Source organism: Nelumbo nucifera, chromosome 2 (genome assembly GCF_055504915.1).
Source record: "Nelumbo nucifera cultivar China Antique chromosome 2, China Antique-T2T, whole genome shotgun sequence".
In the NCBI taxonomy this organism is placed as follows: Eukaryota; Viridiplantae; Streptophyta; class Magnoliopsida; order Proteales; family Nelumbonaceae; genus Nelumbo; species Nelumbo nucifera.
Window position 1 is genome coordinate 112,170,637 of NC_142650.1, and position 119,246 is coordinate 112,289,882.

General features: G+C 38.5%; 7 protein-coding genes across 11 annotated transcripts; 4 read left to right on the forward strand and 3 right to left on the reverse strand.

Annotated features, from left to right (window-relative positions):
* Positions 1-1,745: 1,745 nt before the first annotated feature.
* LOC148802821 (uncharacterized) lies at positions 1,746-3,508 on the forward strand. Its single transcript, XM_088897996.1, has 2 exons — positions 1,746-2,278; positions 2,734-3,508. The coding sequence occupies exons 1-2, from the start codon at positions 1,746-1,748 to the stop codon at positions 3,506-3,508; spliced, it is 1,308 nt and encodes a 435-aa protein (XP_088754122.1).
* A 15,878-nt stretch (positions 3,509-19,386) lies between these two features.
* On the forward strand, positions 19,387-21,672 carry LOC104585928 (acetylajmalan esterase-like). The gene is made up of 5 exons (XM_010242972.2): positions 19,387-19,697; positions 20,244-20,456; positions 20,577-20,725; positions 20,868-21,141; positions 21,267-21,672. The coding sequence occupies exons 1-5, from the start codon at positions 19,433-19,435 to the stop codon at positions 21,482-21,484; spliced, it is 1,119 nt and encodes a 372-aa protein (XP_010241274.1). The 5' UTR covers positions 19,387-19,432; the 3' UTR covers positions 21,485-21,672.
* A 15,198-nt stretch (positions 21,673-36,870) lies between these two features.
* LOC104585910 (sulfite reductase 1 [ferredoxin], chloroplastic) lies at positions 36,871-42,424 on the forward strand. 2 transcript variants are annotated; one of them, XM_010242950.3, is made up of 8 exons: positions 36,871-37,387; positions 37,824-38,606; positions 38,697-38,993; positions 39,164-39,361; positions 40,773-40,907; positions 41,048-41,164; positions 41,315-41,473; positions 41,870-42,424. In XM_010242950.3, the coding sequence occupies exons 1-8, from the start codon at positions 37,220-37,222 to the stop codon at positions 42,074-42,076; spliced, it is 2,064 nt and encodes a 687-aa protein (XP_010241252.1). In that variant the 5' UTR covers positions 36,871-37,219; the 3' UTR covers positions 42,077-42,424. The 2 variants fall into 2 exon arrangements, with proteins under 2 accessions (XP_010241252.1, XP_088754402.1); XM_088898276.1 differs by having other exon boundaries at positions 36,874-37,326.
* Positions 42,425-42,773: 349 nt separating this feature from the next.
* On the reverse strand, positions 42,774-53,601 carry LOC104585909 (40S ribosomal protein S27). Its single transcript, XM_010242949.2, has 3 exons — positions 53,360-53,601; positions 45,167-45,507; positions 42,774-45,060 (listed from the first exon to the last, which is right to left on the reverse strand). Exons 1-3 carry the CDS (start codon positions 53,547-53,549, stop codon positions 42,910-42,912), a joined length of 2,682 nt encoding a protein of 893 aa, XP_010241251.1. The 5' UTR covers positions 53,550-53,601; the 3' UTR covers positions 42,774-42,909.
* Positions 53,602-71,223: 17,622 nt separating this feature from the next.
* LOC104585907 (cellulose synthase A catalytic subunit 3 [UDP-forming]-like) lies at positions 71,224-79,724 on the forward strand. Of its 3 annotated transcripts, none has more exons than XM_010242946.3 (16): positions 71,224-71,364; positions 71,550-71,644; positions 71,836-72,127; positions 72,726-72,915; positions 73,006-73,211; positions 73,303-73,420; positions 74,139-74,322; positions 74,697-74,963; positions 75,061-75,406; positions 75,518-75,655; positions 76,046-76,171; positions 76,261-76,473; positions 76,655-76,919; positions 77,043-77,245; positions 78,256-78,606; positions 78,726-79,724. In XM_010242946.3, exons 3-16 carry the CDS (start codon positions 72,104-72,106, stop codon positions 79,308-79,310), a joined length of 3,216 nt encoding a protein of 1,071 aa, XP_010241248.1. In that variant the 5' UTR covers positions 71,224-71,364; positions 71,550-71,644; positions 71,836-72,103; the 3' UTR covers positions 79,311-79,724. The 3 variants fall into 3 exon arrangements, with proteins under 3 accessions (XP_010241248.1, XP_010241250.1, XP_010241249.1); XM_010242948.3 differs by having other exon boundaries at positions 71,842-72,127; XM_010242947.3 differs by having other exon boundaries at positions 71,239-71,364; positions 71,513-71,644.
* A 3,322-nt stretch (positions 79,725-83,046) lies between these two features.
* On the reverse strand, positions 83,047-83,370 carry LOC104585906 (photosystem II 5 kDa protein, chloroplastic-like). The gene has a single exon (XM_010242945.2). It carries the CDS (start codon positions 83,368-83,370, stop codon positions 83,047-83,049), a length of 324 nt encoding a protein of 107 aa, XP_010241247.1.
* A 3,245-nt stretch (positions 83,371-86,615) lies between these two features.
* Positions 86,616-112,474, reverse strand: LOC104585905 (Aldolase-type TIM barrel family protein). Of its 2 annotated transcripts, none has more exons than XM_088898277.1 (13): positions 112,335-112,474; positions 111,426-111,657; positions 111,178-111,304; positions 110,052-110,179; positions 109,888-109,957; positions 109,661-109,763; positions 105,864-105,981; positions 102,571-102,652; positions 99,825-99,886; positions 87,717-87,789; positions 87,540-87,611; positions 87,165-87,245; positions 86,616-87,049 (listed from the first exon to the last, which is right to left on the reverse strand). In XM_088898277.1, exons 2-13 carry the CDS (start codon positions 111,629-111,631, stop codon positions 86,885-86,887), a joined length of 1,287 nt encoding a protein of 428 aa, XP_088754403.1. In that variant the 5' UTR covers positions 111,632-111,657; positions 112,335-112,474; the 3' UTR covers positions 86,616-86,884. The 2 variants fall into 2 exon arrangements, with proteins under 2 accessions (XP_088754403.1, XP_010241245.1); XM_010242943.3 differs by having other exon boundaries at positions 87,540-87,623.
* Positions 112,475-119,246: the final 6,772 nt, after the last annotated feature.

Sequence of the window (119,246 nt, forward strand, 5' to 3'; positions counted from 1 at the left end):
ATCTATAAATTAATCCAATTTTTATTCTTTTCTTTAATGAACTCTATAGATTCTTTATAAACGAAAATGAAAATTACTCACAGCACATAATCGGTAAAAGCTAGGAGTTTTCCATTTGTTTTGCAATCTACCGAAATCGATACTTTCAACAACTCCTGGCATCCAATATCTGTTTAATAATCATTTACATAGTTTTTAAAACCGACCCGGAGACTGAACTAGTCAGGATCCGGTTACTAAGTCGAATGGTCCGACCGTTTGAACTGAATGGCCGGTTTGTTCTGATAAAAATAAATAAAAAACGGTCAAAGCCATTCAAATGGTTAATCGCCCGGGTCAGTGGTTTGTTCATCAAAATCAACGGTTTTGGACAAATTTCCAGTTTTGGAAAAAACCAAAACCAATCACCTAACTGGTTCCTGGTTTTTCTAGTCCAACCATCCGGTCCGATCCGGTTTTAAAAACCATGATCATTTATATGTATAATAACTTTTGATAAAATTTGTAATTGTATTTCGTTGAATATTGAATGGATTTCAACATCTTTATATTCGTGCATGGATAATGTCCCGGTGCCAAACAACCATGAAGTAAATACTATCCTCAATTTTTCTATAGCACTTAGTGGAGGAATATCACTTACATGATATATCCAAACTTTTAGCCCTTCTACAAGGACAGATTGGCATATTATTCAAAGTGGAGTAGATTGTTATTTGAAGGGAGACTCAACGTCAACGTGACCAACCTTTGGTCTGTGATATTTCTTGGTCCGTGGTCACGCAGTAAGTAGGTGCAAGCGGGTGTGGCCCTAGGGAGGAGAAATTCAGGAAGTGGCCTGAGAAGTTGAAGAAGAATTTGTGAAGGGGGAACCCAAAGAAGTATTGCAAATTCCATAGAGGCATTGGCCACGACACCGGGGACTGCTACGATCTCAAGAATAAGATAGAGTCCTCATTCGCCGATGCCACCTCAAGCAGTACATCGGGGGTGAGGCCGGCACCTCATCCTCTCAGCAGCAATAGCAGTATCAGCAAATAGCCGACGTCATAGCTGGAGGCATGGCCTCGGGTGGAGCCTCAGCCTCGGCTCACAAAGCCTACGCCAGGCAATTAAACGTCCAGGGGCCGGCCCCCAAGAAGCAGAAGCAGGAAGAATCCCTCTCCTTCACAGACGAGGATTTGAAGGTGGTTTCGGTTGTCATAGCGAACTTCGTAGTCAAGAGGATTCTCGTTGATAGCGGCTGCTTGGCTGACATCCTCTTTTACGAAGCATTCGAGAAGATGAAGATAGCGCCGGAGCGCCTTCAGACAGCAGATGTCCCACTAGTTGGCTTCTCCGACAATGTTGTCAAACCAGAGGGCAAGATCGCCCTACCAGTCATAGTAGGAACGAAGCCCCAGTAGGTGATGAGGATGACAAAGTTTCTGGTCATGAGGATCGACTTACCCTACAATGCAATCATGGGAAGACCAACCATTCATGCTCTCTGGGCAGCCATCTCCTCTTACCACCTCACTCTCAAGTTCTTCACCGAGCACAATGTCAGAGTTGTTCATGGGGACCAACATGCCACCCGCCAGTGCTATGTGGCAGCACTAAAGGGTAAGAATAAAGAAGCTCTACCACTAGAGGGCCTCAACCTTAGGGAGGAACCAGCAAGCTGAGGCCAATTGGCCAAGGACCTCGAGAGCTTATCCGAATTGGTAAGCTTCTCCAACGTCTTTGCTTGGTCCACCGTTGACATGCTCGGAATTGACCCTTCAGTCATTTCTCACAAGCTGAGCGTGGATCCGAGCTCTAGGCGAGTCAGGCAACAAAATAGGAACTTTGGACCAGAACATTGGAAGGCCATAGAAGAGGAAGTTGGGAAGCTACTCGACGCCGGCTTCATCCGAGTGGTATACTACCCTAACTGTCTGTCAAATGTGGTTATGGTAAAGAAAGCTAATGGGAAATGGTGGATCTGTATTGATTTCACAGACCTCAACCGAGCCTTCCGCAAGGACAGTTTTCCTTTGCCGAAGATAGACCACCTTATTGACGCCACTATAGGGTACGAACTACTCATCTTCATGGATGCCTTCTCCGGATACAACCAGATCAAGATGCACCCGGGTGATGAAGAGAAGACCTCGTTCATCACTAAGCATGGCACATATTGCTACGGAGTGATGCCTTTCAGCCTCAAAAGTGTCGGGGCCACCTACCAACGCCTTGTTAACAAGGGGTTCAAAGATCAGATGGGGAGGATGCCGAAGCCTATGTGGATGAGATGGTAGTAAACCCATATCTCAGACCTAGCCTAGACCTTTGACACTTTGTGGAGTTACAAAATGAAGCTCAACCCCAGCAAGTGTGCCTTTGGTGTCACATCGGGCAAATTTTTAGGCTTCGTTGTCACTCAAAGAGGCATTGAGGCTAATCCGGAGAAGATACAAGCCATACTGAATATGATGCCTCCCTGAACAGTGAAGGAAACCCAAAGACTCATCAGCCAGATAGCAGCCCTTAATCGCTTCATGTCAAAGTCAGTTGACCGCTGCCTACCCTTCGACGAGCTCAAGGCTTATCATACTTTGCCTCCCCTTCTCGCCTAACTGACCGAGGGGAGACCCTATACCTGTACCTCTCGGCCGGGGATGAAGTAGTCAGTTTAGTCCTGATTAAGGAAGACTACGTGCAAAAACCAGTTTATTATTTCAACAAGGTCCTGTGTGACGCCGAAACCAGGTATCTCAAGATAGAGAAGTTGGCTTTTGCCCTCATGGTTTCAGCTAGGAAGCTCAAGCCATACTTCCAAGCTCACTCAATAGTGGTCCTGGCGAACCAACCCCTCAAGGCTGTCCTCGCCAAACACGAGACCTCGGGATGCCTGACGAAGTGGGCCATTGAGCTCTCCAAGTTTGACATTTGGTACCAGCCAAGGCCCGCAATCAAGGCACAAGCCTTAGTAGACTTCATAGTAGAATGCACCTTTAGCCGAGCCCTTCGCCAAACCCCAAAAAACGTTGAAGGGGATCACATGGATGACGATTCTCACCCCCGATGGAAGCTCTTTGTTGACGGCTCCTCCAACACTAAAGGAAGTGGAGTGGGTCTCATTCTTCTCACCCTAGAGGATGTTGCCCTAGACTATGCGCTAAGGTTTGACTTCCCAGCATCAAATAACGAAGCCGACTATGAGGCCCTCCTCGCTGGCCTACAACTTGCTAGGGACCTTGGCTCCTCACATGTCGAAGCCTTTAGCGATTCTCAACTAGTGGTGAATCAAGTAAACGATGAGTACGAGGCCAGAGAACAAAGCATGTCCAAGTACCTCGCCAAAATCCAAGATCAAGCTCGCCACTTCCAGTGCTTCTCCTTGCAACAGGTTCCGCGAGTCGAGAATGCAAGAGCCAATGCCCTCTCCAAGTTGGCAAGCACCTCGAGTGGAGTCCTCGGCCGGACCGTGCGTGTCAAGAAGTTACTTCGCCCTCCATTAAAGAAGTCCAAGTACTCCCAATAGAGGTTGAGCTGTCATGGATGGATCCCATCATCAACTTCCTATCAATAGGACAACTACCCAAAGACAGGAATGAGGCAAAACAACTTAGACGTCAGGAAACCCACTATGCCTTGTTTGAGGGAAAACTGTACCGAAGATCCTTCACCTTGCCTTACCAGCGATGCCTCCATCTAGAGGAGGGCGAGTACGTGCTACAGAAGATTCATGAAGGCATCTACGGCAATCACCTCGGCGGGAGGGCCCTAAAAAACTCTAGGCAAGGGTACTTCTAGCCTCCACAAGGACGCAACCGAACTGGTGCGAAAATGTGACCCATGCTAGAGGCATGCCAACTTATGCCACCAACTAGCCACCACTCTCTTGGCCCTCGGCAACCCCTGGCCCTTCGCCAAGTGGGACATGAACCTTCTCGACCCTTTCCCTCAAGCCACGGGGGGCAGGAAGTACCTCGTTGTCATCGTAGACTAATTCACCAAGTGGGAAGAAGTCGAGCCCCTAGCCAGCATCACAGCCCGAGCAATCCAAAACTTCTTTTGGAAAAAAAATTATCTGCCGCTTTGGCCTACCCTACATGCTGGTCACCGACAACGGGAAACAGTTTGACGACGCTAAGTTCTGGGAGTGGTGCGCCTCCCTCGGCATAAGGCAACAATACACCTCAGTATGCTACCCTCAAGCCAATGGCCTATCCGAGGTCTCCAACAAGATGATACTAAACAGGCTGAAGACTAGGTTAGATCGGGCAAAAGGCCTATGGGCTGACGAACTAAATAGTGTACTCTGGGCTTACCGAACCACACCTTGGACAACCATGGGGGAAACCCCTTTCGGCTTGACCTACGACACCGAAGCAGTGATCCCAGCAGAGATCAGCCAGCCGACACTCTGAGTTGAGGCATACAACGAAGTCAAAAATAGTGAAGCCCTCAGAGCAAACTTGGATCTATTGGAAGAAGCCCGAGAGCAAAGGAAGGTCATGATCCCCGAACCTAGGGTGGGAAAGCTGGGTCCCAACTTGGAAGGCCCCAACAAGATCAGAAAAGTCGTTGGCCCCAGCACGTTTCGCCTAGAACATCTAGATGGAAGACCTGTCCCTCGAACATAGAACTCGGAGAATCTCCGAATGTACTGCAAGTGATTGTAATGTCTTTTTGAAATGATTAAATGAATGAAGCAAAGTTCCTCTTCGGCTCAATGCTCAGTGTGTGTACCTACTAAGTCCTTACAACTCTTTGGCTTCACAACTAGCAGAAGCGCATGACCTCCTCAGAGGGCCGAGCCCTCTCGCTGGACTGATGCCAAGACTTAAACAACTAAGTAGAGAACACCATAGCCAAACGACGTGTCAGAATATACCAGGATGGTTGAGGCCTTACGCACCTCAATGCCCCACCTCGGTGGCAGCTGGCCTCTCAAACTTTTACACTTAGCGCTATTTGCAAAGGATGGCAGCTTCCTCAAAACGTTGCATAAGACCTCGTCAAAATAAACACGGGGAGATGAGAGCCAGGCGAGCCCCAGCTCTGCCTTGGATACTCCCTCCGTATGGCAAGCCCCATCGGCTTTGCCAAGGCCAACACTTGGGGAAACGAGAGCCAGGTGAGCCTCAGCTCTGCCTCAGCCCTATCCTTGGCTCGACGGGTCATATTTCCTTTGCCTAAATGTCCGACGGGAGGAAGAGAGTCAGGCAAGCCCCTACTTTTCCTTAGCCTCCCCCCATCATAGGCCACCTCGGCCTCGCCTAAGTGAACATTTAGAAGGAAATTAGGCCAGGCGAGCCACACTTCGATCGTATGGCTTTGCCTCGGCCTCCCTTAGCTACACATCTAAGGCACGTGTCTAATAAGCCAAAGTAAAGAAAGAGAGCAAAGCAAGCTCCCGCTTCGCCTCGACCTCCCTCGTCATAGGCCACCTAGGCCTCGCCTAAGTAAATACTTAAAGTGTCTCATGTTGTGATCTTTTTACTTGGGGGGGAGAGGCAAGGACCCCTCAGTGGAAAAATAAGGCAACAGAACAAGCAAAGGAAAAAGAACACAGCAAAAGACAAATGCTTGAAATGAGGTTCAAAAAATTCCATTGATTCTCATTACATTCAAAAAATTGGCTTTACAAGAGTTCTTTCACGGAGAGGGAAGAGCAGAGTTAGTAACCTCCTCGGGAGAGTTGGGGATCACCTTCAAAGATCCAGCGTCAAAGTCGGGAAGCACCACTGCGAGCGCCTTCTTTGTATCCTCAATCCCGTCCAAGTAAGCCCCAAAAGCGAGATCAGTCAACTCCTCGGCTCGCTTCTCCGCTTCCTGGGCCCTCTTCTTAGCACCGGCAGCCCTCTGTTCGACCTCTGCAACTCGCTTCACCGCCTCCTCGGCCCACCTCTCTACCTCGACAACTTGTTTCTTCGCCTCGACAGCATCTCCCTTGGCCCTAGAGTGGGCAGTGGGGCGATCGCGATGCCCACCTTTGTCCCTCGAGTTTGCCCTTCAGCATCGGTGATGCTGCTCGGAGGATTGGAGGCTATCCTCAGATTGTGTTGGTTCCTCCTTCTTTCGGCTGGGAGGTCGGGAGTTCCTAGGATACTGGCCGGTTGGGTGATTGCTGCCAGACTCAGAGGTGTCAACCTGCGGCACATGGCCAGAGCCAAGGGTTGGCTGGCTTATGGACCCATGCTGTCCTGGTTGTGCTGATTTCCCGGCAGGGCGGTCTCCTTGGGGAGGAACTCTTGCTTGGGGGTAGCTCTGCTTGACTCATTGAGTTAAATAATTCAGGCAATTGAGAACGACCTGGAATTGTTCATTAGTGACAAGGTTCTGGGTGTTTTTGACTCTTTGTATCATGGTGATCGGAGCTTAGGGACTTCTTAGTTTGTCAAAGTTCTTTAGGGGATCGTCTTAGCAACGTTCCCACAGAAGGTGCCAATTGTTGATGCTCGGATTGGTCGAGTACAACAAAGTAATTTCGCTACTAGGCTCTGGAGGTGAGCCAAAGTTTTCGAGGATCCGGAGACGAAAAGGCCAATGAATGTGGCTGAGGCTGGTCGCTGAAGTGCTGCAAGGCAGAGGACGTCAGAGGCCTCGAGTGAGAACCCGAGGCAAAGACTCCGACGGTCAAGTTAGTACGAGGGTACGAAGAGGGGAATTAGGTACAGACGAGGGCTCTGAGGGGGATGCTCGTAGACATTGAATTCCCAAAATGAATGCACTTAAGTTTTGTAGTAGGATCAGATTCAGGACCAGGATCCCTTACCTGGAGGGGGGTACCCCATATATATACTTGAAGCGCCTGGAGGTTGGTGGAGATGAACGCCTAAGATTGGAGTCGTATGAGAGCGGTCAGCGAGCTTCCCGGGGACACGTGGGCGCTCCACGATTGGCTCCATACAAGGGGTGCAAGGTAGCCCTTGTCGTGGCAAGTCGCGTCCCTAGATCTGGTGTTCGTGGGCTAGGCCTCCCAGCCCAAAATGGGCTGGGTTGGGCCACCCTACATCAATATTATATGTAATATTTTATATTATATAATGTATAAAATAAGTTTATATGTATGTTATGTTATTTAATATAAAATATTATAGATATATAATGTTTTATATATGAAAGACATTGGCCCAAAATCAGGCCCGGCCCAGCCCGGGCCTGTAAAGACCTAGGATAGGGCTTATGTTTCAGGCCTGAAACCCCAAGCCGGGCTGGGCCTGGACCAAAGCTATAGTCCTTATCATAAGTGCAAAGCCCGGCCTAGCTTGGCCCATTATCACCCCAGTCATGGTATATTGGTATACATTCTATCAAGGTCCATGGTCTTGCCTACCCGAGGGATAGGTCAATGGTTTTTATTCATATGGTCCGTGACGAGGCACACAGTGGATCCAAGTGCTGAATTAATGACCGTGAGCAAAGTTGGAGATAGCATCAAAGAGTTGTCATTTTTTTCTCCACGACTGCACAAGTGAGTTGGAGATTGTGGATGCCAAGTTGTCTGAGTTGGAGATCATGACAATTGAGTTAGTGATCACAGTGACCAAGTTAGAGATTGCGCCGACTCCTCGGCCCGCTTCTCCGCTTCCTGGGCCCTCTTCTCAGCATTGGCAGCCCTCTGTTCACCGCCTCCTCGGCCCTCCTCTCTACCTCGGCAACTTGTTTCTTCGCCTCGGCAGCATCTCCCTTGTCCCTAGAGTGGGCAATGGGGCGATCGCGATGCCCGCCTTTGTCCCTCGAGTTTTCCCTTCGGCACTGGTAATGCTGCTCGGAGGGCTGGAGTCTATCCTCGGATTGTGCTGGTTCCTCCTCCCTTCGGCTGGGAGGTCGGGAGTTCCTAGGATGCTGGCCGGCTGGGTGACTGCTGCCAGACTCAAAGGGGTGAACCTGCGGCACATGGCCAGGGCCAAGGGCTGGCTGGCTTATGGACCCATGTCGTCCTGGTTGTGCTGATTCCCTGGCGGGGCGGTCTCCCTGGGGAGGACCTCTTGCTTGGGGGTAGCTCTGCTCGACTCGTTGAGTTAAATAATCCAGGCAGTCGAGCACAACCTGGAATTGTTCATTAGTGACAAGGTTCAGGGTGTTCCTGGCTCTTCGTACCATGATGATCGAAGCTTAGGGACTTCTTAGTTTGTCAAAGTTCTTTAGGGGATTGTCTTAGCAATGTTCCCACAGACGGTGCCAATTGTTGATGCTCGGATTGGTCGAGGACAACAAAGTAATTTTGCTCCTAGGCTCTGGAGGTGAGCTGAAATTTTCGAGGATCCGGAGACGAAGTGCTAAGGCCGAGGACTGTGGCCGAGGCTGGTCGCTGAAGTGCTGCAAGGCAGAGGATGTCAAAGGCCTCGAGTGAGAACCCGAGGCGGAGACTCCGACGGTCAAGTTAGTACAAGGGTACGAAGAGGGGAATTAGGTACACACGAGGACTCTGAGGGGGATGCTCGTAGACATTGAATTCTCAAAATGAATGCACTTAAGTTTTGTAGAAGGATCATATTCAGGATTAGGATCCCTTACCTGGAGGGGCATACCCCCTATTTATACTTGAAGCGCCTGGAGGTTGGTGGAGATGAACGCCTAAGATGGGAGCCGTATGGGAGCGGTCAGCGAGCTTCGCGAGGACGCGTGGGCGCTCCATGATTGGCTCCATACGAGGGGTGCAGGGTAGCCCCTGTTGTGGCAAGTCGCGTCCCTAGATCTGGTGTTCGTGGGCTAGGCCTCCCAGCCCAGAATGGACTGGGTTGGGCCACCCTACATCAATATTATATATAATGTTTTATATTATATAATGTACAAAATAAGTTTATATGTATGTTATGTTATTTAATATAAAATATTATAGATATATAATGTTTTATATATGAAAGACATTGGCCCAAAATCATGCCCGTCCCAACCCGGGCCCGTGAAGACCTAGGATAGGGCTTATGTTTCAGGCCTGAAACCCTAAGCCGGGCTGGGCTCGGGCCTAAGCTATAGTCCTTATCATAAGTGCAAAGTCCAGTCCAGCTCGGCCCATTATCACCCCAGTCATGGCCCGACTCAACCCGGGCCCATGAAGACCTAGGATAGGACTTATGTTTCAGGCCTGAAACCCTAAGCCGGACTAAGCCTGGGCCTAAGCTATAGTCCTTATCATAAGTGCAAAGTCCAGCCCAGCTCGGCCCATTACCACCCCAGCCATGGTATAGTGGTCCACGGTCTTGCGTACCTGAGGGATAGGTCAATGGTTTTTATTCATATGGTCCGTGACGAGGCACACAGCGGTTCCAAGTGCTGAATTAATGACCGTGAGCGAAGTTGGAGATAGCGTCAAAGAATTGTCATTTTTTCTCCACGGCTGCACAAGTGAGTTGGAGATTGCGGATGCCAAGTTATCTGAGTTGGAGATCACGACACTTGAGTTGGTGATCACTCACGGTGACTGGCTTGGAGATCACAGTAGCTTCTGACATACGTCACAAAATTGACCCCACTTCTATTGAGCCACTCCCTTGTAAATTGGAACCGAACTAAAGATTCTATTTATAACATTTAGGTGCACATTCCATAAGTTTCTTAAATTTGTATTTTTCCTATTTTGTCTTTATATTCCAAAATGTTCTTTACACACATTTAAAGTATATGGCTATATATACGTCTAGAATTATCTTATTAACTGTTATTTATAGTTTACCCATTTGTCACATATTTATTTCTTTGCTTAGATATATATTTATTTCTAGAGTTTTTCCATATTTATTTTTAAAATATTCATTAATTAGGCTGAAATATTCAGCATTTATATTTAATGGGCCAAATTGACCTAGGCTTGATTGGTCTTGTTGCAGGATTGCAATCATCGATCCGTGTTGCTACTTAGGTTAAAGTGTAAGTGGGAATAAAATTGTCTGAGCAAATAATAAAGGGCATTTTAAGCATTTAAAAAGCTTTAAACTGCCAAATGAGGATCTTTTTCGAAGTTGACTGATGTACCATTAATAGAGGGGGTATTTGTCGCATTATAATAGTTTAGGGAGTTTCGTCACAAATGAAAGTATTGGTGGGGTACTTTTTAGTGTAACCCATAGGATGGGATCTTTATAATTTATAGATAAATTAATTTTAGGGAAATTGTCCAAAACCCATCATCACTTTTTATGAATTCTCTTAAACTCACTACAACTTTTCAAAACGTTCAAAATTCACCATGTCAGATGAGTTTTATTTTCCAAAACTCACCTTTCGTTAGTGCATCTTTAATGTTTCTTAACACAAATAGCTATGTCAGCATAAATAGCATTTTTCATGACCAAATTACCCTTGAATGGCGAATTAGGGGAAAAGGGTCATTTAGGTTAGGGTTAGACCAAAATTCACTCTCTTTCTCTCTCTCTCTCTCTCTGCTTTGCCTCTCTCACTCAGATCTGGTTGCCGCACCATCTTCTCTCGCTCAGATCTTGAAGGTAGTCACTGCATCACCCTCTCCTCTCACTCAGATCTGGCAGTCGTACCGCCTTCTCTCGCTCAGATCTTGAAGGTAGTTGCTGCATCACCCTCTCTCTCGCTCAGATCTAGCAGTCGCACCACCTTCTTTCGTTCAAATCTTGAAGGTAATCACCGCATCACCCTCTCTCTCGCTCAGATCTAGCCGCCGCAACACCTTCTCTCGCTAAGATCTTGAAGGTAGTCACTACATCACCCTCTCTCTCACTCAGATCTGGCCACCACACTACCTTCTCTCGCTCAGATCTTGAAGGTAATCACTGCATCACCCCTCTCTCTCGCATAGATATGGCTACTGCACCACCTTCTTTCGCTTAGATTTGGTCGCCACACCACCTTCTCTTGCTCAGATCTGGCTGTTGCACCACCTTCTCTCTCGTTCTTGAAGGTAGCCACACCACCCTCTCTCTTGCTTAGATCTTGCTGCCACCACACCACCCTCTTCGGATCTTGTTGTTGTTGTAGCACATTCTCTCTCGCTCAGATCTTGAAGAAGATGATCTACTCGTTTGAAGATTTGAAAGAACACGATCATAAATTCCAAAGATTTTTTTATGTTTTGAAACATTTGCAGTGTATTCTTTTGAATCTGGAATGTAAATCCTCATCAAGGGTTCTACAAATTTATGCAAAAAATGTTTTTGTAATTATTTATCTGATTGTCTAAAAAGCTTTTTCAAATTTTGTTGCAAAAATCTTTGGATTCAATGTTTAATAATTTTTTTCTAAAATATATAATATTTTTTTTTTAATTTTTGCTTTTTTAGTTGATATTTTTAAATTTTTATCATCTTATGTATTTTTGTGTAGGTTTTTATTATCTTTTTGAAAATTTTATTACTTTCTTGTGTTTTTTACAATTTTTTTTTCTAAAATATATAATTTTTTATTTTTTATCATTTTATGTATATTTGCAATTTCTGTTTTTATCCAATCTTTATATTTTCCAAGTTTCTTTTGTTTGTTTTAGTTTTCAATTTTCTTGTTTTTTTTTTTGCATTTTTAGTGTTTTTTTTTATAATTTCCGATGTTCTTTTCTAATTTCTATTTTTTACATTTTTCTATTTTCTACAATCTATAAATTTTTCTATATTTTTTGTTACTTATTTGCAATTTCTGTGTATTTCTATAATTTTAGGTGTTTTTCTACAATTTTTATTTTCTGATTTTGTTTTCAATTTCTATAGTTTTTTTTTGTAATTTCTGTGTTTTTATGTATTTTATATTTGAAAATATTTTTTGAACAGTTTCCTTTTTCATGTGTTTTAGTTAAAATATTAAAATATATAGGTATATATTTTATATTTTTCTATAAAGGGTAAAATGGTAATGTTTTAACTCCGGTTAGTCTGTTTAACGTCAAGTTAGTAACATGGTGAGTTTTGGACATTTTGAAAAGTTGTGGTGAGTCTAAGAGAATTCATAAAAAGTGATGGTGGGTTTTGGACAATTTCCCCTAGTTTTATTGTCTAAATTTGCTTCACTTAATTATAATTTATTAATTTACTTAAATAAGATATTGCACTATTAATTTATTATTCTATAATTAAATAACATTAAAGCTTTTTAGTTAATTAACTAATTTTTAATTTAATCATTTGAAAATGAAGTAATTAAAGGGAGATTAATTATGCATAATAATTAAATGGGGAGATTAAAGCAATTTCAAATAATTTTATTTAATTAATTTTCTCAGTTTTAGTCGGTAAAGAATTCTTGTTCTGATTAGGAGGCCTAGCCACGTTTTCTATCAAAAACTCTCCAGAGTCCTTACTCCTAACGGTTGTAACCCAAGTACTTAAAAGGGAAGGTTGGTGTATTTGCATGTTCGGATTTCCTACCCACGCTGTACATTGAGAACATCTCCTGTATTTGCATGTTACTATTCATGGAGAGATATTCCCAATGTACAGCTATAGTATCATGTGGGTACTTGTGAGTAGGATTCTTGTGATTAAGAGATGATATTTTTTATCCTTCATCGTTGCAATAGAACTATAGAAGTGGTAGGATTCATATACTTTCTTGTCTTGAATTCAATTTCCTACTACAACTAGAAATAATGAGACACGATCTTTCTCTTCAACTATAAATAAAGCCTCTACTTACGATTACTCTCACAAGTATAAACCCTCTACTTACCATTATCATGTAGAAATCGGAAAGGCAAAACAAAGGAAAGTAACTAGAGAGGAGAAATTTGCACTCACGAAGGATCTCACAAAACAGAAGAAAAAACACACAGTAGAGTGAATAGCAACCAAGCTATTATTAATTTGAAAATTGGGTGCAGTATCGGTGAACAACTTTGCCTTATATAGGCATACAAAGGAAGATCATGTTGCCACTAACTCAACTAATTCCTAAGGAATAGGACAAGTAACAATAAATGAAACAACTTAACAGCTAATGACTAACCCACTAACAATTGACCCGGTAACTAAATAACAAACTTCACGTGCTGGTGTAATCACTAATCCACTAACATTTAACTCGGTAACTAAATAACAAACTTCACGTGCTAGTTTTGTATTTTATCACTCCCCCTCAACACTAGCTTTGGTTCTTTCTACCATCCCGAGTTGCTTGTAGAAACTTTCAAACTTGTTGCCACCTAAGCCTTTTGTGAACAAATCTGCAACTTGGTTTTCTGTCTTAATATGTTCTAATACAATTTCTTCTTGCAAAACTTTTTTCCTGATAAAATGGTGGTGCACCTCCACATGTTTAGTTCTTGCATGAAAGATTGGATTCTCCGCCAAACGTATTTCCGACTGGTTGTCGCAATACAAAGGAACTGCATAATCTGTTGGTTGACGCAAGTCCTTCAACAATTGTATAAGCCAAGTGCTCTCTTGAGTTGCCATTGCTGTAGCTCGATATTCTGCTTCTGTTGTTGACAAAGATACTGTTGGTTGCCTTTTACTGCACTAAGAAATTGCTCGAGACCCAAGCATAAAGACATACCCAGTAGTTGAGCGTCGGGTATCATGATCACCTGCATAGTCAGCATCACAGTAACCAGCTATTTTGCAATTCCCACCTTTCTCATACAAAACACCATAGCTAGGCGTACTCTTCACATATCTTAGAATTCGCCGAACTGCTTCCAAGTGAGGCTTCTTTGGATTTTGCATGTACTGGCTCATCACACCAACTGCATAAGAAATATCAGGTATGGTTAAAGTTAAATAGATCAAACTACCCACCAATTGTCGATACATCATTACATCTTCCAAATCTCTCCCTTCATGAGCACACATTTTGGCGGTTGGCTCTATCGGAGTCGAAATTGGTTTGCACTCAAGCATTCCAAACTTCTTCAATAAATCTCTAGAATACTTTTGTTGATAGAGAAATATTCCTTCTTGAACATGATCAATCTCTAGACCAAGAAAGCGCTTGAGCTGACCAAGTTCTTTCATCTGAAAACGAACTGATAAATTCTCCTTTGTTTGGAGAATTTCTTCTTCACAATCTCCTATTATGATTAAATCATCCACATATACTAGTACAATAGCTAGCTTCCTACCACTAGCTTTGACAAACAATCTAGAATCCTCGGGTATCACCGAATAACCACTATGAGTCAGAAATTCAGCAATCTTGCCATACCAAGCTCTCGGTGCTTGCTTTAACCCATAGAGCGCCTTCCGTAGCTTACATACATATTCAGGATGATCATGACTCTGAAAGTCCATCGGTTGAACCATGTAGATCTCCCGATCCAACTTCCCATGCAGGAATGCATTCTTCACATCCAACTGCCACAAGTTCCAATCTTTGTTTGCTGCAAGTGCAAGTAGGACTCATATAGTCGTAAGTTTTGCAACTGGACTAAATGTTTCATCATAGTCTAGTCCATATTGTTGAGAGAACCCCTGAGCTACCAGATGAGCCTTGTGTCTCTCAATTGATCCATCTATGCGATGCTTTATCTTATACACCCATTTGCAGGAGATAGGCTTCACATCTTTAGGCTTTGGCACGAGCTCCCAATTCTGATTTCGTTCTAATGCAGCAATCTCCTCATCCATAGCTTTATTCCACTCCGGATTCTGAAATGCTTCCTCAAATGTCTCTGGTTCTTTTACAGTTGCTTCTTCTATTATAGCGGCGTTGGCATATTTGGGATTTGGCTTTCTGGCTCTTGTAGATCTTCTGAGAGGAGTTGGTGCTTCTGCTTCACTAGGCTCACCTTCTTTGCTTGGTCGATCATAAACTCCAGTTTGCCAAGGACTTTGGGCTACGCTTTCCTGGACATTGCCACTATCATCTGCATCTTCAGATTTACCAAAACTCACCTGGATTTGAGCAGATTGCAGCTCATCTTTAATAATATCTAAGTCTAGTGGTATCTCCTTTTCTGAGGACCACCATGAAGATGCTTTATCAAACACCACATCTCGAGACGTGTAGCACTTTCCAGTTGTAGGATCACAACACCTCCACCCTTTTCTTTGATTGTCATATCCTACAAAAATACACTTAACAACCTTCTTGTCCATCTTGCTACGTAAATGGTCAAGTACAAAAACATAGCATACATAGCCGAAAACTCGAAAATAGCTAACTGTAGGCTTCATGTTCCACAACTTTTCAAAAGGTGAAAGAAAGCATAACCTTTGTTGAGGAAGCCTATTGATTACGAAAGCCGTAGTTTTCATTGCTTCTACCCAAAATCGTCTTGGAACATTCTTTGCATGAAGCATACTTCAACATATTTCTGCCAGGTGCTTGTTCTTCCTTTCTGCTACTCCCTTTTGCTGTGGAGTGCTAGGACACGTGAGCTGATGGTGTATTCGGTGCTCCCGAAGAAAATCGCAGAACTTGCCTGAGGTATACTCTCCTCCATTGTTAGTGTGTAGACAACGAACTCCTTTGCCAACTTCTGCTTCCGCTAGTTTCTTGAACTCATTGAACTTTGAAAAAGTTTCAGATTTTTTCCTCATGAAGTAAATCCACACGTACCTTGAGAAGTCATCAATAAAGGTCACCATGTACTTCATCCCACCAATAAAGGCTTGCTTGATGGGTCCAAACACATCAGAGTGTATTAACTCTAATGGTTCCTTCGCTTTAAATTTTGACTCTTCATACGACAACTGATGTGCATTACCATACTGGTGAAGGGATGAGATATCCATCGTGTGGATGCCCAAATCTTGCGGAATAGAATGGGCGAATTTTAAAAATTTCTCTCCATCTTACTGGCAATCATATTCCCTATTTTAGAAAAATCATATTTTTCAAGGATCAATCTTGAACCAAGAACCGAACCAGATTTGAACAAAATGCAGTAGGAGAGGGATATACCTAATACAGAGAAATAGTATCCCCCAATGGAGGTGTTCACGCCCAAGGAAGGAACCAAAAACTGCTCCCACTGAAGATGGCGCAGTGCAGGATGGGGCAGAATCAACAGCGTTCTTCAAAAGAACCAGATCCTTCGCAAGTATCAACTGGACGGCACGTGAGCACTTCTTTCAATCAGCCCTTTCACAAATGACTGATATCAATATCCAATCTTGATCACTCCTACTGACAAGAGGAGGACGAACTGGCAGATATGGCGGCGGCAGGAAGGAGGCGGCAAGAAAGGTTTAGCGCTATGATGCTGAATTCTCTCTTCTGTGATTTTAGCTCTGAAGACAGGATGTGTTGTTGTGTCAAAAGGCTGCCGCCCCCTCATCCTTTTATATCCTTAAAGGGATCAGCTCCTAATCCCATTAGGAGTTGCTGATCCAAATCATATTTGGATCAGAATTCCCTTTAAGTGATAAGGGTAAACCCTTATCATATCTGCAGATTAGATCAGCCTTCTCCTAATCTTATTAGGAGGTTTCCAGATCTGAATCACATTTAGATATAGACTCTCTGAGTGGATAGGGTTAAGACCCAATCCTATCTGCTAATCTAATCTTAGAATTCACCCCTCATTTAACTGATTAAATCGGCCCAGTTCGGAATGGGTTTTAGGCCCATTAAGGTTATGTGCTCACTTAGCCTTCCAAACTGCTACCCAGTTAGGCTTCCTTGTATGGCATAGGACTCAAACATTGATCTATACATCAACCACATGGGTTCAGCCCAGCCTTTGTTACAAGGCTTGGCCGAATACACTGTTATGGACAGTGCACCCCCTGAAACCCATCACATGGGCTCTATGGGGCCAACACTTACCCTAAGTGGTCCCTAGGCGAAGCCACCTTGTAACACCCAGGAACTGTGGGCAGACGCAAGATTATCCCATCAGGTATTACCCTCAATGGTCTTACACTTAACCTCTCAGCCCATAATGATCATACATTGCCCGACAAGAGAGGACCTCTCCCTTGGCTGCAAGGAACAATGCTGCACTCTCTACTCACATGGATCCCGGGAATTAAAACCTTTTGCAAACGTTTGGAAACCATAATATATATACTTTTATTTCTCATATAAAATATGTTTTGCAAAACAAATCTCAACGATTGAAATCGATTGTCGGTAGTCTTGGTTTCCATCAGAGAGAGTGCATCCCGGTCATTACCTTTGTCCGACAAAGGGGCTGATCCTGTCACTATGATCACCCACTCAGATGAATTCTCGGACTGTCCCAACATACCCAGGTTTTGACCCCCGCTAAGGATCTCACTGATTGGCATATCAAAGACAGCCCAATCCGACACCTAGTGCAGTATCATAATCGAGTCTAGGGGTCAGGTGTAACTTTCCACTTTTGCCCATCAATCTCCAAGGTCCACGGCAATACTAAAAATCTGGTCCGGTTCAAAGATTCAATTAATCCTACACTGCATGTGCCTTGGGTCTCACCCTGGCGGCTGAGACAGGTCACCCCAACATTTGGCAGCACACCAGTGTCAGCCTTGGTAGGAGAAATCTCCCTAGACTTATCTAACGGCTGTGAACATTCTAAACTAACACGAGTCTCATAAGTGTCCAGTTTAAGGGTATTACACAGAAACACACCACAGGAACATGAATCAAATATGTACTTTATTCATTTACAATAAATTCATAATGTACATCATTCTGATTGGAGCTAAGGGCATACAACTGTCTAACAACTAGCATCCTACGCAGGCTGTGTCTATTTTTACTTCAAGTTGGGGAAGACCTTTCAGCATTGATCTTTTCATCATCACATTTAGCTTGGAATAGCTAATGTGACTTAACCACGCGTGCCCTAAGTCAGCCGTCTCGTTTTTTCTCGTCTTGTCTACATATGCAGTTTCTACAAACATATCACATAAACTGACTCTAATCTTCGTCCCTTCATTACCGGCTCTTCTATAATCTCAAGGTCGTGATAAACCTTGACATCTTGCAGACCAAATAGAACAAAATGGTCAGAAGATGTTAATTGTGATACAGAAAGCCGACTTTTTTTCATACCTGGAACGTGATAAACATTTTGAAGTGGCACCTTATTAGCACTATATTGGGGAGAGACTATCATATTACCGATGTGAGCTATCGGTAACTTCGACTTGTTGACTGTCACCACAACTCGGCTTCCCTTGTACTCTAAAATTCTGCAACTTTTCTTTATCTCCCATCATATGATTTGAGCATCCCGATTCGATGATCCAATCTTTCTCATAATTAATATGTTCAGACATAGTTGTTGTAAGAGCTAATTTCTCCTCTTTTGCTGCAAATAATGCCTCAGCATCCCATTCTTCTTCGCTTTTGGAAGTACCGCGTTACTCTCCACCGGCTTTTTCTTCGACCAACAAGCTTTCACCATGTGACCCTTCTTCCCGCAATTGTAGCACTTTCCTTCAAACTTTCTGCCGTTGCCATGATTCTTCAAAGCTTCCCCTGTACAAGCACTTCCTTTGCCTTGATGACTTTTTGCCTTGTCATCATTCTTTTAGACCCACCAAATGTGTGTTGCTTGGAGTTTCCTTTGCTTTTATTAGTGTAGAGTGTTTCCTTCTCACCCTTTAGCGAGACTCTTCCCATTTGCTTAGCTAGTGTTTCTTGTCCAACAAGCAAATTTTTGAACTCAACAAGTGATGGTTGATTTTTCCATCCCTGTACTGTAGCAACAAAGCCCCTATATTCGGGCCTCAAACCATGGATAATTATTCTTTTCATCTTGGTTTCCCCGATTGGAGCTTTCGGATCCAACTCAGAAATTTCGCGGCATAGTGACTTCACCTTGTGAAAGTACTGAGCAATCGGCATGTCGCGTTGTGCTAACGACAAAAGTTCGCTCTCTAAAAGTTGAAGCCTTGTGTCGTTCTTCTGTTTTAGCACATCTTCTTCGACCGTAGTCTTTAAAGCGAACATTGCCTTGCCCGTTTTTATCTTTTACTTCCGTAATATACCATTTGCATCCTCTGCCTCCGGTTGCGTAACTTCGCTTCCGTTGACAACCTCCCACAAATGTTGGCCTTGCATGTAAGACATCATACATGTAGACCAAATATGATGCCCACGACCAACCTGGCTCTGATACCAGATTGTAGAAATCTAAAAAGCAAAACAAAGGAAAGTAACTAGAGAGGAGAAATTTGCACTCACGAATGATCTCACAAAACAGAAGAAAAAGCACACAGAGTAGAGTGAATAGCAACCAAGCTATTATTAATTTGAAAATTGGGTGCAGTAATCGGTGAACTACTTTGCCTCATACAAAGGAAGATCACGTTGCTAGTAACTCAACTAATTCCTAAAGAATAGGACAAGTGACAATAAATGAAACAATTAACAGCTAATGACTAACCTACTAACATTTAACTCCGTAACTAAATAACAAACTTTACGTTTACGTGCTAGTGTAAACACTAATCCACTAATATTTAACTCGGTAACTAAATAACAAACTTCACGTGCTGGTGTAAACACTAATCCACTAACATTTAACTTGGTAACTAAATAACAAAATTGTATTTTATGATATCAGTAGTGCAGTTCTGTTTACTTCTTCATCTTCTTCCCATTCTAGATTCTTCCCACAATGGCCATCAACAAGAAGTCGATGGTCTCTCTGTTTCTGATATCGATTAGCTCTCTCCTTCCATTTCCTATATCTGCTCTACCAAAGGGTTGCTCCTTTGATGCCATGTATCAACTGGGAGACTCTATATCAGATACTGGAAATCTGATTCGTGAAGCTCCAATCGGGACCTATTCTGCATTCGCTAGGCTTCCTTACGGTGAAACTTACTTCAAAAAACCTACTGGTCGTTGCTCTAATGGCCTTCTTATGGTTGACTTCATAGGTAACTTATACAAACTTTCTTTCTATATATGATCCAATTAAGTCCTAATTTGTAATAAATCATTAACGCAGTATCGGAAGTAGTTCGCTCGGCTACCTTCTTATATTTTCCTTTTAGTTCTTCACATCTTTCTGGGTTTTCTCTTTTCTTGTAGCAGGTTCTCTGCCTTCATTAGTTTCTTTTGGATATAGCCGGTGTAGATTTTTATTGGGATTCTTTTAGATATTTCCTTAATTTTTGTTTTCTTCATGGATAATATATCAGTCTGATCATGATACTCGCCTGACTACTGGTTTCAAACTATCAATGAAACCCTAGAAGAATCCCTCTAGCGGGTCGAAACAGCCTGTACAAGTTTGCTTCAGAACAGTATTGGTAAGGATAAGCTGGGTCGATTGGGTCAGACTCGATTCAGATTGTTGGTGGTCTGGACTACTGGACTGGTCCGTTTCTGTTTTGATCTCCATATCAGGTTTTTTTTTTCTTCAGAATGTTCATTGCTAATTATATTTCCAACTTGTTTTTTTTCGTTTTGATGTATTGCAGCTTCAGCCCTTCATCTACCTCTTCTTAACCCTTACTTGGAAAGGGATGCCGACTTCACTCATGGAGTGAACTTTGCAGTGGCTGGGTCTACAGCACTTGACACATCCTACCTTGCAAAAAGCAAAATTATAGCTCCGGTGACCAACAGCTCCCTTTCAGTCCAACTTGGTTGGTTCAAAGACCATCTACAATCCATCTGTTACACACAAACAGGTAAGTAGCAATAGTGAACACTTGATTTAAATTAGCTCAGTTACACCACGGTACCAGTTCTAAGAAGATTACTATTCAGTTTCAGTTATTGAACTGTGTTTTTCTTTGATCTTTATTTAGAGTGTGCCCACAAGCTTGAAAAAGCCCTTTTCCTAGTGGGGGAGATTGGAGGGAATGATTATAATTACGCATTCTTTCAAGCAAAAAGAATAGGAGAGATTCAGAGTTATGTGCCTCATATCGTCCAAAAAATCAAGGATGCTGCTAGAGTGAGTCCCTTGTCTACCTCCTGACCATTACCATTTTTATGTTTTGCTAGTAATGGGTCTTTAATTTGTAATCATGATTGATTGATTAGTTTTTACTTGATTGAACTTTTGCTCAAGCTTCATTCTCTCATGTTTTGTGCAGAAAGTGATAGATCATGGTGCAAAGACAGTGATTGTTCCCGGGAATTTCCCTATAGGATGCTTACCAATTTATCTCACAGCTTTTAGAAGCGATGATCCAGCAGCTTATGATGAACTCAAGTGTCTGGAAGGCTTGAATAACATGGCAATGTTTCACAACGATCACCTCCAAAGAGCCTTGAAACAGCTGAGGAAGGAGTACCCTGATGTCACTATCGTTTATGCTGACTACTACACAGCTCTTCAGTGGGTACTTAGCCATGCTCCTTCTCTTGGTAAGTCCTCTTTCTTCTGCTATGGACAAACAATCATTCAGTAACTTGAAGTAATTAAAATTTAAAAACCAATTATATATGAATCCCTTTTTTCTCATTCCCTATATCTTTATCTTGGTGTACAGGATTTGAAGAGAAATCTCTACAGAAAGCCTGCTGTGGAACTGGAGGAGACTACAACTTTGATTTGACCAAGATGTGTGGAGCTCCTGGGGTTCCAGTTTGTCCTGACCCGGAAACACACATTAGTTGGGATGGTATTCACTTGACAGAGAAAGCTTACAAGTACATGGCTGATTTCCTCATGCACAACATAATGCCAGAAATCCAATGTGCCATCTGAACCTGTTTTGGTTCAATAGTCACTGAACTTGATTAGAAGTAGGTTACTACTTCGATTGTTTGGTTCCTAAGTTGGGTACTTAGAGTCTAGTGTACTGTACTTCTTTTTTTTTTTTTAATATTGTAAGGTGGCCCTTAAACTTGTCTTTGGGCCCATGAACTTTGTCTGCATTTGAAATCAAAGCTAAAATTTTGCATTATATTGAATTTACATTGGTAGTCATTAAATTGATATGGCTTCATCTGTTAACATTGCTATTGTGAAGCATCAAACAAGACTACAAGAAAAGAGGTCTATTATGGCGGTTTCGTTAGCAGGGATCTCCATTGATGGTTTTTATAGCGGGGGATTTTATATATCATAATCCTGTTCTAGTGATGTAACTCTTTTCTAATAGCTAAACTTACACCACAATGCAATAAAATATTCAGCATGGCCTCCTTTACCAGGGCCCCAACTCAAAACAAAAAGAATGCCATGTTATGATATCCAATGATACTGATTGTAGTTCAACCTGGAAAACTTTGTACTATGCTGTGATACCCTTGTATGAATTTGAAAAAATCCAGAATATGGTTCCCTGACCTGTGACTTTGTCTTCATTAAGTGCTACTATAAGATTTATTCATGAGAGTTGTTGCATGGAATGATCATGTGCCAAAGTCAGTCAAAAAAAACCAAAACTGCCAAGGAACTTGGGCTTGAAAATTCCAAATTGATAGAACACTGAAAACATTCCTAATGCTTTGATTTATGTCTGAATCCCACTTTGTAAATGTGGCTCTGATAACATCTCAACCTGTAGCAGAGACGATAACATACCACGAAATAGAAAAATACAGAACTAGAAGAACAAGACAGACAGGCTAGAGTGGTTCAGCTTAGTATTAAGTCTGTGGAGGATGAGGAGATCAATCCACTACTATGAAAACCTGAATAGGGTATAACTCTTGAAGTACCAACCTATCTCACTCGCAGCCCTAATCCAAGACAAGTAATAGCTTAACACAATTAAACCAGCATAACAAACAGACTATTCTTCCTCACAAATACACAAGTTCCAAGCTGTTTAACAACGTATAAATACCCTTACAACTTCAACAGTGACTAACTTGGATCAAGTGGCGAACTTACCTGCAGACGGTTATAGGTTGACTGGTTTGACCATTTGGTCTATGCTGGTAATATATTTTAAGAACTGCTCGTGGATAAGGTTCATTAACGTGATGAGACTTGCATAAAATAACAAAAAAAAAATCTATATAATACAATTATCATGATTCAAAGTAGTGAATCTATTATTGTAGCCATATACTAGTTTTGTGGAATGGGAAGTATGATCAGTAACAAGTAAGGGTGTCAATGGACCGGTTTTGGAGTGGACCCCTTTCAGTTTAAAATCAATTTGGATGGATTGGACGGACCAACATGATATATTGGATTGGACCAATCTGGTCCAGAATATGTATTAGATTGGATTGGACTTGGTCCGTCCATAACAAAATTATATTGGATTGGGTTGGATTAAGCCAATATCTGGTCCATTGATATAAGATAAGAATATATGTGTCAATGGACTGGGATTGGGTTGAAACCAATCTAAATCAAAATGAATTTGACCAGATTGAACGGTCCAGACATTGAATTGGACCGGTCCAAAATAGTCCAAAACATTTATTGGATTGAATTGAACCTGACCCATTTATAATGGACTCACATTGGACTGGATTGGATTGGACCAAATCCAGTCCAATTGACACCCCCAGTAACAAGTTCTGTATTGTAGTCACACTGTTCATCAGGTTTATGATATGATCATACGAAATCATATTCAATCACCTATCTCTTTCTTGTTCCTTGGATTTCATGATATGATCATACGAAATCACTTTTCCTACCTTTTTGTTGCTTCTTGGTCATCTGCTAATGATGTTGCTGATTTGTTTATGACTAGACTTCTTCCCCTAGGTCCAAAACAGAAAACATTATATGGAGAAGTACCTGAATTGCAATCCTCTTAGAATATGGGGATAGATATATACAATAATCTGAGGATGAAATGCACTAATGGAGAACTATGAGAACCTTAAGGACAAGGGACAATGGTTAGAGTTCTTATAGAGCTACTTGGAGTAAGGGTGACCCACTAGATCTCTGCAAGAGAGGAGTTTAAGTGGGTGTCCATGGACTCAATATTGAGAGGCTGGATTACAGTTTTCGCCTTTACACAATTACACCTCACCAGGTGAATAATCTCCAAGAAATCAGAAATCAGGAAGTAAATATTGTCCTTAAATTTTCTGTGGCAATTGGTGAAGGAACACCACTTATATCCAACCTGTTAGCCCTTCTACAAGGACAGATCGGCATATTATTCAGAGTGGAGTGATGTTTAGGCTGAAGGAGATTGCCAGATGGTTATTATGTGGATGCAAGTGGTTAATGAGTGTCATTGGGTTCTTAGATTTCAGCTTAGAGAAGTTAACACATTAGCTTCCCAACTAAACACTTCATTCTCTGATGGATCCCATGATATATATGAATAGTTAATGATGGACGACCAAGATGCATTCAGCCAGCGCCACATGTTAAGATTTGCAGGTTGGCCTGATATTCCTACATCAGTAACTATTGAAAAGACACAAACTAAATTGAAGATAAAGAATGGAAAACGATTGTTTTAACAATGATCTTGTTGTTGAGATAAGAAGAAGCAAGGGATGACATATAGAACGTTGGCATTCAAGCCTTATAGATGCCATTAATGTGCGAAAAAGGATCATAAGTTGTTTGTTTTGGGGCAACTGACCCAGAATCGGAACGTTCTGGACACCTGTTTCTAGTTCAACGGCTCGATCATCCGGTTTGAACGGACAATCTATTTTGACAAAAAAAACTAATGAAATAAAAAAACGGACAAAAACCGTTGAACAAGTCAAATGGGTTAACGGTTCGATCGCTTGTGTAACAGGTCGTTGACCAATTCAATGGTTTTTTGTCGTGGACCGGGTTTGGGGTAAAATGGAACTGGTTTCTTTGATAGTTTCTGGTCTAAACGATTCAACCATCCGGGTCAACGGCCATTTGAAAACATGTTTTGTTAATCTTCAACTGTCTTACGCTAGGAGTTCAAATTGATTTTAACTTTTTCTTCCTTGTTTCTCTTCAATATCAATACAAACATGTTTATTAGCCTGTTGAATTCAAATTGATTTGAATATTCAATTAAATAATTGAATTTAAATTCGACAACGAGTTTCAGATATTCGTCATGGGAAAATCTATGATGCAGAAAAGATATGATATGGAAAGAGTTTTGACCAAGCAAAACTCACCCATGAATTTTGATAAATAACAACTTATTTGTTCCCACGTTTGTGATTTAAGTTTATTGGTCAATTATTTTTCCCATATCATAGTCGAACCCATTCGTCATATATGGTATCAAATTTGAATCACCCTTTGTATAATCAAATTTGAATTCAAAAATGCCTTGATTTGATTCAAATTTGATCCATGTACTTGTACAAGCCTATTTCCAATTAGAACAAGAATTCTTTACCAACAAAAAAAAAATCAGAAAAAAGAATTAAAAATTAGGATAAATTGCTAAAACCTCCCCTAAAGATTCTGATTGTTGTAAAAACCTCCTCTAAAATTTGGTAATTACAATTATCTCCCTTGAACTTTTTGACACAGTTGCAAGTAGACCCCTTTGTAAGAATCCTCACCAAGAGGAAAGAAAATGTCCCAAATACCCACCCAATTACTACTGAAGTTAATTTTTCTACAAAAAAAAAAACAATACAAACTTTATAAACAAAAAAAAAATAGAGAATTCAATTGGCAAGGTATAAGAATTCTATACAAAAAATTTGTACCAATTTGTCCTTTCATTTCAAATTAAATTCACCAAGAAAGTCTATCTACAAATCCAAAAATGACTTTTGCAAACAAAGTCCATCTACAAATCTCACCAACTAGTTCTTTGCCTTTCATTTTCTTTGTTATCTATAAATTGATCCAATTTTTATTCTTTTGTTTAAAGAACTCTATAAATTCTTTATAAACAAAAATGAGAATTACTCACAGTACATAATCGGTAAAAAGCTAAGAGTTTCCATTTGTTTTGCAACAACTCCCGACATCCAATATCTGTTTAATAATCATTTATATGTATAATAACTTTTTAATAAAATTTGTAATTGTATTTCGTTGAATATTGAATGGAATTTAATATCTTTATGTTTGTGTATCTCGTGCATGGGATAATGTTCCGGTGCCAAACAACCATGAAGTAAATACTATCCTTAATTTCTCTATTACACTTAGTGGAGGAATATCAATTATATCCAACCTTTTATCCCTTCTACAAGTACAGATTGGCATATTATTCAAAGTGGAGTAATTTGTTATTTGAAGGGAGATTGCTATATGGTTTTAAAAGCTTTGGCCGGACCGGATGGATCAGATGGTCCAGACTGGGCAAAGCACGCAGACACTAAATCATCCCGTCCGGAACCGTTTTGGATTTGGGTCAATCCGGATGGCTTATACCGGGTCGGGCCAGGCTATGTTAATATTGGTTGGACTGGACAACCCAAATCGAGCAAAGCAAGCGGTACCGAATCATCCTGCCCCGGTCTATTTCAGATTCGAGTCAGACCGTATTGAATTAGTCTGGACTTGGGTTAAATCGATTTGGATTTATGTTAGCAAAGTGTGTTGATTCAAGATAAAACTAAATTTAGTCAATAATTAATAGAAAATTAATGCATTAATTATAAATTATTGAATTCAAATGAAGAAAATTAAAATAAAAAACTAAGGAATTAATACTTATGTCTGTAATGGCTAACCCAATGGTTATCTACAACAACCCAACCCATTTAAATGGGTGGATTGGGTGATGGGTTGACCACACAACCCACCAAGTAAATGGGCGGGTTGTGTGGATAAGATACTGGGTGGATTGGGTGGCAGGTTCAGCGGGTTGGGTGAAAAGTTGCCACCCCTACTTACCATGTAACATTGATGTTAAATAGTCACTAAAGTAGCATATTGTTTTCTTGTCTTCAACCAGCTTGCAATGATGAGATGTGATACATGTCAAGTGGATTCAAGCAACATATCAGTACCCATAAATTAGAAGTATTGAATGAGTTAAAATTTTGTCTAAGAATTCGAAAATTTTGTTCATTGTTCATGTCTTAAATATCAATAGACTCCCTTAGGCCTTAATAAGGCCTATGAGCGCCTAAAAGGATCCTTTATTATCAAAGTCATGGAAAAGTTGGGCCTCAATCATCACTTCTAGGGGCGGATTCAAGTCGAGCCGAGCCGAATATCTGGCTATTCGAGCTTGGCTCGCTCATTAACTACCAGGCTATAGCTCGATTCGAATTAGAGTCAAGCTCGACTCAAGTCAAAAGTTCAGAAGTTTGAGCTTGGCTACCTTTGATTGCATGTCTCCCTCAGTTGCTGAAGTGCCAAGCTGAGATCTCCCTAGTAGCTGAGGTCCTCCTTAGTTGCTGAAGTGCCAAGCTGAGGTTTCCCTAGCAGCCGAGGTGCCGAGTTGAGGTCAACCTCAGTTGTCAAGGTGCTGAGCCGAGGTCTCCCTTAGTAGCCAAGGTGACAACCTATGTACACATACTTGATTAGGCTCGTGAGCCTCATGAGGTGAGTTTTATTAAGCTCAAGCTCAGCTCGATTAGCAAACGAGCCTATATTTTAGGTTCGAGTTCATCTGAAAGCTTAGTTTAGACTAAGCCGAGTATGCCAAAGCATATTTGGTTTGGACCAAGCTGAGCCTAAGCTCAAGCTCAGCTCGATTAGCAAACGAGGCTATATTTTAGGCTCAAATTCAGCTCGAAGCTCGGTTTAGACCAAACTGAGCCGAGCTTTTCAGCTCATGGCCACCCTTAATCACTAGCATTCTCTTGCGGAATATACCAAAGCATCAAGACAACTTATATATTTGCAAAAATCTGAAGTTACCTTCAGCAAAACTATTCCTCAAAAGTTCACATAAATCTTGTCAAGAATGATTTCAAATCAAAGAAGGCAGAGGCCAATTGAAATATTTAGGCCTCCAAGTCCATTGGCCATAATAAAAAGTTAATATTTGCTGAAATGGCTGATGAACTAACAACAAAATCCAAGACTAGAAATGTGGCTCATTGAACCAAGCAAATAGAGAAGTTCTAATAAAAGCAAACCCAATTCCTACCCCAATGTTCTATATATATGAGTTATTTCAAAATTCCTTATTCTATTTGCAATAAGTTGAATGGAAAATTTGTTAACTTTGTCAAGGGGCAGAAGAGAAATGGAGGATATGTTGTGTGAACAAAATGCCTTGTTGATTACCATGCTAAAGAATATCTACTTCCCTTAAACTGTTTTTTTATATATACCTCCTTGGGTCGCCTACATTATTGCTCTTGGAGGAGTCTCCTTTATGGCCATGCTCTCCTAAAAAGGGTTCTTGTGAATAGGAAATGGAAGGAAAATTTATATTTCATAATATTTGTAGATCCCCTCATTATTCTTGATTCAAAGGATAAATTAGTCTAGGCTTTCACCAAGGATGGGAGATATTTGAACACAACTTTAATATTTTATAAAGAAAGATAAGGTTCTTGAAAAGAATTGGTATTATTTGATGGCAGATCAAAAATTCAACCTTTTGGTGGCGATGGAGAGATGTGCCTTTGACTGGATAATAGTGGTCGGCTTAGTCCTACCTCCCTTTCTATGGACAATCATATTGCTTGCAAATTGTGACTTAAGTATTTTTTCTGTTGTTGCGCTTTAGTTTTCTAACAGATTGCTTGTTCGTTCTTGCAAAGATGGAAGACAAGCAAAAGATGTTGTTGCTGATGAAGGCAACTACTTCAAAGAGGACCACAAAGAAGGGTGCAGTCGAGGGGACACCTCGAAAGTAGCCAAAGGAGGAAGTAACCATAACACAAGTCAAGGCTGAGACTGAGGCCTCAAATAAGAAAGCAGCGGCTCAAAAGCACCCCATTGAAGGAGGACAAGATCCAAGAGCTGTGAAGAAGCAGGCGGTGAGAGATCGCTAAGCCAAGGGACCTTCTGGTGGGTCACGGTAGGTTGCCCTCATTTGTTTGTTCCCTTGGATGAAGAACCACTCGTTAACCGATGGGTGTTCCAGCCAACTTAGAATGTACAAAAAGGGGACAGTTTGTCCATCACAAGCATCGGTCAATAGCTTGCAGTGGAGATGGTTCTTCTAGGAAGATCGTTAGTCCTAGACCTAGCATTTGATAAACCGGTCCATGATTCTTTATTGGATAAGGCAGCCGAGGTGGGTGTTGGAATCCTTTTATGTTGTGATTAACTTAAGTCAAGACTTCTGATATGTCTGACTTGTATTTTTCTTTCAAATGGTTTCCTACTCCGTTAACCTCTACAACAAGGTGGGGGTTCTAATACAACAGCTGCAGCAAGAACAAGAGAAAGTCGATCGATCAATCGCCAGGTGGCACAAGAATCAGACGAGGCCAAGGCTTGCAAGGAGTATGAGCGTTGAGAAAAGGCCGAGGCTAAGGTTATAGCCAAGAGGGACAAGGTGAAGGATATGAAGTCAGCCCTTGAGTCAATAGAGTAGAAGCTCAAGGAATCATTCACCAAGGTTGTTCCCAATTACAAGTCCTCACAGGAACATCCGAGGGACTTGGCTCACTTTGCTTCTTGTGCATATTTGGAGGGATACGAGGATTGCAAAATCCATGTATCGAAGTTCTTCTTGAACTTTGATGTTGATCGATTGGATCCCTTCCTAGAGGGCTAAAGGTCGGTCAAAGTCATGGAGACGAAAGTAGAGGGGTCGATGCCCCCCTTCAGGCACTTTGTAAATGAATGAATATAAATACAAGACTCTTGTTTTTTTGTAAAACTATGTTTTTAGTTTAAGTGTATGTGTATCATTGTTCTTAGGTAAGTGAGTAGTTAGCTTAGATTTGTTTCTTTCAACCTAGGTGTTTTGGCCTTTAGATGAGGTCAATTTGCGGCCTTTAACCATAAACACTTAATAAGGTTGGTCGAAGACCCAATGTCTCATGTTTAGCCGAGGGGGCCTTTTGGATGTGTAACCTATGAAAGGTTGTATGCCACAAGTTGGGGCCAATATCCAAGGGGGTTTTGGCAACCCAAAAAGTGAGAATGATCATATACAAAGGCAGGAAAACTAAACAGAGAGGAACTTTTGTTTTCATTAAATTTCTTCAAGTACAATTTGCATCATTGGTAGTAGACACAAAGGTTCTCCAAGTTCCAGGTACGAGGTATCGGTCTTCCACCAAGGTACTCTAGTCGAAAGATGCCAAGCCCTACCACTTGTCTAATTTTGTGAGGCCTTTCCTAGTTTGGGCCAAGCTTTCCAACACTAGGCTCAAGGACAATAACTTTTGAGGATGAGGTCCCTTGAAGTGACGTTCCTTGACCCAAGAGTTTTAGTATCTTGATACTCTTTGTTGGTAGGTAGAGACTTTGATCTTAGCTTGTTCTTAAGTGCCTTCCAATAGGTCAAGGTTGCTTTTAGGTTTTTCATTGTTCTTGGCCTCATTGTACGCCTCTGTCTGACGCGTCAGCTGACCAATTTCTATTGGGATGACAACTTTTATTCCATATGTTAAATTGAATGGAGTTTCTCCCATGGCCGTTTGAGGTGTTGTCCAATATGCCCATAGTACACTAGACAACTCATCTGCCCAAAGTCCTTTGGCTTTGTCCAATCTGGCTTGCAGTCCATCCAGGATAGTTTTGTTGGTGACCTCAACCAGTCTATTGGTTTAAGGATAACAGATCGATGTGTATTGTTGCCTTACGCCTAGTCTAGACACCATTCTCTGAACTTGGTGTCATCAAATTAGCGGTCATTGTCAATGACAAGCATGTGCGGAATGATAAAGTGGCAAATAATGTTCTTCTAGAAGAAACCTTGCATGGTTCTTGCTGTGATGGTTGTTAAGGCTAGTGGGATATCCTAGAGTGTCGTTGGCATCAGTCACATGTTTTATTAGTTGAATTGAATTCTTCTATATGGAAGGCCAAAAATATCCATGTCTCAATTCTTTTTGTGAAAGGGCCCTACCTCCTAGATGGTTGTTGTAGAGGCCTTCATGGATTTCTCTTAACACATATTCACCCCGTCTTGGTGTAGGCATCTGAGGTAAGGTAGTGTGAAGGATATTTTATATAGCTTATCCTCTAGTATGACATATCGTGTCGATTGTCATCTAACTCTTTGTGCCTCATTTTTTGTTTGTAGTAGTTGCCCATGTTATAAATAGGCAAGTATGGGTAGGGATGGCAATTTTCCCCATCCCCGACAGGGACCCGACTTCCCCAACCCCATGGGGTCGGGGATGGGGATTGTTTTGGCAGGGTGGGGACAAGGACGGGGATTAATAGGAATCCCCAATCGGGGTCAGGGTCGGGGTTAGGGATGGGGATTGAGGTCCCTGTCCCACCTCAACACCGATTATGTATGTATGTATATATCTATTATTTATATTATATATCAAAACATATTTAAAACATTGTTTATAATTTAAATTTTTTTTATTTATTTTAAGTAATTTTATTTTTCAAAAAAAAAATTCAGGGATTCGGGTCCCCACAGGGAACCCATCCCCATCAAGGATTAGGGATGGAGGACAAATTTTATCCCCATCGGGGATCGGGGATGGGAATGGGGTGAGTTCCAGAATCGGGGTTGAGAACAAGGAATATGATCCCTACCCCGAACCTGAAGATTAACCTGAATTGGGCACACTTGCTTCTCTTTGATGATGGGATGTGCCAAATTTTCCATATGCACGGTGTGGCCAAGGGCCGACCCCAAAGAGTTGGCTAGCTTGGAGGTGTCAGCTTAAGAGTTCTTTGCTCGTGGTACTTAATGTAGAGTAAAATGTTGGAATTATCTAACCAACTCTTTGACTTTACTTAGGTGCTTGGCCATGTTGAGTTCTCTAGCCTCGTATTCCCCTTTTACCTAGATCATGACCAACTATGAATCATTGAAGACTTCAATGTGCTCAACTCCGAGGTCTTTGGCTAAATGGATACTAGCAAGCAATGCCTCGTATTCGGCTTCATTGTTTGAAGTAGGGAAGTTAAACCGAAATGCATATTCCAGTTTGGTGTTGTCTAGATTTAGTAGGATGAGGTCAGTTTCTCTCCCCTAGTGTTAAAGGATCCATCCACATACAAAGTCCAAGAGGGCTGAGGCTCTTCCTGCTTAAGGGCGCTATTGTAACTAAAAAGTGCATTCAACCAAAAAATCTACTAGAGCATGTACCTTGACTACAAGCCCCAGCTGGTAGTGGATGTTAAACTTCGATAACTCTATAACCCATTTAATTAGTCGACCCGAGGTCTCTGGTTTCTCTAGTATTTGCTTCAAAGGTTGATTGGTCAAAACTGCTATAGTATAGGCTTGGAAGTAAAGTCTCAATTTTCTAGCCAAGGTCACTAGCGCGAAGGCTATCTTCTCCACCTCACGATACCTAATCTCAATGCCGCAGAGGACCTTGCTAACATAGTATACCAACTTCAGCAACCCCTCTTCTTCCCAAACTAGTACTGAATTGATCGCCTTGTCCCCTATAGAGAGGTACAAGAAGAGGTTTTCCCCTAGATTAGGTCAATTGAGATAGCGGTGGTGAGGCCAAGTATGCTTTTAATTCGTCAAAGGCCTTCTGGCAATCCTCTGACCATTGGAAGTCTTTTAACTATTTGATATCCTAGAAGAAGGGTAAGAACCTATCGACCGACTGAGACATGAATCAGTTGAGGGTTGCGGATGTGGCTAGTGAGCTTCTGAGTCTCCTTGATCAATCATAGGGGCTCAATGTTAAGGATAGCTTGTATTTTCTCAAGATTGACTTCAATTCCTCATTGAGAGACCACAAATCTGAGGAATTTTCCCGATGTGACCCCAAAGGCACACTTGGTGGGGTTCATCTTTATGTTGTACTTCCTGACACGCCAAAGTTTCATCAGTGTTAGTAATATGTTGGCTTGATTTAAGGCTTTATACAATCATGTTGTCGACATAGGCCTCAACATTTTAGCCAATATGTTCCTTGAACATTTTGTTCACCAACTTCTAGTATGTGGCTTCAGCATTCTTCAATTCGAAAGGCATTACCTTGTAGCAGTAGGTTCCATACTCAATGATGAAGGATGTCTTCTTTTCATCGTTAGGATGCATCCGTATTTGGTTGTAGCCTAAAAATGCATCCATAAAGCCCAAAAGTTCATAACCTATCGTAGCATTGACCAAGTGATCTATTCTTGGAAAGGGAAATTTGTCTTTAGGGCAGGCTTTGTTAAGATATGTGAAGTCAATGCATATGCACCACTTCCCATTAACTTTCTTAACCATGACCACATTAGATAGCCATTTAGGATAATGTACCTCTTTGGTGAAATCTGAATTGATTAACTTGTCCACCTCCTCTCCAATCACTTCTCAACCCTTCGATGCAAATTTCTTCTTCTTTTGCCAAACCAGCTTACAACTCGGGTTCATGCTCAGCCTATGAGTAATGACCGATGGGTCAATTCCTAGCATATCAATGGTAGACCAAGCAGATATGTTGGTATTGGCTTTAAAGAAGCTTACTAATTTAGAAAATTTGTCCCAAGGGAGGAGAGACCCAACTTGTACTATTTTCTTGGGCTCAGCCTTGTCCAAGGGAACTAAGGTGAGGTCTTCTAAGGGATGGCCTCGACTGGAGAGTTCATCCCTGAGGTCAAGCCCTTCTGCTAGTAGGGATGCTTTATTCTTGCCTTTTAGTGTTGCAATGTAGAATTGTCTGACTGCCTACTAGTTTCCCCTAACCAACCCTATACCATGCTCCATGGGGTACTTCATAATGAGGCGGTATGAAGATATGATGGCCTTGAGTGCATGAAGGGTCAGCCAACCAATGATGGCATTGTAGGGTGAACCGACCTTCACGACCAAGAACTCTATCATTCGAGTAACGTGTCGAGGTTATATCCCTACTGTCATATGTAAGGTGATTCTCCCTTCCAGTCTCATGGCTACCCCAAAGAGTCCAGCTAATGGCACATCAATAGGTTGCAGTCGGTCTAAGGTCAACTGCATCTTCTCAAATGCCTCATAGAATAGGACACCAACTAAAGAGCCGTTATCTATGAGAATCCTTCTCACTTCATAGTTGGTGATTATCATCGAAACCACCAATGCATCATCATGAGGTGTGGAGACCCCTCTTAAATCGTCATCAGAGAAGGAGATGAGTTCCTCCAGCCTCTGATTCTTTGGGGTCCTGTGCTCAATGCTTAACTATCAAGAATAGGCCTTCTTGGCCAAGGTGGTTTCACCCTCCACAGCCAAGCCACTAGCAATGACTTCGATAACCCTTGCTAAAGTTCGGTTAGGCTAGGGTCGGTCGGTGTTGGTGCTGACAACAACACTAGTACTTCACTACTGACATAACCTTTTAAATGTCCCTATTGGATAAGGGACTCAATCTCATTTTTGAGATCACAGTTAGGGATGGCAATTTCCCCCGTAAAACTAAGGCCCCACTCTGCCCCGCACCTAACGGGGTATGGACGGGGAAAACATTTTTTCCCTGAATCGGGGATGGGGCAAAGATGGGTTTTGTATATAATTCCCTGAACCCGAAGGTAAAATTAGTAAAATATCTCTAGGTTTAATATTGATATCTAAAATATCTCTAAGTTTTCCCTAAATTCTTAAAACCCTAGAATCCCATAATTTCATTTTTGAAGTACCTCCAAAGTATTATAATTCAATTCCTAAAATACCCCAAAATTCCTATATTATATGTGTAAATTTTCCACAAACCCACCCTACCACCAAGAATGAGGCAAGGATAGGGAAAAGTATCTTGACTTTGGGGCGGGGACGGGGAGGGGGTACCCCACCCCAAACCCGCCCCATTGCCATTCCTACTCATAGTAGTCTTTAGTGTCGTGGCCTGTGTCGCAGTGATACTTGTAGTACTATTTGGGATTTTCCTTTCTGGGGTTCCTTTTCAACTTGGTGGGTCATTTCATATATTCCCACTTCCCTACTTGCATTAGGATATGGGTTCGAGAAGCATTCAATGGAGTGTATTTGTCAAATGATGGTGTTGGCGGCTTCTTGTCACGGTTCTTGCTATTGAGACCGTCGGTTAGTCCATCTCTGTATTTTCTTTTTTCTTGTTGGGGCCAACTTTTGGATTTTGCATATGCTTATTGGCCTCAGCCTCCTCATCCGCTATGTACCTTTACACCTTTTTAAGGAACTCGACCTTGTTCTTAGTTGGTGGCTTGAAAATAGACCAATTGAGAGGTCCTAGGTGGAGGCCGCTGATGGCGACAGCCATGGACATTGAGGGGTCGAGGTCTTTAACCTCAAAGTTCCTCTTGGTTGAATAGCTTCTTGTATGCCCTAAGGCTCTCCCCAAGCTTTTGCTTAACGGACATAAGGGAGATGACAGTCTTTTGGCACTATTGGCTGCTCACGAAGTGAACGAAAAAAAGGTTTGTGAATTGGTCCTAAGAGTTGATGGACCAAGGGGGAGCATGGAAAGCCATCTGCATGCGGCTCCCTTGAAAGTGCCCTAAAAGGCCCTACACATTAAGGCATCGGAGTACCCATAAAAGAGCATTAAGACTCGAAAGCTCTCCCAAGTGGTCCTTCAGACCGTACTCCCATCATACGTCACAAGAGTGGGCACCTTGAAATTTGCCAAGAGTGGTTTTGAAGTAATGGAGTCATTGAAGGCCTTCGTCCAACTAGACGAGGTCGGCTGACTAGTGCAGACATCACCCTTGCCCCCCTTGACCTACCTGATCTTGTCTTGAATGGCGTCGATTTGTGTTTGGAGGCTTCTGAGACGCTAATCAATCTAAGGTATCAAGACCTCGGCTTGTTCACGGGGTTCTCTCACTTGGTGAGGTCCATATAGTTCGTAGAGTATTCTGAATCGGTTGGATACTGGGCTCTATGTGCATGACGATCGTTCAAGTGATCGCAAAGGTCCAAGACCTATGGGGGAGAGGCGTGGCATCGACCAACTCCCGACCAATGAGGGGAATTGTGGTGACCTGAACGCCTGTCGTCGTCCTTGCTGCAGTTGGAGGCAATGTGGTTGTTTAGATTGTCACGGACTCGATCCCCACCAACATGTCCGCCTAGACGCTGGCTTACTAAGACTAGGGAAGATCTTCTGCCACGTTGTTCTTGGGTCCTAGCGGGGCAGCCATTTTGTGGAAGGCCTCCTTTCGGGTGTCGTAATTCATCCAACTATTGGGCCAAATGGTCCAGACATTGAAGTACAACGTTGAACTGCTCATGTGCGACCATATTTTGAGCAGTTGGGGCATTATCTTGGTTAGCAGCCACTATTGGAGTTTTTTAGAGTTTTCTTAAAAGGAATATATTAAGTCATTTTCCACAAATGGCAATAATTATTGCTGCCAAATCTGAAGTCGAAGGTAGGATAGTAATTTTTGAGTTTTAAAGATTGTGAATCCCACCTACGAAGAATGAACCCAGGAGTGTTCCTAAAGGACAAAGACTCTAGCAGAGGACTCAAAGTAAATCTGAGATCACAGCAAGAGAGTAAGTGCTAGCTCGACTTTTACAGTCGGAGTCACCTACGAGAGGAGTGATGAGGAACGAAACCACCCTGTAGATTGAAGTCACGTAGATAGGAGCCAAAGAGGCGTCCACCGACCATGACCCTTCGTAAGTATGTCGAGAGTAAACGCATTAAAACACACACACACTGGCTCATCGCGAGAATTACCCTGCTGCCCTTGGAGGAATATGGATTGACAGGAGTACCCCTCGACAACGCCACATGTCGAGGTCAGGTCCATGTGTCCACCAAGTATGGCCAGACACGCCATCGTCAACACTATATAAGGGAAATTCACGTAAAGACCGTACAACGCTCAGATACATGAATCCAACGGTTGGTAGGCCGGACTCAAAAAGGAACCCAGAAGATTTTCCGATGAGGCATTCCGAAACCACACTCCGCCAAAACAGACAAAACCCGTTTCGCTTCGCTTTTTATTTTTATGCCTAAACTAAATCTCAACAAACTAACATTTGCTAATTGCTACAACAGTAGTGTCGTAGCGCCGCGCTGACACAACAAATCAAAACCTTTGATCCACTGCTGTGGCCCCACCCTAACCTTTGAATAAGATGAAGTGACATCTTGCGCTGCGACCCCTGTCGTAGCAAAAAGTGAACTCAAATTTTAATAATTGCGCTACGACTCCATCAAGCACGTCCACATACAATGTATTTGCAAAAGCCCAAGTAGGTTTACCTACGGGTCTATCCTACCGTGCTCACCATGCGTAATGCGCTCGATCTCCACTTGGCTTGGCAGTTGGCACTTTGGTGATGTCATGTGTATCTCTGCCTATCTGGTTAATGCAGGTCTTAAATCACGTACTTGCGTACGTTAGCGTTGATCATTGTGTAAAACTAAAATGTATACGATTATTCGAGTCCAACTTCGCAAATCGCAACCACCCAAACAACAATAAAAATTATCCGACACGTTTGGCCGGTAGAAAGATTCCGACCAGTGAGTGTGGACAGTCTGAGATTCTGTGCTTCAAAACCCTACCATTTTCTGCTGCTGCCGTTGCTTCTGGCTCTGAATCGGAGCTCGTCAACTCTTATTGTTGTCTGTGATGGCTACGTCGGTAGGAGCTACGAATGCCATTGTGTTGAACGAGCCGCAGCTTCGGATTCAGCGGTTCAATGGTTTGAAACCGTCTGGATTGGTTCCGCTGAACAGGTGCGTCCATGTTTTTCCGGCTTCGGTGTCGAAATCTTCTCCTGTAACTGCTGTCTCAACGGTGAGGATTCTTGGGTTACTCCATTGAGCTTGGATATTTAAGTCTTGGTTTTGTTCTGTTTTAGTGATGTATTCTTGTCGTGGATGGAATTTTTTTGTGATTCGATGGATTAGAAATTTGCTCTCTTTTTTTTTTTCATTTTCGGAAATCTTTCTTCGGTTTTGATCAATTTGAATGAGCTGTTTCTGACGGAGATTAAAAAGAAAAAAGAAATCTTTTTTTTAAAACGGTCGATGGAGGATATAGTCATTATGTTTTTGTTTCTTTATAGAAAGGCTGAATGAAATTTCAAGTATGAGCAGTTAGTTTTAGGTTATATATATGAACAAACCGTTGTCCTATTAGGTTTTGCATCTTGGATTAATTGCAGTAAGTGAACAAGAAACATATCAGGGATTTCTAATAATTGATCTTGGCATCTTGTTGCCCTCTGCAGCCAGTAAAGCAAGACACTTCCACTGAGACTAAGCGTAGCAAGGTTGAGATATTCAAAGAACAAAGCAATTACTTGAGATTCCCTCTCAACGAAGAGCTACTATCAGAAGCCCCTAACATAAATGAAGCTGCCACACAATTGATCAAGTTCCATGGAAGCTATCAGCAGTATAACAGAGATGAACGTGGTGTTAAGTCATACCAATTTATGCTCCGAACAAAGAATCCTTGTGGTAAAGTCCCAAACAGGCTCTACTTGGTCATGGATGATTTGGCTGACCAGTTTGGAATTGGAACTCTTCGTCTGACAACCAGACAAACATTCCAGCTACACGGCGTTTTGAAGAAGGATCTCAAGACAGTTATGAGTACTATAATAAGAAACATGGGTTCAACTCTTGGTGCATGTGGTGACCTGAACAGAAATGTCCTTGCTCCTGCAGCTCCGTTTGCAAGAAAAGATTACTTGTTCGCACAGGAGACTGCAGAAAACATTGCTGCACTTCTGACCCCTCAGTCTGGTTTCTACTATGATATGTGGGTTGATGGAGAGAAAATTATGTCAGCAGAGCCTCCTGAAGTAGTGAAGGTCCGTAATGACAACTCATATGGAACAAATTTCCCTGATTCTCCAGAGCCCATCTATGGTACTCAGTTCTTGCCAAGGAAGTTTAAAATTGCAGTCACTGTGCCTACAGACAACTCTGTGGATATTCTCACTAATGATATTGGTGTGGTTGTGGTCACTGATGCTGATGGGGAGCCTCAGGGATTCAATATTTATGTAAGTTTATCATTTGCATTTTGCATTTTTTTCTAGTTTTATCTCTTTTCAATCCTTTGTAACAAATGTTGGAAATAATTTCTATTACAGGTTGGAGGCGGGATGGGAAGAACTCATAGATTGGAGACAACATTCCCTCGTTTGGGAGAACCACTTGGCTATGTGCCAAAAGAGGATATATTATATGCTATTAAAGCAATTGTTGTTACACAGCGAGAAAATGGGAGAAGAGATGACCGAAAATATAGTAGAATGAAATATCTGATCAGCTCATGGGGGATTGAGAAGTTCAGAACTGTTGTTGAACAATACTATGGGAAGAAATTTGAGCCCTTCCGAGAACTACCAGAATGGGAATTCCAAAGTTATTTGGGATGGCATGAGCAGGTTCAGTCTTACCAATTTAGATTCTTGATGACTGTCTTTAGGGTGGATCTATGTTATTTATCATTCAGCTGAGTAACTTGTTGGTAGCAAATCTGACATATGGGATTATGTTAATTGTGATTTATTTCTTGCCCTTGTTCTTTCATGAAGGATCAGGTGTTATGTTGCAGGGTGATGGTGGTCTGTTTTGTGGGCTCCATGTTGATAATGGTCGTATTAAGGGAAACATGAAGAAGACTTTAAGGGAGGTGATTGAGAAGTATAACCTAGATGTGCGCATCACACCAAACCAGAATATTATCTTGTGTGACATTCGCCGTGCTTGGAGGCGTCCTATCACAACAGCTCTTGCACAGGCTGGGCTACTGGTAAGATATTTATACTTTGATGATACAAGGTAATAATTTTTTTTTGTGACATAACTATCTTAATTTTGGAATCAATTTCTTAAAGTTAACTTTACTGAACTGAACAGTGTTCAGATCTTAAAAGATCAAGTATGTTAAAGTTTTGTTGAATCAAATGACAAGTCAGGTAAGGCAAGTTAAGACTATTAATAATTGAAAATGAAGAAAAATATAAACAAATCTTAGAAACAAACAAAAAGAAAAGAAAAGAGAAAAGGTTGAAAAAAGAATACTATAACCATAATTTGACCCTAGTAATTAAATGCATGGTCAGTAAAATCAATGCCAAAATCCATGGTGTGAACAGGGTAGAATGATATTCAGAGTTTGTCTAGTGTCCAATTGAGGAAACACGATTCTTTATATGAGAAAGAAAAAACAACTGATTATAAGGAAGCATCTATTATTTAATATGTTCTTTCAGTAAAAAGATTAGAATTTTAGTGTACCAAATGCAAAACCCCAATTCGATGGTTCATGGAATAGCAAAAGAAATCAAAACAAGGAACTAAAATAAGAAAAGGAAACTTATAAAAAAAATGGATTGCCATCACTGTTTTTATAACTGGACCGGACTGGAAAAACCGGGAACCAGTCACCTGACCGGTTCCATTTTCCTCCAAAACCGTTGATTTTGGTCAGCAAACCGCTGAACCGGCCGGTTAACTGTTCAAATGGTTTTGACCGTTTTCCCATTTTTTTATTTTTTTGTCAGAATGGGCCGACCGTTCGGGTCGAACAGTCGGACCGTTCGAACCGGTAACCGGACCCCTGACCGGTTCGGTCACCGGTTCGTTTTTAAAAACCATGATTGCCATGATGAGGGGAAAAGATATCTTCTTACATTGGTTGAGGGTACGTGTTGGTTTTGGAAGCCTTTCCGGGTTGGTGGGATAACTAAACTGCCAAGAGAAATTATCAAAAAAAGAAAGAAGAAAAGAAAAGAAAACTGAACTGCCGAGAGAACAGCTCCCATTCTACTAGTTGGACAGGCCAGACTGGCCGGTGTGTGTTTCCAAGGCATTGGTTTCAGCGTGGGAAATTACTCAACTTCTAAAAACATGATTGAGCTGGAAATGGTAAAGGGAGGCAATTAAATATGTACTAAACAAGCATTATAATACATCTTGTAAGAATTTTCATGAAATCTTTAAGTAGAATTTGTAGAGGTTTTGATGTCCTTTTAGGGGTTTCCTTTAATTTATCATCTTACAATTTTCTTATACAATTTCTTGATCTCTCTCTGATACTTGCATTTTGACATTGTTATCTTTCAAAACATAACTTGGAGTCTATGTTGTAATGTAACTTTGGTTGGAATACTATGTAAATTCGTGGTCAAGAAAATTTGACTTGTTTTGCATGTGGGCAGCATCCTAGGTATGTAGACCCCCTCAACTTAACTGCGATGGCATGCCCAGCATTGCCACTTTGCCCGTTGGCAATAGCTGAAGCTGAGAGGGGGATACCTGACATTCTTAAGCGGGTTAGAGCTGTATTTGATAAGGTAAATTACTATAACTATCAAGTTTTCTATACTAGTGTTTTAAAGCACAGACCAATTGGAAATATATCAACTGGACATCTAGATTGCAGGCCAGTGCCATTTTTTTTGGTGCTAATAAGCAAACATTCTTTTTATTACAGGTTGGTCTCAAGTACAATGAGTCAGTAGTAATAAGGGTAACTGGATGTCCCAATGGATGTGCTAGGCCCTACATGGCTGAGCTTGGACTGGTGGGTGATGGACCCAACAGCTATCAGGTATGTATAGCACTTGTACAACTGAAATCCGGGAAAAGAAATTCTTAGGTAGTTAGGACTTAGGTTTGTGGCATCACTATAGGTGACATCACAAACCTCTTCATGCAACAGGAGAAACTAAATTGATGTGCTGTCTCTCTGTGAAAACAGATTTGGCTTGGGGGAACACCCAATCAAACGTCACTAGCAAAATGCTTCATGGACAAGGTGAAGCTTCATGATTTGGAGAAGGTTTTAGAACCATTATTCTACAACTGGAAACGCAAACGACAGGCAAAGGAATCATTTGGCAGCTTCACAACTCGTATGGTGAGATGCAAAACTATTTTTCCCCTCTTTTACACCTTTGGGCCATCTGCGGAACTTGGAACATCTTATTTAGGTTGTGTATGGTACATTACTGTTTCTACCTGAAACATCAATTTGACATTTCTATAAGAAGCCTCCCACCATTTTTTAAGGTGTCTGTTTCAACTATAAACATCCTTGAATAACAATTACATGCCAATTTGTATTGATCAACCCAAAATGTTTCAGGTAGAAACAGCAATGGTATCAAAGACAACCTTAATTTATTTGGCTGATCTCAAGGATCAAGAATGTCCACATACATATCCTGATACCTTGAAAATTTCTAGTCCAGTATTTTTTTAGTAGAATCTTGACTACTGATGGATTGATATAGACTTTAATTCTTCTGTTTAGGGCTTTGAGAAACTTAAAGAGATAGTTGAAAAGTGGGAAGGTCCTGTGGAGGCACCAACTCGATTCAACCTGAAGCTTTTTGCTGACAAGGAGACATATGAAGCTATGGATGCACTTGCTAAGCTGCAAAACAAAAACGCTCACCAGTTGGCCATGGAAGTCATTCGCAATTTTGTAGCCTCCCAGCAAAATGGCAAAGGCGAATGACTGTCCTTCGCTTCTACATCCCCACCCCTAAAGAACAAGTATTTTTTTATTAATTTTTATCCAGGGAATGGGTGAGTAGTTATCAAAACTTAAAACTAGATTTTGTGGCCCCTTTTATCGAAGTCGTTGATTGAGCATTTTCAGTTTGTAAAACACGAGCCTGCCCTCTTATTCTACCAAAAGTTATTAGAGCTGAGCTCAAGCCCTCCTCTAGGGTCATTCCCTTAATTTTACGATTGTAGAAGAGAACAGAGCACTCTTATTATAGTTATCGGCTGGGTTCGAAGTTCGATCTTCGGACAGGATTCCATGGATGAATTTGAATTTCTTGGAATTTGAAACTTTAAATTGAAAGAGGCTTCAGCGTCCAGATTGAACACCTCGTTCTGATGGACTTTCAAGGTGGGCCAGTGGCCACAGTGATCGGGTTGAGCGTTTCGTCCCAAAGATCCATGGTTGGCTTACACGGTCAAGAATGGTGTTAAAAGGAATTTGTAATTCGGGGCCTTATTTTCCTATTTAACATGTTTGTGTATCTGGAATGTTTACTTTTGTTGCGTTCTTGAATTTCTAGCCTCACTTTGCTCTCGTAAATCTTTTCGATTACTAATGAAAACTGTTACTTTATCATGAGTTATGGAAAGGTTATGTATTTTAACCATTATAAACAGATAGAACAAAGAAACACACGTCACTATGAAGGAAAATTAACTCATGGTCAAGTAATTAATCCATTGGTCAGATCTGTAGCATACATTGATGGTTCCCACTTTTCACTGGTCTATTCTATATAATATACAAGATGGCACGTATAATATAACAAACAATCGTTCTCAAATGAGACTTGGGAATGGCTCCTGGTTGCTGCATGGAGAAAGATCCTGTGGGGGTTCGCTTTCCAAGTTTGAAGTTTCGTTTTTCTGAGTGAGATCATCTACGTCCAACAAAGGCTGGTCAGATGCTGTAGGCGCATTAGGTTCATCGTCCTCCAGAGAGAAAATGTGGTGTTTCTCATCGGTTGTGACACCATCATCTCCATTACTGGCACAAGAAACTTCTTTCCTGGTTTCCGTCATGTCATTTAGAAGTGCTTCAAGAGGAGATGTAGCCTTCCAATGTTCTTGGACAACAAATTTTACATCAAGGAGGGGAAGTTTGAAATCCACCATAGGTTGATCTGGAACATGAAGCAACACGTCCTTGTATCCTGCACCCTGGACCTCCATTGCAGTGGTGAATTTAGGTGCAGTAACACCCTTAGTAGTTGTACCTGGATTTCTATCGTCATCGAGCTCCAGGGAAAGATCTCCCTCGGTGAAAGTTCCGTCCACAGTACTGTCATGCCTTTCACCAGCCCGGCTTACGGGAGACTGGTTCTGGATGATGGTTTCATTCCAAGGTACTCTATCTTCAGCCTTTTCCTCATTTGGTGGAACCCCATTACATGTTCTCTCTATCATTTCTTCAATGCTGGTTTCCTTTCCGCCCATCAGATCATCTGTCCTTGTTACATTGCAACTGACTTCTGTCCTATCCTCCTGCCTACAAGCTGCTTCATTGGTAGCTTCAGTAGGGGTGTTATCGGGTGACTGCATCACTTTCACTTCACTCTCTAGAGAAGCAGTGTCACAGGGATCTAAAAATGAATTATTTACCCTCTCCGTGCCACTTTGTTCAACATGTGTGACCAGATCTGCAAGCCTTTCACATGAAATTATTGGTGAAGCCAAATTGTCATTGTCATGATCCTCTTCATTTGGAAAATCAGGAGCACTAATTTTTAAAGATTGGGAAATTTGTGGAGATTGAATCGAAGTTGAAGTTAAGAATCCTGCAAGTGCCAAAGCTAAAGCATCATCAATGGATGGACATGACTTCACTGTTATGGGCTCCTTCAGTGACTCAGAAGAATCACTACAACTCTTAATATCATTGTGATTATCATCATCATCATCACCATTTGAAAATTCAGGAGCTGTAACTACCAGACCTGGAAGAGATTGAGAAGCATCAACTATAGCATTATCAGTTGCAGGTGACAATTTATCAAAATCTGTATCTTTCTCAGCAGATTCCAGACCACCATAACAGCATCTATCATTCCCATCTACACAGGAGCTGGATTCAGATTCATTGCATGAAAATTCAGGAGCAGCAATCCTTGTGCATGAGTACCTTCCAGAAGGATGTGATCTCATGGTAAGGGCCTCCAGTTGCTGCTCCAGTCGCAGGAGCCTCGTCTCCATGCTACTGATGGGCTTCAACATGTTTTCTTCGAACCTAGAACAGACAGCTTCTATTCTGTCCATTCGACAAACCAGCTGATCCAAAATTTTCTCCAAACGACTACAAGGCAAACCATTTTCTTCGATTACAGAATCAGATCTGTGTTCTGTACCTTTCATCTGTGTCTCAGATTTTAACTGTGTGGTTTCTCCAGCAACCCTTCTCACTTCATGCTGCTCAGCTATGCTGGGTTGTGGTTCACAATACTTTGCCATGGCCACAGCCACTTCTTGCATTTTTATTTCCTGTTGATCAGCTATGCTGGATCCAGACAGGGTTGATTCTACAGTAGCCCCAGTTGCACATTGGATTTCCGGTTTCTGTTTATCAGCCATGCTGGATTCAGCTTCCTTTATTATCCTCCAAGTTGAAGGGTTGGTTAATTCAGCTGTCTCTGAGTTACCACCCCAATGATTGTATGTCTCTCTGATATTAGAAACATTCCTTTCTCGTGTTTGGCCAATTCCAGATTTAGATAGCTGCAGAAGAGTGGGAACAAGCATGGCCATTAAAGAACTTCCTGCTGGTTTTTCCATCAGACCCACTTCATGATCTGAATCAGAAGATTCAACAGGATCAGCAAATATGTAAATCTCCTGTAGATGAAGACATCCTTTGGTCTGAAGTGATAGCAGTCGAAGTGTAAGAGATGTGCAGGGGCTTGCATCAGTAATCTCTGCTGTAGCCTCGTAAAGATCCTGAATCATTTTTTCAATCAGAAACAGGATATAATAAAACATGAAATAGAAAATAGAAAATATTGTTTTGCTCAAGTAAGACTGCACAAAAAGTAAAGAAAAATACCTGAATGCTTCGATCCATATTTAATTCATTCTTTTTGGGGAGAAAAGTGGCATTGCTATCAAGTGATGGAGAATCAGGGACCTTAACTTCTACCCAGTCATCTTCATTGGTGCTATTATGACTGCCATTCTTAACTTTCTCTTCTTTCATTGGATTTGCAACAATTGTTTCTCCACTATCATTTGTGTGGTGAACTATTTCACTTTTAGCAACAATTCCACAGCGTACTGTGCAGAGATATTCATTACTGCTCTGCTGGTTGGTTGCATAATATATCTCATATACTCGAGCAGTACTGCGAACATAGACCTGTCGGACTTCATGTTTCTGCCTAAAAATAACTGCAGATAAAGAAATACAAATCATTGACAAGGATATTAAAAATGTATAAGAATGAAGAAGGTATTCATCCTCTCAAATAAAAGAAATGGAAAAGTCAATTGATTAAACACATCAAACAGCAGTCATTCTATTCATGACGACATGACCAAAAAGGATTTTGTGTGGATGATGGATTATGGCATGCTAGATTATAGCAAATGATAAAGCTCAGATAACAAATGGTGGCATTACCCAAAAGTCACTTGAACATTATTGGTACTCCTTGGAACTGTTAATACCATTTAAAAAAACTAAGTCTGGACTCAATTTTTTTATTTTTTTATCAGCAACTAAACTCTGGACTGATTATTGATCAACAAAACCCTTGACTACTTGAGGATATCTCAGATGCCGGTTTATCCATTCATTCATGCAATCATCATTTTTCAGCTAAACTGACGAGTAACAGATAGAGGCCTAACATCAGCTAATTTGGTATCTTTTTTTATCGATAAAGCTAATTTGGTATCTTATATGCTCAATGAATCAACAGATTCACATTGGCTATATTATGTTGCCCTAATAAAGGCCTAAATAACCTTTCTAATTCTTTCAGAAATGTCAGCAATTTATGCTTCATAAAACCCAGAAAATTTTCAACACATCAGGTAAAAGTGTAAAACTCCTGGCAACGTATCAGATTCTGACTGCATGTAGTATTCATACAACACTAGTTATTTTCCTTTGTGTCAGAGATCCACAATAGGAGCACAGAATTTCCAAAAAAAAACAAGCATTTTAGGGGGTTGCAAGTAATTTATTTGCTTGGTTGCTTATGTTCTTCCTTATGAATGGCAAGCTGCATCTTTTCCATGTTTGTTTATGTTCAATTCGCCAAATATAGTGTTTCCCCCTTCTTTAGGAGCAAGGCAAAAAAAACCTACCATTGTGTAAGACCTATTTATATTTATCAAAAAAATAAGTCTAAGATCTATTTAAAAGACATCAACTCTTTTTTAGTTAAAAGGCATATGACCATCACCAATTTTTATTTGGCGCATCAAGGGTTGAGGAGATTGGCATGGATCTATGTGTTTGCTCAAATTCATCATCCCTGCTATAAGATTCTCCTTTTAGTGTAGAACAAATTCTAGTTAAGAACAACTTTAGGGCTAAGTACATCATTCTAGGGAAGCTCATGGTTTTTGTCTCCTTGTGCAAAATAAAAAGAGAAACTATAGCAAATATAAAGAAAAGGAATACCACCTCCAAAAATCACCAGAAAGAAGAACACCACCTCCAAAAAGAGGTGGTTTTTGTCTCTTTGAGCATTAATCTGAAAGAGACACCACTTATATACCCTCGTAAACTTGTTACATGGGCAATATTTTTAACAATCTCAAAGAGACTAAACAGGTTGACCTTGTGAGAGGAAAGAAAACTATGTTGAAAGTTGCAAAACAATTAAAAAATATATATACAAGCAACTAATTTGACAACTGATCAAGATAACTAAAGGGCAATATCAAAATTATCTTGGAATTTTTTGGAGAGTATAAATCCAAAGATGTGAATGCTAAGGGCATCTTTGAAGGTTTTTTTCTTTTTCATTAACAGATCAGAGAAAATTTTTATTAGAAACCTTATTTGCCTAGGGGCACATATCTTTGTGCATCCTCTTTTTCTCACAATTAATAAAATTTTCAACAGTTACTCATCAAAAATAAGAAAACTTTTATTAGAGAGGTCTTTCTTCACTGTTGTTGTGAAGGTCTCTTTATCCATGGTTAACAGTGCAATCTATGTTAAATCTTGAAGTAGGAGTTCCAGTGGACTGGTTTTGGGTGGACCCCCCGTTCAAATGAAAATCAATTTGCACAAATTGGACGGACCAATAAAACATATTGAATTGGATCAGTCCAGATTTAATGGTCCAAAGCATTTATTGGATTTGATTGCATGGTTTTCGAACCGTTTTACCCCAAACCCGGTCCCTAGCCAAAAACCATTGAATTGGTCAATGACCCATTGACCCGGGTAGTCGAACCATCAACCCGTTTGACCCGTTCAATGGTTTTCGGCCGTTTTTAAATTTTAATTATTTTTTATTTTTTAATTTTTTTTTGTCGGAACGGGCCATCCGTTTGGACCAGACGGTCGAACCGTCAACCCAAAAACCGGTGGCCAGAACGGTTCCAGTTCCGGGTCCATCCATAATGGATTTAAGTTGGATTGGGTTGGACTGAACCAATATCTATAGAAGATAAGGATACAGGTGTCAATGGACCAGGTTTGGGCTGGAACCAATCTAAATGAAAATCAATTTAAACAGATTGGACAGTCCAAACATTGAATTAGACTGGTCCAAAATGGTCCAGAGTATTCATTGAATTGGACTGGACCTGGTCCATCTGTAATGGACTCATATTGGATCCGATTGGACTGGACCAAATCCGGTCCAAAAGACACCCCTATCTTGAAGGAAATTCCTCCTGTTTTTTCTTTTTTCTTTTTTCTTTTTTCTTTTTTTCTTTCTTTTTACCTATTTATTTATTTATATTTTTAAGGGGGGGGGAACTATTGCTGGATAGTTGTTTCCAAAAGAACACCTTGATCCCATCTTTTGACTTGGTAAGCTTCACCATATTTTACATGGTAAATGGTTCTATGCACCAATTATCTACAATCAGCTTGGCCTTATGAAAACTATTTGCTACAAATTCTAATCCATATTTCACTCCACATATGGCCATATTGTATATTAAACCATAGGCTCCAAAGTCTTGTTTTTCACTACTCCCACTTCCCTAATTCTTGGCCTTCCTATTACCCTTGTAGACCCTTCAACTTGCAACATCCGTTGATCATTGATGTGCATGACTAATCTCAAAATGCATTTCTTTATATTTTTACCTTTTAGCCCCACCACCCCTTAATTCCTTCAGATGCATTTGTTTCTAATTTTATGCTTCCAATTCTCAACAACACTGTCTCATCATCATCATCATCATCATCATCATCTTGGGTAGAAGCATTACATGCACACCTCAATTTTTAGTTGATTCTTTTCCTTGCATCCCAAGTAACAGTGCAAAGGAAATTAGGGAATTAAGTTGTAATATATGTTACATAAACATATATGTAAATTTTTTGTGTGTGTATGTGTGTAAATTTCATGTATGGCACATTTTTCTTGTCATATAGTTGACATGTCTACATAAGATGGGTTATGAGAAAATTTCCCAAATCTTCTCAAGATCCTCCAATCCTTTCCATATTCTGCCAACTATGCTGATTCATAATGACGGTTTGGAGGAGGCAACTTGATTGACATCTTTGTTATAATGGACACTTCAATTTTCAAAATGGGTGTTGTATCCATGTCAAACATGTTTAGACAACATAAGCATGAAATTTGAGGGACCTCTTCAAAATTGGGAGGATAAACCCTTGGGACCAACCCGAAGCTTCTAAGAAAAACCTGCAACCTACTTGAACATCAATAGAACCCCTTGTAGAATTCCCCTCTATTCCTCCCCTTCAAACACTTCCTCCTGCCCATCATCATCCTCATTCCAGGCTTCCAGCTCTCTCCACCTTCCCCTTCTGTGTCTTTCTTCATCCTCTCCTCCCTCTTCTTCTCAAACTCCTTGAAAGCTCTTCTAGCAAACTCCTCCCCACCCCAAAGAAACAGCCCGAGCCCCTTCCCAACCTGAACATCTCTGTTAACAATTTCCTCAAGGGGCAAACTTCCTTGCATCTCCAATCTTCCAGCCAAGGTTCAAAAAATCGATACGATACGCCCCGTATCAGGCATATCGTATCATATCTTTTGGGTCCCGAAACACCTGTAACCAAATTTTGAAAAAAAAACTAAAAAAAATTATTTCCATGTGTATCTAAGTAACGATATGCAGAGGCATATCGATACTTTGAACCATGCTTCCAGCACAGAAGAGCTTTTGAGGAGTTTGAGAGGAGGAGGGAGGAGAGGATGAAGAAAGACACAGCAGGGGAAGGTGGAGGGAGCTGGAATGAGGATGATGATGGGCAGGAGGAAGTGTTTGAAGAGGAGGAATAGCAGGAATTGTATAAGTGGTTCTATTGATGTTTGAGTAGGTTGCAGGTTTTTCTTGGAAGTTTTGGGTTGGTCTCATAGGTTATCCTCCCAATTTTATGTAGGTCTTGAGTGGTTTGTGTGATAGGAATTCCTGCTAGTGTCTTGAGTCTGATGAAGGGTCAGGTAAGTTGTAAGCTGTGTTTTAGGTGTTCAATTTTCTCCTCTAGGGTAATATCTTATCACCTTATGTACTTCCTGTTTTCTTTAATGATTCCTTTTTCTCTTTATCTTTCAAAAAAAAAAAAAGATGTGACTAAAGAACCTCAAACTCTTATAATAAAATTTGGACATCATATCCAATCTCCCTCTGTTGTTGCTAGTGAATTTGTTTGCATTAATTTATACACCTATATTTACTTTTTTTTATTTTTCTAACAGTTATCCCATTATTTACATGACACCAAAAATATATCATAAAAAATAACTTGAAACTAAAATATAACAGCCTAGTTCCTGGGGCTTATTTTTCAGGCTTGTTGAGTTCAATACCTCATACCCATGTGAAATTCCAATACTAGTACATGATTGATGTAACATGGTGATGCGGGAGCAGTAGGAGAATGACAAAGAAATATTTAATAGAAATCAAAGACGTGTTTTCTATCAATATCAAAGTGAAAAAAGAGCTCCTGGTTAGGTTAAGATAGGGTTTTAGGGATGAAATTAATACAACAATAAGCTGTTTCAAGCAAGTCAATCTAAAGGAATACAACTAATATGAAAAAAGAAGCTAAAATGATGGGTTGATTGGTTGAGAACAATCAATAGTAAAGTTGGAAATAGGCCATAAGCCCCTTAACATGCTTGCTTAAGGCTAAGGAAGTTGGATGGAACCTAAGGTGGCTTAAAAATTATGAAAACAAAAGGGGAACAGCAATAGGCTATGCTGTTTAGTGACTACAAAAACTTTGGAACCAATAAATAGATGAAAGAAGATAATGACAGAATAATAAAAGAAAGGGATATTATCTAAAATTCACCATGACTTTTTGGCATTTCAAACTCACCATGACTTTTTGGCATTTCAAACTCACCGTGACTTTTTCAAACCTCCAGAGAGCCCCATGTGAGTGAGTTTTTATTGTCCAAAACTCACCTTCCATCAGATCACTGTTAATGATTATTAACAGAAGTTGTCCACATAAGCACTAAAATAATTTACATGACCAAATTATCCCTGAATAATTAGCAAATTTCTGGAGGTTAAATGGTACAAGAGGCACAACTATTCTAAATACTGAAATGGAATATCCCCCTAGTAATCTTTTTTGGTAGTCTACCCTCCTGGCTTCTGCATAGAATAGAGTCAACATGGAAGGAGGCCCCGACTAGATCAATCATATTCTCTCTCTTCTTTCGGCATGGCAAGTTTTTCTTCTAGGGTTTTCTCTGTGACTGAGCACTCTATTAGTGCTCATATTGATTTATGTTTTCTATGCAAAAGGATCCTTCAGAGAAACCCATTATAAGTCCCATTCCACATGCACGGTACCCGACATTTGTCTTTCTCATGCTCGCAACTGGTCTAGTTGTAACAACTTCCTTCTTCATGTAGGCAATCGATTCAATTCCATTCGTCTCTCTATAATGGGATTTAGTGTGATTATGTTGATTATTATTGGATGATTAATGAGCACACAGTTCATCCCAATTCACATTTTGAAGTTTAATCAGGACCAGTAAACAAGTTCTATGCATTATTATTGTTCAAACCATTATTATGTGAGACAGTAGATATAATACTCTTGGAACACATAAGCTATAATCCAAACAAAATCCATGGAAGATGATGATTCCTCCTATTGGTTGTCGCCAACACGAAATCTTTCCAATTGGCATCCAAGTTCATGCTAAATTTAGACCCATATCCCTACATTCCATCTAGAAAGTACATGCATTTTGGCCAACAATGGAGATTAAACATTTTCTTATACTCATTGGTTATGTTGTCTTAAAACCCGAATTTGAAAACGTTTGAAGTTTTCTTAATCAATAAAAAACATTGGCAAATAACATCATGGATATTAAGGATCTATGTACTCTGTTTCACAAACAGAGTACCCTAATTTGCTTGAGTGTTTGAACAGTTATTACTGTTCAAAATATTAGAGAGAGTAGGAAATAAATGGAAATGAGTTCTCCTTGTCCTGCTACTGTAGAGAAGAGGAAGGAGGGAGGATGAGGAGGAGAGAGAGGCACTTATGGTTAGGTTGTCAGGTGGAAGAAGATAATGAACAGTGTTTTTCCTAGCACCATGGACTCCAACAAGAGATCAATATTTGGAGGGTAGTATGGGAAATTTGATAAAATTGACTATCTTTTAACGGTAGATCACTGACATGGGGCTTCGTGGAGATTTTGAAAAGTTTTGGTGAGTTTTAGATAATATCCCTAAAAGAAATAAGGGTAAGGGATAGATTCAACAATGAAGAAAGGGAAAAACAATAAAAATAAATGATAAAGGCAGGTTCGGTAAACTAATTATGCAACCAAGAAATAAAGGACCTGTCCAGTATTGGTCTATCTAGTTTCTAGGATCATGGGAGTGGTGGACTGGATACAGACCTAAGCTTTGGCATTGTTTTGCACAAAATGGCCATTACTTTGTCAGCCTGAGGTTTTACTATTAAACTATGCAATTGCCCCTGATATAAAATCTCATTAACCATTCAACAAATGGGCCCTCACTACCATAGAAAACTGTAATAGCCATGTAACACATCCATAATTAATAATTCAATGAACAAGCCCTTACAAACTGCCAGCCAATAATGATCCTCCAATACAAAAAATTCCCTATCCCACCAATGGCCAGGCTATCTGCAGAGAAATTTGCATCTTCATTACCAACTTCATCTCTTCATCAAGGAAGCCAACCCCTTACTAAAATATATGGTCCACCAGCTGAATAGCATATTCATTCTAAGACTACGATAGAATTGACTTATACCCTCAGTCTAATTCAGTTGCATTGGTAATGCAACTATAAAGAAGTTTAACTCTACTTCATCTACCGCACTCTTAACTCTAAATGCAATTTTAGTTCAATCTCTCCCTTTTGATTGACAATCAAACCTACATATGGGGAATGGCTGCTTCCATACATTACTTAGGCATCAACCTTGATCGTTCCCTTATTTATTATAAACGAACGAAAAATGAAGTTCATAAATAGTTTTATGTTGGCCCGACCTATTAGTTTGTTTCTAGAATATATCTACATACTTCTTGTTTTTGTACTTCACCTTTCTCTAGACTCACCAGTCAAGGTTAAGTAATCAACATACACCACAATACAAGGGACCTCCTCCGTTAGAGGCCTGCACAAACAGAGCAAAAGCCCCATCCACACACAGAGAGCCTCCATAGTCCAGTTAATTCCTTGTATCTCCTACGGGCAGTGTAGTGCCTAATAGAATGAATTAATTATGTATTAATCAGCTAATCCTAATCGAGTATAGCAGTATTTCGGTTACTAGACAGGAGAATTCGCAATTGTATAGCTAAAACATCTAATCAAACCAACAACTAAACGAAGCCCTAATCAACGGAAAATTACTATATAATCTCCTAGATGGTCTCCCGCCAACGCTAGCGCCCCCGTGTTTTCTGCAAATTTCTCAACTCCACTTCTTTGAATCACATGCCCTAAATATTTCTAATGTTATTTTTTTTCATGGGAAATATTTGCACCAAAAAATCTCTGAATCCGGCATAATTAAACTAGTTTTGGACTAAGAAACTGAACTTACTCTTGATTTCGCAAGGTCCAGAATCGGGTGAATCGGGCTTGAGCAGGAGATGATCTCTCGAACTTGCATCGACGTCTTCATCGATCGGAGAAACTGAAGACTCGAAAGTGATAGAATTCTCTAGACATCCCTGCTCGACGATCCAGTTAGTGGAAAAGCTGCAGGAAGAGCTGCTGTTCTCTGCTTCCATTCTCCGCTGTCTTTCTTCGCTGTTACGTTTGGGAAATAAGTGAACCACTTTGTAGATTGCCGCGGTGTAGGGCAATGTCGTAATTTATAGAACTTTCGTGGTTTATTTTGCTGCTCCGTTCTAGGGGTGCAAATCGATCGGATCATGATCCGATCCGAGATTCGATTTTATTTGGCCGATTCGGATCATCCCTGTTCGATATTCGGATCGGATTCGGGTAATCTCTATCCGATCTGAGAAGATCCGATCCAATATATTTAATATATAATAGATATATATGTTATTTATTTATTTATTTATAAATATATTATTTATATTGTATTTTTATAAATTTGTTATATTATTTATTTTTTTATAAAAAACATGAATATATATGATGAAAATAATTAAAACATACTTGTATTTTTTGTTTTTTATTTAAATTGGTATATTTTATTTTTCTTTTAAGAGTTTTTTAATTTTTAAAGAAAACAAGTCGGATTGGATCAGATCCAAAGATCTAACTTACTGATAGGATTCGAATTCAAATCAAGGCCTATCAAATTTGATCAAATCTTCGGTTCTAATCGAATCTAACATGAACAATGTTAGATCATATTCGGATATACCCTGAGTCGAATCCAATCCAATCAGTTTGCATCCCTAGTTTGTGCTACATCTTAAGCAATGATGCAATGGTTCGGGTTATGGATAACCCATAGTAGGGCCGAGTCAGTCTTAATCGGGTGTTACTCGGGTTCATATTAATGTGAGACCGTTTCGTTGGACATAATTGAAATCATATTCACTTTTTTTATAGACCATTTGAGTGAACGGTCATTCCCTCCTTTATTGGAAATGATAATCTCATTCCAATTTATTTTAGTTTTGATTTTAATTGCTATCTAATCTAAATAGACAAAAGGAATAAATCATTTTAATTTCGATTTTGAGGGATTTCGAATCTAATTCAGATTCAAATCCAACTACAAACCAAATTGACTCAAAATGTTTGTAAATATAGGCCATGTTGAGTATATGGAATAGAGAGGGGTGGGTTTGATATCCACTATTTATTCAAGTTGGGTTGAGAACTTGAGATTGCTTTGGGTTGGTTTAGGTTGAGGCAAACTCGCACCAAACCCTAACCTATTGGCATCCCTATTTATAATGTTAGTGCAATTTGTACAAGAGGTAACACAACATATTTGGGGTGTGTCTAATTAGGGCAACCACACCAAGAAAGAACTATTTATATTAAAGAATGTAAAAGGACACTTTTATCCTTATACTACAATAAATGTACAAGAAATAAAGAATAGAAAATCACTGACACAATAAGAAAGTAAAATTACTATTGAGCCCTCACTATCACTATCTCTACACTCTCCCTCAAACTAATAAAGGGGTATCATCATTAGTTTGTCCATAAGAAAAGAATCTTGGGCCTTAGTCATCAAAATTAGATGATACATGAAGCAATAAAACACAGCTAGAAGTGAGGTTATCCCATATAAAATGACAATCCACCTCAATATGCTTTGTCTTTTCATGGAAGACAAGATTATAAGCAATCTTGATTGCACTTAGATTGCCAACCAATTAAGGAACAAGAGAGGACTAAGTAACATTCAAACCATGTAAAAGTGACTAGAGCCAAATAATCTCACAGCATACTGAGGACATGGCCCTATATTTTGTTTCAATGGATGACTTTAAAATAGTTTGTTGCTTTTTGTATTTCCATGAGATAAGAGAATCACCTAGAAATATGCACCACCTAGTAGTAGATCTTCTGGTGTCTGGACAACCAGCCCAGTCAACATCCCCATATGCAAAGAGTTGAAGTGAAGAGGTGGATGGGAAAAACATGCCATAAGATATTGTTCCACGGGTATATCTGATGATACGGTGTACAAGTGTTATGTGAGATTGGTGTGGAGCATAAACAAATTGACTCATTATCTGAGTTGCATATGAGATGTTTGAGCAAGTCATTGTGAGATATATATATGCCTACCCACAAGCTGATGATACAAGGTGGCATCTTCAAGAAGAGGAACATCATCCTTGCTTAGTTTCAAGTTGATTTCTATGGGAGTATTAACATTTGTATCAATAAGATGAGCAAGACTGACAAGATTAGTCACACATTCCTACTGATTAAGGAAATAACCACTAGAATTATGATAAACTTCCAAGCCTAAGAAGTATATAACTAGACTTAGATCTTTCATCTTAGACTATTGACTAAGTAATTGTTTAAGTTGATGTATACCATCATAACCACTATAATTATGTTGTATTTCCCTAAGACCTCTGAGATATAAAGAGAGAACATTTTGAGGAGCTCTGAATGAATCCAATATCAATAATCATATATTTAAACCTCTCAAACCAAGCACGAGGGGCCTGTTTAAGGCCATAAAGGGATTTCTTGAGTCTGAAAACAAGGTGGGATTGATTACAATACCCAAGAGGAGGCTTTATGTACCCAACCTCCTTTAAGTCCCCATGCAAGAAAGCATTCTTGACATCCATTTGGTGAATAACCCAATTTTTTACTATAAAAATGACTAATAGAAAATGAATAGTTATCATCTTGGCTACCAGAGCAAATATTTCCTCATCTTGGCTAGCGAAGGGTGGATCACTTCCGCCTATGCAACAAGTCTAGCCTTATACCTATCCAAGCTGCCATTAGATTTTAACTTCATAGAGTACACCCATTTGCTCCCTATAACTGATGCATTGGGAGGAGGTTGAACCAACTCCCAAGTGTCATTCTCTATAAGAGCAGCCATTTCAATACCATGGCATCCCTCTAATGAGTGTGTGCTACAGCTTGCTAGTAAGGCTTGGGGATATCTAAAGTGGACAAAACAATAGAGGAGCTATAGTCTGAAGGAAAGCCATAGCGGTTAGGGGGTCTAGACACTCTAGTGGAGTGACACAAAGTAGGAACATTAATGTGAATGGAAGGAGATGGTGTACTTATAAAGGTAGGAGAAGGTGTGGTACCATGCTTTGGAAAAGGAAAGGCTAGGAGCATAGGAGCTGGAGATGTTAGTCACTCCTTGAAATAAAGCCGATGCAACAAATGAGAGGAGGGTAATATTTTTGAGATACCTGTAGGCTCAAAGTGTGAATCCCTTGTGATCATAACTATGTCTCAAGAAAGCACATAAAACAGATTGTGCGGACAATTTAGTATGCTCATGAGGAGGAAGATGAACAAAACAGATGCACCAAACACATGAAGCATAAATAAGTGGGAAGGAGACTTAAATAGAAACTGATGTGGAGATACATTATCAAGACAGATGATGGAAGAAGATTGATGAGATGTACAACACTGCTAGCTACCTCCACCCAAAAGGTTGTAGGAGCATGAGAATAAAAAAAGTAGTGTTCTAACAATACTCAGGATATGACCATTTTTGTGTTCAATAACTACATTTCGTTGGGGTTCTAGGACAGGACTTTTGAGATTGTATATCATTTTGTTGAAGACAGGCCTGGAACTCCCCATCAATATACTCTCCCCCTAAGTATGAAAGGGTACAAATGGTGGTTTTAAATTATGTAGTCACTCTCTCACAAAAAAGTTTAAACATAGCAAAGGCATTTGATTTTTTTCAAAGAAAGTATATCCATGTATAACAAGTGTGATCATCAATAAATGTTATGAAATATCTAAAACCCGTCTTGAAAATTATTGGAGATGACCAAACATCTTGAAATGGTGCAAAAGTATGAGTAGTAGAAATAGGAAATGGTAAAACATGACTTTTACTTAAGCAACATGACATGCAAGTTCTATTCCATTTTCTTGGAATAAGTAAATCAAGTTGCTTTGCAAAAGAATGGCCTAACTGATGGTGCCAAAGGTTCCAATCATTATTACAAGATAAAGAAGTAGCAAAAATAAACATGAACTAATTGTTGGAGAGGTAGATCCCTTCTCAAATTCTAGAGCAAATAGTCGTCCCAATCTATGCCCCTTCCCCTTCACCTCCCCAATGCATTAGTCCTATATCAAACAACCATCAGATGAGAAGGTGACAGTGTGATCATGTTCAACAAGTTGTCCTACTAAAATTAAGTTTGTTGTAAGTTTAAGAACAAATTAAATCTGAGGTAATTTGAAGGGGGAAGAGCAAGAGGTAGATAAAGTGAGATCATTATAACCAATAATGTCAAGTTTTTCACCATTGGTTGTAATAATGTATTTATTAGAAGGAAGAGGATAAGATGACTGACCACATGTAGCTCCCATCATATGATTGGAATCACCGCAATCTATTATCCAGAGATAACTAGGATAAACACAATAGTAAGCATGCTTATAGACAAGCCAAAAGCAGAAGCAAAAGAGATTGCCGAGGACATCATCTACCAAATCTTTTCTTTAGTTAGAGTATTTGTAACATTTGTCTTAGTCTCAGATGTTAGTCTTCCTTTGACACTAAACTAATTCCCACACTAAACCCACTCTGATACCATGTTAATGTAGTTTGTACAAGAGCGAAAACAATAGATTTGGGGTGTCTTATTAGGGCAACCACACCAAGAAAGAACTATTTATGTTCAAGAATGTAAAAGGACACTTTTGTCCTTATAGTACAATAAGTTATATACAAGAAATAAAGAATAGAAAATTTTTGATACAATAAGAAAGTAAAATTACTATTTAGCCCTCATTATCACCATCTCTACACATAATACTTGATTTATTCTTAATCGGGTCGGTTTGTTTCTTGCGAATATTTTACCACAAAGGCATGTATATGGATTTACCAAAAATAAATAAACATGTCAACTCATTCAGGGTGACCCAAATTCGACCCATTTATAGTTTGATCAAATACGAATCTACCCCTATTTGACTGATCTGATTTGATTTGAATATGTATTGATATATACTTAAATCTTATATTCAATAGTAAAATTGAATAGAGTATTGTGGTTTTACTAGTAGGTTCAAGTCCCATGTAAGTTGTTATTCAATTTATTTTGTTTTGTGATATATAATATATCATTTTTAGTTTGATTGAGTGATGTTATGGGCCCATTTGGTTTGCAAGAATAGGGGTCTAGAATGATTTCAACTATTTGATTCGGCGGAATTGGAATCCCATTCCTGGTGGAATGGCATTATCCCATTTAAGGGAATGGCCATTCCCTCCCCCTCCCTTGGGAACGAAATCCCATTCCAACTAATTCCAAATCTCATTCTAATTCCTATCTGAACCAAACAGACCATGGAAATAGACCATTCTAATTCCAATTACAAGGGGTTTTGATTCTGATTCTGATGTTCAAACAAATAGACCCTAATTTCAATCCAATACAAATTTTATGGATAAAACTTGGTTCAAAATCAAATATTAACAAATCAAATTTGGATCTAAGTATATATGTCTAATTTCAATCCCATGTGTTACATTTGTGGGGAAAAGCTAAAAGTGATATTAAAATTGATGGAAAATATTAAAAAAAAAACTATCTTGATTTAAATCTACACATTGTAGATGGGGCGCATGCAAGTCAAGATGCCCAAGTTAAAGAGTCTTAATAACAATATCAAGTTCGGGTTCACTGAGAATTTAACAATAGTTCAATCCAATCCAACCCAACCCAAATTACAGCCATATCATGGGAGTCTAGATGAGATGCACTTGATGGATGTATTAATTAGGGGTTGTTTAACTACTAATGCTTCACATCAACAATCAAGTGTAAATTCCCCATGACCACTCCAATCTCTCACTTTACATGCATGGCTAATCGAGGGGGTTGTAGATCCTAACTGACTAAGGGCCCATATATAAACTTGGACTTGGACACGAACCAACTTGTTGCCTAGAAATGTAACCCAAGATATGGGTACATTAAGTTTTCTAAATTTTTGGATGACTTCTCTTGACTGATTCAGTTGAGTGAATATTCTTTGACATGTAATCTATATCTATCTATACTACTACTAAAAGTGTGAATGAGGTCTAGATTCTAGATTTCTTTAACTAAAATACCCCTACTCTTTGAACTTGGTCTCCCTATATTTATGAGGGAAAAAAGTGTGTGTGTGTGTGTGTGTGTGTGTGTGTGTGTGTGTGTGTGTGTGTAATTAAGGCCACATTAGATGGCCTCTTTTTGCTCCATTACCCAAAGGGATCAATTTTAGAGAGGGTGTAAGATTCCTTCTAAGAACACTAGGTGTTGCCATCTCAGCATGGCAATCTCCCTTTCCCTCCTTTAATGGAAACGTATAATCTCAAATTTGTGTATTTAATCCTTATTTTTCAATTACCTAGAAATCTTCCTAAAATCTATCTCTCTATTTGTATGTTTGTGTGGACCCCAAATCTCCTGCCCACCAGAACACTGCTCATTACCCACAACACACTACCCCCGTGAATTGGGAACATCTCCCCTTGCATAATACCATGTAGGAGGATGAGATGTTCTCCATATGTGGTTACGATGTTATGTGGGTAGACATGGGTAGAGTTTGTGGGGGTAGGAGATCCAGACTCCTTTGTGTGTGCATGTCTCCACACCCTTAAAACCTCCCCAACACATTAGGAAACTTCTCCGAATTTCATGCTACCCTTAGTGTGCATTCCTTATCTTTTTTATCAACTTCCTATCGTATTTATCATCTTTCCATTTTCTTCTTCCTCCTCTCAACATATTCCTCTTACTTTCTCTTATCATCACAACCCACATGTTAGATGACACATTTTTAAAAACAATGTTCATAAACATGACCCATTAAATATAATTATTGCCTTTAATCATATACAATTACATAGCTAATTAATAAATAATGTATTTGATTAGCTAATTAAAGTATTACCTAATTAAATTGAGTAACATAAGCCACATGAGTGGAGTAAATTATGGGCGTGCAAAGTCCAAGATCCAAACATGTGTGCTTTCCGTTTCTACCCCCTTCTCACAAAATCAAGTTTCTGCTTCCAACTCGCTTCTCCGCCACTCTCTCTCTCTCTCCCCTGTGTTTATGGTGAACACCTCTTCTTCTCAGTCCCTACCGCCCTTCCTCCTTCCCTCTTTATTTTCTATCATGGGAAGGGTAAAACCTAACCACCCTTAGAAACCCTCTATTGCCTATTTTTCTAAGTCCCTATCACCCTACCTCCCTCCCTCTTATTTTAAGTCACGGGAAGGGAAACTCCTTACCACCCTTAGAAACCATTTGCTCCCTCTTCTTCTCAGTCCCCCCCTGAGTTTTATTTTCTCCTAGACCCTATATTCACTCATTTTCCAATACCACCTCTTCCCTATCCTTCTTAGTCACTGCTTGAGTTTTATTTTCTCCTAAACCTTACCGCCCTACCCCCTTCCCTCTTCTTTTCAGTCACGGGAAGGGAAAACCCTATCCCCTTAGAAACCTTATTAGAGTCACATAAAGGAGTTTTAACACTACCCCTTTAGAAACCCTATTCGAGTCACAAGGAGTTTCTTTCCTTTTCATCTCAATCACCATCCTTTGCACAATGATGGAGCCTTTTGTAAAGTTTATGTGTGTGTGACATTAGTCGGATTACTGACTTTTGTTGTACGATGATGGACTTCTTGTAGTTCATGCCAAGTGAGCATTGTTGTCTCCTTCATTGGATTACCGACGACCTTCGAGGTATGTGCAAAGCTTTACCTCAGTAAGTAATCAATGACGTAATCTTTATTAGTTGTTACCAATAATTAACTTTTTTTTTTTGCATAATGCACACATGTAGTACTGACCACCTCACAGATCTTATGGCTGAGAACCCTACCATCACTGGTAATGAGAAATTTGATAGTTGGGGTATGATTAATGTCCTACCATCACTTGCAAACATGCTTGAGTTTTGACATTTACTTATTTTGCACTTTTTATCTCATATAATAATTATTCTATTTATTATCAAAAATAACTATTGTATTTTTTCTATCGATTGGGATTAATCCTTTAGATAATTAATTAGTGTCTGTCTCTTCATATTTTCCCTATTTTTTATGCCACTAAATTCTTTGTCTGACAGTTATGATTGACTCATTTCCATTTCAGTCATTGTTTGATTAATTGGGTTAAGAGGCATAATAATTCCTCCTCGGTAGATGGTAGGGATTTTCCTTCATATATGGACTTCCTAGTTTGGCCTTGCTTTCTACCATAACCATCCTTCTGTCTTTCACTCTTCTACTTCTCTCTTCCTCTCATTCTACTCTTGTTGTTTGGATTCTTCCTCTAACTACTTTCTTGCTTTCCTATTTTATTAGCTCTATTATTATTGATCAATGTTCTATTGTATTGTTGGCATTGTGCTAGTCCTTTGATCTTTTATCCCATTGTAATATAAATGATATTAGGTATACATGTTATTAGATAAAAAAACTCTTGAATTTTGTGCTTCAAAACATGTTTTTTTTTTCTATATTGATATTGAAAACATTGCCCCTGTGTGGTTCAAAGTTATAGTGTGGTTTTACATAAGCACATGTTCATGTCATTGAACTATTACATGTTGGACTTGCTATTGGAAAAAGTTCATGATGTTGCCAGGTGGCTCTCTATTATGGTAATGCCTGAATTTCCAAACAAAATTGTCAAAAATAAGGGTATTCCAGTTAAGTTTACTAAATAATAATTATTCTTATTGATGTTGGAATGAAATATAAATTTAAAACCAATCCAAAAAATAAAAATGATTTTCATAGTGGTGGTCAACGGTTCAACCTTTTGAATCAAATGTGTTAACCCTTCTTATCATAATTAAATTAAAAATGAAAAACATAAAAACACAAAAAACATTATGTGATAATATAGAAATTTTGTAAAAAACATTTAGACACTTATCTAATACTTTATATTAATCATATTAAAGAAAGATGAGTGTGATAAATAATAGTTGTTTTTATTGATGTTGAAAATAAAATATAAAATTTAAAACCAAACCAAAAATGGAATTGTTTTCATAGTTGTGGATCAAAATTCAACCTTTTAGGTTAAATAATAAAAATCAAAAAATGAAAAAAAATATAGAAACTATATAAAAAAACATTTAGACACATCTCTAATATTTTATATTAACCATATTAAAAATTAAACACAATAAACACGAATTGTTATTCCACTTTTTATTGATGATGGAAATAAAATACAAAATTTAAAACTAATCGAAAAGTGAGATTGTTTTCCTGTTTGGTGTTAGATCAACAATTCAATCTTTTAGGTCAAATGCCTCAACCCGTGAAGTCATAATTAAATAATAAAAAGTAAAAAATAAAAATAAAAATACAAAAAATACAATAATATAAAATTATGTAAAAAAACATTTAGGCATATCTCTAATATTTTATATTAATTTATTATATTGAAGAAAAATAAGTGTGACAAAGAATAATTGTTTATATTTAGTGGTGAATCAACAATCCAGCCTTTTAGGTCAAATGCATCTACCCTTGATGTCATAATTAAATAATAATAATAATAATAATAATGATGATGATGATGATGATGAAACCACACAAAAGTATAAAAAATACAAAAAAATGTAGAAAACATTTGGGCACATCTTTAATATTGTATATTCATCTTATAAAACAAAAATAAGTGTGACAAATAAGAACAATTTTTCTAGACATAAAAATATTAAAAATTGTAGAAAAATTAGAAACATATATTTACTATTATCATCATCATAAAAAATTGTCACATGCACATTTACTAGTTTACATAAAATTACTATAAAAATTAAGCCTAATTTGACACCTAAGATCTTCCTATTCAATCAACTTACTCTTTTTTTTTCTTTCTTTTGACTTGGAACACTTCAACTCCTAAGTAGCAATTGATCTTCTCCATTTGCAAGCTACTTGAATGAAAACATTAAAACACTTGAACAATAATTTATACCTCTTGATCAACTCAAGGCTACAAGATAAATTCATCAATTTGGTGTGTTTGTTATTGAAGAGGGGTGATTTGGCCCTCTACTGACCAAGTGACACTTGGCATCCGTCTTCACTACTTGACACCTCAGCGCCACATGGATAGACGTGTATCTCGCCAAGTCAAGGAGAAACACCCCGAAATCAATCCAAGACATCTCATACGCAGCTCGGGCACCTTGTCTAGGGCTGACCTGTGGTACCTCGTCGTTACTAGTCCAAGGGGCCTCGACGTGAGGAGCAACCTCCACAAGGACTTGCCGACCTGACTGAGGTCTAGGTGGTGACCTGCAAGACGTGCTCGTTGACCTCCTCTACGTGCATCCCATCACACCTAGGTCTCCTGGGTGTCAACTCCCATACCGAATGTTCCGGAGGAAGCCATAAAAGCCTAATCTATGTGCACAACTACCTTTGAGGACTGGATTGACCAGCTATAGAGATCTTGGACGTTGTGCGTGAAGCTCATGCCAGCCAACGCCTATATAAAGGTCTCATTTTCAATATCAGAGTTATGTGCAATTTAGCTCTCACAACTCTCTAGCTCTTTCGCTCTCTCCAAAATCTCCAATTCGCTGACTTAAGCATCAGAGTGCCCACACCGGGTAAAGCACCCCGCACATTCTGACATCCTTTTCTTGCAGCTCGACTAGGTGACCTTGCTAGCCTGATGTTCGAGCTGTCCTCCAACAATGAGCACCAAATTGTGCATCATCAATTGCCGCCCAGGTACTTTAATACTATCTTTTTGTAGGTTGACTTGGTGAACTTGCCAACTCGGCATCGAGCTGCCTTCCAATAGGAAGCTGTCAAATCGCGCATCATCAATTATCCTCCAAAAAACATACTAGGAATTGGATTATGGCCAATACAACTTGCACATCAGACCTAGAGCTATGTAAACCTAGCCTGATCTAGCATATGGTATAAAGGCCCCTATGTAAACTTGGCCATGGACCAACCTGCACATCAAGCCTAAAATGAAGGCCCAAGCATCCCTATATTCTAGACTGGACTTGGACAATGAAGGCCTAGGCTTGGAAATTTATGTGTTCGACAAATTGGACCCTGAATATTCCTAGGCTTGGGGAGAGCACTCTGTGCCCCATGGGCCCCCCCAATCCCCACCTCATTGGCATTCCGAGGTGGTAACATGTTGTTGGTCTTCGACTCATCCGGACTCTAAGGTACATGGCAGTCCTCAGTTGAATTGGGATTTGCTCTAACAAAGTGCACCTCACACAAACCTCACAACCACATTCCACCCTGAAGAGGGAACATCTCCCCATGAATATTAAATAAAAATACGGGAGATGGGACATGTTGTGAATTCGGTGTGAGGCACGCTCACTGAGGAGCAGATCCAGACTTTCCTTCGCTTGGCTACTGATAGAGTGGTAGTCTTTTGACTAGTCCACGTGGCAGTTCAACTCATACATGATTTACATTCACGTCAGTTTGAATATTTGTTTTTTTAGATTATCATGAGTTTAAGTTTCGTGTAATTCATTTTACTCATTAGATACACTATTTAAGTCACTAAGTTCATTTTATTAATAAATATAATATTTTTATCATTTTTAATTTAATTTATTTTTACCATTCAAGATCAGATGGCCTACTCTCCTTCCTTCCGTCCCTCTCAGTCATCCACCCCAACCATCCGTCCATCTAGCCAAAAAAGAGAAAAAAACAAAGACTGGAATTTTCTTTCCAACCTGATCCGAAAAAGACCCAGTCCGAAACCTTATTAGCGTTTACTTCATGTATTGTTTTATACATGATTACAACGAGAAGACAAATAATGAACAGCTGGCCTAATATATTTATATTGATTTATAAAGAAGATCTTGGCATCATCACACATCCAGCGATCAATTTAGGGGTGCAAAATCTGAGATCTGATTCTATTTAGTCGAATTAGGATTACCTCTGTTTGAATCTTCGGATTGGATAATATGATTCGATTAGAAATTGGACCAGATATGGATCATCTCTATTCGATTCGATACATATCATATATTTATAAAAACAAATATATATAATAAATATATATATGTTACTTATTTATTTATAAATATATTTTCTATATTATATTTTTATAAATTTATAATATTATTTATTTTTTATAAAAAGCATGTATATATGATAAAAATAATTTAAGCATATTCGTATTTTTTGTTTTTACTTTATTTAAATTAATATGTTTTACTTTTTTTTAATAATTTATTAATTTTTAAAGAAAATAAGTCGGATCAGATCAAAAAATCCAACTTACTGACTATCAAATCCGATCGAATATTCAGATCGGATCAGATTTAAATTATTTGTATCCCTAACCGATCATAAATCTTAACCATCCAAACAAACGGTATCCATTAAAAAGGGCAGGAATTATTCCAACATAAGGAACATCTTTTTGGCATTATCCAACGATCCGACAGTTGTAACAATCCAAATAATGGCATCCATTAAAACCCACGCAAGAGTTTAAGACTAGTGTTGTGAACGGATTGACTCAGGTCTGATTCAGGTCAAGTAGATCCACTCCAATACAAGGTCTGTGATAATTAACTCATAATTGGTTCGTATATTAATAGGGAATATCGGGTTTGGTCCAATAAGATCATATGAAAATTGGCAGCATGGTTCAAAGTATTGAAAAGCACCATAAAATATTAAGCATCTAAATCATGATATTTTGTTATTTTTTCTAGGTGACTCTAAAATCTGATATGTATTAGATAAATGAAACTTGATGATAAATTAGGTTTTTTTTGTTAAGTTGACACATTTAAATATGATAATATAATAAATTAATAATATCACAAGTATATCATCAAAAGGTAGGAGTGCAACATGGGCAGACACAACCTGAATTCGAATTGACTTAACCCACAATTTTATTTATATGGGTTGGGCTTGGATTTTCAGTCCTTGGGTTAGGCCTGGGCCCAAAAATTCAGGCTTTTTAATTTTTTTGGGTTGAGCTTGAGCCGAGCCTTTAGGTAGCTCTAACCTGGTTCAAGCCTAGTTTGACCTTATCCTAACTCAAGCCCAACCCAATTATATACATGTATATATGTATCCAAAATTTTAGATGATGATAATGATAGTAGTTATGTATCCAAAATTTTTTATAAACTTTATATTTTATATTTTTTATTATTAATTGGATGTAGATTGCAAAATCCAATGGTTACATAAACACCTCATCCAAATATGTGATAATTGGGTCAAGTTGTGAAGTTTCAAGTATCATTAAAAAGCCTACTTGCTTCGCTAGACTCTTTTTTTATAATATTTTATCTTTTTGGTGTATCTATTTTTGTTCATTTATAAAAAAGAATGTAAGATTTAAATAATAGAAGGAATTGAATGAGGTGAAAAATAGTAGTTCAATTTATAATTTAAACCTCACAATTAAATAATGACTAGATTCAAAATAAGTATTTTAGTCAAAACAAAGTTCAATAATCTTTATTCATATTTTTAATAATAGCGTAAATATAGAATTATAGATGTGTTCAATATTCCTGTGTGTAAAAATAATTATGATATGTCACACTTACCTTTTGTTTAATATGATAAATATATAATATTATGCATATGCACGAATGTTTTTTTTTTAAATTATGTATTTTTATTTTTTTATTTTTATATTTTATTAATTTTTATTATTTATTTATGACATTAAAGGTTAACAAATTTGACCCAAAAGTTGAACTATTTATCTTTGCCAAATAATAAAATAATTTCATTTTTAGTCAATTCTAAATTATGTATTTCATTTTCACTATCAGTAAAAGTAATTCTTATTTTACACTTATCATTTTTAATTTGATTAATAAAAATATTGTTAATGTGTCTAACTTTTTTCTACATTTTTGTAATTTTCTATAATTAAATTTTATTACCTAACTATGACTTCATAGGCTGATCAATTTGATTTGGATGGTTGAATTGCTTAGCCACCACTTGGATAATATGGTTTTGTTTTTGAGTCAGTTTTAAAATATATGGATTTATATTATTGAAAATATTGAGATAGATCTACTTAGTAGCATTTATTAGTGAAAAATAACTTAAATATAAAACTTAATAAGAAAAATGGGAGTTAATATCTTAAGCATAACACTTAATAAGAAGGGATTAAATGAGGTGGAAAGTAATAATTGAACTTACATTTTCAACCCTTACAATTAGAGATGGACTAAATACACAAATATGGGCATTTTAGTAACCACTAAATCTGACATTAAAACTGTAATAAAATGATTTTTATACCCTTTCTCAAACAAAGAAATAGAGGGCATTTTAGTCCAAAAAAATTTCACTTTGCATCCAAAAAAATCTTTCGCATTTATATATAATATAGATATAGACATATACAAGTGGGCTCTCATGCGGTGCAAGGAATTGGACTTAAAACTTATTGTTCTATGGAACTATAGTGCAGGGGTAGGAATGGTAATTTTCTCCATCCCCGCCAAGTACCTGGCCTCCCCTATCAGATGGGGATGGGATGGAGATTGCCTTTGCAAGGTAGGGTGGGGATGGAATTAATAGGAATACGCGATTGGGGATGGGGAGTAAAATCCACACCGTGCCCCAAAATTACTTAATACTTGATTGACCAAAATTACTTAAAATATCAATAACTACTTAATTATTAAATTTATATTTATTAATATTTTAATATTTTAATTAATTATTAATTTTTTAGTAATTATTGATTTCAATAATTAATTTTCAAAAAATTCTAAAATTAAATTACCAAAATCAGTAATGTTTAGCAAGTAATTCTTAGTAATTAAAATTTTCAATTTACTAAAATTATGAAAATTTATAGTTTAGGTGTTGATATTTACTAAATAATATTCAATAATATCAGTAATTATTGAAAATATAAAAAATATTTCACAAATTAATTTAACTACCCAAATTAATTTACCCACGTTTTTGATTTTTAGATGGTTTATAATATAAATTAAGAGGTGTTGTAGGAGGAATTTTAGATGAGAGAGATTGTTTACGAGAAATTTTAGGAGGTTGAGCCCATTGGTAACATGAGAGAGAGAGAGAGAGTTGGAGTGGAACTCTAGTGAAGAAGAGAGGGGTTGCCATGTGGCAATATTGATTAAGAGGTGTTTGAAGAATGTTAGGTGGGAGAGATAGTTTAGGAGAAATTTTAGGAGGGGGTTGGCTAAGTGGTTGAGAATATGAGAGAGATTTGAAGTGGCACTCTGGTGTAGAAGAGAGGTCTGCCACGTGGCTACATGGAAGGGCTAGGAAGGGGTAAGGGAGAAAGGAGAGAATAGGGAATGGGAGAAGGAGAAGGCTACCTGGCCTAGTTTGGTTCATAGGAATAGGGGTTTGGAATCAGAATCGGAATGGGCTATTCCGATTCCAACTGTTTGGATGTGCAGAATTGGAATCCCATTCCCATTCCTATTGGAATGGCATTCCCCCATTTGAGGGAATGGCCATTCCCTGCCCCTCCCTTGGGAATGAAATCTCATTCTTACTGATTCTAATTCTCATTCCCACTCCTGTCTAAACCAAACAGACTATAGGAATAGACCATTCCAATTCCAATTCTGATTCTGGAGGATTTCGATTCCGATTCCACCTACGAACCAAATGGACTCTTAAGATTGGGCTTGGGTTAAGCTAAAACGCAGCCCAACCCGCCCAACTTCCACCCATATCAAAAGGCAAGTATTATACTTAAGGTATTTAGGATCCACCTAGTTCACAACCAAAATCGGAATGATCTATTCACATAATCTGTTTGATTCAAACATGAACAAGAATGGGAATTGAAATCAACAAAAAAGAGATTTCATTCCAATTCCACCCAACCAAACAATTAGAATCAGAATATCTATTTTGATTCCAATTCCAAACCCCTATTCCTACAAACCAAACAAGCCTTAGATCTTCATCGAGTAGAAAGTAGAAAACAACCAAAACTTTCCCTAGGACATCTATACTTATATAAAGCCGATGCTTATAGGCTATAAAAATTAAATCCAAAAATACCATGTATGATGTATCATTATGTAATTAATACTTATGGTGTAATATAAGAACCAAACCGTATATAATAGATAGGGTATTATCCAAGAAAAAAATCCTAATATACTATATGATAAGATAGATTCGGTTTGGTTCTATCGGGTCACCCGACCCATTGACAGCCCTGTGCAAGACCCCAAAAGAATGTCCAACCAAAAAGTCAACCAAATCAAAGGATCACTGTTTATAAAAAAAAGATTAAACCATCTGTGACACTTCGTTCCACTGTCTGCGTTCAGATCTATGGCATAATGCTTGATGCCATGATATAGTTGGGCACGTTCTAATTTCCAACATGATCTGACTCCCTGCATTTTACTATGAGATCCATGAGATGTACGCAGTTCTACTGGAATCCATGATGTATGATATGGGGTTTGAGAGGGTGTTGAAATATTGTTGGCGGGAGATATCAACTTGCCATGGATAGGGATCTGCTACCAATATAAAGCGAATTCACATATGTGCCCTGGAGATGGTGGCCCACAAACGCCCCACAGTATATCCTAATCGTGTATTGAGAACATTTTCCATTGACAATTTCAAGGGATATCCCTAATGCACGCTGAGATGTGTATGGGGGACATTTGTGTGGTGCAGATGTGATTTCATATAAAGCTCTCAACATGTCGCTGCAGTTGCCACATTAGAAGCATCTCCCTTGTTATTTCATGGCTCTACTATAAGAGTTGGGATTACCAACAAAACACGTTTCAACACTCTATCAATTTGATCAGACACCATACATCTCATTATAAAATTGGGGCATATCATGCATGAGATGTGCAGTGTCAAATGATGTTGATAGGGTGTTGAGGTGATTTTATTGATAGGTAATTTGGACTCCCATTGTAATGGCTCATTCGGGGAGTTGGGATCTTCTGCCACCAAAAGGAGATCGGATCTGCTGCTTACATAGGATGCCTCACACGCACATCTTACCATGCATTGGGAACATCTCTTGTACTTATAAGTTATTATTCACGGGAGATATTCCCAATGCACGGTGGATGTACCTGTGAGGAGCAGATCCTATTCTCACCAAAACACATTCCAATCCCTACCAACATGATTTGACACCACACATCTTACATGAGATTGGGACCCATCATAAAAGTGGGACCCACCATGTATGAGATACCGTGTGTTTGATTGTATTGGGATCAATTGCCAATAAAACACATTCCAACCCCTACCAACTTAATTTGACACTACACATATCACATCATGAGACTAGGACCCACCATAAAAGTGGAACCTGCGAGTCTAGATTTGTTCCTCACAGAGCACGCCTCACATTGATTTCATGAAAGCATTTTGGCTTCTGGCAAAGCCCATTTGGGCAGCTTTTACTACATTGTATTGAGAATATCTCCATACTTGCATGCTTTATTTAATGTAAAGATATTCCTAATGCAGGGTGGGATGTGACTGCGCGCTAAGGAACAGCATATCTGAGATGTAGGGGGTTGGAACGTGTTTTATTTGCAGGTGATCCGGATTCTCTTATCACGTTTGAACTCTAAGAAGTCAAAGTTCAGGCTCTACTGTGTTATTGTAAACCATGCTTACCGTCTATAATTCAGGTAAGGATTATAGATCATTTGCTGGCACCACCTACAGCGGATGCCAGCTCAGCAATCCATTTCGTTTTTTAAAATCTCTTGACACTGGGCGGAGAAAAACTAGGGCTTCCTTCTCTTTCCGGTTCCGCCGATTGCGACCAATAAAATTTTAATTTCTCAGAAAGCAAGAAAGTTAGAACTTCACACTCATTCTCCGCAGTCTACAACCAGTAAGTTTTAAAAATCTTCAACTAGTTTCTTAATTAATTGCATTATTTCTTTTCTGTAATTTTCTATTAATGGAGGAGGGGAGGGAGATTGGAAGATAAATGGAAATGACTTGTGGGTGTTCGTTTTCTTCTCGCTCACTGTCGGTAGGATTTATAAGCTCATTCAGTTAACATACCAATTACAGCTAGAGCTGATCCTTGCTGCTTCGCGGTAGTCGATCGATCCGTGGATTAATTTGTCGCAGGACTGTAGTGACCGTCTTTCAACTCTTCGATTCAGGTGCGGCTTCTCATTTCTGTTGTTCTGGAATTCTTTTTTTAATTTATATTTGGTGAATTATCAGCAAACTTGGTCAAAGTTTTAGCTTTTTGGGGTGAGTAAATTGGCGTTTTTTCTTTCAGAGATTCATCATTTTTTTTCTCATGTAAAAAATGCGTTTTTGATGTGATTAATTTTGTTCATTTGGGTAGATCCAGTTGAGGGTTGAGTTTTATTGTAAAAGGATCGAGTTTTGACTGTCAAAGAAGTCCCTGTGAAGGGGAGAAGCTTTCAATGCAGATCTTGACTGGCGTTCAGGCATTTCGGGAGAAAAAGGATAATCTGTTTGCAGAGTGTATGCGTGAAAAAGCACTTTCCTAGCATTTTTGCATGAGGTGATGTCATTAATCATTAGATCTGATTGAGATTAATCAGTTCATCCTCGGTCTTCCAAAGTCGAATAAGGAGACGCAGAAGCCAATGGAGTCGGGAGGAGAGGCGACGGTTAGTATTACAATAGTTTCCCATGACCACTCTTTTTCTGTAATTCATTGCATGGTCAGGAAACCCCAATTTTCAAATTCATGAGATTTTAATGTCTGTCTTGACTCGTTGTAGTTCACTTATTTGATGGGAGTGCGAAATTTGGTAGCTTAGTACTGCCCTGATTTATTTGTCTCTTTATTCGTCAGTTGTTGCTCTCTCTTGTTTAGCTAAATACATCTTAATTGCACAGAACTTGAGTCTTGTCACAAGCTTAAATGGGTTTGCACTTCTGTCCTGATTTATTTGTCTCTTTATTCGTCACTCTCTCTGTTGTTTAGCTAAATGCATCTTAATTGCACAGAACTTGAGTCTTTGGATTTGCATTTTTTTTGTTTAGTACTGCCTGATTTACTTGTCTCTTTATTCGTCATTCTCTCTGTTCATATAAACACATCTTAATTTCACAGAACTTGAATCTTGTCATGCCTTAATTGGATTTGCACTTTTGACCTCTTATCCTCGCGTTTGTAGTGGGTTGATATTGTTAAAAGTCCAGAATTGTATCCCTCCCTTTACTGACTTGAGACTTTTGAATTGGTTTTATTTGATTCTTCAGTCAAAGACTTCAAAGCATGGTCAGGTCTGCCAGATCTGTGGTGACAACGTGGGCACAACAGTGAGTGGTGAACTCTTCATTGCTTGCGACGTTTGTGCATTTTCTGTCTGCAGGCCTTGCTATGAGTATGAAAGGAAAGATGGGACTCAATCTTGCCCTCAATGCAAGACTAGATACAAGAGGCATAAAGGTTTGTTGCAAGTTAGCCTTATCGTATCATGTTGATGATGAACATCAATAAATAGTTGGCATGATGATAATTCTGTATACTTATTTGCAGGAAGCCCTCCCATTCGTGGTGATCCAGTTGAGGATGATGTCGATAATGTTGATTATCCTTCTGGGAATCAAGACCAGAAGCAGAAAATCGCAGAGCGCATGCTAAGCTGGCATATGAGCTATGGGAGAGGGGAGGATGTCAGGACCACTAAGTATGATAAAGAAGTTTCTCTCAACCACATCCCTTTGCTCACCAATGGCCAGTCAGTAAGTCTCAGCATTAGCTATTCCTGTGTATTTCCACCAGACATTGAAACTGAATTGGAATCATTCTTTTCTTTTTGCTTTTCCTTTTCAGGTTTCAGGAGAATTATCTGCAGCATCTCCAGAACGTATTTCAATGGCATCTCCTGGTGCAGGTGGTGGAAGCAAGCGTGTACATCCACTTCCTTATTCAGCTGATATTAATCAATCACGTATTTCTCTCTCTCTCTCTCAGTCACTCACTCACACACACACACACACACGCATACACCCTCCAACAGAAACAGAAAAACACAATCAAGGGGGGTATTCTCCAATTTGAATTGTTTTTCTTGTTGCCAGATCCAAGAACAAAGCAAAACCAGCTAGTTTGCATTCAAATTGGTTCTTAAAACATAAAACACAGAACACTTGTTCTTGGTTATGTATGCCTGTTCTATTTCCAAAACTGAAACAAAAAATGTATTCTTGAATTCCTGGTTACCAATTGAGCGGTGGCCAGTTATGTTAGCTGGGTAATCCCAACAGATATGTGGATTCGAGTCCTATAACACTTATCTCCGAGTGTTATTAAAGTGTTGTGTTAAATACCAAAAAAAAATCTTGAATTCCTGGTTTACATAACATGTTTTCATATGGTTTTCTAATATAATGTTCCACAAATCATATAATTTCTATACTGCATTTTTCATAAGAAAACATTAATTTGATGGTTTCAGAATCATGCATTGTTTTTTTGGAACAAAATGAACTTGTTTTTAATTTTCAAAACAAAAACGCAGTTCAAGAATGTGGTTATTCTTTTTTGTTCATAAATTTCAAAAAAAAAAAAATCATGTCGTATAAAACCCCCTAAGATGTACTGCCATTAAACCTTTTTTTTGTGTTTCACTGTCAGTTCCAGTTTCTAAAAGAGTTGCATGTTTGCAGCTAATATTAGGGTCGTAGACCCAGCACAAGGATTTGGCAATGTAGCTTGGAAGGAGAGAGTTGAGGGCTGGAAGGTGAAGCAGGAGAAGAATGTTGTACCAGTGAGCACTCATGCCACTTCTGAAGGCAGGGGAGGTGGAGATATTGATGCTATCACTGATGTACTTATGGATGATTCTTTAATGTGAGTCACCCCTTGATTTTATACTACAAATTTAATTCCCTCTTTAGTTTTATATTTTTACTTAAAGGTTTTGTCTGGCTTCTGATTTCCATCGAGGCTTGAGATTGTGAGTTTTTACTAGAATAATTGATAATGTGAATTTTCATTCTTTAGGATAATCATACCATCCTAAGAGGTTTGGAGATTTTGGTCATTCCCAATTATTAACTTCTTGTTCAATTAATTTCATGGATCTTAACCCCAAGTATTACCCATAAATATAGTGAATAGTTTCATTGACACTGAAAATTTTTAATATTATATTATCTACACATTTACTTTTCACTCCAACTTTTAGTGCACAAAGGAGCTTCAATGTTTTCCTTTTAATGCAGGAATGATGAAGCTCGCCAGCCTCTTTCAAGGAAGGTTCCTATTCCTTCATCTCGGATAAATCCTTATAGGATGGTCATTGTTCTGCGATTAATTATTCTTTGCATTTTCCTGCACTACCGTATAACAAATCCTGTACCCAATGCATATGCTTTGTGGCTGATTTCTGTGATATGTGAGATTTGGTTTGCTATATCCTGGATATTGGATCAGTTCCCGAAATGGTTTCCAATAAACCGTGAGACCTATCTTGACAGGCTTTCTCTGAGGTGAGGGACTATTCCTTCTTTTGCCCATCTCCAGTGTCATATCCTCTTTTTTAAGTCCATTTTTGAGAGTTCTAATTCAAGGTTAATTGGATAACAGATATGACCGAGAAGGAGAGACATCACAACTGGCTGCTGTTGACATTTTTGTCAGTACTGTTGACCCTTTAAAGGAACCTCCTCTTGTCACAGCAAATACTGTCCTTTCCATCCTTGCAGTTGACTATCCAGTTGACAAGGTCTCTTGCTATGTTTCTGATGATGGAGCTGCTATGTTGACATTTGAGGCTCTGTCTGAAACTTCAGAATTTGCAAGGAAATGGGTTCCTTTCTGCAAGAAATATAACATTGAGCCACGTGCTCCAGAATGGTATTTTGCACAGAAGATTGACTATTTGAAAGATAAGGTACAACCATCATTTGTCAAAGATCGCAGAGCTATGAAGGTATTGTTTCTTAATTCAATGAAGGGGGATTGTATTTGTTATTTTCTAAGTAATGCCTCTCCCCTGCTTTTTTTCATGTATCTTTTTATGATATTTCTGCTTGTCTTGCAGAGAGAATATGAAGAATTTAAAGTTCGTGTCAATGGACTTGTTGCAAAGGCACAAAAAGTTCCTGACGAAGGTTGGGTAATGCAAGATGGTACCCCATGGCCAGGAAATAACACCAGAGATCATCCAGGAATGATACAGGTTGGTGCATTTTGATTTTGTAGATCTGACTCAACTGCAAATTGCACATAAGTGGCCCATAAGTCCTAGTATGTTTGTTTCAAAAATGCTTTGACATGGAGAAAGAGTTTTTATACTCACTGACATGTATCTCCATATGAGGATAATATTGTGCATGGTCTTACATTTTTAGAGTTTGTTATTTTTCTTTAGTTGATAAAATTTTTCTTGATGTTTTCCCCTTGTGCATGTATACTCTGCAATTATTGAATCACAAAATTTTCAATTTCTACTTTTACGTTGTGAACAATCAAGCAATCAAGCAACTAGCAAATATTTGAAACTGTTGCTTTGCTCTCTCAGTTTCCTCCCTTTGTACTCATTATGGATATATATCTTCATTATCTGTAGGTTTTCTTAGGCCATAGTGGAGGACTTGACAGTGAGGGTAATGAGCTACCTCGGTTGGTCTATGTGTCTCGTGAAAAGCGTCCAGGCTTCCAGCATCACAAGAAGGCTGGTGCAATGAATGCACTTGTAAGTTAAACAATTGAACACTGAAATTTGAATTATCCATGTTTTGAAATGCTTCAACAGTTATTATGGTCAATTTAACTTCATGACAGGTTCGCGTGTCAGCAGTGCTTACCAACGGCCCTTACCTATTGAATCTTGATTGTGACCACTACATTAACAATAGCAAGGCTCTGCGGGAAGCTATGTGTTTTCTAATGGATCCAAACCTTGGGAGACAAGTTTGTTATGTTCAATTTCCACAGAGGTTTGATGGCATTGACAAGAATGATCGGTATGCCAACCGAAACACCGTCTTCTTTGATGTAAGTTCTTGTATTCCTTTCCAAAATTCGTATGGTCTCAGCATGCATTTCTTTATTTAATTTTTAACATCTTAGGTAAAATCTGAAAATTATATAGAAATCATTAAATTTAGAGAAAGTCATCATGGTAACTACTTTTTATTGCCAAACATTGTGGTCATTTTTTTATTGTGGGTTTTAGATAAACTTAAGAGGCTTGGATGGCATTCAAGGCCCTGTTTATGTGGGTACCGGATGTGTCTTCAATAGAACAGCTTTATATGGTTATGAGCCTCCTATAAAGCCTAAGCATAGAAAACCAGATTTCTTATCTACCTTCTGTGGTGGATCACGGAAGAAGGGTTCAAAATCAAGTAAAAAGGGCTCAGACAAGAAGAGATCTAGCAAGCATGTGGACCCAACTGTGCCAATATTCAATCTAGAAGATATAGAAGAGGGGGTTGAAGGTATGGATAGTGCTTTTTTTACATCTTATTCACCACAATTTTGTTGGATCATGACAAAGAACTTATTAAGAAGAGCAAAAGAAGACATTTTTAGACTGATACTTTATTCATGCTCAAAACCAGGTGCTGGATTTGATGATGAGAAGTCACTTCTCATGTCACAGATGAGCCTTGAGAAAAGGTTCGGTCAGTCAGCTGTGTTTGTTGCCTCTACACTTATGGAAAATGGTGGTGTTCCTCAGTCTGCCACTCCCGAGACTCTCCTTAAAGAAGCTATCCATGTTATCAGCTGTGGATATGAGGATAAGTCTGAATGGGGCAGTGAGGTATGTTAGTATCTCATTTTGATGCTTTGACTTGCTTACTGACATTTGTAATTTTTACCATTACATCTCATAGAAATTATCATGCAATTACATTATGAATTGATGTTATCAATTTGAAAATGATCAGGTCCTGAACCATTAACCTAGGCTGGCAGCAAGCAAGTAATATTTTAATTTCTTAATGTGCTTTTTTCCTCATAAAGGAAAGACAACTTTATTGAGATGTGAAAAGATGATTTACAATACAATCTAAGCTCACCCATGGCTGTAGACATTTTTTTTATTAGTTCTATGGCTGTAGACATTCCAGACAAGTAACAAACTTTCTAGTACTATTTTGGAAAGATAAGAAACTTTTCATTGAAGATGCAAAAGAGGTGAAGAAAAAGGAGCTATAGAGCATACAGACGTGTAGATCTGCAAGGGCATTTTTTAGGATACACTATTTTCTCACCTTTGACGTTCAAGACAAGTCATCATTGATCAACAGATTTATTGATCCCTCTATCCACATTTTTTGCAAGTCATCATAAAAGGGAATCAAATTATCTATGTGATGGAGGACAATAGTCTCCTATATCCTTGGGGATGATATGGATGATGATGTTTTTAGAGTTAGTATTGGATTTTCATCTGCCTCAAACCATGAGAAGGAGCCTCTTTCATTCTCTTAAGAATGTTCTGGAGTTGGTAAAGAGAACAATAATAGGGGCAAAATAGACATTTTCATCATTCCATGAAATTTAACAGCATGATCATTTGACAGGGGTTTATAGGATACCTCAGGGGAAAACAACAGAAAGGGGGGGGGGTGCTATATAGGCATAGACTACACCTAAGAACTTTCTCTGAAAAGCTTCACTCGTATTAAGAAATAGAAATATTAACTAGACACCCAGATAAGAAAGATATCATGATTTCTTCCTGCCCCTGTTGCTATTAATTGTCATGCTAAAAATCTCCTTACCATCTTGGGGTATTAACAATTTCATGGTTGTTTGCTTCTGCAGATTGGATGGATCTATGGTTCTGTCACAGAAGATATCCTTACAGGATTCAAGATGCATGCCCGCGGTTGGCGATCAATCTACTGCATGCCCCACCGCCCAGCCTTCAAAGGATCTGCTCCTATTAACCTGTCAGATCGTCTAAACCAAGTTCTACGATGGGCTTTAGGTTCTGTAGAAATTCTTTTCAGTCGACACTGCCCCATGTGGTATGGCTACGGTGGAAGGCTGAAATGGCTCGAGAGATTTGCTTATGTCAACACTACAATTTACCCAGTAACTTCTATTCCTCTTCTTGCTTACTGTACATTACCAGCTGTCTGTCTGCTGACTGGAAAGTTCATTATTCCACAGGTAACTATGACTATCCTCGCTACTCAGAACATTAATTGCTTCCTTATGATCTGACTTCCTCTGGGTTAAGTACTTTTGAATCTAACGAGTGCTGTTTTGTTTCTTTTTTTTTATTGCAGATCAGTAACTTCGCTAGTATTTGGTTTATATCCCTCTTCCTTTCTATCTTTGCTACTGGTATATTGGAGATGAGGTGGAGTGGTGTTGGCATTGATGAATGGTGGAGAAATGAACAGTTTTGGGTTATAGGAGGTGTCTCAGCCCATCTTTTTGCTGTCTTCCAAGGCCTGCTCAAAGTCCTTGCTGGCATTGATACCAATTTCACTGTCACGTCCAAGGCATCTGATGAGGACGGGGACTTTGCTGAGCTTTACATGTTCAAATGGACAACTTTGCTCATACCACCAACCACTCTCCTCATTATAAACTTGGTTGGGGTGGTTGCTGGTATCTCCTATGCCATCAACAGTGGGTACCAGTCATGGGGACCTCTCTTTGGGAAGCTATTCTTTGCCTTCTGGGTGATTATTCACCTCTATCCTTTCCTTAAGGGTCTAATGGGGCGCCAGAACCGAACACCTACAATTGTTGTTGTTTGGTCGATTCTCCTTGCTTCCATATTCTCTTTGTTATGGGTTCGCATCGATCCCTTTACCACCCGGGTGACTGGCCCCGATGTTCAACAGTGTGGAATCAACTGCTAGAGGGAAGAGTGAAAAGATGAAAGAACAACAAACTAACAATTTAAAGTCTTAAACCTTGGCAACTGTTGGACGAAGGAAAAAGATCAAAGTTTAATCTTGATATCTGATGAAGCTAAGGCTGAAATGCAGGGCTTTTGAGCTGTGCCTGATCAGGTTCGGGTCTTGATTGAATTGTGAAAGTATATACATGTAGATAGGACAGCTCGAAGCATTTTGTCTTGTAAGTTATGATTATTTTATTTGTTGAATCAATGAAATTATTGAGTTGGAAGAAATTGGACGGAAGCCGCTTTCTTCCCTATCGATCTGTAAGGAAAAAAAAACAAAAAACTATTGAGTTCTTAATGTTTAGATGTTCCATTCTTTCTGTATCTTTGTTTACCTAAAAAGAAAAATCTATGGCTTTTGTTTCTATTGTTACGTGCCATGGTTCACAAGCAGCTTTTCTACCAAGGTGGCTGCATGCCCATTTGACTCGTGAGCTTGTGTAAGAACAACACAATCAGAATCGACACGGCAACTTTGGCATGAATAGCAACATAATTAGAGTTTCTGTTTCTGTGAACTTTGTCATACACCATCTTCCTAAAAGGATCTCGATTTCTCTTTTGAAGAGTTTTTGGCCCGCAGATCGGATTTCAGTGTTCATAAGATGGTGCTCACACGATTTTACAGCCTTTTACAGCCATGAATTGAGAATATCTTTGTACTTGTATTCTCTTTTTACGGAGAGAAATTCCCAATAGTCTTGTGAGGACCAAATCCGATCATTGGCCCGAGACAGAAACCTACTGAAAAGTGAAAACCAGTGTTTTCAAACAGTTGTTATCCGAGTGGTTGAACTTGTAGTCCGAATATATGGACTCAAAATCCATTTTCTTTTTAAATTTTATAAAAAAGATGAAATAATTCCAATGGATTTAAAACTTGTTCGTAGGTAAATCAATTGCAAAATGCTTTTGTAGACCCAATATCTGTTTTACATCTTCTGTCCGAAAAAATGATTCATCGAAATAACGAGTCACCCGTTCCATTGATATAGACACATCTGAGATCACCAAATGCTCGGGAGTTCCTCTATTCAATCATTTTCCTTCTTGTTGCTGGATATCTTGTTCGTACACATCTTCTCTTTGAAAGTCTTGAACTAGTGAACTGGTGACCTGGACTGGGCTGTAATCGATTAAGAGCCAGTTACATATGCATCCGATCCAATCATCACTCTGGATCCGATATGATGGACTCAGATCAGCTCGGCTTAGCAGATCCTTAGTAGTATGTTTGATGTTTCATGTAAATTCAGATTTGGTAAAAGATTACGATCAATAAATTTTGCATTATGTTTGGCTGTGATGAATACAAATAAAAATTTGGTTGTGATGGATATAAATACAAGGGGGTGTGTTTTTTTTTTTTTTTTTGGATTTTGAGAAAGGGGAAAGTTGGTCAATGGGATTTTGGGTCCCATTGATTAAGAATACCATGTTCTTTTTTCAGATTTATGTGGAGACGAGGGAAAGTTTATTTTCTTGGGTATCTCCTAAGGGGAAAGTTGTCAACACCTGAATGAGACAAAAATGACATTTTTGGTTATGGTTTTTTATGGTTAAAATGATCATTTCCTTATTTACATGAGAAATAAAAGAACATGGATAAATGCACTTACCCGGGTAAATGTTTTATGGTAAATAACTTACTGAAAAACGAACGGGGCCTAAATTTCAATACTTGTATTACTATTTTTACGACCAACCTTGAATGAAAATGTTTGCTTTCTATTTTTTGGGGAACAAACTTTGCTCGCATTTCCAATGCAACAACTTATAAAAAAAATCATTTTCAGTACAAATATGTATTCGTACCAAATACCTGCAGTCTTAACGAACTCAGTATTTTTCAATTCAACACATGTTCTATTGCTACTTGTTACAATTGTAATTTGAGCAATAGTTCATTACTTCGATATGGAAATAGTTAAATTGCCATAAAGTTGAATTCCAAGTCTGCTTGGGGAATCAAGTGGCATTCCCAGTTGAGTCAATCAACAAGTCTAATGTTTGCCAGCATCCTACGATTTGTAGGTCATCATCCTAAAATTCAGTCAAGGTCTGTTCTAGTAAACCTCACAACAGTATTAACAGAAGCTAGTTTTTGCCACCCATATTATATTTTCTCTTACACCCAATTCAGGTTTCGTTTGATTCACAGCAGGAATCGGAATTGGAATGGTCTATTCCGATAGTCTGTTTGGTTTAGACAGGAATGAGAATAGGAATTAAAATAAGCAGGAATGAAATTTCATTAATTCCTAAGGGAGGGGCAAGGAATAGCCATTCCCTTGTATGGGGAAATGCCATTTCAACAAGAATGAGAATGGAATCCTGATTCCGCTCAACCAAACAGTTGGAATCAGGATAGCCTATTCCGGTTCCGATTCAAACCCCTATTCCTGTGAACCAAACGGGACCTCAGTCTTTGGTTTCATTATAGTATTCTGTGGCAAATTTGTATTTGAGAAGGACCAGAACAATAACCATGATAGGGTCCTACATTCCCTGTTTTAAGTTTCTCAAAGAACCATTCAACCTAAAAGGTTAAGCTGTTACGTGAGGTTCTTGAATAGGTTGATATTCTCTAACACGCCCCCTCACAAGAAAGCCCGTTAGGCTTGAACCTTGTGCTGAAAATTAATTATAATGGCGTGATGAGGGTGAATACTGGACCATTTGGTCAAAGTGGCTCACATACCATCTCAAAGAATTAGGGGTGAGCAGGAAAAACCAAAAAATCGAACCGACCAAAACTGAACTAAAAGTTCAGTTAACCGAACCGGTCAAAACTGAATTGAAAGTTCAGTTAATCAAACCGATCGGTTCAGTTTAGATTGGTTTGGTTTTGGTTCAATATTTTAAAAAACTGAAGGTATTGGTTCGGTTTTGGTTTCGGTTAACCAAAAAAAAATCAGCGATTAACCGAACTGACCAGTATACATATATTTATATATTTTATGTATATTATATATTTCTAGTGTTTTATTATATATTTATATATTTTTTATAATATATATTGTAAATAATAAAAAACCAACAAATCGAACCAGTCAATTGGTTAACCGGTCGGCTTCGGTTTGATTTCGATTACTGATTTTCCAAAAAATGGTAAGCCTAGTTCAATTTAAAAAATAAACCCATTGATTGGCTAACTTAACTGTGAACACCCCTACAAAGAACTATTTAACCTAAAAGCTTAATCTGTTAGGTGAGGTCCTTGAATTTGTTTCTCTAGCAAAGTTTTTGAACCAGCGTGAAATACAGTAAGTTGTTGTTGGGAAGAAATTACCCACTTAGAAGGGGAGTGCTGGCCTGGCCCAACGGGGAGGAAAAGTGCAGCAAATCTGGACTCCTCTACTTAATACCCAACATTCACTCACCATTTCACTCAAGAAATTAAACTAATAATAATAAATTGAGGTGTCGTCTATCTCCTTGAATCTGAATTCCAGAAAGCAACCCACCATGATTAAATTAATGAACCAATCTAAATTGGCATTAATCTATTTTCCCAAGATTGATTGTTCCGGCCAAAAATCCTCAAAGCCAAAGCCAAAATGGAAGTGAGAAAAGAGATAAAAACCAGACTTAACAAAGTTTTTCAATACAAGGATGAAGTGATGCATACAAATAGTAAGTTCTACACTCAAGACCCATCAACAATTCTTGACAGAAGACTCCATGGATCACCTTCCTTTGTGGCAGACGCGAGCTGTGGGCATGGTGACACAGATTGGAGCATACTTTTTCAAAGCATCTGGGGTCCCAGCCTTTGGCTCTTCGGCCACTGCAACACCTGCAATGGAGCAAACAGCAGCAGCTGCAGCTGCAAACATCAGGTCCCTCCTCCCATTGCCGGCCTCTTTGTTGGTGCAACTCAACTTCACTTGATCACCTTCGCCGGCTCTCGCAGCCTTGGCAACAATCAGACTGCGCCGGGCAGTCGTCGAGGGCCGCTCGGAGGCGCTTACTCCGCCTAGGAAGGAGGCTGTCATGGTGATTGAGGCCATCTCTGCAATTTTTTATTGCAGTACTCGAGTCTGCACCTTTTCTCTCTACACACAGGCTCTTCAATGCAACGGAAGGAGATAGAGGGGAGTGTTTGGTTTTTCTAAGTGTAAGGAGTGGGAATAACAGCAAGCGAGGTTGATAGAGGCCATCCATTATCTTATCTGAAGGCATATTTGGACCAATGGACGATGACCACGTGTTGCTTTATCTTGGGGGAATCAGTGGTCTTGAATGGTCTTGTATCTTGTAATGTTCTCAGGTTATTTTTTTGTTTTTTTTTTCAAAGAGAGGTAGCCTACCCTCGTTATGTAGTCCCATGAGAGAAAGGGCCTCAAATCTCGTTCATACGTAGTTATTACACGTGTCAACTCCAAATTATCCGTTGAAAAATGCTTCATTTCCCATTTAGCGGTGCCCATTTAAGTCCACTTCTAGTGTTAGTTTTTGGGTTATGTATACTTTATCTGATTATAAGTTGCACAGAGAATGGTTGATAAATTTATATTATTTTTTATATCTTAATATTTATTCTTTTATTAAGTTTTGTTGATTTATTTAGGGGTGTAAATGGATCAAATTCTAATCGAATAAAGTAATATTTGAATTCAAATCCAATTAGAAAATTTGATATCTGACATATTAAAAATCAATGTTCGGATTCAAATTTAATTAAATATTCGATTCGATTTGAATTAGATTGATTAATTATTTTAGGTAATTAATAAATATTTTATTTATATAAAGTATATAAATATATAAATTATTTATATAATTTAATAGTTATATAAAATATTTAAATATTTTATATATTATATATAAGAACTAAATAATCAGTCGAATTTGGATATTTATTGAATTGAATTAGGTCATAAATGAATTCGACCGATTATGACATTTGAATAATTCGAATTTGATTTGATTACATTGAATCTCAAATTGGAAATTGGATTTTTGAATATCATTGACACCGTTAGGTTTGTTATTATTTTTGTATTATTTTTAGGTAAAATTATAAAAACCCCTCTTATAGCAATTCTATAAACCACCTTTGTGTTTTTTCCCTAACAAAGGCCTCCCCTATTTTTGAAAAAAAATTGCAAATACCTCCATTCCCTTGGCTTTTCAATAATAAAGATATTGAAATTACCAAAATTCCCTTATCATTGTTAATGCATTATTGTACAGAATTTAAAGTTTCAACTTTATCCTCCACTAATTTATTTTGTCAAACAATTTTCAAAGAGTAATTCTCTCTAGTCTTCTTAGACAAAGTGAGGTAAAAAGGCTGAAGTCAAGTAAAAGGAAAGCAAATCTTTCAATAAATTTACATGCAAATGAAGTTAATTAAAGGTAAATTTGGCATTTTAAAAATATTGATGCATTACATCATAATTTTTTGTTTTGAATGCTAATGAAAGAAAGGCATTTGCACCTTTTTTTATAACAATAGGGGAGGTTTTTGTTAAGGTCAAAACATAGGGTAGTTTCATAAACCCAAGGAGGTTTTTATATTTTTTCCTATTATTAAATGGAATTTAAATTAATTAAATTTTATTTAAGACTAATTTTTTATTAATTTTTATTTTTATTTATCCTTATTAAATTTAATTATCTATATTAAGTTTCTATTTTTTAGTGGAACGTAAGTTGGTTTTAAATTAGTAAAAATTAATTATAAAACTAATAATTGTCAAATAGTTTTGCATTAGTTTTATATTAATTTTAAATTGATATTAGTTTTTAATTTTTATTATTCCTTTTTATCTATTAAATTATTTTTATTGCATTAATAAAAATAATTTTATTTATAACAATAATTAATAATGATTTTTATTTTATTTAAGTAACTTACTAAATTATTTTACTATGGCTAATTAATTTATATTATTTTCAAATGGAACATAAATTGATTATAATTTTTATGATGTTTTATTCAAATTTTCAACCTGTTTAGATAGTTTAACCATTCAAACCATTACTCGTCTCTATTTCTAATCCAAGTTTCCTAAAACCTTCCATGTATGACTTGGGCGGTTGATACAATATACAATGTAGTGAAAACTTCTGGAGGATTTAATTTTTTGCTTGGTTGTCTAATTGAGATGATCTTTTTTTTTTTATAACTTTTTGTGATCTTTGCAGCCACACTATAGAAAAAAAAAACTCAATTGTTGGGCTTAAATTTCAGTTTTGGCTCTTATATTTATAAAAAAAAAATTAAAAAAAATAAACCTTATATTTTACATATATAGATGGATGACATGTCACAATTTGACCTGCCCAACCTGAAAAGTTGAATAGTTGACTTGTGGCTTAGAGGCAAAAAGTCAAAAACCATTCAACCTCTAAATTAGCTTTTAAAACACTGATTTTATTTGTTGGGTGGAGTAAATAATATCTATTTTGAAATGCAAATTACTTGATTAATTAACAATCTTTTAAATGGAAGTAGATTATATAGCCTAATAATATATCATTGAATATCATCATTTTAATATAACTAATCTTTATTGATAATTATAATTTAATGTAAATATATCTAATGTATATAAAATTATAGTTATATTGAAATTGATATAGATACAGAGAGAGTTAATGGCATAATGAATGAGAGAATTAAAAGAGCTAATAGGAGAGAGAGAGAGAGAGAGAGAGATAATGGTGAATTAATGAGGAGACTTATAAGTCTTAAAGGATACCGTACTCCATAAAAACTTCCTACCTTCCTGAAGGAGAACATTTCCCTCTTTCTTGTTTTCTTGATTGAATGAATGTATTATACAAAACCTTTTATCTTGTTGCTGATCAAGCAACGGTAAAAGCCTTTGATGAAGACAGTCTAGAAAGAATTCTATATTTCAACAAAAGGCGTGAGTAAATATGCCTTCACCTTCTTTTTGATCTTTCTATGCTAATGGACCTTGTGGATTAAACATCCAAGCAAAACCACACTGGTATAAAACTGCGCTTTTCCCATCATTCTTCTTTTTTTTGGGTAAATCTCATCATTCTACTTAGAATTTAGTACTAGGATCAAGACTGACCTATATACGGCGTCCAAGTAATTCATCACAATACCAAACGCAAACATTCCAAAGGAAATAACTACTAAAAGTTTATGCAGCTTGAAATCTAACAAATATTTGAGTGCCTAGCTCGAAGGTTGCTTATTTCTGTTGCTAGTACCACCATGCACAACCAATTGATGTTGTGAAACTTGGAAAAGCAGACATTAGAGTAGGGATTTATCCTCCAGACCTCTTTTATCTATCAAATAAATAACAAGTCATCCAGACCAATAGGTCGGTATAACAAAGGGGCTATTGCTTGGTGGAATGGTAAAATCTCAGGCTGACGAGTTTTAAGTCTGAGAGTGGCTGTAAAAAATGCCAGATGTTATCCAGTCCACCCATCAAAAAACCCTGGATAGCAAGGACAAACCTTGGGTACATCCACAAATAAACTTCAGATACAATCATGTAGAAATTGTACATTTACAGACAGTCATAGAGACTAAAGATACTGTACTTCTTGTTCTCTTAGTTTATATGGAGGTGGCAGCAGGCCATGTACATCAGCAAAAACATCTTCATAAATAGATGAGATCTTGTCAGGCGTCTTGTCCAAGACAGAGTCTGGAATGGCATCCAGGGTTTCCTCAAGAAAGGCCTTGATCGTCTACCAAATTGAAGAACCATTAGAACAGTTTCGTAGAATATTTTAGACCAAACTGAAAGCACCATAAGAACAAAACTAGAAAGATTTCAGAAAGGTTTCCTAAGAGTTCATATACCGTGCAGTGGCGAAATGCAGTGTCTGCCTTGCGCTTCCATAGGCCATTTCCAGGCTCTGAATGGAAAATGTTTAGTAATGGCTGCAGCATACAAGGAATGCAAGAGTATTTAGCAAAAGGATGTAATAAGCTCAGCATTTTATATTTATAGAAAATTGATGTTATAAATCACAGCATGTGATTCTAAAACAAAAATAGACCTCATAGAAACACAGATCGTTTTATGAACAGTATAATCCCTGATGTCTCCAAGATGACTAAAGCACTTTATAAGTTATCATTTACTGGAGAAAACCATTAGTTACTTGACATACCCATGGGGGAGACATGATAATCACTCAGATGAAAAGTGAAAGAAAAGGGAAAAGCCATTACCTTAACTACTTCCCGTACACTTGGTTTATTAGGTCCATATTTTCCTAAAATAGAATCCCCATACACCTGAAACTGTTCAAGGATCTGCCCAAGATCACAAAATGAAAGATGGAATTAACAAACAGATAAATCTTATATATGGATGCATATCTTTTAGAGAGATCTCTGTTACAGAACCTGGCGACGTGTAATACCACTACTTGGTACACCATATACTGTGGCATCAACATGTCCTAGCATAGACCAAGGGCTGCCAAAAATGCACTTGAGTTGTTAATTCTCTCATCCAGTATCTAACAACATCTAAAATGAGAAAAAGAGGATGAAATGGTTAAACTTTTAGGACACAAATATAACTGGTTCCATACATAGCAATAGTATTTCAGCCTGTTGCTTCCCAACACATTTATTCTTTGTGGAGCATTTCTAGCTCCAATTTGTTTGAAATATTTTATAAAATAATACATGCATTATATTGACCCAAATGAGATGCTTCTGATGTTTTCCATAAATAGCGTCTCAAAAACAAGTACTTTAAACAAGCTTTATTATTAGTTTGACGAATAATCCATGATTGAGTCTACCCCCAGTACTTCCTTCTGTGCATGCTAATTAATGCCAGACCATTTAGTTCTTGAGCCACCTCCTTAACCCAAACATAAATCACATCTTCTAAACCACCAAAACTATTAGAAACAATGATAAAATCCACTGATACTAAATTCTATTTCCAGTTACTTATTATACTACCTCTTTACCAAGCAGAATGTAAACATTCTGATGTTAGGACAAGTAGATCCTACAATTTTCAGATTTGAAAGTAAATTCATCAATTCATAGAGTGCACAAAGATGATTAAGGTGATCAATGAAAATAGAGATGGAGACGCAAGTAAAAAGCTTTTCTTTTAAGGATAAAAAGAAATTTCATTAAACTGAAAAGGGCAGAATGCAAGTAAAAAAGAATAAGCAGGAGATTAGGAGGGAAGTAGCTCACTTGGTCACTGGGAAGAAATGAGAGAGAGAGAGAGAGAGAGAGAGTCAACATAAAGACTTTGACCTCCTTTTGCAGACTTCAGACTGAACTAGGAAATTGACCCAAATCAATACCCATAGGGACACTTCCTCTTAACTTCTAAACAGCATAATACACTATTAATCCTACCACAAGTAAACAGACCAAAACAATTCCAACATAAACCCAGAAAATAGACTACAATCTTGTCGTTATCAGCAAAACAGCCGTAACTCTCAAAACACGTTGGATTTAAAAGATACTGGTCTCATTGGATAGATAACTCTATAATTTGTAGAAATAATTTGAAAGGCTTTCTTTTCTTATTACCACTAATAAGGGTAGTAATGTAATTTTACAATCTTTAAAAGGTTATGTATAAGCTAAGAGTTAGCTGATTATTATGTTATTAAACTCTCTCAATTTGTGTTATGGTCTACTTCTACACTACTCTCTCTACTCTTCCATTCTCATCATATTTCTTTTATCTCTACAGAATACTTCTTTATTGTTTATTCTAAAATGGTACCAGAGCAGATTTAAGGTCTGGAGGGCATAAACAGTAATCATGAACAGTACTAGAGGTGATTGGGCAGTGTTGACTGCTGGGTGTGGGGATTATACCACTTAATCAAGGAGAGTTTAATATATATTTTAGTGATGATCTGAGAACCACTGTAAGAAGATGAAAATCCTTTCCTGAAATGTTAGGGGTCTGAGGGAGGGTAAGAGAAGGATGGTGATGAGAGAGCTGATTAGAAGGCTTAAGCCGGATGTGATCTGTGTCAGCACCCAAAATTGAGCACCTCACCCCCTTAGACCGTAGATTGCCCATATAAACACTTCATTTAATCAATCGGACAGTACCAGAAGACTCTACGTACCTTAAAATCCTTGCCTATAAAGTTTCATCACAATGCTCCTTCATTTGTCCCTTGATCGAAGCAAGATTCCTTTTCAGCTATTCTCATTGTTCAAGAACCATGATATCATAAATCCCCTAGGTGCAGGCCACTTTAGACCCATTTAACCCTGTCAACGAGTCTGGGACCCTCGAAAACCCCACCCTACCAAATTTCACCTAAAAATTCCATCCTTAGCCTTCAAACGAAACAAGATTCTATTTCACAAGCTGTCATTCGCTTGCACAACTTTCTTGTGATATAGCACCAACAATAGCCTTTCCTGAGTAATCCTGGCCACCCAAAAGTTGCTAACCCTTGGATCAGAATATTCCTTTGTTTGTAGCTTTTATTAGAACAACCCCAAGGCCCAAACTCACCTCATTTGGACCATTTTGCCCCTAAAACCCACAAAATACCTAAAAAATGCCCCTACCTTCCCTCTTACCTAGAATACCACCCGGATCACACCATTTGGACTATTTCACCCCTAAAAACCCTCAAAATACCCCTCACCCTCTTCCTACCAAGAATACCCCTGAATTTACTTCACTTGGACTGTCACCCCTGAGAACCCTTAAAATACCCAAAATACCATTCATTCTCCCTCTCCCCAAAATACCCATGTTCTTACCACCTTTAGACACTTTTGCCTTCAAAAAATTCCAAAATTCCTAAACTACCCACAATTTGCCTTTACCCCAGAATGCCCTTATTAAATTCCTGGATACTCCTACCCCTAACCTTTTTTCAAAATACCCCTCAACCTTCCTCTTACTAGAATATCCTTGCTTTCACCACTCTTAGACCCTCCTACCCTTAACCTTTTTCAAAATACCCAAAATACCCCCAACCTTCCTCTTACTAAAATGCCCTTATTAGATTCTTAGACCTTCCTACCCTTAAACATTTTCAAAATTCCCAAACTACCCCTACCCTAGGCCTATAAATAAGGGGTGAAAGGGAGCCCAAGGAGGCATCGGATTAAGCATTGGGGAAGAGAGCCCTTCTCTCTCAAGACAGATATTCATTTTGTTCTTGCCACCTCAGCTTTTCTCATATTTTTTTAAGGTGGAGCTTGAACGGTTGAAGGCAGCCATGGCCACCATTAACGATATGAAGAAGCTTGAATAAACTCCCATTGTTCTTCCATTCAAATCAGCACTCGTCTCTCTCTCTCTCTCTCTCTCTCTCTCTCTCTTCATTTACGCGCTCCATGATCGCAGGTAAGTCCTGATCCTTATTTTACAATCAATAATTTTATTCAACTTTGAACAGAAAGAAGGGGTTTGGGTTAAATGTCTGCTCTCTTTCTTTCCTTAGTAGACAACTGATTCCAAGAGAGGTGTGAAGGGGGGAAGCCCAGTACCACCCCACTCATTGAAGAGGGGAGAGTTTGAGCAGATGTAAGCCTCAACTTCCTTTTCTCATATCAAGTAGGAGTTGGTTCCAAGGAGGGAACCCCAATACTACTGCCCTCGTTGGATTCCAACCTGAAGCACTTCTTCAAGTCCATTAAGATCTTGCTCCAAAAAGCATGTCATGGCATTGGGGGTTCTCACCGGATACGAGAGAGGGGTGCTTCATCCCATCTCTCTCTCAAGCTAGAATCCTAGAGGTTTGAGCAGGCCAGATATGTGGAGTCACTATAACAAAAATATTTTCCAGAGAAAACCTTTTCTTGGGGACGCGCCACCCCAGGTACATGGTGAGTAGAGACTCCAAGAGGCTTTGAGCCAAATTTTCGGGCCTCACAATCTGCCTTCAAGAAACTAAACTGGAGAGGTTCGGCTTAAGGAGAAGTTTGAAATTTAGGGTTCAGGTGGTGGGGATTGGCTGGAACTGAATGCAATGGGTCTTCCAAGGGGGCTAGTCATAATCTAGGATCCAAATGTGCTCTTGAAAATAGGTGAGAAGGTGGGGGAATCTGTTATGGACGCATTCGTGGGGAAGAAGTACCACCGCCGGCAGCAGCAGTAACGTGGGACCCTCATCAGATTATCTAGCTAGCCACAGTTCATCTTACCTTATACTTATCTTATCTGCTTTCTTACTCTTATCTTATCTGTTCCAATAAGGATTAGTATAGAGTCTGATTTATCTTAGGGAGTTTTTATCCTTCTTGGGTAGGGAGTCTTATCTATCTTATCTGTAAGCAGTTTAGTTAGTCTTATCTAGGAGTCTTATCTATCTTATCTGTAAGCAGTTTAGTTATCAAGGAGTCTTCCTACAAGGAGGACTCTTACCTCTTGTAATCTCCTATTTAAGGAGCTGAAATTATTGAATAAAGATATCAAATTTCCAGTCAAGAAAGAGAGTAAAAGGAGAGTTCGGTGATCTCTTGGACAAATCACCCCCTTAGGTCGCCACGATAGGGTCTGCACGCAAAGGGAGGGGCAAGGGGAAGCTAGAGGTTCTCCCCGTGGACCAACCCGTGACGAGATCCTATTCCCGGGCCCATAACAACTTGGTATCAGAGCCAACCATCATGGGAGATCTGGAGCAGCTATCATCCAGGGTCCACAAACTAGAGCATAGGCTTGTGGAAACCAGCGTGGAGGTTTGTGAGGTCAAAGACGATGTCCGGGAGCTGCGATGCTTGCTGGAATCGTATTTCTCTAACAAGGAGAGGAGTCCAGAAGGGGCTGTAACCACAAACAACCGCCGACCAGACTTGACGGAGTCGTCCGACAAACAGCAAGACGTCGCCCCGGTAGCCGCGGTCGTTCCCAAGTACAGCAGGCTGGAGTTCCCTTCATACAACGGCGTCGGAGATCCTTTGGGATGGCTGTACAGATGCGAGCAGTTCTTCCGCAACCAACGGACAGGGGACAGCGACAAGGTAAGCTTGGCCGCATTCCACATGACGGAGGAGACGTAGCTCTGGTTTTATAAATTGGAGCAGGAAGAACCCGAGCTCAGTTGGACCCAATTCAAATCCTACTACCTCCTCAGGTTTGGGCCCCCATTGACGAGCAACCCGTTAGGTGAACTGATCAACCTCAAACAGACAGGAACGGTGGCTGAATACCAGCGCAATTCCAGACCCTCCTTGCCAGAGCAGCTTCGGTATGACTGGACCAGCAGGTAGACATGTTCACCGCAGGGTTAGCAGAACCCTTGAGGGTGGATGTGGAGATGCAACACCCCCCCAACCTGGTTACAGCCATGAATCTAGCCCGCGCCTTCGAACGAAAGATGCAGCTCAGCCGCAGAACCTTCAGTATGGGGCGGCCTCCATCCGCATGGGCATCCCCGGAACCACTCGGAATGGCTCCATCTTCAACAGCCAGCCAAGAACGGAAACCACAGACGAGTCACAATTCCAGATCAGCATCCAATGAGAGGAGCAGCGTTGTCACACCCCCTATTAAGCACTTGTCTAGGGCTGAGATGGCGGAACGCAGGGCAAGGAGACAGTGTTTTAATTGTGATGAACTCTACTCAGCAGGGCACAAGTGCAAGAGACTTTTCTGCCTCCTGGTGGAACAAGAGGACAATGAGGATGAACCCCCTTCATTGGAACCCGATCCAGGAGGGCTAAATCATTCCACCTATCCTGGATTCCCTTGACTGAACTCCAAGACACATATCCAGATTTCGAGCTTGAGGACAAGCTCGTAGTACAGGAGGGGAGTAATGTTATGGACGCATTCGTGGGGAAGAAGTACCGCCGTCGGCAGCAGCAATAACGTGGGACCCTCATCAAATTATCTAGCTAGCCACAGTTCATCTTACCTTATACTTATCTTATCTGCTTTCTTACTCTTATCTTATATGTTCCAATAAGGATTAGTATAGAGTCTGATTTATCTTAGGGAGTTTTTATCCTTCTTGGGTAGGGAGTCTTATCTAGGAGTCTTATCTATCTTATCTGTAAGCAGTTTAGTTAGTCTTATCTAGGAGTCTTATCTATCTTATCTGTAAGCAGTTTAGTTATCAAGGAGTCTTCCTATAAGGAGGACTCTTACCTCTTGTAATCTCCTATTTAAGGAGCTGAAATTATTGAATAAAGATGTCAAATTTCCAGTCAAGAAAGAGAGTAAAAGGAGATTTCGGTGATCTCTTGGACAAATCACCCCCTTAGGTCGCCACGATAGGGTCTGCACGCAAAGGGAGGGGCAAGGGGAAGCTAGAGGTTCTCCCCGTGGACCGACCCGTGACGAGATCCTATTCCCGGGCCCATAACAAAATCTTCTGTGTTTGTCTATTTCAAGACAGTAGAGAAGGGTGAGTGGTGTTGGGGAGTTACTATTGTCTATGACCTAAATGAGGAAGGTAGGAGGGAAGAGTTCTGGGAGGAGTTGGAGGAGGTCAAACGGACACTGTGGGGGGTGGGGGGGAGGGGGGGGGGCATTTCAATGTGGTTAGAAGGACAAGCGAGATGAAGGGGGTAGGGAGGGGAGAGTTAGTGTGGGGATGAGGAGATTTGGAAATTTCATTTCCAACGTTAGGTTGATTGATCCCCCGCTGATGGGTGGGAGGTTCACCTAGTCAAACAGGCAACATCCGACGATTCTCAGAAGGTTGGATAGACTTTTTTATTCATAGGGGATTGGGTTGATGAAGTTGGGGAAGTGGTTCAAGAGGCCTTTCCTTATTTCCTTTCTAATCACAAACCAATCCTTCTAAAGAAAGTGTCTAGGGTATTGGGTGCTAAGCCATTCTGCTTTGAGAATATGTAGCTGGATCATCCAGACTGTAGAGATTAGATAGAGGAGAAATGAGGTGGGTGGCAGGTGGAAGGGTCTACAGGCTTCAAGTTAATGAAGAAACTACAATTTCTAAAAGAGGAACTAAAAAGGTGGAACATGGAGGTTTTTGGAGACTTGTAGAGTAGAAAGAAGTGCTTGAAAAAATGGGGAGGCGAATAAGCTGGAGGAGGGGAATATTTCTGGGGAGATAAGGGTGGAGAGAGAAAAGCTGAAAGGTGATTTGGAAAGATTAGTCAAGAGGGAGGAGGTGATCTGGAGGCACAAGTCTAGGGCAGTTTGGTTGAAGGCTGGTGATAAGAACACTACATTTTTTCATGCACTTGCTAATGCCAGGCACAAATGTAACACCCTTTCCAGAATTAAAGTGGGGGACAAAGTAGTGGATGCCTGGTATTCAAGAAAAAATGGTGGAATTCTATAAAGGTTTGTACTCTTCTAGACAACAGTTGGGTAGTGTTAGGGGGGTTAGAGACCAAGAAATTGAGTGAATTTGCTTGGCTTGAGAGTAGCTTTGGCCTTTGAGGTGGTAGAAGTGAAGGAGGCTTTGAAAAGAATATCAGGAGATAAAGCCCTGGGATTGGATGGGTTTAATTTTGCCTTCATTAAACATTGCTGGTCTTTGTTAGAAAATGAATTCATGTCATTGTTTAAGGAGCTATTTGAGTCTAAGTACCTAGATAAGTTAACAAATGCCTCTTTTATTTCCTTGGTCCCTAAAAGGAGTGGGGCCTTGGACATTAAAGACTTCAGACCAGTTATCTGAAACCGATGAGGTTCAGACCTGTTTTAGCAAGAAGAAATCAGAAAAAGAAGAAAAAAAAGAACAGAGATGGAAGAGAAGATAAGAAGAGAACAAAGAAGAAAGAAGAAAGAATAGAAGAAAAAGGGTGCAGAAATCTCTTCTGATCTGTTGCCCTAGGTACTATTTATATTAGGCATAGAATAAAAGATATACATGGACAGGAATACCCTTGTCGCTAGTAACAACAGTAAAACACATGCTAACAGCAACATAACAGTAATATATCATCAAGAAATAATAAAGAAGTGGGACCACAAACTAGTCAATCATTTTCTTTACAAGACCCATAAGTCTAATCGGCAGCCGATATAAATTAGTGGCAAAAGTTTTATCGAGGAGGTTGAAAGGAGTGATCCACAAAGTGGTGGGAGAGTCTCAAATGGCATTCGTGGAAGGAAGACAATTTCTAGATGTTCTTGTCGCAAGCGAATGTATTGACTTTAGGATCAGGTCTGGTAGGCCGGGCTGGTGTGCAAAATTGATATTGAGAAGGCTTACGATCATGTGGAATGGGGTTTCTTGGAGAAAATTCAAAGATTGATGGGCTTCGGAGAAAAATAGGAGTTGGAGTTATGCTTGTGTGTCTTTGGTTTCCTTCTCAATCTTATTCAATGCAGTTTCTTTAGATTTTTCTCAAGACTCTAGGAGCTTAAGACAGGGAGATCCCCTATCCCCTCTACTCTTTGTGCTGATGGAGGTTCTTAATTTGTTGCTAATCAAAGGAGTTCAGTTTGGATTTATTGAGGGCTTCAAAGTTGGGTCTAATCGTCCTCGTATATCCCACTTGCAATATGTTGATGACACGCTAGTTTTTCTGGATGCCTCTATTGACCAAGTTCTAATCCTGAGAGCAATTCTGGCTAACTTTGAGATGCTGACAGGTTTAAAAGTGAATCTAGAAAAAAACATCATCTTGGGGTCGAGGAAGTGGAGAGAGAAATGTTGTTGAACTGTGCCGCAGTGTTTGAATGTCAAGTTGGAGAGCTTCCATTTTCAGTATCTAGGGATGCCAGTTGGGGCCAAACCCTTCGCTTTATCTATTTGGAGGCCAATCATTGAGACAGTGGAGAAGAAGCTAGATATGTGGAAGGCCAAGTACTTATCATTGGGGGGGCAGAATTACTCTGGTTAGAAGTGTCCTGTCTAGTTTGCCAACATATTACATCTCTCCCTTGAAAATTCCAGCTGAGGTGGCCAAGAAAATTGAAAAGAGGAAGAGAGAGTTCTTGTGGGAAGGGGTGGGAGGTTCTAAGAAATTCCATTTGGTGAGCTAGGACCTGGTTTGTAAACCAAGAAGAACGGGGGATTGGGAATTAGAAGGCTTAAAGAGAATGATTTCCTACGGAGGAGGGTAGTGGCTGGAAAGTACGGGGTGGTTGGCTTTGGGTGGGAATCTAGAAAAGTCTCAACTTCTTTTGGGGTGAGTGTCTAGAAAGGTATCATGAAGTTCAACCAAGAATTCAGAGATCTGACCTGTTTCTTTGTTGGGGATGGATCCAGAATAAAATTCTGGGAGGATGGTTGGTGTGGAGTGGGAAGGTTGTGCGAGATTTGCCCCAGACTATACAGGCTGATTGAACATGATGTTCCCATCAACCATTGCTACGAGAAGAGGGGACAAGGTGATTTGGTGCTCGAAGTTTAGGAGACCTCTTTGGGGCAAGGAAGTGGAGGAATGTGTAAAGCTGCTGGAAGTTTTGGAGAATTCAAAGATCTCTAGTTCTTCAAGGGACGAATTGTGGTGGAAGGAATACAAAAATGGAAAGTTCACGGTGAAACCCTTCTATCTAGCTTTGATTAAAAACCAGATTGACGAAGAGAGATGTAGAGGTGAGTGGGGTAATCCTGTTCCACCTAAGGTAAGAGGTGTAAATCGGGTTGTGTCGCCTGTGGCCCGGCACGATTTTGAGCCTGCCCAGCACGATGAACTGCAGGCCGTGTCAGGCACGACACAATCGTATGGGCTGTGCTGCCCGCATACCAGCAAGGCCTAACACGACCCATATATATTTATATATTTTATATATAATATGTATATATATATTACATTATACTATATTATATATAATAATTATATAGTATATTAATATTAATATATATAATTTTATTATTGCATATATAAACAATTGTATACATTAAAATTCATATAAAATAAAATTTTAAGATCTTTTTAATTTTTTGTCTATTTTTTAGTTTATGTTAAATTTTTCATTATTTTTTTTCAAAATTTTTAAAAAACATGGCTTGGCCTAGTCCATGGCCCAGCCTGGCCCAAGGTTCAACCCGGCCCGCAGCACGGCATGGGCCCGCACAGGCTCGTGTCATGGGCCGTGTTGGGCCAACCCCTCAAAGTATCACAGGGGAGGGAAGCACGGCCCAGCTCAGCCCACAGGCCGCACGCGGGTCATGTCATACCAGCCTAACACGACCCAATTTACACCTCTACCTTGGGTGGAGGCATTTGTGTGAGTGGTTGGTGGCTATGGATAATGTTCTCACCACTGACCATTTGAAGTCAAGAGGCTTCTACATGGCAAACAGATGTTGTATCTGCAAAGTGAGTGAGGAAACAGTACTTCATATGTTCTCGTGCTATGTGGCTGAGATGTGCTGAAGCTATTACTTAGCATTGTTTGGCATGCAACTGTTCCTTCCTGAGTCTCCATCTGAAATCTTTTCCAAATGGCCGTCCTATAATGGAAGCAAAAAAAGCCAGAATTGTGTGGAGTTGTATTCCATTTGTTGTGTGCTGGTCTATCTTGAGAGAAAGAAACAGAAGAGTGTTTGAGGACAGTCAGTGTGAGTTAGAGAAGGTGGTGGAGTCAGTGATTTAAAAGGCGCGCCTAGGCGCACAGGCGAGGTGCATTTTGGGGTATGCGCCTCGCCCAGGTCCTAGGCTCACCCCTTTCAAAAGCGCAAGGCACACCCCTCGCCTTTGTAATTGTACAGGGGATGACTTGGGGTTGGGTTGAGTTTCTATTTTGGGTTGTATTGCTTAGAGGGGTTTGTGTAGTTTTTGTATTATTGTTGTAAGATCCTTGAGGATTAACTGTGGCTAACATCCTCTTTGGGCATATCTTTTCAGTTGGGTTTAAATTTATTCTGTTATTCATAAAAAAAAGAGACCTCTACTCCATATATCTACAATTTTATCACCAACTTATGCTATAATACTGTGTTCTTCACTCCACAGTGTCAGTAGTTTTCATTGGGGAATATATTGACTCTAATAATATTTCGTGTCGGTACCCATGGAAATGGAAATATGTCATGGAAATATTATTAGAATCAACATATTCCCCAACATAACTATTCATTGGGAGTTGTTTGGTTATAAAAGATAGTTATGCAGGCCAACTATCTTTTATAACCAAACAACTTCTCAAGCCTTCAGATAAACTAGTCTAGTCCCTCACCCCTAATGGCTCCTTTACCACCAGGTCTTTCTATAAAAACTCATATCCAGCACCTTTCCACCCTTTCAGACAAACAAGATTCAGCTCTCTCCCCTAGAGTTTCCTTCCTCATTTGGGAGGCAGCTTGGGGAAAACTGAACACTTGTAACATCTTACAAAAGAAAAGGAAAGGGCAGTTTTATACCTCCCAATGTGTGTATCCTGTGCCTTGGAGATGGAGAGTCCATTGGCCATCTTCTTATCAACTGTCAGCTTGATAGAACGCTTTGGCAATACTTCTTGGATCTAATCTTCGGAGGTAACTACTGCTAGACTCCTAACTCAGTTGGTAAGTTCATTTTTTATCCGTCAAAAGAGATTTTATTAATATTAAGTTCAAGTATTACAAATAGGTGGGTTTTTCCACCCTAAAGACAAACTTTATGATATATAATTTTGCCCAAAACATTTGGTGCCTGGCTGTCGTCCCTTGTTTAGTCAAAAGGCCCAAAACATCCACCACCCCATTTACTGATCTTCTCACCCATTTAAAGACAACAACATTCAACTCCCTTGTTATGCTTTCTATTTCCCGAAAAGTATGTCTATAGACCCATGGGATTTGGGAGCTACATCTTGTCCATGAAAAGACCACCTGAGAGTCCCTTCCACCTCCAAGTTCATTAACCAATGGCAAAGCTATAATCTGGGAGGTAGGGGCAGATGCTACTGGAAAGCCATAATCCATGCTATTATGTGAGGAATATAGGAAGAACAAAACAAAAGGATCTTTGAGAACAAAGCCTCGATGATTGAAAGACTAAGAGATTGAGTTCTGACCATGCTTAACTCTTCGATAGTGATCACCAAGAAATTTGCTTGTAATTTTCTTTTTTTATCAGCAACATGAAATTTTTATTAAAAGGAGGAAATCAGTACAGATCATAAGTAGCCTCGGCTACCCCAAACGTTTAACAGAAACCAGCAAAAAGCATAAAAATCATAAAAAAATCTCTTTTCAGCTTTACAAAGTTGCCCAGAAGCATTGTTCTCTGCTATTTTTTTTTCTTTGGATTTTATTCAAGGCCCCTTGTACATCCCATCTCATGTAAACCCTTTTCTTGAATATAAGTTATCTTTCTACAAAAAATAAAAAAATAAAAATAAAAATAAAAATTATATAGGACAAATATTGCAAACTTGAAGTAATTTTCACGGTAGCAGCATTATTGAAACAATACAGGATTTAAACAAATAAACTAATTAAGTTATAAGATCACATTTTTAATTATAGAAAACATCCGAATGCTCCAAAAGACAAAACTTGCAAAATCTTATTGTCATCATATAACAGTTAAAAGCACGTCATAATTACAAAGAAAGCCAGCCATGAAAGAACAATTATCATTTGAAATGAGCAAATAAAACTTCTATTAGTCAAAGTCCATGGTGCATACTTGTTGTAAGCAGCACGGCCAACCATCACACCATGTGCTCCTTTTCTTCGTGCTGCATTAACCTATGGAATGAAATTGTAAAACACAGTAAAAGTGGTGAGTTCCTGTGGTTTTAAATTGGAAACAGAAACAATAAGGAACTTTTATGCCAAAAATTTGTCTTAAGGAAGCCTTATACAACACCAAAGATCATGAAAATTTCTAAAAATAGCATGTTAGTAAGACACCTTTATCATAGTAAATATGAAGCACAAGAGTCATCATCATCTAAGTCTTATCCCAACAATACAGGGTCAGCTACATGAGTCCTGTTTCGCTCCATTCTGTTTACTCATGTCTATTGTTAAATTTTGAGTGCTTAAATCATTTCTACTACTTCAACCCATGTCCTTTTAGGTCTCCCTCTAGCTTCAATACCTGTGATATGCTCCAGAAAAGGAGATCAAGGTGGTACCTCTCTCCTCATGTCTATCCTATGCAAATCTAGTGGTGAGTCTATTTCCCATTTACTAAACTTCTGTGTTTTTGTATTTATCAAAAAAAAATCTTCTGTGCTTTTGTGAAATGCATTTGAGTGTGATTTTGCTCTCTTTGGTTGCAGGTGGGAAACCCCACAAAATTTGGCCAGTTTATTCAGCCCTGGATTCCTTAGACAGCCTAAAAAAAGAGGTAATGTGGAGAGCCACGAGAGCTGTAATACTTTTTTTATCAGTAAAAATAGAAATGATTTAATGATAATATAAAGGTATATTTACATCATTCAGTAGCCTTGGCTACCCCTTACAACAGAAAGCAGAAAAACCCCAGTGACTTTGCTATTCAAGGTTACAATTGTGCCCAAAAAGCTCGTTCTCTAGTAACCCCTTGTTTTTCTAACTGATTAGCTTGATTGTTGGATGACCTTGGAACCAAATGAATTATTAACTGCATGTCTTTTGACAGTTTTAAATTTTTTTTTTATCTCATTTCTGAACCACCATGAGTTCTTTTCCTCTTTTCTCAGCTAGCCTAGAATTACTTTAGAATCACCTTCAATTATCAGCTTCTGAACCAACTCCACATTTTTTTCTATAGACCAAACATGACTGCCTTTCGTTCTGCTCTTGTGGAATCCCCTTCCCCAAATGGTCCTGAGAACAACCCCATGATTTCTTAACACTCCACCTATCCCAGAAGGGCCTGGATTGCCAAAGCTTCTTCCATCAAAATTCAGTTTGAGAAAATCAGCTATGAATGGGGTCCATTATTCCTACAAGTTTTTTTCTTGGAGGAGGTGTAAGCTGCAATCATCTCCCAATTTCCGATAACATCATCAAAAGTGAAATCCAAAATCACAGTCATAGTCTTTACCTAATGGGAGGAGAGAAACAATAGAATATTTAAAGAGCTTAGCAGATCCAAGGAAACAATCATAGAAAGCATTAGTGTGAAAGCTGTGCACTGAGCAAAAGCAATGGAGATCTCCAAGGAATATACGGTGGATGACATACTGAGAGCTTGGGGAGCAACTGCAGCTTCTTCTACAGTGTCCATTCAAGTTCATGAAGAATGGAGACCTACAAATAATAACATGGTGAAGCTAAATTTTGATGGAATCTCCCAAGGTAATCCAGATCCTGGAATTGGAGGTGTAATAAGGTGGATAGGAATTGATCAATTATGGCCCTACATTCGGAGCCAGTAGGGACTGAAGGCTCCCTAAATGCAGAAATTATGGATCTATTGTATGGGAAGAGACTAGTAAAGCAATTAGATCTCAGATGGATCAAGGTAGAGGGGGACTCAATGTTGAAAATATCATGGCTGCAAAGTGGAAATCAAAGTGTTTGGACTCAAACAGTCTTAGGGAATAGGGAGATTAGCTGCATTGCTAGGGAGGTTGAAGCCACAATTTCTTGGGTCAAAATATCTATAAATGGATCATTTTTGTCAAAATCAAATACTTCATTTGAATTTTGAAGAATTCTCACTGCATCAGGGCTTTGAAGTTTAACAAATTCTCAATACAGGCCTGCCCAAGTTGCACTCCTCTTCCTTGATCCACTTCTCGTCCATTTGATTTGATTTTTTTCCACTTACCCAGAAATTACCGTCATTACAAATCAAGTACCTTCATAAAGAAATATGCATGCTATTTCTAATATCTTTTAGATAAAAATATCAGCAATTTTTCATTGTGGGTTGCAAAGTGGGAATGCAGGATCATGGACAATAAACAGAAAATGAGTAGGAATTTAAAATGTTCTCCAATAGTGTCAACCATTTCTGTTTCTGTACTTGGAGGATGTGCCTGGGTACCCCATCTGATCCTAGGTAGTCTTTCCTGTGTTATCCATCAGGTCTCACTAATCACCCCCAAATGCAAGTTGTCCATGTTCACCCCTTGCCTTGCCAAACCATATGCCAAATAATTTCTGCAACCCATGCAGAGCAACACAATAGCTGGCCAATTGTATTAATTATTTAAATGATAGCAAACCAATATGAATCTCAGGATATGGAATCCCTACCAAATAGGTGACACCATTCATGATAATTTATTCTTACTACAAAGAACAATAATGGAAATGCAAATAAGGGCTATAATGTTGCAATTTACTGGAACAAATAAAAGTGATTCACTGAAATGGGCATCTAGCTACCAGCTACCCAAATATAAGGTTGAAAATAGAAAATTGTGTGGCAATGGTCTCATTTCCTCTATTCTAGGTAGGACCAAATTATAATTGAGTTATCAAATGCTCACCCCGTCAATGCAAGTTATTCCTCCATTTATTGTGAACTGTAAGTGTGGAAAGTCACGCAAAAGTGCAAAGTAGAACTCGTATCTGCACCAAGTAAAGCATTGCCAATTTGCCAAAAACCAGCATATCAGATATTAAAAGAAATTCTACAAAACACATCATAAATAGAAATACTGATTTATGCCATCCCGGAGAAGAGGTAATCAAAGACAATTTCCAATTATTACAATCATGATGTAGAGATGTACGAAAGCTGATATTCTGTGGTTTATATGGGAAGAGAGAAATGTGAGAATCTTGAAAGATAAAACACAAACCGGGGAAGCTCTGATAGAAATCATTGCTGTGGAGGTGGCGCATGGGTAAAATCTCTACCTATTTTTGCCAGGCAAGAGGAGGGGTTCCTACTTGCAGTTCGCTAACACCACTACTGCCACCTTTGGATTTGAATTCCAACCATTTTTTCTTCAGTTTTAGAATTACTTTCTGTTCTTTAATTTCCAGTTCATTTTTCCTTCCTGCAAATTTTACTTTTATTAGATTTAATTTGTACTTTATTTCTTTTCTGCAGATCTGAAATTCGGCTAGGTAAGATGGAAGGCCTAGCTCGAGAAGTTCGAGGGTCAAAGGAGAGATCCGAAGACTACTACCTCTGATCGGATTCTCAAACATTTTTTATGTTGTTCCTTTTATTTATTTGTTTCTGTTATTTATTTATTTTTATGCACTTGTTATTCTCAGTACTATTTGAATTTGGTTTTAATGAATTCCATTTTTTTAATTAATTAATTTTGTATTTTTGCAACTCCCCTTTGTGTTCTCTCTCTTGTATCTAAGTACGTAATTATTTTTCCCCTACTTCCCTATGGATACGACCCGTTCTCATCACTTTACTGCGTTAGTAGTTGTTTGAGAATCAGAATAAAATAATAAATGTTTAAACCGGTGTTTCGAAGTGGTTAACGACACGCTTCCAGACACACCAGTCACACACTTACAATTTGCGGATGACATCATCTTGTTTTGTGACGGGGAGGAAGGGGAATTATAGAACTTAAAGAGTCTAGTGCTTCAATTTGAAAGGAAGTCCAATCTTAAAGTGAATTGGGAAAAAAGTTGTATGGCAAGGCTAAATTTAGGGGGAGAGGAGATGGATTCCCTAGCTAGGATTTTGGGGTGTGAAGCGGGGGACTAGTCTTTACAATATTTAGGGCTACCACTGGGAGGGAACCCGATGGTTGAAGGTTTTTGGTACCCTGTAATTAAAACATTCTCCTAGAGGTTAGCAAATTGAAAGAGGAATTACATCTCTTTAGGGGGTAGGATAACCTTAATCAAGTCAACCTTGGCCAACCTATTGATTTATTTCCTGTCTACCTTTAGAGTATCAATGAAAGTAGCTAACTAGTTAGAGAAGATAATGAGGGATTTCTTGTGGGAACTTGGGGATACTAAGAAGGATCACTTAGTGAAGTGGGAGGTGGTTTCTAGGAGTAGGGATGATGGAGGCCTTGGGTTAGGAAATATAAGATTAAGAAACACGGCTCTGCTGGGAAAATGGATTTGGAGACTACTGATGGAACAGGACAGACTTTGGTCTAGAGTGATTGTTAGTATTCATGGATTGCAGATAACAGCTAGGATGCTAGACTCGACCCTAGCGCTTTTCAGTGTTCTCTTTGGAAAGCTATTCAAGTTGGACTCCCTCCTCGAGCGTGGTGAACCTCTTTGATCCAGCTTTTTTCAAGCAACCAACGGTTCATGAAAGGATTATGTGGAGAGCCACTAGAGCTGCTGTATTGTGATTAGTGTGGGAGGAAAGAAACAATAGGATCTTCAAAGGTAGTTGTATATCCAAGGAAGAGGTTGTGGAAGGAGTAACTACTAAGGTTATCCATCGGTTGAAATCCTGTGATCTTTTTAAGGATTTCTCAGCTGAAGACATTTATAGAAGTTGGGGTATTGTGGCATCTACTACTACTTCCAAAGCTATGATACAGGATGCTTGTTCCTCACCGGCACAACAAAGGGTGGAATTGAACTTTGATGGAAGCTCTATAGGTAATCCGGGCCCATCTGGTATAGGAGGTGTTTTCAGCGATAATGAAGGCAAGATAATGGCTCTATATTCAGGTCCAATAGGAGTTGGAGATTCCTTAAGAGCGGAAATCTTGGCACTACATCAAGGTGTAAAACTGGCCAAACAATTGGGGCTACAGCAAACTGAGATAGAGGGAGACTCCAAGTTGGTAATTAGGTGGATGCAATCAGGGCAGCTGGGAATTTGGAAATATAGACAGCTGATAAGGGAAATTCTTAGCATAACACAGGAGATGGGTGCTTGTTTCAAGTGGGTAAGGAGATCAGCAAATCGTTTTGCTGACACCCTAGCAAAACAAGGGACTGTAAGGGAGAGACTTTTTTGGGCAGTGCTGTAATGTTTGATGTTTATTGGATCAACCTTTTCTAATAAGGGTTGACTTCTGTATTTCAGTTTAATTTATCTCTAATGAAAGTTATTGTTTCTGATAAAAAAAAAAAAAAAGCAACCAATGGACTCAGAGATCAGTCAACAATATGGCTGATGCATAAGCATGGCAAGGGGTTAATGAAAATCAGATGTATTGTATCGAGGGATTGTTCCATCAGGAAATGAGTGCATTACAATAAAATAAAATAAAGAATGAAAGTTGGAGAAGGGGGTAGATAGTAGAATGAAAGTTGGAGAAGGGGGTAGATAGTAGATGCTAGTATTACAACTTCATTTTTGTACCTTATTCTTTTATTACAAACTAATAAAAGCGTATTTGTTACTGATAAAAAAAAAGAAAAACATGATGCTAAAAAATTAATTAGTTGATTTTGAATAATTTCTAGTCTTTCTTTATCTAGACACTACAGGCTTTGAAGCCTATGACAACAAGCTCAGGCTCTTGGAACCATCACAGACACACACACACACAAACGCACACACACTGGGGATGACATGACAGATCCAACCATCTATCTGATGAGTCATCTAGATTAGTGTCCTTGTCCATGTCAGCCCTACTGCATACTGCACATTAAGTTGTCAAAAGATGGCTTCCTCTGCTGTGTAGAGAAAGCTATTAGATGAACCTCATTGCAAAATAAGAGGGTGATGTGGGAAAATATGTGAAGTCATATTAAGTTGCCACATCAGCTCCTACATGCAAAAGATAGCACAATAAAAAGATTCAGACTTCTGTCTGAATGGTATACCTGTTATACCACATTACTTATTTGCAACCAGATACAATTATCAAGAACATACTTTAGAGGAGGGATTTTTCGATTTTCAGCAGGGCTTATGCCATTGAGTAATGCCTTCCGTGCATGTATGATGAAATGTCTAGTTGGTGATTGGGAAGCAACTATATCAATAAAATTACCTGAAAAATCAAGATCTATGAATCAATGATATGAAGCAAAGAAGTATATTTTAGGACAACCATAAGCATAATATTTTTTTAATAGAAAACACATCAAATGTAATAGCAATAATCCCAACATCTTTACTATATAATGCTAATACTTGCCTTGGTTTCATGTCCAGTCCATACAAATTAAATAGAATATTTAAATAGTATCACAAAATAGCAATGCTTACAAAGGGTAGTTCAAATATTTTAATCTTTAAACCCAATCAATGAGTTAAGGTACTTAAAGTACAATAAGAAAATATTTTAAAATCAAATGTCTTTTCATCTTTTCATCCTTTTATTTTTACTTAGACACATGCTATACACATGCCCTTCCACTAGTATATATAAATTGGTAACAAGATCAACAAGAATTATTTAAAAGATCAACAGCAATGAATTATGAAGGTAAATAGAAAAGAAACAATGAAAAAAAAAATAATGGACCAGCCTCCATATACATCCTGAAGCTCTCCCATCTGAAAGATTACAGCCTTAAGATTACTCAGATACCTATACATGCCTGAGTTCAGGCGCTTCAAACAGATATCTAAAGACATGATGATCCAAATAAAGTGGATTAAGAGATCTGCAAACAGTATAGCCGATGGTTTAGCTAAACAAGGAATTCAAAGACAATCCATGCTCTGGGCTGTTTTGTAAATTTTGGGATAGTTTTTTTGGGCTTGTTGTTTCCGTCCACAACTTCTTGTTGTATACCTTCATTTTAAAATTAATAAATCAATTTTGTGTTGCTGATAAAAAAGAGATACTTATACATGCCTAGTGTACCAATGTCCAATGTCAGACACAACACTTACTGGACAAGACCAGATGCTGCAAGGACACTTCTAGATGTGCACTATAACATCAATACTTCTAAAATATATAAAATGGTATGCTTTAACAAATTATACTATAAAAATATGTAAAAGGGTCATTACCCAATGTTGGTCCCAGCCATCTGGGGTGGTCTTGGGAGGGGAAAATGGTCCTAACTTTTGGCAATTTTTTCGCACTAAGCAGCCACCCTCAATCTCAAATCCATGTTCTCATGCATGCCAAAAAATTTACCATTACACCAAGTAATGGCCCCTATACTACAAAACATATGTACATATTAGAAATTTAATTAAATTGAGAAAGACATAAGTCTTAAAAAAGGCAATTAGATTAAAAACTAGACATAAAAGTGTGACATAAGCATATTACACGGGATACTATCCCCATGGTATCTATGTCCCAGGCATCATTACTTACAGCCCCACTCCTGGCTAAAGAATCAACTAGACCATTGACAGGTCTCCTGATTGAGTGGAACAGGATGTTCCTGCTAGCCACCAAGAATCTAGCCTCTCTAATACAGGTAACTCCTGTAATCTAATAAAATTTTGATTATTCAATTTGGTTCTGCATTTTAGGGTTAATATTCTCTATCTACTACATGATAAGCTTTCGAAGTTCTCTGACTATGTCTATGCATGCATATGTATACATACAAGTACAAACAGACTACATTACAAGATAGAATTCTCTAATTCTAGCATGGCAATCATTTTCTCCAAGACCACTAACAAATTGATTTTTTAATGAAAATCAAATAGCACCAAAAAAAGAAAGTATCTTTAGAGAATGTGCAAAGCATATTGAGGTCTGATCCATTTTTAAAGAAAAGAAAAAAAAAAAGATGCTAGACCATATATGAAGGAGGAATGTTAAACAGAAGGTGTTTTTAAAGGTTTTTAAAGGCACCTGAGAACAACTGATTTATGCAATCAACCTCCACCCTCCCCACCCACCCCCCAATTTCTATTGTTATAGAAAAAGGCAAATTGTATAACTTGTACTTGTATTACAATCGACTCAGCTTGACAATCAATATAAATACCCTAAAAAACACATCAGTACATCCCTCTCTTTTCTATGTTTTACATTCCTTCTTTTCATTCCTTTTTCTTTTTCTTCATTTTTTTCCTTCTTTGAAACCTAGAAGTGCATAAAAATACCATTGCTATGACATTTGTACAGATTTCTTTCATCTGAATTAGGAAGATATAAAAGCTGTAAACACTTTTTTTCTGAAAAAGTGGAAAACTGAGTACAACAAGCCTCATAGAAGGCACATGAGGCTGCCTCCTCATGGGAACAAGAGAAAGTCAATTAAATAGTCCACCACTTAACAGAATACATAATTCTCCAAGGTGTCAAATGACATAAATCCTTAGCTGTAAGCACTATATCAAAGACAACCTTTGCCTAATACCAAGATAAAGAACATATGATAAAGGTGTAAGGCCAGTGTGGTGGAAATGGTCTTAGCTCTAGAAACGTAAGTAGGATGTGAAAGGATAAAAGCACGTTAAAAAGGCTTTGAAAAGGGGGTTTCAAGAACTCTGGAAGAGAGATCAGGACTGGGAGAATATTTTGGTCTCCAATATGTCTCCCCAAAGATGATAATGTCCCCTTTCTTTCGTCAGAGGCCCCCTATTTATAGGCAGAAAGGGGAGTTGGTTTCGTACATGTGTTTATGGAGGATTCAGAAATCTCACTCATTTGTTATTAGTGCGGATCTTGAGGTCGTTAAGATGGTGACACTGTCAGGTTGTGATTCACAGAGCAGATTCATTTCATTCCCTGTTCACAAGCCCTACTACGCATCACGCCTAGGGAATATACTCTAACAATCATAACTTTTATCACAGTTATCTTTTCCATGTTTTTGTCATTTGTGGACGTGGTCCGCAAGGTACTTTTCAGTAAATCTTTACTTTGTCTTATCTCTTTTGTCCCGTTTCTATGGGTTAGTCATTTATCTCAAATTTTGTTCAATCTGCGGGTTCAGTTTATGTTGCTTCAGTCATCAATCCATGGTGGTATTTAGGTAAATCCCCTTACAAAAGGTAGATGCAAAGCAATACAAAGGATAACAAACAGGAAATTAATTTGAAAAGCAAAGGTTTATTCATATCACTTTTTCTACTAACATAACCTCTCCAGTTCCAATCAATCCTTCTTTATTGTTTTCTCATAAACAAACATATCTTTACAAGAATACCCCTGATAGGGCAGCTGTACACTAATGACAAGATAAAAGGCTAATAGGCCCGTTAAGGGAAGGCCCATTAGCATAAAATAAAGATGAAGAACTATCCACTAACATTCGACCCATCTATTCTACACTTGGTCATTTAAAGAAGCTCACTAAATGACTTAATTACCAACTCAATCCTTTTTATACATGTATACTCGGTCTGAGAATTAAAATTGACATCATTTCCATGGTACATATATGCAATAATGCAATTTTCATATGATTCAGAAACAAACAACTGCTAAAATTATTGAAAAAAATAAGAAGGCCGCTAACACCTTTTCCAAATTCCAAGTACCATGAAAAACTTCTTTTAAAATAGGTAAAAGCATATATTATGCTTAAAGCATGAGATGATTATTAAAAGTTAACAGTAGCAAGAAGCAAAATTAAAAATCTTATGGAAGAGCAATTGGAAAAAAAAAAAAAAAGGAAAATACCCTACTCCCAGTACTATTATAAATCTACCAACTGTGTCATGTAGAATTTCTTAAGAGCAAACACCAAAGTCTTTCATAAATATTCCTCTGAAAAGGACCAGGAAGTTTAGTGCCTTACAGAGCTCACTGTATGAATCATGATCGTCAAGACCTATTCGGCATTTTACACTGACAGGAACATCAGAATTGGCAGCAATAGCTGACATAGCTTCTGCAACAAACTTCCCTTATGAACACCAAAAATGTACATATCAGGACACACTAGCAAACAAAATTTGCACCTTAATGAGTAAGAACTCCAATAATTGATTTTTTAGCAGTTCACTCATGCATAGATTTTCAGACCTTTGGATCAAGCATAAGGCGCACACCAAAGCATCCATCTCCAGCTACTCTCTCACTAGGGCATCCACAGCTGGTATGTCGACAAAATGATCCCAATTATGGATAGGAAAAGTATGAACCAAAGGTCATACTAAAAAAAGAAGGGAGAATAACTAGACACAAACTTAAAGTTGATCTCATCATAGCGGTAGGCACTTGCAAGTTCAGCCGCTTTTGCCAGGTGATCCAAATTACTTCCACCAATCTGAAGAACAATGGGATGTTGCTCTGGAGGAAATGCCAAGAATCTGTCCTGTAAACCCCAAAATTATGGAGGAACATGGTTGCTCAGAACTTTGCCAATAAGTATGAAAGGTAAAAAAATATAAACCATTTCTAAATATAGAAATCTATAATGAAAGCATAAAATAAATATGATAAAAAAATATTATGACAATGATGAAGTACCCAAAGATTTCTACACCTCAGACATACACTTCCGGATAAAGCATATAAGCATATTATATCCTTAATAATGATTTCATATTGACAGGTATGTTCAGTATTTCTGGCAGATAATAGATAATGGCATAATATTTCATATTGACATGTTTCATGATAGAGACAAAAAAAAAGGATTGGTGTCAAGCAGATAATAGATTCCAGATTCACGTGCACATGCACATCCATAGAAATGGACCAAACATGAAACACATGATGCACAAATATAAAGTACCGAAATAAGTTAAAGAGAATACCTTAAATTTAATAAAGGTAGGAAAGGCATCCAAGTAAGGAAATAAACTAAAATAAGATCTTTAGATGTAAAATAGCTGAAACAAAGAAAAAAATGGCAACATAACCAAACAGAAATATACTAATACTCTATATGCACAAAAATCCTTTTCAACATGCTTTTATATAGCTAAAACATTAAAGACAGTGTATTCCAGTTGTTAAAGAGAAATGTAAACTTTACAATATATCAAGAAAAAAATATTCATTATTCATATGTAAGAAGAATATTAACATTATTTAAATCTTAAAACATGTTATCTATAATTTTTAGATGTAGTTTTAATGCAGTAACACTTATCTATAAATGCAACTAAAGCAAAATGTTTTGTTTAAATGACAATATTTAAATTAATGAGATGATAATGGCATCTACAAAATTTAAGAGACAGTGAAGCTAGTGAGCTAGTGCACTGATCAAAAAAATTTATTTGGCCTTTATTACAAAAAGAGAAGTGAAATAAATTTGTCCAAAGTAGAGGATCAAGAAGAAAGAAATCCCCTGTTTCATCTTACCAAGTTTTCCTTTTGGTAGACAATAGTTTCAGCAACAACCATCTCTGTGTAAAGCCATGCATGCTTTGATATAAGCCGGGCAAGAGTCCTGTAATGATTATCTGTCCAGTCCATCATTGGAGCAACACTGCAGGATAAAGTGGTTATAGTTAAAGGATGTCAATGGTACAAAAAAGAAAGGGCGGGGTGGGGGGGTGGGGGGGTGATTCCATTGTAAAGAACTCCACTTAAAATTCACGCATACTCACCTGAACAATGGAGGAAGATAGCGCCTGGATATAGTAACATCTTTTGTGCTTATTGTATGGTTCTGACTGTGAGAACAAAGCATTCTTGATTGAGTTGAATTCCATGTTAGCATCCTGAAGGAGGGCATCTGACAGTTTTTGAGGGTATTAGAATGAATGGGGGACAACGAATCAATCAGAGTATTTACAGCAGCCTTCATCATCATTTCGAGTGATCATGTTCTGTGAATATCTAAACATAAAGAAATTTCATGTGTTAATGCTCACAGCTTCTACACTTACAATACCTCAACCATATATAAACTATAATATATAAGGAGGAAAATGTGAGCTTTGAGCTTACCTAGACAGATATATGATGGATATAACTTACATTCAGAAAAAAATAAATAAATAAACACAGATTTTAAATATAAGAACAAGACTATCAGAAAAGAAAAAAAAAAAAAAAAAAACCCTGTTTTGGCCCTCAAAGAGTGGAAATTTGTACTACTTGGAATGCATAAAAGAAATCATCAACTACTGTTTATGGCTTCGACTATGATATTGATACTTCGATTAATAGTGTAAGCAGTTTATGCTCTAGCATCTGAATGTACAAGAACAAATTTTCACGCACAGTAAAGTATAATACCATTTAGAGTACAATGAACACAAGTTAGCTTCTTATACATGTTATGGGCCATATCCAGTGGGGAAGTAACGTTCTTTATCAAAGAAAGCTTTGGTCAATATTACAGAACTTCAAGAAAGATAATTTACAGAATTTAAAGACATTTCTAGGGCAGAAAATAATCTAAAAATAAGAAACGAATCTACAAAACTTAAGAGTTGAACAAGAAAATAATCAAAACTACTAAGGCAGGGAGATACGGGACATTATGAATTCAAATAAGAAAGAAAGCCTACAGAGAGAGATAACAGCCTGCGGGGAGGGTTGTGGTCTTGTGGAGTGTGGAGCTCCAACGTATGCGAATAAGGAAAAAATGCGGGAAGAGATAAATTGCCTTCGTGATGACTGAAATAATGAAAATACGAAAATTAGCCGCGCAATTTGGACGAAGTGGAGAAGCTTATAGAAAGCTAGACAAACTGAACAACCGTTGTGCCATCAGATCGGACGGTAGACAAAATGTTTTGGCTTTGTGGCTTTGGATTGGGGTAGCGGGGTGAGATTACTGGTTAGACGGGGATGAGTGGGATGATGACCACTTTGACCAGTGAACCAGTCTGTCCTATCCGGTTCGTCCTGAGCTTGAACCTCAAACGAATGGTTAGCATGCGACCCGACCGGACAAAGTTGACAAAAGAGTTGCATACAAGACAATAGTATATGTTTGGTTTTGTGGACATTTATAAATGGACCATTTGTTGCTTTAAACATTTACTTGTACAATTTTACTTTAAACATTTTTCACTTTAGAGTTTTTTGCTTTTGTTGCTTGGTTGGGATTGCTTTAAACATTTCTTTCTTTACATGTCAGATTAACACCTCATAAAAGTGTGCCATATAAACATTTCATTTTAACAAATGCTAGTGTTGGAGAAACAAGAATTTGATATTTCTCGAAACCTCTAGTACACAAACATCCATGGTTTTATGATTTTTATGGTTTATTTGATAAACGACGAAACAAAATCAATGGTTTTATGCACATTAAACACCAATGGCTATGTAGCGCTGATATGGTTGTGTTTTTTCAATAAATGCCCACGGAAATAGTCTTTATTTCCTGAGCTAGACTATGAGCAGCCCTGTTAAAGTTCCTAGGAATATAGTAGAATTTAAAATTTACCAAAAAAATAAGGTCTTTAGAGTTAGAATGGGTTGGTCCTACATTTTCTAGGCTTTTTTTTTTTGTTATATTTGAGGTTTAAGATAGTAAACTTGATTCATAATATAAAAGATAATTTTAGTTAAAAGACACTAGATTTATTATCAAATAAATAATTTATCATTTAACTATCATTTTTTATTAAAGCCATATTATCAAAAATCAAGTCTTCCATAGGGTAAGTCCCTTAATCCTCTTCAGTTTTTGAAAAAGGCCTTAAACCTCCCATCAACTTTGACATGTGCTTAAACCTCCCATGACTTTTGGAGATAAAAGGGACCTATTAGATCCCTTCCATTACTTCACCATTAGAATGTCATGGATTCAAACATATGATAATATCAATTTTTACCTTAAAAAATTATCAAATGTTTTGATGATTAAAATACCCTTAAACCTTTAACAAGAAAATATCCTTAAAAATTTTTGCCAAAAATAAAATCCTTAAACCTCTCTTACCCAAAAATGGGTCTGATTATGTGGTAAAAAAATGAAATACTAAAACATATTTACTTGTATTAACAGTTCAAGTGTAAATATGGAATTAGGAAAAATCTACTAACTTGGTTCCAGGAATTAGTATGGGCATAACAAACATTTGATGTCTCTGTCCACTTAAAGGTAACCAAAGTAATCTATAAGTCCCTTTATCCCTAAAAATTAGGGGAGGTTTAAAGGGTAGATCAAGTTTAAGAGGAGGTTTAAGACCTTTTTAGAAAACTCAATGGCAGTTTAAGAGATTTACCCTTATCTATGTAAATAATTATAGTTGTCACTCCAATTAGTCTATTGGTTCATACTCGATTATCCCAATCATTAATTACAAAGGTTTTATAAGACTTTGATTTTGTCCTCGTTAATAATCACTTTGGAACTAGGGCACCTTGTTCCAATCCAAACCCGACCCATTAACAACCCTAAATCCTTGTTATCTCATTTTCAATTTATTCAACCAAAACAAATTGATGATGGCTTAGTTCGTAGGATCTTTAATTCATTGTAGTAGAGACATGGGAGCAAATCTCGCAGCCACTAGGGTTGGCAGGATTAAAGGATGGGGGAGGGTAGCCCCATGAAAAAAAAACTACTTATTCAACCAAATTATGTCCTTAAATAAAAGTATTAGCTTTACCTTTCACAATAGTTCAACTATAATATCAGGAAAACCTATGACCAATAAACTGGTATCATATAAGTAGTAAGCAATCAGGTGATATTTATCAAAATTCACAAGCAAATTTTGATTGGTCAAAGTTCTTCTAGTGTCATGTCTTTTTGGCAGCATAGATTTTTCCTTCAAAATATATATTATCAAATTGGCAAAGTTATTCTTATTTATAATTTATTAAATACAACTTTACTATCTCAAAAATCTGATTATCGTGATGGAAAGCAATGATGCTTTAAAACCCAAACTAGAACAGAAGACCATTCTGGTTTTTAGAACCCCAGGTTTTAAATTTCTGAAGAACCAGTAAAGCTGGTCAAACCCCAATAAACTGATGAAATTTGATCGAGCTTTAACAATTCAACTGGTAACCCGCCTAGGTTGATAAATACTCTAAAACTTAAAACATTGCAAGGCTTTAGATTCAAACTCACAATATGTCATTTGGTTAAGTCAGTTCATTACCTTTAATCCATCTTGTTATCTATGTTTAAATTTTTATTTCTTAAATTACACATAAAGTTTAGGAAATTGACTAATTCTACCCTTACTGCTTACATATTGTTTTGAAGTACCCTTAAGTTTTATGACAATTGGCTATAATTTTCCTTACCGTTAACTTTTCATCACATTCCATCACATGTATTTTTCAAAATTTCCTAAAATACCCTTTTACCTCTATTCAGACAATTGTCTTCTTTGTATTTCCTCATCGAAGAAGACCATAGTCCATACGCCTCTGTCATCATTGCTGAATGTCCTCCCATCCCTCCTCACAAATCCCCACTTCCTTCGTCTCTACCTATTATTCTTCTGCCCAAGATGGTGGATATCGTCCCCCTTGTCATTGCTTCGGCAAAACAAGATGAGGAGATCATTAAATCTGTTGTCGTCGATAGGAGATTACAAGCGTGCCACAGAAATCCATCGTGAGGCCTTGCAAAGAATGACACTGTGTTTAATGCATTGGAAGTTCAGACCAAGCAAGAACAATGTAGGAAAGCAATTGCTAATGCAAACTGCAAACTCTGCAAATTGAGACGTATATTGAGGTTGAAAAAAGCGGTGTTGCCGTCGAGAGATGATGTCCTCTTGTTTCTGCATAGCCGCAATAATAGCTGCAACTACAATAACATCAACCCCCCATCAATTCAAACAAATCTCCATGCATCTCCTTTGGTTTTGTCCCATTTCTATCTATGGCAGCCATGTCTTCCCAAGACAAAAGAAATCCTCCAAGCTGTCCAACAGTCACACTGGAGCTAACCTCTCTGATTTGAATTATGTGTTTAGTCCCAGCTTCAATAACAAATTTGATGCCCCTCAGACCAAGCAAGAATAATACAAGATGTAAAAATTGCTTTTGATCCAACAACTTTAAATCTTGAGAGAATCTTGGGACGTCTAAAACAATCGTCATTTTGATTCAGAGAACTATAAATGACTGAGCCAGTCAATAAAGACAAAATAAAACAAAATAATCAAATCCTCATATAAAACCACACGTTCTCCCTTCCCAAAACGAATTTAGAACAAACATTCATCTTCCAAGTTCCAAATCAGATTGAAGTGTTTTTGAGCAACTCTTAAATTTGGGTCAGATCAGATTCTAGGCATTCTTGATCAGCAAAGCTTTATGGGTTTTCTCTAATGGAAGCATTCTTGACGATTGTCAGAAACAAGAGATGCATGGAGGCATTTTTGAATATATACGACAACACCAACAATCTAGAGTAATGAAAAAAAAATTATTAGTTGGGTTTTATTTTGAAAATTTAAGATATAATGGAGGGTAAATTTGACTTTTTTGTCAATATTTAGCGACAATGGCAATTACCAAGGGTACTTTAAGACATTATGTAAACAGTAAGGGTAGAGTTAGTCAATTTCTTAAACCTTAGGGGTACTTTAAGACAATATATAAGACTTAAACCTAGAGAATTGAGGTTAAAAACAACAAAGGCGATGGTTGGTTTCATGGGCACTTATTGAAAAAATGCCGCCACATCAACACCACATAGGCATTGGTGTTTATTGCATATGAAACCACTATTTGGTTTCACTGCTTATCAAATAAACACTGAAAAACTGAAATGAAAGCGCTTTGATTTTTGTGCATGAGGCATTTGGGGAAACATCAAATTCGTGTTTTCCCCCAATGCTCCAGTATTTCTTGAAACGAAATGCTTATGTGGTATACTTTTATGGGTGTTAATCTGAGGTGAAAAAACAAAAAACATTTAAAATAGTGCTCAACAAAACAATAAACGTTTAAAGTAATGCTCATCCAAACAATAAAAGCAATATATGTTTAAAGTAAAGTTGTACAAATAAATGTTTAAAGCAATGAATGGCCCATCTATAAACGCCCACATAACCAAACATATACAAATCAATCATCCCGCCAATGCATAAAATATGTTATACTTTACAAAAAGTTTTAAATGAGGGCAATTTTATTAAACTACCCTTATGGTTTAGCTAATTGACTAACTCACCCTTACTATTTACATAGTCTCAAAGTACCCCTATTATCTTTGACAATTGTCTAAAACCCCCGTTACCGTTAGTTTTCCATCACACTCCATTCACATGTAACTGGTATTTTTTTAATTCATAAACTACCCTTCCTATGGACTGTTCATCATCCTCAACCTTGAGATGAAGAGGAGAGCAGCAATGACAAGAACCCCCTCTCCTTCCAAGTCCTCTGTGTCCTCTCACTGTCTCCATCTTTCCCTTTCTCTCCTCTTCCCTTCCATCTTCCTCTCCCATTGTAAGGCTTCTATTCATCATCTTTTACGACAAGATCTAACAAGGGGGGAAAGGGAAAGATGGACATTGTCTTCTACCACAGGAGCTGGGTAAGCTTGATAATCTTCTTGCAATGAACAATTCTTATAACAAGCTGATAAGTGAGTTTCCAGTGGGAGGGATATTTTAGAACCAAGACCAGAGCACATTGTAAGGGAACTTGGGGATATGTTCACCCCATTGGGTGAATGTAACATTTTCTTAGAGGAATTGGGGATATGTCCATTTCATTACCATAGAAAGACTAACATTTTCTTAGAGGACATCAGTGTTAGAAGGTAAAGGAGTAAGGCTTGTAGATCACAGAGGAAGTTATGAAAGTCTGAGATTTCTCAATGGAAATGAATGCCGAAGAGAAATCATGCACAAAAATTAAAACAGAAGCAAATGCAGTTTAAATTTATAATGTAGTGATCATGGGAGAGAATGAGGGATAGGGGATCTAGCACTAGCACTAGAAGCAAAAAATAAATAAATAAATAAATAAAAGAATGTTAAAAAACTCATTCATTGATTTGAAATTTATGTGCAGAAGAGAGAAGGAGATGGTTGTCAAGTTTACACCAAAGAGAGAAGGCATGAGTAGGGAACCCTAGAAGATAAATGTCCCAAAGCCATTAGTACTTGATCCAAATGCTTACGATAATCAAATAGGTGAACCTAATGTGGTTCCAAAATCCACTAGTTCTACTAAATTCTATCACTACTGATTCCTGGGTGTTTCCACCATTGTTGCCATCTCTGCTACTTTGGTGATTGTTTGTGCGTTGTAATAGTGAGCTTGGTTGAAGGAGGCTGCCATTTGTTGATAATGCCTTGGAAAGCATGGGTTCAAGCTATTAAAGATCAAGGAGTCTTGCCATAGGGAATCTCATTTTGTTTGATCAAGGTCTTCAGAGAATTGGGCCCAAAATGCATTATTTATGTGCTTAGAGATCCAACACACTTTAGGAATATCTTCGGAACATGAATCAAACATGTGTTTTTAAAAGGGGCATTATTGTCCCATCAAAGTATTACCAATTTTTTCTCTACATGAAAAAAGAATATGGGTATCTTGGGCAATGGGAACCAAAATCCCATATTGACCAACTTTCTCCCTCTCAAAATCCCCCCCCCAAAAAAAAAACAGGTCCTTAGGGTTTTGAAGCAAAAACCTTGCACACACTTTGTAAGCATGGGCATTTGGCTACATGTTGGGAACATCTTCCAATGAATTTAAGATACATGTATGGGAGACACCCTATGTGTGGCTGGTTCTGTGTTTTAAAAGTTCTTGCTTTGAGGAGACTCCCAACAAAAAACATTCCAACACGATTTGAGATTGTACATCTGCCACATCTCATACATGATAGGTCCTAATCTTATTGTGAAATGTGTGGACATAGATCATGTTGGGATAGATTTTGTTAAGAGGAGAGCTCAACTCAAATGAAACACAATGGGGTTTATGAAGTTGAGCCCATATCTCCTAAAAGCAAAAACTTTGAGAACATGGCATCTAAATGCACATCAGAAGTATTTCCCATGCTTGCATGTTAAACTCATATGGAGATATTCCTTATGATGTGTTTGGTTGCAGTGCAATTTTATTTGCATTAATATAAATTCATAGGAGCACAAATGAAAAAAAAAGTGCAAATTCTTGTTTAATTTTGTTTTGGAGTTTACTTTATTCTGCTTTTTGCCTTAATTTACTTTATTTTTATTGCAATCAAACATAATAAGCTAAAATTTGAAACAGAAATAGATCAGAAATTACACTGAAATCATTTGCACTGTCTGGTTTTGCATCAGCACAAATTTATTTGCATTGCAACCAAACACAACCTTAGGCTCAATTTGGAAAGAGTACAAATACAAATATATACAATACAAATACATACAAAATATAAGGTTTTTCACTCTAAATATTTGCATTTGTACTCCTTCCAAACAAAGCCTTATGTACAACAAGATGCCATACTCTCAGACTCTGTTCACTTTTTGGTAAGTTACTTACTC

What these genes read in the sequence shown, in the direction of transcription:
- LOC104585906 (XM_010242945.2), bottom strand. Translation starts at nt 83,370, where the DNA reads ATGGCCTCAATCACCATGACAGCCTCCTTCCTAGGCGGAGTAAGCGCC.
- LOC104585928 (XM_010242972.2), top strand. Translation starts at nt 19,433, where the DNA reads ATGGCCATCAACAAGAAGTCGATGGTCTCTCTGTTTCTGATATCGATT. An exon ending in TCTTATGGTTGACTTCATAG is followed by an intron (nt 19,698 to 20,243) that starts GTAACTTATACA and finishes GATGTATTGCAG; the next exon opens with CTTCAGCCCTTCATCTACCT. An exon ending in TAGCCATGCTCCTTCTCTTG is followed by an intron (nt 21,142 to 21,266) that starts GTAAGTCCTCTT and finishes CTTGGTGTACAG; the next exon opens with GATTTGAAGAGAAATCTCTA.
- LOC104585909 (XM_010242949.2), bottom strand. Translation starts at nt 53,549, where the DNA reads ATGGAAGCAGAGAACAGCAGCTCTTCCTGCAGCTTTTCCACTAACTGG. An exon ending in TGGACCTTGCGAAATCAAGA is followed by an intron (nt 45,508 to 53,359) that starts GTAAGTTCAGTT and finishes CTTTATCTGCAG; the next exon opens with TTATTTTTAGGCAGAAACAT. An exon ending in ATATGGATCGAAGCATTCAG is followed by an intron (nt 45,061 to 45,166) that starts GTATTTTTCTTT and finishes AAAATGATTCAG; the next exon opens with GATCTTTACGAGGCTACAGC.
- LOC148802821 (XM_088897996.1), top strand. Translation starts at nt 1,746, where the DNA reads ATGCTCGGAATTGACCCTTCAGTCATTTCTCACAAGCTGAGCGTGGAT. An exon ending in AAGCCTATGTGGATGAGATG is followed by an intron (nt 2,279 to 2,733) that starts GTAGTAAACCCA and finishes CGCCGAAACCAG; the next exon opens with GTATCTCAAGATAGAGAAGT.
- LOC104585907 (XM_010242946.3), top strand. Translation starts at nt 72,104, where the DNA reads ATGGAGTCGGGAGGAGAGGCGACG. An exon ending in TGCTCACCAATGGCCAGTCA is followed by an intron (nt 73,212 to 73,302) that starts GTAAGTCTCAGC and finishes TTTCCTTTTCAG; the next exon opens with GTTTCAGGAGAATTATCTGC. An exon ending in CTGGTGCAATGAATGCACTT is followed by an intron (nt 76,172 to 76,260) that starts GTAAGTTAAACA and finishes ACTTCATGACAG; the next exon opens with GTTCGCGTGTCAGCAGTGCT.
- LOC104585910 (XM_010242950.3), top strand. Translation starts at nt 37,220, where the DNA reads ATGGCTACGTCGGTAGGAGCTACGAATGCCATTGTGTTGAACGAGCCG. An exon ending in TTAGAGCTGTATTTGATAAG is followed by an intron (nt 40,908 to 41,047) that starts GTAAATTACTAT and finishes TTTTTATTACAG; the next exon opens with GTTGGTCTCAAGTACAATGA. An exon ending in ATGGACCCAACAGCTATCAG is followed by an intron (nt 41,165 to 41,314) that starts GTATGTATAGCA and finishes CTGTGAAAACAG; the next exon opens with ATTTGGCTTGGGGGAACACC.
- LOC104585905 (XM_010242943.3), bottom strand. Translation starts at nt 111,631, where the DNA reads ATGATGATGAAGGCTGCTGTAAATACTCTGATTGATTCGTTGTCCCCC. An exon ending in TATCTTCCTCCATTGTTCAG is followed by an intron (nt 111,305 to 111,425) that starts GTGAGTATGCGT and finishes TTTATCCTGCAG; the next exon opens with TGTTGCTCCAATGATGGACT. An exon ending in GTGTACGGGAAGTAGTTAAG is followed by an intron (nt 87,246 to 87,539) that starts GTAATGGCTTTT and finishes TGTATGCTGCAG; the next exon opens with CCATTACTAAACATTTTCCA.